Source organism: Ranitomeya variabilis, chromosome 5, assembly GCF_051348905.1.
Source record: "Ranitomeya variabilis isolate aRanVar5 chromosome 5, aRanVar5.hap1, whole genome shotgun sequence".
Classification (NCBI taxonomy): Eukaryota; Metazoa; Chordata; class Amphibia; order Anura; family Dendrobatidae; genus Ranitomeya; species Ranitomeya variabilis.
In genome coordinates this window covers 587,768,096-587,912,274 of record NC_135236.1, presented here as the reverse complement: position 1 = coordinate 587,912,274, position 144,179 = coordinate 587,768,096, and the positions used below count along the sequence as shown (strand labels likewise).

At 45.4% G+C, this 144,179-nt stretch overlaps 1 protein-coding gene across 3 annotated transcripts; it reads left to right on the top strand.

Annotated features, from left to right (window-relative positions):
* Nucleotides 1-73,611: 73,611 nt before the first annotated feature.
* LOC143776542 (heterogeneous nuclear ribonucleoprotein H2-like) lies at nucleotides 73,612-121,754 on the top strand. 3 transcript variants are annotated; one of them, XM_077266006.1, is made up of 12 exons: nucleotides 73,612-73,750; nucleotides 73,989-74,181; nucleotides 74,252-74,407; nucleotides 83,628-83,771; nucleotides 87,949-88,087; nucleotides 88,549-88,721; nucleotides 90,053-90,124; nucleotides 90,212-90,318; nucleotides 91,586-91,721; nucleotides 101,699-101,782; nucleotides 102,017-102,115; nucleotides 121,279-121,754. In XM_077266006.1, exons 2-12 carry the CDS (start codon nucleotides 74,094-74,096, stop codon nucleotides 121,395-121,397), a joined length of 1,317 nt encoding a protein of 438 aa, XP_077122121.1. In that variant the 5' UTR covers nucleotides 73,612-73,750; nucleotides 73,989-74,093; the 3' UTR covers nucleotides 121,398-121,754. The 3 variants fall into 3 exon arrangements, with proteins under 3 accessions (XP_077122121.1, XP_077122124.1, XP_077122122.1); XM_077266009.1 differs by having other exon boundaries at nucleotides 102,020-102,115; nucleotides 121,279-121,542; XM_077266007.1 differs by having other exon boundaries at nucleotides 73,713-73,857.
* Nucleotides 121,755-144,179: the final 22,425 nt, after the last annotated feature.

Sequence of the window (144,179 nt, the reverse complement as noted above, 5' to 3'; positions counted from 1 at the left end):
TTGTCGTTCAGCTCTAGACACAATCCTATCACACTGCACAGGCTCAGGACTCCGCTCGGAAGACAACGCCATAGTGTGCACAACTCTGCGCTCGCGCAAGCGCCGATCAATCTGAATGGCCAGAGACATAGAATCACTCAGACCAGCAGGCGTGGGGAACCCCACCATAACATCTTTAACAGATTCAGAAAGACCCTTTCTGAAAATTGCCGCCAAGGCATCCTCATTCCATTTAGTCAGCACAGACCATTTTCTAAATTTCTGGCAATACGATTCTGCCGATTCTTGACCCTGACACAGGGCCAACAGGGTCTTCTCAGCATGATCCACTGAATTAGGTTTATCATACAATAACCCTAGCGCTTGAAAAAAGGTGTCTACATTAAGCAAAGCAGGATTCCCAGATTCCAGGGAAAATGCCCAATCCTGAGGATCACCACGCAGCAGAGAGATAACTATTTTAACCTGCTGGGTGGGATCACCAGAGGAACGGGGTTTCAGAGCAAAAAACAGTTTACAGTTATTTTTAAAGCTCCAAAATTTGGACCTGTCTCCAAAAAACAAATCAGGAGTTGGAATTCTAGGCTCTAAAACCGGAGTCTGAACGATATAATCGAAAATATCCTGTACTCTAGCAGCAAGTTGATCCACACGAGAAGCCAATCCCTGAACATCCATACCAGCACCAAACTCCTGAGCCACCCAAAGGTAAACAGGGAAGAAAAGACAAAACAGACTACAGAAAAAAAAATGGCTCAGCACTTTCCTTCCCTTCTTCTGAGATGCGATTAACTCATTGTTGGCCAGTTGTACTGTTATGATCTGGTGGCCCAGGAGCAGCATGAGACGTACTCTGGAGAAGGTGGTACCTGTACTGACCGCAGACCCTGAACTTAACACCGCAACTAGAAGTAGCCGTGGAATGTACCTAACACTCCCTAGACATCTCGACACAGCCGGAGGACTAAATACCCCTAGAGATAGAAAAGGGAAGACTATCTTGCCTCAGAGAAAATCCCCAAAGGATAGACAGCCCCCCACAAATATTGACTGTGAGAGGAGAGGGAAATAACATACGCAGACTGAAATCAGGATTTAGCAAAGGAGGCCACTCTAGCTAAATAGAAAAGATAGGACAGAGAACTATGCGGTCAGTATTAAAACACTAGAAAATATCCACCACAGAAAATACAAAATCTCCACATCTAACTAAAGATATGGAGGGTATATCTGCATCTCCAGAGATACCAGCTTGGCTGAACAAATCCTTATACAGACCAAGCTGGACAAGACAAAACATGGAAAAGAACTGAACAATAAGGCCCACAGCATGTGGACTGCAAAAAACAAGGCCAGAACTTATCTTTGTTGAAATGAACAGCAAAGCAGGAGAGACCAGGCAGGGATGTGAATCCTCCAGGAACAATGGACAACTGGCACTGACTAAAGGGTCAAGCAAGACTAAATAGCCCAGTCAGAGTTGCAAGAAGTGGACACACCTGATAAATGCTGCGATCCAAAGACAGCAGCGCTACCACTTATAACCACCGGAGGGAGCCCAAGAGCAGAATTCACAACAGTACCCCCCCCTTGAGGAGGGGTCACCGAACCCTCACCAGAGTCCCCAGGCCGATCAGGACGAGCCAAATGAAAGGCACGAACCAAATCGTCAGCATGAACATCGGAGGCAACAACCCAAGAATTATCCTCCTGGCCATAACCCTTCCATTTGACAAGATACTGAAGCTTCCGCCTCGAAAAACGAGAATCCAAAATCTTCTCAACCACATACTCCAACTCCGCATCAATCAACACCGGGGCAGGAGGATCAACAGAGGGAACAACGGGCACCACATATTTCCGCAACAAAGATCTATGAAAAACATTATGGATGGAAAAAGAGGCTGGAAGGGCCAAATGAAAAGACACTGGATTGATAATCTCAGAAATCCCATAAGGACCAATAAACCGAGGCTTGAACTTAGGGGAAGAAACCTTCATAGGAACATGACGGGAAGACAACCAGACCAAATCCCCAACCCGAAGCCGAGAACCCACACACCGACGACGGTTAGCAAAACGCTGAGCCTCCTCCTGAGACAACACCAAATTGTCCACAACATGAGCCCAAATTTGATGCAACCTGTCAACCACAGAGTCCACCCCAGGACAATCAGAAGGCTCAACCTGCCCTGAAGAAAAACGAGGATGAATACCAGAATTACAAAAGAAGGGTGTAACCAAGGTAGCAGAACTAGCCCGATTATTAAGGGCAAACTCGGCCAATGGCAAGAAAGCCACCCAATCATCCTGATCAGCAGACACAAAGCATCTCAAATAAGTTTCCAAAGTCTGGTTAGTTCGCTCGGTTTGGCCATTTGTCTGAGGATGAAATGTGGAAGAAAAAGACAAATCAATGCCCAGCCTAGCACAAAAGGCCCGCCAAAACCTCGAAACAAACTGGGAACCTCTATCGGACACAATATTCTCCGGAATGCCATGCAAACGAACCACATGCTGGAAAAACAACGGAACCAAATCAGAAGAGGAAGGCAATTTAGGCAAAGGTACCAAATGAACCATCTTAGAAAACCGGTCACAAACCACCCAGATAACCGTCATCCTCTGGGAAACTGGAAGATCTGAAATAAAATCCATAGAAATATGCGTCCAAGGCCTCTCAGGGACCGGCAAAGGCAAAAGCAACCCACTAGCGCGGGAACAGTAAGGCTTGGCCCGCGCACAAGTCCCACAGGACTGCACAAAAGAACGCACATCCTGTGACAAAGAAGGCCACCAAAAGGACCTACCAACCAAATCTCTGGTACCAAAAATCCCAGGATGGCCAGCCAACACAGAACAATGAACCTCAGAAATCACTTTACTAGTCCATCTGTCAGGAACAAACAGTTTCCCCACTCGACAGCGGTCAGGTTTATCAGCCTGAAATTCCTGAAGAACCCGTCGTAAATCAGGGGAGATAGCAGAAAGAATCACCCCTTCCTTCAGAATGCCGACCGGCTCAAGAACGCCAGGGGAATCAGGCAAAAAGCTCCTAGAGAAGGCATCAGCCTTATCATTCTTAGAACCCGGAAGATACGAGACCACAAAATCAAAACGGGAGAAAAACAGGGACCATCGGGCCTGTCTAGGATTCAGCCGTTTGGCAGACTCGAGGTAAATCAGATTCTTATGATCGGTCAAGACCACAATACCGTGCTTGGCCCCTTCAAGCCAATGTCGCCACTCCTAAAATGCCCACTTCATAGCCAACAACTCACGATTGCCAACATCATAATTGCGTTCCGCAGGCGAAAACTTTCGAGAAAAGAAGACACACGGTTTCATCAAGGAACCATCAGAATTCCTCTGAGACAAAACGGCCCCTGCCCCAATCTCAGAAGCGTCAACCTCAACCTGAAATGGAAGAGAAACATCCGGCTGACGCAACACAGGGGCAGAAGTAAATCGGCGTTTAAGCTCCTGAAAGGCAGAAACAGCCGCAGAGGACCAATTCGTCACATCAGCGCCTTTCTTCGTCAAATCGATCAGGGGTTTAACCACACTGGAGAAGTCGGCAATGAAACGGTGATAAAAATTAGCAAAGCCCAAAAATTTCTGAAGGCTCTTCACGGATGTGGGCTTGATACAATCATGAATGGCCTGAACCTTAACCGGATCCATTTCTATAGATGAGGGAGAAAAAATGAAGCCCAAAAAAGAAACCTTCTGTACTCCAAAGAGGCACTTAGACCCCTTCACAAACAAGGCATTATCACGAAGGATCTGAAATACCATCCTGACTTGTTTCACATGAGACTCCCAATCATCTGAAAAAATCTAAATATCATCCAAATATACAATCATGAATTTATCAAGATAATTCCGAAATATATCATGCGTGAAGGACTGAAAAACAGATGGAGCATTAGAGAGCCCGAATGGCATCACAAGGTATTCAAAATGGCCTTCGGGCGTATTAAACGCAGTTTTCCATTCGTCACCCTGCTTAATACGAACAAGATTATATGCCCCTTGAAGGTCAATCTTAGTAAACCAACTAGCCCCCTTAATCCTAGCAAACAAATCAGAAAGCAAAGGCAAAGGGTATTGGAATTTGACCGCGATCTTATTCAAGAGGCGATAATCAATACAGGGTCTCAAGGAGCCATCCTTCTTGGCAACAAAAAAAAAAAACCTGCTCCCAATGGTGAAGAAGATGGCCGAATATGCCCCTTCTCCAAAGACTCCTTAACATAACTCCGCATGGCGGCATGTTCTGGCGCAGACAGGTTGAAAAGTCGGCCCTTAGGGAACTTACAGCCTGGAATCAAGTCAATAGCACAATCACAGTCCCTATGCGGTGGAAGGGAACTGGATTTGGGCTCATCGAATACATCCTGGAAATCTGACAAAAACTCAGGAATTTCAGAAGAGGGGGAGGAGGAAATTGACATCAAAGGAACGTCACCATGAACCCCCTGACAACCCCAACTAGTCACAGACATAGATTTCCAATCCAACACCGGATTATGCACCTGTAACCATGGGAAACCCAGCACAATAGCATCATGCAAATTATGCAACACCAGAAAATGACAATCTTCCTGATGGGCTGGCATCATGCACATGGTCAGCTGTGTCCAAAACTGAGGTTTATTTTTAGCCAACGGTGTAGCATCAATGCCCCTCAAAGGAATAGGACTCTGCAAAGGCTGCAAGGGGAAACCACAACGTCTGGCAAATTCTAAGTCCATTAAGTTTAAAGCGGCGCCTGAATCCACAAATGCCATGACAGAAAATGAAGATAATGAGCAGATCAGGGTCACAGATAACAGAAATTTAGGTTGTACAGTACTGATGGTAACGGAACTTGCGATTCTCTTGGTACGCTTAGGACAATCAGAAATAACATGAGCAGAATCGCCGCAGTAAAAACACAACCTATTCTGATGTCTGAATCCTTGTCGTTCAGCTCTAGACACAATCCTATCACACTGCACAGGCTCAGGACTCCGCTCGGAAGACAACGCCATAGTGTGCACAACTCTGCGCTCGCGCAAGCGCCGATCAATCTGAATGGCCAGAGACATAGAATCACTCAGACCAGCAGGCGTGGGGAACCCCACCATAACATCTTTAACAGATTCAGAAAGACCCTTTCTGAAAATTGCCGCCAAGGCATCCTCATTCCATTTAGTCAGCACAGACCATTTTCTAAATTTCTGGCAATACGATTCTGCCGATTCTTGACCCTGACACAGGGCCAACAGGGTCTTCTCAGCATGATCCACTGAATTAGGTTTATCATACAATAACCCTAGCGCTTGAAAAAAGGTGTCTACATTAAGCAAAGCAGGATTCCCAGATTCCAGGGAAAATGCCCAATCCTGAGGATCACCACGCAGCAGAGAGATAACTATTTTAACCTGCTGGGTGGGATCACCAGAGGAACGGGGTTTCAGAGCAAAAAACAGTTTACAGTTATTTTTAAAGCTCCAAAATTTGGACCTGTCTCCAAAAAACAAATCAGGAGTTGGAATTCTAGGCTCTAAAACCGGAGTCTGAACGATATAATCGAAAATATCCTGTACTCTAGCAGCAAGTTGATCCACACGAGAAGCCAATCCCTGAACATCCATACCAGCACCAAACTCCTGAGCCACCCAAAGGTAAACAGGGAAGAAAAGACAAAACAGACTACAGAAAAAAAAATGGCTCAGCACTTTCCTTCCCTTCTTCTGAGATGCGATTAACTCATTGTTGGCCAGTTGTACTGTTATGATCTGGTGGCCCAGGAGCAGCATGAGACGTACTCTGGAGAAGGTGGTACCTGTACTGACCGCAGACCCTGAACTTAACACCGCAACTAGAAGTAGCCGTGGAATGTACCTAACACTCCCTAGACATCTCGACACAGCCGGAGGACTAAATACCCCTAGAGATAGAAAAGGGAAGACTATCTTGCCTCAGAGAAAATCCCCAAAGGATAGACAGCCCCCCACAAATATTGACTGTGAGAGGAGAGGGAAATAACATACGCAGACTGAAATCAGGATTTAGCAAAGGAGGCCACTCTAGCTAAATAGAAAAGATAGGACAGAGAACTATGCGGTCAGTATTAAAACACTAGAAAATATCCACCACAGAAAATACAAAATCTCCACATCTAACTAAAGATATGGAGGGTATATCTGCATCTCCAGAGATACCAGCTTGGCTGAACAAATCCTTATACAGACCAAGCTGGACAAGACAAAACATGGAAAAGAACTGAACAATAAGGCCCACAGCATGTGGACTGCAAAAAACAAGGCCAGAACTTATCTTTGTTGAAATGAACAGCAAAGCAGGAGAGACCAGGCAGGGATGTGAATCCTCCAGGAACAATGGACAACTGGCACTGACTAAAGGGTCAAGCAAGACTAAATAGCCCAGTCAGAGTTGCAAGAAGTGGACACACCTGATAAATGCTGCGATCCAAAGACAGCAGCGCTACCACTTATAACCACCGGAGGGAGCCGAAAGAGCAGAATTCACAACAGTTATCATTGCCACCATATCGGGGCATGATATTGGTATAGGTGTATATTGCATGCTTGCAATTTTTAAGTGTTTTTAATATTTCTTTTGTGTTTTGTCCTTTATGTATTTTTTGATGCTTACCAATAAAGTATTGTATTTCTTATATATTGAGGTGTTCCCGTATATGTGGGCATGATCTTTCTCTTGTTTTTTGTCATATTTATTCCCAAGCCCATGGTGAACCCCCTCATCTTGAATTGATTTGTGGTGCCCTCCACTCCTTCGCAAATTCCCCTCATAGGGTATAATGCAACCCCCATAGAATATAATGTAGCCCCCTCAAATAGAATAATGCAGCACACCCATAGAATATAATGCAGCCCCATCACAGGGTATAATGCAGCTCCCCATAGGGTATAATGCAGCCCCCTCCATAGAATATAATGCAGCCCCCATAGAATATAATGTCAGAGAATAATGAAGCCCCCTCCATAAAATATAATATAGCCCCCACAAATAATATTATGCAGCCCACCCATAGAATATAATGCAGCCCCATAGAAAGTAGTGCAGCCCTTCACAGGGTATAATGCAGCCCCCCTTAGGGTATAATGCAGCCTCCTCATATGGTATAATACAGTCCCCCATATAATATAATATAGCCCCCTCATGGGTACAATGCAGTCTCCCGATAGAATATAATGTAGCCCTCTCATAGTGTATAATGCAGCCCATCCATTGAATATAATGTAGCCCCCTCATAGGGTATAATGCAGCCCCCTTTATAGAATATAATGTAGCCCCCTCATAGGGTATAATGCAGCTCCCCATATAATATAATGTAGCCCCTTCAAATAGTATAATTCAGCCCACCCATAGAATATAATGCAGCCTCCTATAAAATATAATGCAGCCCCCCATAAGGTATAATGCAGCCTCCTCATAGGGTATAATACAGCCCCCCATAGAATAGAATATATCCCGCCCATGAGATACAATTCAGTCCCCTGATAGAATATAATGTAGCCCCTTATAGTGTATAATGCAGCACCTCCATAGAATATAATGTAGCCCCCTCATAGGATATAATGTAGCCTGCTCAAAGGATATAATGCAGCCCAGCCATAGAATATAATGTAGCCCCTTCATAGGGTATAATGTAGCCCCCTTCCATAAAAATAATGTAGCCCCTTGTGGAGAAACGGGGTCAGTGGGTGCTCTCGTCCGCTGGCTGGGCTGTCTTTAGCAAGACTGCATGGACCACGGCTCATGCCATTGAACGGCCGCTCTATCTCCCAGTGGGCAATACACTACACAGACAACACAGGGTTAAGGTAAAACAGTGTGGCAATACTTTATTGAACCACAACACACAATAGCAAACAGAAGAATCCCACCAATTACCCCAAGATGGTGCACATTACAGGGCCTCACCCTTCTGGTGACTCGCCAAGATAATGGTAGATGTTACATCCGAGCTCCCAGGGTCGCTACTTCATCTGTGGATGCACGCACAGTCTGGCTGGTAGCTCTGTGTTACTTCAGTCTTCCAGGATGTGATCTCTGAGTCTTTTTATACCCAAGGCATGTAAGCTATTTTTAGAATTACCCAGGGTCCTTCAGTCCAACATCAAGATAAGGTAAACAATGGTGATGGGATCAAGGTAGCACTATTAGCATATCAGCACACATCAATAAACAAAGCTTAACACACTCTATGTACAGTCACTATTACAGACTTACACAGTATGTTAGATAGTATATCAGTTGGCAAGTCTGTCTTCTTGACCCACCAGACATAAACCCTTAAATTCACAAGCCAATATACAGATAAAAAAGCCAGTTCTTTTGGTTTGCAAAAACATGGTTGTCTGGGAAATTAAGATACAATCTGGTTTCTTCACATTCCTCCCCCATCTTAATTAACCAGACATGATAGGCTTCCGATCATCCAGTTTCCCTAGAGCATATTCCATATGCTCCTTACGAAAATAAACTCCATATGTAATTGAAAAGTAACTACTTGTATCCATTGGGTCCACGCATGGCTTCCTCCACATTCTGAATTTCCTGCATTAAATTATATTCAATCTGTTGAAGCTGGAACATCTCCTGTAGTTGCCATTTCTTGTTCAGGTCATATAGCCACTCTGGTCCTCTTCCCAAGGCCGATTTGGTGGGATTGGATATAGTGGTATCCAAAACCTGCTGTGCATGCCTCATCAATGGTCTGCTGGGTCTGTCTGTATACCTCCCTTGTTGTGGAGCCCTGGATGGTGTGTGAGAACACCAGTCCCCTGCAGCTCCCCCGGTTCCGCCAGTCTGAGTAGTGTTACCACTGCTTCCACGAATTGTGGAGAAACGGGGTCAGTGGGTGCTCTCGTCCGCTGACCCGGCTGCCTTTAGCAAGACTGCATGGACCACGGCTCATACCATTGAATGCCTGCTCTATCTCCCAGTGGGCAATACACTACACAGACAACACAGGGTTAAGGTAAAACAGTGTGGCAATACTTTATTGAACCACAACACACAATAGCAAACAGAAGAATCCCACCAATTACCCCAAGATGGTGCACATTACAGGGCCTCACCCTTCTGGTGACTCGCCGAGATAATGGTAGATGTTACATCCGAGCTCCCAGGGTCGCTACTTCATCTGTGGATGCACGCACAGAGAAGAGGTAACGACAAGCATAGGGAGATGACCAAGAACTCTCCATAGAGTCCATACAAGGTCCAAAGCCAGTTGACATGATGTCAGAGCTCCCAGGGTCGCTACTTCATCTGTGGATACACTCACAGAGAAGAGGTAATGACAAGCATAGGGAGATGACCAAGAACTGTCCATAGAGTCCATACAAGGTCCAAAGCCAGTTGACATGATGTCAGAGCTCCCAGGGTCGCTACTTCATCTGTGGATGCACGCACAGAGAAGAGGTAACGACAAGCATAGGAAGGTGACCAAGAACTGTCCATAGAGTCCATACAAGGTCCAAAGCCAGTTGACATGAGAGTCACCACCTGGCTTATCTGACCATCTCCATGGAACCAGGTGACCAGCGGGTCCTAAACCTGGCTTTCTCCAAACATATCCATGGTTCAGAGATGGTCACTGGATCAGATCTGTGTCCTTCCAACCGGAGCCGAAAACCCCTAGGTTGTTTCCTATAGAATCATAGATCAGTGTCCCTCGTCATGGGGCCATGATGAATTGGCTGCAGTCCTTTCTCTTGTCTGTTCGGTGGTTTGCAGAATGTCTGGCTGGTAGCTCTGTGTTACTTCAGTCTTCCATGATGTGATCTCTGAGTCTTTTTATACCCAAGGCATGTAAGCTATTTTTAGAATTACCCAGGGTCCTTCAGTCCAACATCAAGATAAGGTAAACAATGGTGATAGGATCAAGGTAGTACTATTAGCCTATCAGCACACATCAATAAACAAAGCTTAACACACTCTATGTACAGTCACTATTACAGACTTACACAGTATGTTAGATAGTATATCAGTTGGCAAGTCTGTGTTCTTGACCCACCAGACATAAACCCTTAAATTCACAAGCCAATATACAGATAAAAAGCCAGTTCTTTTGGTTTGCAAAAACATGGTTGTCTGGGAAATTAAGATACAATCTGGTTTCTTCACACCCCTCATAGGGTATAATGCAGCCCCCCCTCATATAGTATAATTCAGCCCCCCATAGAATATAACGTAGCCCCCTCATAGGGTATAATGTAGCCCCCTTCCATAGAAATAATGTAGCCCCCTCAGGGTATAATGCAGCCCCCATAGAATATACTGTTGCCCCCTCAAATAGTATAATGCAGCACACCCAAAAAATATAATGCAGCCACCAATAGAATACACAGTAATGCAGCCCCCTCACAGGGTATAATTCAGCCCCCCATAGGGTATAATGCAGCCCCCTCTATAGATTATAATGTTGTCCCTCAGAGGGTATAATGCAGCCCCCCTCACATAGTAACATGCAGCCCCCCATAGAATATAATGTCACAGTATAATGAAGACCCCTTCATAGAATATAATGTAGCCCCCGCAAATTGTATAATGCCCACCCACAGAATGTAATGCAGCCCTCTCACCGGGTATAATGAAGCCTCCTCATAGGGTGTAATACAGCCCCCATTGAATATAATGTAGCCCCCTCATGGGATACAATGCAGTCTCCCAATAGAATTTAATGTAGCCCCCTCATAGGGGATAATGTAGCCCACATATTGAACATAATGTAGCCCCCTCATAGGATATAATGTATCCCCCTTCCATAGAATATAATGTATCCCCTCAAAGGGTATAATGCAGCCCCCCTCACATAGTATAATTCAGTCCCCTCCATAGAATATAACGTCAGAGTATAATACAGCCTCTCCTAGGGAATAATGTAGCCCCCTCATGGGATACAATGCAGTCCCCTGATAGAATATAATGTAGCCACCTCATAGGGTGTAATGTAGCCCCTCACAGGGCATAATGCAGCCCCCTATAGAATATAATGTAGCCCCCTCATAGGGTATAATGCAACCCCCCATAGGGTATAATGTAGACCCTTCCATAAAATATAATGTAACCCTTCATGGGGTATAATGCAGCCCCCTCACATAGTATCATTCAGCCACCCATAGAATATAATGTCAGAGTATAATGCAGTCCCCTCCTGGTGTATAATGTAGCCCCATCATAGGGTATAATGCAGACCCACAGAATATAATGCAGCCCCCCATAGAATATAATGCAGTCCCCTCACAAGGTGCAATGCAGCCCCCTATAGAGTATAATGCAGCCCCCTCCATAGAATATAATGTAGCCCCTCAGAGAGTACAATGCAGCCCCCCTCACTTACTATCATGCTGCCCCCATAGAATATAATGTCAACGTATAATGCAGCCCCCTCCTAGGTTGTAATCTAGCCCCCACGTAGGATATAATGCAGCCCCCACATAGGATATAATGCAGCCCTCTTCATAGAATATAATGAGCCCCCTCATAGGGTATAATGCAGCCCACCCATAGAGTATAATGCAACCCCCATAGAATGTAATGCAGCCCCCTCACACTGTATAATGAACACCCCCATAGGGTATTATGCAGCCTTCTCATAGGGTATAATACAGCCCCCCATAGAATATAATGTAGCCCCCTCATGGGATATAATGCAGTCTGCCTGTCAGGAAACAGGCAGTACTGGAACTTTCCACTGCATTTGCTGGTCTAAACACAAAGTGCTTCTGCAGACACACAGCTGCATGGCCCCCTCAGTCCGCCTGTGTAATTCTAAACAACTCATCCCCCCTCCCTCAAGAATGTGTTGGTGATCAGGAGTGAATCTTACATTTTTATAATGTGCCCCAACAGAGCCATCATAGAGTGGCTTTTCTAAGCTCCAACACCAGCAGTATAAGAGAAATAGATTTCTGCTTAACAGGGTCATACTTCCACTCCATGTTTAAACTTAATAGAACGCTAATTTTAAAATAAGATCAATGATAGTCTTGTCGTTGAGTCACGAGGCCCCCCCACCGAGTTATGAAATTAATGAAGTTTTGGTGACTTTGAATAGGGGTGTGCACTCCAGGGCGCAGCCCATTCAGTGAGTTCACGGAGCAAAGGATATAACATTGATGAGCTCAGTTTGCCCAGGAAGTCAGCTAACAAAAGCTCTGCAATCTGCTCTGATGCATTGTGATGTGTCGCCCTTCCCCCCACCACATGGATTGCTATTGTCTGAGATGACTGTGTTTTTTCAGATGTAATCCCTTTTATTTTGTAATCATTGTGTACATATTGTATTTGTCTCAATTTTGTAATATCGTTTTAGACTTTTATAAACACTGCCTATTTCTTTTTGGAGTAAAAGTTATAATATTTACTAGTTTCGCTTTCCTTGCTCAAAAAAGTACCTCCAATATTCTCTGAAGTAAATTACTCTACTGATTGGGTTGGCTCCTGACCTGCTATTAATCACAGTAATAGGAGCTGGTGGCAGCGAAGTGTCCTGAGCTTTTGGGGAAACCGGTAGCGACAGACGGCGTTTGATAATTGTATTTCCTGCCTGAGCGGGAGTAGCTATATCGCCCTCATTGCAGTGTGCCCAATACCCAGTACATAGCAAGGCAGCCTTTCTGGCGACTAATTACCCTAGGTGCAGTTCCCTGACTGACCTGAGGGTAAGGGGTTGCCAGAGAGCTGCAAGTTCCAAACCGGAACCGGGAAGTGGGATATAAATAAATCCCTGCCGAAGAACTGGGGGCAACTAATCACTCCCGGTTCATGACATATTGGTGGCAGCGGTGAGATGTACAAAAAATATCCCCTCCTGCTTCATGACATATTAGTGGCAGAGCGGTGGGATAATAGCGCATTAATGATCGGGTTTGAGCAAGCATTCCTCTCACTAAAAGCTTGCACGGTTCTTGTGAGACCCTGCGCAAAAAGTTTTGGAAAACGAACTCAGCGTTGCTGAGACAATACAGTGTACAAGCGATTACCCCTCCCCTTCTGTTCATTTTTTTGTCCTATATTTTATTTGGCAACTATGGCTACGTGTGAAGAAGCCTGGTATAAGCAGCATAACAAGGACACTCTTATTGCCCTTTGCGGGTGGAGACAGATTGACTATATGGACAAATCCAAGGCCCAGATGATTGCTGCACTGATGCAAGATGCCGCAGAGTCAGTGCGTCACCAGAGCCCAGGTGAGCTAGACGACAGCTCAAGCGCTGCTGGTGCTGCTGCAGAGGTCCAACCACTGAATGCCGGTCCTACTTACAAACAGGGTAGTGTGGACCGCTATCTGCAAATGGCCCTACAGCAATGAGCCGCAGACGATAAGGATGAAGGTCTGCGGTTGGTCCAGCAGTACCAGCGAGAGGCCCAAGCGGAGTACCAAGCTGAGCGGGAGGCCCGAGCCACCGAGGCCCAAGCTGAGCGGGAGGCCCAAGCCGCCAAGGACCAAGCTCGGAGGGACCATAAACTGCGGATAGCCCAACTCCGGGCAGTACCATCCACCATGCATAGCAGTGAGTCCAGCAAAGCTCCGTCCCCCAAGCCCCGGCCAGAGCACTTTCCTGTGATAGAAAAGGACAGGGTCTTGGAAACCTTTCTGAGGAACGTTGAGAAAGCCTGCAGACAGTACCGGATACCTGAGAACCAATAAGCCTGATACCTGACCCCAGGGCTCAAATGCAAAGCTCTGGAGGCATTTGCATCTCTCCCGTCAGACCAAGATGGGGACTATGAGGCCATCAAGCAGCCCCTAATAAAGAAGTACCAACTAACTCCTGAGGTTTACCGTAAAAAGTTCCGGAACCTCCAACGTGGCCCACATGACAATTATAGCGATGTCAAAAGCACAGAATATGAACGGCACTAGGTGTTAATGCAGCAGGTGGTGTAACTGCAGCCCGAGGATTCCACTGTAAGACTCCTATAGCACGTATATAGTCTGCAATGTTCGGGTGGTGCTCAGCATAAAAAGCAGTGAATAAATGTCAAAGGAAAAAAAAGAGGAAATGCGGCACTCACCCAGATGAATTGCGAATCAAAGTCCTTTATTCATCATAACATGACAACGGACATAGCAAGGAGAGGTGGCTGGGAGAGATCAGCGGTGCGGGGAGAAAGAACAGGACTACGATCGTTTCGCGCTTGTGCGCTTCCACGGGTCCAGGCCCTGGACCCGTGGAGGCGCACAAGCGCGAAACGATCGTAGTCCTGTTCTTTCTCCCCGCACCGCTGATCTCTCCCAGCCACCTCTCCTTGCTATGTCCGTTGTCAAGTTATAGCGATGTGGTGCATGGACTTTGACCAGTGGATCCAAAGACTGTCAGCGACCACCTTTGAGCAGCTGCGAGACCTGATGATCAAAGACCAGTTTTTACATCTTTGCCCAGCTGAGGTCCGACAGTTCATGATTAACCAAGAGCCAAAAGACACAGACAAAGCAGCGCAGATGGCCGACACCTATGAGGCCAACCGTAAATCGAAAGTGCGGAAGCCAGTCACAGACAGCTGGAGAGGGGGTAAGCCATCAACCAACCCCAGTGCCCCTGCCAGCCGACTCACTGGAGGCCCTGTCCCCTTTGCCAACAACACCAGGACTACATCAGACCCTCGCAAGGGTTTTTTCTGCAATTGGACTGGTCATATCAGCGCCACATGTATGGACAAGCAGAAGACCCCCCCCCAGCCAAGGCCTCAGGGCCTAATGCAGCAGTTATTTTAGTGGGTGGGGTGATTGGGTGTGTCTGTGACAATGTGCAGTACATCACCATGGAGAGCCATGTCACTACAAGCCTCAGGGACACCGGAACTGAACGAACCCTCATCCGACCTGAACTGGCGGCCCCTGAAGGGATTATTCCAGGGAAAACCCTGTCACCGGGATTGGGGGCATCCGCTGTCCCTTGCCGATGGCCCGGGTTTTAATAGATTGGGGTGCCAGGAGTGGGGTGAAGGAAGTGGAGTTGTCTGAAAACTTGCCCACCGATGTTTTATTGGGGACTGCTTTTAGGAGAATGTTTGCCTATTATGTCCCTGACCCCCCTCTCCAATCTGATACTAAGTGTAATGATAATGCTATTGATAATGATGTGAATGTGCATGCGTTAACTGACAATGATTTACCTGAAAACCATTTATCCGATGATGATGATGTGTCTACAGGTGCAGCAGTGCTCAGCCACGTCACTCTGGAGATTGCTGAGGAACCCCTAACAGGAGCAAGCGATAGTGCTAAGGGAGATGGGGAGATGTGCTGGAACCGTGAAGAAGGTGATGCCGTCCAACTCTCCAGTACCACATATGAAGGTAACTGCCCCATATATAGCACTGCTCCTGAGGAAATGGGGTTGGATGGGGAGGTAGAACCCATAGCAGTTCTGGCTGATGGGTCTGTGGAAACCACCGGGGAGACAGCCTACAGTACGTAGCTGCTGTCACCCGCAATCAGAGTGCCCGGAACGCAAATAACGTTCTGCCTCCCAGATCCTCCTCCATCACAGGGGTGAGTGAACCAGAAACGGACCCAGAGCAGGTCCCAGAGGGTCCCCGTGGGGAAGGGCCCCTGATGTCACTTCTGGCTGCCTCCAGCCAGGAGTTCCAGGCTGCTCTGCACTCAGATGCGAGCCTGAAGAACTTGAGACACCTCGCCGAGACTCCCACCTTCATGACTGATGAGAGGGTGTTCTGGGAATGAGGGAGGTTATACCGGGAGACAGTTCCTGGTAAATCACAAAAGGAGTCGTTGAGGTAAAGACAGCTGGTCGTCCCATACCAATTCAGGGGTGAGTTGTTGCAGATTGCCCATGAGATCCCGCTTGCTGGACACTTGGAGAACAGCAAAACTAAGGCTCGGTTGTCTCAACACTTCTATTGGCCCAAAATGGGGACAGATGTGACAAACTACTGCCACTCCTGTATCACCTGTCAGAGAGTAGGGGAGTCCAGGCCTGTTCCCAAGCCTCCTCTTATCTCTCTGCCAGTGATAGAGGAGCCTTTCCAGAGGATCGCGGTGGACATTGTGGGCCTTCTGGCCATCCCAAGCAGCTCTGGAAAGCAATACATCCTCACTGTGGTAGACTACACTACCCAGTACCCGGAGACAGTGGCTCTGTCCTCAACTAGGGCGGATAAGGTAGCGGATGCACTGTTGGCCATCATTTCACAGGTAGGATTTCCCAAGGAGATGCTTACCGATCAGGGGACCCAATTCATGTCTCACCTAATAGAGGCTTTCTTTAAGAAAATGCAGGTCAAGCATCTGGTATCGAGTCCGTATCAAAACCTATAGTTTGTATGAGCGCTTCAACAGTACCCTCAAACAGATGCTAAGAAATCTGGTTGAGACCCAAGGGCATGACTGGGAATGGTACCTCCCACACCTGCTATTCACTTACTGAGAGGTCCAGGGACCCCTTGGGTTGGTAAGGAAATCCTGGGAAGAGGAGCCGAACCCTTCAGAAGTGTCCATCGTGGAGAATGTAATGCGCTTCCATGACAAGATGCAGACCTTGACACAGTTGGTGCATGACAACATGATATAGGCTCAGGCTGTCCAGAAGCACTGGTACAACCAGAACACCCAGGAACAGACATACCAGGTGGGTCAGAAGGTGTGGGTGCTGGTCCCGGGGGCCAAAGGATAAGCTTCAGGCAGCCTGGGAAGGCCCGTATGTCATACACCAACAGCTCAACCCAGTCACCTACATGGTCGTTCTTGACATCGCTCGGGGTAGGTGAAAAGCCTTTCACGTCAATATGATGAAGGCTCATCAAGAACTTGAAGCCTGCATACTACCGGTCTGCAACCTGCCCGAGGACGGGGAGGAAGACCCCCTCCTGGATATGAAATTAGAGCAAATATCTAGAAATTAAAAATATGAAAATAATAAATACAAAATAATAAATACAAAGGGGAAATTCCAACCGGAATTAAATAAAGCCCTTATGGCCCTTATGGCGCATGAGGAAAGTGTACATAAAGTGATTCACGTTACTCTAATTTTTTATTTTATATTATTTATATACACTGTGTTCCAAATTATTATGCAAATTGGATTTAAGTGTCATAAAGATTTAATTGTTTTGTTTTTCAAATAAACTCATGGGTGGTATTGTGTCTCAGGGCTCAATGGATCACTGAAATCAATCTTAAACACATGTGATAATTGGTTTTCCAGGTGATTCTAATTAAAGGAAAACTACTTAAAAATGATGTTCCACATTATTAAGCAGGTCACAGTTTTCAAGTAACATGGGAAAGAAAAAGGATCTCTCTGCTGCTGAAAAGCATCAAATAGTGCAATGCCTTGGTGAAGGGATGAAAACATTAGAAATTTTCCAAAAACATAAGCGTGATCATCGTACTGTTAAGAGATTTGTGGCTGTATCTGAGCACAAATGTGTTTGTGCTGATAAAGGCATAATGAGGAAGATTTCTGCCAGGCAAGTTCATCGGATTAAGAGAGCAGCGGCTAAAAAGCCATTACAAAGCAGCAAACAGATATTAGAAGCTGCTGGTGCCTCTGGAGTCCCTCGAACCTCAAGGTGTAGGCTCCTTCAAAGGCTTGCTGTGGTGCATAAACCTACTATTCGGACACCCTTAAACAGTGTTCACAAGCAGAAATGGTTGTATTGGGCCCACACATACATGAAGACTAATTTCCAAACAGTCTTGTTTACTGATAAGTGTTGAGCAACCCTGGATGGTCCAGATGGATGGAGTAGTGGATGGTTGGTGGATGGCCACCATGTCCCAACAAGGCTGCAACGTCAGCGAGGAGGTGGAGGAGTCATGTTTTGGGCCAGAATCATGGGAAACAGCTGGTAAGGCCCTTTAAGGTTCCTGAAGGTGTGAAAATGACCTCTGCAAAGTATATAGAGTTTCTGACTGACAACTTTCTTCTATGGTCTAAAAAGCAGAAACGTGCCTTCAGGAGCAAAATCATCTTCATGCTGACAATGCACCATCTCATGCTGCAAAGAATACCTCTGAGTCATTGGCTGCTATGGGCATAAAAGGAGATAAACTCACGGTGTAGCCACCATCTTCCCCTGACCTCAACCCTATAGAGAATGTTTAGAGGATCATCAAGCAAAAGATCTATGAGGGTGGGAGGCAGTTCACATCCAAACAGCAGCTCTAGGAGGCTATTCCAATTTCATGCAAAGAAATACAAGCAGAAACTCTCCAAAAACCCACAAGTTCAATGGATGCAAGAATTGTGAAGGTGACATTAAAGAAGGGTCCTATGTTAACATGTAACTTGGCCTGTTGGGATGTTTTGGAGTTAAATAGCTTTTTTGTTCAGTGAATGTGACCTCCTAATGCTGCAAATTCCACAAATGAGCATTTTCAGTTCTTTAAAACATATCAAATGTTTAGAAATCCTACTGTGCATAATAATTTGGAACAGTGCATTTTGAGTTTTCATTCATTTTGGAGATTATACTGTTATCATTGGGAGGTTTCTTCAATAAAATTTGATGTATAATCTAACGGGTGATGACTTTTATTAGACTGACTGTCATTTGCACAGACCATTTAGGAAAATCTGATAAAAATGTAATTTGCATAATAATTTGGAACATAGTGTATATGTACACAATTAAGATACCCTATGTATTACTGGGAAGTAGAGCACAAAAACATATACATACATATATATATATATATATATATATATATATATATATATATATACACATATATATACATACAAATATGCTCCACTTGTGCCCCTCCGTGCGTCTTCTTGCGCTTTCCACCCATTGACCGTTTTAAATGCTGAGATTTGTGTGTGTATAATGATTGCTCTCCACTAGTGTCCCAGTACCCACGTTCAATCATGTAGGTTAATCCAAACAACGCAATTGCAGATGAGAGGGGCGACTAAAATGCATACAGTTCTATTTCTTGATTTAGACAAATCGGGGCTAGGCTGTCCAAGGTGAATATCCACCTGGACTCCACCCTTGACATTGCTTTTAAATAATCTCCTCCTCGGGAATTACATTGAACCATCTGGATACCCCAAAAAGATACTCCACGGCAGGAACAGTTGTGTTTATCCAAAAAGTGACGGGATAGTGGGTGGCCCGTAAACCCCTTATTTATATTATCAAGGTGCTCCTTAATCCTATCCGTTAATCGTCTTTTAGTGCGACCTACGTTGATCTTGTCGCACGGGCATTTTAGTCCAGGACGAAGCTTTCCTAGCGAAACGCGCGTTGGGTGTGGTCGGGTCCCTGGCTGGTGGCATCTATTACGTAAATAAGTTCCTCCTGGTATGTACTAATGTATGTATGATATACTTTCCGATATGCTGACTGATGCTTTTTACATACTTCTGATAATATATAATATATAGTATACCACTTGGTATTACCTCACATTTGTGAATATTTATTAATTTATTGTCTGATTGATTGCACTGTTGCACTTTTTCAGTCACCATATCGGTAGTTATATTTTGGAACTGGTTGAGTGCTATTACTATCTGCTTTGATATCGTATTGGGAGGTAGTTGTTCTATGTTAGCCACTTATTTTCCAGCCATCCCTTCCAGTTGTGTCTGTTCTCTGTGGTGTCTCATTTTTTATGTATTCGGTTTTACCTGTTCTTTAATAAAGTTGACATTACATTATTAGTACAGTCTAGCATCCCTTTTTGGTGTGTACTTCAAAAAGTTAAGTATAATGGCACCGATAATTGATAGAGGTGTGAATCTTACATTGTTATAATGTACCCCAGCAGAGCCATCACACAGTGGCTTTTTTAAGAAACAACAGCAGCAGAATAAGAGAAATAGATTTCTGCTTAATCGGGTCATACTTCCACTCCATGTTTAGACTTAATAGAATGCTAATTTTAAAACAAGATCAATGATAGTCTTGTTGTGTCACGAGGCCCGCCACCGAGTTTTGAAATTAATGAAGTTTTGGTGGCTTTGAAGAGGGGTGTGCATTCCAGTGCACAACGCTCTCAATGAGGTCATGGAGCAGAGGAAATTACATTGATAAGATCAGATGGGAGGTGGTCTTTGCCCAGGAAGTCAGCTAACAGATGTTCTGCAATCTGCTCTGATGCATTGTGATGTGTCGTCCTTCCCCCACCACATGGCTTGCTATTGTCTGTGATGACTGTAAGTGTTTTTAAATTTTTAATCCCTTTTATTTTGTAATCGTTGTGTACATATTGTATTTGCCTAATTTTTGTTCATGACATATTGGTAGCAGTGGTGTGATGTACAAAAAATATCCCCCCTGTGATTCATGAAACCCCCGATAGAATATATTGTAGCCCCCTCATAGGGTTTAATGCAGCCTCCCACAGAATATAAAGTAGCCCCCCTCATAGGGTATAATGCAGCCCCCTATTGAATATAATGTAGCCCCCCTCATATGGTATAATGTAGCCCCCCTCCATAGAATATAATATAGCCCCTCATAGGGTGTAAAGCAGCCCCCTATTTAATAAAATATAGCCCCCCCTCATATGGTATAATGTAGCCCCCTCCATAGAATATAATATAGACCCTCATAGGGTGTAATGCAGCCCCCTCACATAGTATCATGAAGCACCCCAGAGTATAATGCAGCCCCCTCATAGGGTATAATGCAACCCCCTCATATGGTTTAATGCAGCCACTCATGCTGGCATGGGGAGCAGTGATTATCAGTTTCTAATAATAATACTGCAAACCACCGTGCTAAACTCAGGCTAAAAATATCATTATACTTACTTCTATTGTGGCTGTTTTTGTGTTGTGTGGGGACCCTTATGAGTAAAGGGTTGCACCCGATTGCAGCGATTTGCTGAAAGGTAAAATATACAGGAGGTCGGTATATTATTTAGGTCGCACAAATAAATTATCAAGGATATTGGTTGAATACACTTACTCCTCTTATGAGACTGTATAGGCTGCACCGGAAGTGTTCCTATGTGGGGTTGAGTGTTTCTCTTTCCACGGTGTGATAAACCGATGCTAGAAGGTAAAATATATATACAAAAAAGTCGGTATAATATTTGGACCGTATAAATGAATTATTAAAGGTATTGATGGAATACACTTACTCCCTTTATAAGACTAGACTGTGGTCAGTGCCTGAGGCCGAGGCTCCTGGACGGTAACGTGCACCGGCCGGAAGCAACACTGAGGACGCGGTGCCGAGATGGGGGCGGAGCTAGTGTGACGTCACAAAAAGCAGGGACGGGTGCGCGAGAGAGACAAGCTGCCAACGCGTTTCGAGGGGTGGCTCCCCTCTTCGTCAGGGCTGTGTCTCAAGTGTGAAAGCCTATCCTTAAATAGCCTAATGATCACTTCACTGATTATTCACGCACAGGAACCATTGGTTGTTAATCAGCGATCTGTGAATGGGGCTGAGGCTGCCGGGTTATAATTGATAATAGCTGCCTGCCCTATAAGGTGAATTAAAATGCAGACCACAATGTGGCGCTGATATGTGTTGCCATTGGCTCAGGATAATATACGCTCTGAGTAAGCTAATTACTGATAGTAATTCAATTATGGCGGTAGTGATTCAGTTTTAACTTTGACTCTCAATATGCTGGCCTCAATTTGTAGGTTTGTGGTATGAACTTATTTGAATAACTCATTCAAGTTCCTCTACATTTTGTGCAGGGATGAAGAAATTAGGAATCTTCCGTGGACCGGTTGTTATATGCATTTTATAAATAAAGATAAAAATATAAAAATAGAACATTTTATTAATGCTAAAAACATCTTTAATTAAATTTAATTAAAATTGGTTACGTTTAGAATGTGAATTAAAAAACCTAATTATATAGATCCCCCTATGTTTCCATATCGTAAAATTAGAGCAAATATCTAGAAATAAAAAATATGAAAATAATAAATACAAAATAATAAATACAAAGGGGAAATTCCAACCGGAATTAAATAAAGCCCTTATGGCCCTTATGGCGCATGAGGAAAGTGTACATAAAGTGATTCACGTTACTCTAATTTTTTATTTTATATTATTTATATACACTGTGTTCCAAATTATTATGCAAATTGGATTTAAGTGTCATAAAGATTTAATTGTTTTGTTTTTCAAATAAACTCATGGATGGTATTGTGTCTCAGGGCTCAATGGATCACTGAAATCAATCTTAAACACATGTGATAATTGGTTTTCCAGGTGATTCTAATTAAAGGAAAACTACTTAAAAATGATGTTCCAAATTATTAAGCAGGTCACAGTTTTCAAGTAACATGGGAAAGAAAAAGGATCTCTCTGCTGCTGAAAAGCATCAAATAGTGCAATGCCTTGGTGAAGGGATGAAAACATTAGAAATTTTCCAAAAACATAAGCGTGATCATCGTACTGTTAAGAGATTTGTGGCTGTATCTGAGCACAAATGTGTTTGTGCTGATAAAGGCATAATGAGGAAGATTTCTGCCAGGCAAGTTCATCGGATTAAGAGAGCAGCGGCTAAAAAGCCATTACAAAGCAGCAAACAGATATTTGAAGCTGCTGGTGCCTCTGGAGTCCCTCGAACCTCAAGGTGTAGGCTCCTTCAAAGGCTTGCTGTGGTGCATAAACCTACTATTCGGACACCCTTAAACAGTGTTCACAAGCAGAAATGGTTGTATTGGGCCCACACATACAAGAAGACTAATTTCCAAACAGTCTTGTTTACTGATAAGTGTTGAGCAACCCTGGATGGTCCAGATGGATGGAGTAGTGGATGGTTGGTGGATGGCCACCATGTCCCAACAAGGCTGCAACGTCAGCGAGGAGGTGGAGGAGTCATGTTTTGGGCCAGAATCATGGGAAACAGCTGGTAAGGCCCTTTAAGGTTCCTGAAGGTGTGAAAATGACCTCTGCAAAGTATATAGAGTTTCTGACTGACAACTTTCTTCTATGGTCTAAAAAGCAGAAACGTGCCTTCAGGAGCAAAATCATCTTCATGCTGACAATGCACCATCTCATGCTGCAAAGAATACCTCTGAGTCATTGGCTGCTATGGGCATAAAAGGAGATAAACTCATGGTGTAGCCACCATCTTCCCCTGACCTCAACCCTATAGAGAATGTTTAGAGGATCATCAAGCAAAAGATCTATGAGGGTGGGAGGCAGTTCACATCCAAACAGCAGCTCTAGGAGGCTATTCCAATTTCATGCAAAGAAATACAAGCAGAAACTCTCCAAAAACCCACAAGTTCAATGGATGCAAGAATTGTGAAGGTGACATTAAAGAAGGGTCCTATGTTAACATGTAACTTGGCCTGTTGGGATGTTTTGGAGTTAAATAGCTTTTTTGTTCAGTGAATGTGACCTCCTAATGCTGCAAATTCCACAAATGAGCATTTTCAGTTCTTTAAAACATATCAAATGTTTAGAAATCCTACTGTGCATAATAATTTGGAACAGTGCATTTTGAGTTTTCATTCATTTTGGAGATTATACTGTTATCATTGGGAGGTTTCTTCAATAAAATTTGATGTATAATCTAACGGGTGATGACTTTTATTAGACTGACTGTCATTTGCACCGACCATTTAGGAAAATCTGATAAAAATGTAATTTGCATAATAATTTGGAACATAGTGTATATGTACACAATTAAGATACCCTATGTATTACTGGGAAGTAGAGCACAAAAACATATACATACATATATATATATATATATATATATATATATATATATATATATATATATATATATACACATATATATACATACAAATATGCTCCACTTGTGCCCCTCCGTGCGTCTTCTTGCGCTTTCCACCCATTGACCGTTTTAAATGCTGAGATTTGTGTGTGTATAGTGATTGCTCACCACTAGTGTCCCAGTACCCACGTTCAATCATGTAGGTTAATCCAAACAACGCAATTGCAGATGAGAGGGGCGACTAAAATGCATACAGTTCTATTTCTTGATTTAGACAAATCGGGGTTAGGCTGTCCAAGGTGAATATCCACCTGGACTCCACCCTTGACATTGCTTTTAAATAATCTCCTCCTCGGGAATTACATTGAACCATCTGGATACCCCAAAAAGATACTCCACGGCGGGAACAGTTGTGTTTATCCAAAAAGTAACGGGATAGTGGGTGGCCCGTAAACCCCTTATTTATATTATCAAGGTGCTCCTTAATCCTATCCGTTAATCGTCTTTTAGTGCGACCTACAATGATCTTGTCGCACGGGCATTTTAGTACATAAATGACCCCTGTAGTTTGACAGGTGATGTGATCTTTAATATAGTACTTATTTGCTTTGTTAGCATCCTCAAAGCTTGTGCGAATCTCCTTTTTGGCTGAAATTCGTATACAGCATAAACATTTCCCACATGGCATGAAGCCTGATGGTTGTACTTTAGGGTTAGTTAGATATGTTTGTTTTATGTTTGTGTCATTATTAGGAATCACTGGTTTGGTAGTTGGTGCAAGTAAGAGACCTAAGTTTTGGGCTTTTGTGTAAACAAACTTTGGATGTGGGGGTAACAAATCACCAATACACTTATCCCCTTTTAAAATAGGCCAGTGTTTATAGATAATTTTTTTGAAACATTTATAACCTGAATGAAATTGGGTTACTATTGGAACTTGTCGTATTTGTTCTTGGATAGTAGGAGGATTATAGGTACTTTTGGTTTTATGAATCAAGTATTCTCTTGGTATAATTTCCACCTCTTTTCTAGTTTTCTTTAGGGCTGATGGATTGTAGTCTTTCTCTTTAAACTGTGCCAATAAACAGTTACTCTCCTTACGGTAGTCCTCAATACCCGTAAAGTTTCTCTAATCCTCAAAAATTGACTTTTCGGAATATTAGATAGCCAGACTGGTAGATGACAGCTATTGATATGAATATAGCTATTTGAATCCACCTGTTTGCTGAAGCCTTTTGTTATTAGTTTGTTCTGTTCCACGCAAATTGTTAGATCCAAGAAATTAACACTGGTGTAACTATAAGTGGGCGTAAACTCAAGGCCATAATGATTGGAGTTAAGACCGGAAATTAATGTTTGTAGGTCTGCTAATGGACCGTTCGAAATAAAAAGGATATCATCTATAAAGCGGTGCCATATTTTCAGGCCTTTCCGGAGATGATTATTTTTGTAGATATGGTCAAGCTCCCACCTTCCTACATATAAGTTTGCAAAACTAGGCGCAAAACGAGTACCCATAGCGGTCCCGTGTGTTTGCAGGTAGTACTGATTCTCATATAAAAAATAGTTGTGCTTTAGGATGAAGTCGATGCTGTCAACTATGAATTGGATATGTGTGTTATTGTAGGTGCCCAGGCTTTTAAGGAGAGTAACTGTTTATTGGCACAGTTTAAAGAGAAAGGCTACAATCCATCAGCCCTAAACAAAACTAGAAAAGAGGTGGAAATTATACCAAGAGAATACTTGATTCATAAAACCAAAAGTACCTATAATCCTCCTACTATTCAAGAACAAATACGACAAGTTCCAATAGTAACCCAATTTCATTCAGGTCATAAATGTTTCAAAAAAATTATCTATAAACACTGGCCTATTTTAAAAGGGGATAAGTGTATTGGTGATTTGTTACCCCCACATCCAAAGTTTGTTTACACAAAAGCCCAAAACTTAGGTCTCTTACTTGCACCAACTACCAAACCAGTGATTCCTAATAATGACACAAACATAAAACAAACATATCTAACTAAGGCTACTTTCACACTAGCGTCGGGCCGAGGTTCCCGACGCTAGCGTTGTCTCCGCCGCACAATGGGGGCAGCGGATGCATTTTTCCAGCGCATCCGCTGCCCCATTGTGAGGTGCGGGGAAGTGCGGGGAGGTGGGGGCAGATTTCCGGCCGCGCATGCGCGGTCGGAAAAAGCGGACCGTCGTGAGCAAAAAACGTTACATGTAGCGTTTTTTGGTCCCGACGGTCCGCCACAACACGGCGCAACCGTCGCACGACGGTTGCGACGTGTGTCAATCCGTCGCAATACGTCGCTTAATGTAAGTCTATGGGGAAAAAACACATCCTGCAAGCACTTTTGCAGGATGCGTTTTTTCGGCAAAACGACGCATTGTGGCGGATTGCAGTTAACGCCAGTGTGAAAGTAGCCTAACCCTAAAGTACAGCCATCAGGCTTCATGCCATGTGGGAAATGTTCATGCTGTATACGAATTTCAGCCAAAAAGGAGATTCGCACAAGCTTTGAGGATGCTAACAAAGCAAATAAGTACTATATTAAAGATCACATCACCTGTCAAACTACAGGGGTCATTTATGTACTAAAATGCCCGTGCGACAAGATCTACGTAGGTCGCACTAAAAGACGATTAACGGATAGGATTAAGGAGCACCTTGATAATATAAATAAGGGGTTTACGGGTCACCCACTATCCCGTCATTTTTTGGATAAACACAACTGTTCCTGCCGTGGAGTCTCTTTTTGGGGTATCCAGATGGTTCAATGTAATTCCCGAGGAGGAGATTATTTAAAAGCAATGTCAAGGGTGGAGTCCAGGTGGATATTCACCTTGGACAGCCTAGCCCCGATTGGTCTAAATCAAGAAATAGAACTGTATGCATTTTAGTCACCCCTCTCTTCTGCAATTGCGTTGTTTGGATTAACCTACATGATTGAACGTGGGTACTGGGACACTAGTGGAGAGCAATCACTATACACACACAAATCTCAGCATTTAAAACAGTCAATGGGTGGAAAGCGCAAGAAGACGCACGGAGGGGCACAAGTGGAGCATATTTGTATGTATATATATGTGTATATATATATATATATATATATATATATATATATATATATATATACCGTATCTATATATATATATATATATATATATATATATATATATATATATATATATATATATATACATATATATATATGTATGTACCGTATATGTTTTTGTGCTCTACTTCCCAGTAATACATAGGGCATCTTAATTGTGTACATATATATAAATAATACAAAATAAAAAATTAGAGTAACGTGAATCACTTTATGTACACTTTCCTCATGCACCATAAGGGCCATAAGGGCTTTATTTAATTCCGGTTGGAATTTCCCCTTTGTATTTATTATTTTGTATTTATTATTTTCATATTTTAAATTTCTAGATATTTGGTTTAATTTTACGATATGGAAACATAGGGGGATCTATATAATTAGGTTTTTTAATTCACATTCTAAACAAGAACAATTTTAATTAAATTTAATTAAAGATGTTTTTAGCATTAATAAAATGTTCTATTTTTATATTTTTATCTTTATTCATAAAATGCATATAACAACCGGTCCATGGAAGATTCCTAATTTCTTCATCCCTGCACAAAATGTAGAGGAACTTGAATGAGTTATTCAAATAAGTTCATACCACAAACCTACAAATTGAGGCCAGCATATTGAGAGTCAAAGTTAAAACTGAATCACTACCGCCATAATTGAATTACTATCAGTAATTAGCTTATTCAGAGCGTATATTATCCTGAGCCAGTGGCAACACATATCAGCGCCACATTGTGGTCTGCATTTTAATTCACCTTATAGGGCAGGCAGCTATTATCAATTACAACGCGGCAGCCTCAGCCCCATTCACAGATCGCTGATTAACAACCAATGGTTCCTGTGCGTGACTAATCAGTGAAGTGATCATTAGGCTATTTAAGGATGGGCTTTCACACTTGAGACACAGCCCTGACGAAGAGGGGAGCCACCCCTCGAAACGCGTTGGCAGCTTGTCTCTCTCGCGCACCCGTCCCTGCTTTTTGTGACGTCACACTAGCTCCGCCCCCATCTCGACACCGCGTCCTCAGCATTGCTTCCGGCCGGGGCGCACGAGGCTCTGGTGCCTTCCCGTTACTCACTGGGACGTTACCGTCCAGGAACCTCGGCCTCAGGCACTGACAACACCATAATCCGCTGAGCTTATTGAGTGATACAATTGGCACCGCATCCAGAGGATCACCTTGCCATCTTCACCGCATGTATTTGTCTAAGTAGGATTTGGTGAGTGCCAGTTGATTCCCATTGATACTGCTGCTGTTAATGATTTAAGGTACTACCAGCAATTTTTGCTCTGTTTTTTGCTTTATTTATCAGCATTTGGTTTACCACACTGTGGAAAGAGAAACGCTCAATCCCACATAGGAACACTTCAGGTGCAGCCTATATAGTCTTATAAAGGGAGTAAGTGTATTCCATCAATACCTTTAATAATTCATTTATACGGTCCAAATATTATACCGATTTTTTTGTATATATATTTTACCTTCTAGCATCGGTTTATCACACCATGGAAAGAGAAACACTCAACCCCACATAGGAACACTTCCGGTGCAGCCTATACAGTCTCATAAGAGGAGTAAGTGTATTCAACCAATATCCTTGATAATTTATTTGTACGACCTAAATAATATACCGACCTCCTGTATATTTTACCTTTCAGTAAATCGCTGCAATCGGGTGCAACCCTTTACTCATAAGGGTCCCCACACAACACAAAAACAGCCACAATAGAAGTAAGTATAATGATATTTTTAGCCTGAGTTTAGCGCGGTGGTTTGCAGTATTATTATTAGTCGGTAATTTTTTTTAAACAGTGTCTTGCACAGAACCTGTTTCAACCACCTGCGGCTTCTGGGGCCTCCACCTTATCCTTTCAGGTGATTAAGCGCCAGTGTATATACATTTCATCTTTTTGATTATCAATTTCTCTTTAGCAGTAGGCACAGGCTTTAGCCGCAGAAGCTCCTGCCTCCTGTCACCTTCTGCTCTACCGCTGCTGTTCCACAGGTCCCCCTTACTCACAGGACCCTTAGCAACTGCATAGTGTGGGTACATTGGGACACGCAGAGAGCACTCTAGTATGCTGTAACAGAATGCGTACAGGTGCTGTGCTGACTGTATATAAGGACATGCAGAGAGCACTCTAGTGTGCTGTAACAGAGAGCATACAGGTGCTGTGCTGACTGTACATGGAGACATGTAGAGAGCACTCTAGTATGCTGTAACAGAATGCGTACAGGTGCTGTGCTGACTGTATATAAGGACATGCAGAGAGCACTCTAGTGTGCTGTAACAGAGAGCATACAGGTGCTGTGCTGACTGTACATGGAGACATGTAGAGAGCACTCTAGTATGCTGTAACAGAATGCGTACAGGTGCTGTGCTGACTGTATATAAGGACATGCAGAGAGCACTCTAGTGTGCTGTAACAGAGAGCATACAGGTGCTGTGCTGATTGTACATGGAGACATGTAAAGAGCACTCTAGTATGCTGTAACAGAATGCGTACAGGTGCTGTGCTGACTGTATATAAGGACATGCAGAGAGCACTCTAGTGTGCTGTAACAGAGAGCATACAGGTGCTGTGCTGACTGTACATAAGGACATGCAGAGAGCACTCTAGTGTGCTGTAACAGAGGGTGCACAGGTGCTGTGCTGACTACATGGAGACATGTAGAGAGCACTCTAGTATGCTGTAACAGAATGCGTACAGGTGCTGTGCTGACTGTACATAAGGACATGCAGAGAGCACTCTAGTGCGCTGTAACAGAGAGCATACAGAGCTGTGCTGACTGTATATGGAGACATGTAAAGAGCACTCTAGTATGCAGTAACAGAGTGCACAGGTGCTGTGCTGACTGTACATGGAGACATGTAGAGAGCACTCTAGAATGCTGTAACAGAGGGTGCACAGGTGCTGTGCTGACTGTACATGGAGACATGCAGAGAGCACTCTAGTATGCTGTAACAGAAGGCACACAGGTGCTATCCTGACTGTACATGGAGACATGTAGAGAGCACTCTAGTGTGCTGTAACAGAGAGTGCCCAGGTGCTGTGCTGACTGTACATGGAGACATGTAAAGAGCACTCTTGTATGTTGTAACAGAGGGCATACAGGTGCTGTCCTGACTGCACATGAAGACATGTAGAGAGCACTCTAGTATGCTGTAACAGAGGGTGCACAGGTGCTGTGCTGACTGTACATGGAGACATGTTGAGAGCACTCTAGTGTGCTGTAAAATACAGCGTACAGTTGCTGTGCTGACTGTACATGGAGACATGTAGAGAGTATTCTAATGTGCTGTAACAGAAGGAGTCCAGGTGCTGGGCCCACTACATGGAGACATGTAGAGAGCACTCTAGTATGCTGTAACAGAGGGCGTGCAGGTGCTGTCCTAACTGTACAAGGAGACATGAAGAGAGCACTCTAGTATGCTGTAACAGAGGGTGCACAGGTGCTCTGCCCTCTGTACATTGAGACATGTAGAGAGCACTCTAGTGTGCTGTAACAGAGAGTGCAAAGGTGCTGGGCTGACTGCACATGGAGACCTGTAGGGAGCACTCTAGTATGCTGTAACAGAGTGCGTACAGGTGCTGAGCTGACTGTACATGGAGACATGTAGAGAGCACTCTAGTATGCTGTAACAGAGGGTGCACAGGTGCTGGGCCCACTGTACATGGAGACATGTAAAGAGCACTCTAGTATGCTGTAACAGATGGCGTACAGGTGCTGTGCTGATTGTACATGGAGACATGTAGAGAGCACTCTAGTGTACTGTAACAGAAAGCGCACAGGTGCTGTCCTGACTGTACATGGAGACATGTAGAGAGCACTCTAGTATGCTGTAACAGAGAGTGCACAGGTGCTGTGCTGACTGTACATGGAGACATGTAGAGAGCACTCTAGTGTGCTGTAACAGAGAGTGCACAGGTGCTGTGCTGACTGTACATGGAGACATGTAGAAAACACTCTAGTATGCTGTAACAGAGAGCGCATAGGTGCTATGCTGACTGTACATGGAGACATGTAGAGAGCACTCTAGTATGCTGTTACCGATGGCGTACAGGTGCTGTGCTGGCTGTACATGGAGACATGTAGAGAGCACTCCAGTATTCTGTATCACAGGGCCCACAGGTGCTGTGCCTACTGTACATGGACACATGTACAGAGCACTCTAGTGTGTGGTAACAGAGTGCACAGGTGCTGGGCTGACTGTACATGGAGACATGTAGAGAGCACTCTAGTATGCTGTAGCAGAGAGCGCACAGGTGCTGTGCTGACGGTACATGGAGACATGTAGAGAGCACTCTAGTGTGCTGTAAAAGAGAGCGCACAGGTGCTGTGCTGACTGTACATGGAGACATGTAGAGAGCACTCTAGTGTCCTGTAACAGAGAGTGCACAGGTGCTGTGCTGACTGTACATGGAGACACGTAGAGAGCACTCTAGTGTGCTGTAACAGAGAGTGCACAGGTGCTGTGCTGACTGTACATAGAGATACGTAGAGAGCACTCTAGTGTGCTGTAACAGAGTGCACAGGTGCTGGGCTGACTGTACATGGTGACATGTAGAGAGCACTCTAGTGTGCTGTAACAGAGTGCGTACAGGTGCTGTCCTGACTGTACATGGAGAAATGTAGAGAGAGCACTCTAGTGTGCTGTAACAGAGGGGGCACAGGTGCTGTGCTGACTGTACATGGAGACATGTAGAGAGCACTCTAGTGTGCTGTAACAGAGAGCACAGGTGCTGTGCCGACTGTACATGGAGACATGTAGAGAGCATTCTAGTGTGCTGTAACAGAGGGCCCACATGTGCTGTCCTGACTGTACATGGAGACATGTAGAGAGCACTCTAGTGTGCTGTAACAGAGAGTGCACAGTTGCTGGGCTGACAGTACATGGTGACATGTAGAGAGCACTCTATTGTGCCGTAACAGAGGGCGTACAGGTGCTGTCCTGACTGTACATGGAGACATGTAGAGAGCACTATAGTGTGCTGTAACAGAGGGGGCACAGGTGCTGTGCTGACTGTACATGGAGACATGTAGAGAGCACTCTAGTGTGCTGTTACAAAGAGTGCACAGGTGCTGTGCTGACTGTACATGGAGACATGTAGAGAGCACTTTAGTGTGCTGTAACAGAGAGCACACAGGTGCTGTGCTGACTGTACATGGAGACATGTAGAGAGCACTCTAGTGTTCTGTTACAGAGAGTGCACAGGTGCTGGGCTGACTGTACATGAAGACATGTAGAGCCCTCTAGTGTGCTGTAACAGAGGGTGCACAGGTGCTGTGCTGACTGTATATGGAGACATGTAGAGAGCACTCTAGTGTGCTGTAACAGAGAGCGCACAGGTGCTGTGCTGACTATACATGGTGACATGTAGAGAGAACTCTAGTGTGCTGTTACAGAGAGCGCACAGGTGCTATGCTGACTGTACATGTAGACATGTAGACAGCACTCTAGTATGCTGTAACAAGAGAGTGAACAGGTGCTGTGCTGACTGTACATGGAGACATGTAGAGAGCACTCTAGTATGCTGTAACAGATGGCGTACAGGTGCTGTGCTGATTGTACATGGAGACATGTAGAGAGCACTCTAGTATACTGTAACAGAAAGCGCACAGGTGCTGTCCTGACTGTACATGGAGACATGTAGAGAGCACTCTAGTATGCTGTAACAGAGAGTGCACAGGTGCTGTGCTGACTGTACATGGAGACATGTAGAGAGCACTCTAGTGTGCTGTAACAGAGAGTGCACCGGTGCTGTGCTGACTGTACATGGAGACATGTAGAAAACACTCTAGTATGCTGTAACAGAGAGCGCATTGGTGCTATGCTGACTGTACATGGAGACATGTAGAGAGCACTCTAGTATGCTGTATCACAGGGCCCACAGGTGCTGTGCCTACTGTACATGGACAAATGTACAGAGCACTCTAGTGTGCAGTAACAGAGTGCACAGGTGCTGGGCTGACTGTACATGGAGACATGTAGAGAGCACTCTAGTATGCTGTAGCAGAGAGCGCACAGGTGCTGTGCTGACTGTACATGGAGACATGTAGAGAGCACTCTAGTGTGCTGTAAAAGAGAGCGCACAGGTGCTGTGCTGACTGTACATGGAGACATGTAGAGAGCACTCTAGTGTCCTGTAACAGAGAGTGCACAGGTGCTGTGCTGACTGTACATGGAGACACGTAGAGAGCACTCTAGTGTGCTGTAACAGAGAGTGCACAGGTGCTGTGCTGACTGTACATAGAGATACGTAGAGAACACTCTAGTGTGCTGTAACAGAGAGTGCACAGGTGCTGTGCTGACTGTACATGGAGACATGTAGAGAGCACTCTAGTGTCCTGTAACAGAGAGTGCACAGGTGCTGTGCTGACTGTACATGGAGACACGTAGAGAGCACTCTAGTGTGCTGTAACAGAGAGTGCACAGGTGCTGTGCCGACTGTACATGGAGACATGTAGAGAGCACTCTAGTGTGCTGTAACAGAGGGCCCACATGTGCTGTCCTGACTGTACATGGTGACATGTAGAGAGCACTCTAGTGTGCTGTAACAGAGTGCGTACAGGTGCTGTCCTGACTGTACATGGAGAAATGTAGAGAGAGCACTCTAGTGTGCTATAACACAGGGGGCACAGGTGCTGTGCTGACTGTACATGAAGACATGTAGAGACCACTCTAGTGTGCTGTAACAGAGAGCGCACAGGTGCTGTGCCGACTGTACATGGAGACATGTAGAGAGCATTCTAGTGTGCTGTAACAGAGGGCCCACATGTGCTGTCCTAACTGTACATGGAGACATGTAGAGAGCACTCTAGTGTGCTGTAACAGAGAGTGCACAGTTGCTGGGCTGACAGTACATGGTGACATGTAGAGAGCACTCTATTGTGCCGTAACAGAGGGCGTACAGGTGCTGTCCTGACTGTACATGGACACATGTAGAGAGCACTATAGTGTGCTGTAACAGAGAGGGCACAGGTGCTGTGCTGACTATACATGGAGACATGTAGAGAGCACTCTAGTGTGCTGTTACAAAGAGTGCACAGGTGCTGTGCTGACTGTACATGGAGACATGTAGAGAGCACTTTAGTGTGCTGTAACAGAGAGCACACAGGTGCTGTGCTGACTGTACATGGAGACATGTAGAGAGCACTCTAGTGTTCTGTTACAGAGAGTGCAAAGGTGCTGGGCTGACTGTACATGAAGACATGTAGAGCCCTCTAGTGTGCTGTAACAGAGGGTGCACAGGTGCTGTGCTGACTGTATATGGAGACATGTAGAGAGCACTCTAGTGTGCTGTAACAGAGAGCGCACAGGTGCTGTGCTGACTATACATGGTGACATGTAGAGAGAACTCTAGTGTGCTGTTACAGAGAGCGCACAGGTGCTATGCTGACTGTACATGTAGACATGTAGACAGCACTCTAGTATGCTGTAACAAGAGAGTGAATGAACAGGTGCTGTGCTGACTGTACATGGAGACATGTAGAGAGCACTCTAGTATGCTGTAACAGATGGCGTACAGGTGCTGTGCTGATTGTACATGGAGACATGTAGAGAGCACTCTAGTATACTGTAACAGAAAGCGCACAGGTGCTGTCCTGACTGTACATGGAGACATGTAGAGAGCACTCTAGTATGCTGTAACAGAGAGTGCACAGGTGCTGTGCTGACTGTACATGGAGACATGTAGAGAGCACTCTAGTGTGCTGTAACAGAGAGTGCACAGGTGCTGTGCTGACTGTACATGGAGACATGTAGAAAACACTCTAGTATGCTGTAACAGAGAGCGCATAGGTGCTATGCTGACTGTACATGGAGACATGTACAGAGCACTCTAGTATGCTGTAACCGATGGCGTAGAGGTGCTGTGCTGGCTGTACATGGAGACATGTAGAGAGCACTCTAGTATGCTGTATCACAGGGCCCACAGGTGCTGTGCCTACTGTACATGGACAAATGTACAGAGCACTCTAGTGTGCAGTAACAGAGTGCACAGGTGCTGGGCTGACTGTACATGGAGACATGTAGAGAGCACTCTAGTATGCTGTAGCAGAGAGCGCACAGGTGCTGTGCTGACTGTACATGGAGACATGTAGAGAGCACTCTAGTGTGCTGTAAAAGAGAGCGCACAGGTGCTGTGCTGACTGTACATGGAGACATGTAGAGAGCACTCTAGTGTCCTGTAACAGAGAGTGCACAGGTGCTGTGCTGACTGTACATGGAGACACGTAGAGAGCACTCTAGTGTGCTGTAACAGAGAGTGCACAGGTGCTGTGCTGACTGTACATAGAGATACGTAGAGAACACTCTAGTGTGCTGTAACAGAGAGTGCACAGGTGCTGTGCTGACTGTACATGGAGACATGTAGAGAGCACTCTAGTGTCCTGTAACAGAGAGTGCACAGGTGCTGTGCTGACTGTACATGGAGACACGTAGAGAGCACTCTAGTGTGCTGTAACAGAGAGTGCACAGGTGCTGTGCCGACTGTACATGGAGACATGTAGAGAGCACTCTAGTGTGCTGTAACAGAGGGCCCACATGTGCTGTCCTGACTGTACATGGTGACATGTAGAGAGCACTCTAGTGTGCTGTAACAGAGTGCGTACAGGTGCTGTCCTGACTGTACATGGAGAAATGTAGAGAGAGCACTCTAGTGTGCTATAACAGAGGGGGCACAGGTGCTGTGCTGACTGTACATGAAGACATGTAGAGAGCACTCTAGTGTGCTGTAACAGAGAGCGCACAGGTGCTGTGCCGACTGTACATGGAGACATGTAGAGAGCATTCTAGTGTGCTGTAACAGAGGGCCCACATGTGCTGTCCTGACTGTACATGGAGACATGTAGAGAGCACTCTAGTGTGCTGTTACAAAGAGTGCACAGGTGCTGTGCTGACTGTACATGGAGACATGTAGAGAGCACTTTAGTGTTCTGTTACAGAGAGTGCACAGGTGCTGGGCTGACTGTACATGAAGACATGTAGAGCCCTCTAGTGTGCTGTAACAGAAGTTGCACAGGTGCTGTGCTGACTGTATATGGAGACATGTAGAGAGCACTCTAGTGTGCTGTAACAGAGAGCGCACAGGTGCTGTGCTGACTATACATGGTGACATGTAGAGAGAACTCTAGTGTGCTGTTACAAAAAGCGCACAGGTGCTATGCTGACTGTACATGGAGACATGTAGACAGCACTCTAGTATGCTGTAACAAGAGAGTGAACAGGTGCTGTGCTCACTGTACATGGAGACATGTAGAGAGCACTCTAGTGTGCTGTAACAGAGAGCATACAGGTGCTGGGCCTACTGTACATGGAGACATGTAGAGAGCACTGTAGTGTGCTGTAACAGAGAGCATACAGGTGCTTGGCCGACTGTACATGGAGACATGTAGAGAGCACTGTAGTGTGCTGTAACAGACAGCGCACAGGTGCTGTGCTGACTGTACATGGAGACATGTAGAGAGCACTCTAGCGTGCTGTAACAGAGGGCGTACAGGTGCTGACTGTACATGGAGACATGTAGAGAGCACTCTAGTGTGCTGTAACAGAGCGCACAGGTGCTGTGCTGATTGTACATGGAGACTTGTAGAGAGCACTCTAGTGTGCTGTAACATAGGGCGCACAGGTGCTGTCCTGACTTACATGGAGACATGTAGAGAGCACTCTAGTGTGCTGTAAGAGGGCGCACAGGTGCTGTGCTGACTGTACATGGTGACATGTAGAGAGCACTCTAGTGTGCTTGTAACAGACAGTGCACAGGTGCTGGGCTGACTGTACATGAAGACATGTAGAGAGTACTCTAGTGTGCTATTACAGAGAGCGCACAGGTGCTGTGCTGACTGTACATTGAGACATGTAGATAGCACTCTAGTGTGCTGTACCAGAGAGCGCACAGGTGCTGTGCTGACTGTACATGGAGATATGTAGAGAGCACTCTAGTATGCTGTAACAGAGAGTGCACAGGTGCTGTGCTGACTGTACATGGAGATATGTAGAGAGCACTCTAGTGTGCTTTTACAGAGAGTGCACAGGTGCTGTGCTGACTGTACATGGAGACATGTAGAGAGCACTCTAGTGTGCTGTAACAGAGGGCACACAAGTGCTGTGATGACTGTACATGGAGACATGTAGAGAACATTCTAGTGTTCTGTTACAGAGAGTGCACAGGTGCTGGGCTGACTGTACATGAAGATATGTAGAGAGAATTCTAGTGTGCTGTAACAGATGGTGCACAGGTGCTGTGCTGACTGTACATGAAGACATGTATAGAGCACTCTATTGTGCTGTAACAGAGGGCACACAGGTGCTGTGATGACTGTACATGGAGACATGTAGAGAGCACTCTAGTGTGCTGTAACAGAGGGCACACAGGTGCTGTGATGACTGTACATGGAGACATGTAGAGAGCACTCTAGTGTGCTGTAACAGAGAGCGCACAGGTGCTGTGCTGACTGTACATGGAGACATGTAGAGAGCACTCTAGTGTGCTGTAACAGAGGGCGTACACGTGCTGTGCTGACTGTAAATGGAGACACGTAGAGAGGACTCTAGTGTGCTGTAACAGAGGGTATACAGGTGCTGTCCTGACTGTACATGGAGACATGTAGAGAGGACTCTAGTATGCTGTAACAGAGAGCGCACAGGTGCTGTGCCAACTGTACATGGAGACATGTAGAGAGCACTCTAGTGTGCTGTTACAGAGAGCGCACAGTTGCTGTGCTGACTGTACATGGAGAAATGTAGAGAGCACTCTAGTGTGCTGTAACAGAGAGCATACAGGTGCTATGCTGACTGTACATGGAGACATGTAGAGAGCACTGTAGTGTGCTAAAACAGAGGGTGCACAGGTGCTGTGCTGACTGTACATCGAGACATATAGAGAGAGCTCTAGTGTGCTGTAACAGAGAGCGCACAGGTGCTGTGCTGACTGTACATGGAGACATGTAGAGAGCACTCTAGTATGCTGTAACCGATGGCGTACAGGTGCTGTGCTGGCTGTACATGGAGACATGTAGAGAGCACTCTAGTATGCTGTATCACAGGGCCCACAGGTACTGTGCCTACTGTACATGGACAAATGTACAGAGCACTCTAGTGTGCAGTAACAGAGTGCACAGGTGCTGGGCTGACTGTACATGGAGACATGTAGAGAGCACTCTAGTATGCTGTAGCAGAGAGCGCACAGGTGCTGTGCTGACTGTACATAGAGACATGTAGAGAGCACTCTAGTGTGCTGTAAAAGAGAGCACACAGGTGCTGTGCTGACTGTACATGGAGACATGTAGAGAGCACTCTAGTGTCCTGTAACAGAGAGTGCACAGGTGCTCTGCTGACTGTACATGGAGACACGTAGAGAGCACTCTAGTGTGCTGTAACAGAGAGTGCACAGGTGCTGTGCTGACTGTACATAGAGATACGTAGAGAACACTCTAGTGTGCTGTAACAGAGAGTGCACAGGTGCTGTGCTGACTGTACATGGAGACATGTAGAGAGCACTCTAGTGTCCTGTAACAGAGAGTGCACAGGTGCTGTGCTGACTGTACATGGAGACACGTAGAGAGCACTCTAGTGTGCTGTAACAGAGAGTGCACAGGTGCTGTGCCGACTGTACATGGAGACATGTAGAGAGCACTCTAGTGTGCTGTAACAGAGGGCCCACATGTGCTGTCCTGACTGTACATGGTGACATGTAGAGAGCACTCTAGTGTGCTGTAACAGAGTGCGTACAGGTGCTGTCCTGACTGTACATGGAGAAATGTAGAGAGAGCACTCTAGTGTGCTATAACAGAGGGGGCACAGGTGCTGTGCTGACTGTACATGAAGACATGAAGAGAGCACTCTAGTGTGCTGTAACAGAGAGCGCACAGGTGCTGTGCCGACTGTACATGGAGACATGTAGAGAGCATTCTAGTGTGCTGTAACAGAGGGCCCACATGTGCTGTCCTGACTGTACATGGAGACATGTAGAGAGCACTCTAGTGTGCTGTTACAAAGAGTGCACAGGTGCTGTGCTGACTGTACATGGAGACATGTAGAGAGCACTTTAGTGTGCTGTTACAGAGAGCGCACAGGTGCTGTGCTGACTGTACATGGAGACATGTAGAGAGCACTCTAGTGTTCTGTTACAGAGAGTGCACAGGTGCTGGGCTGACTGTACATGAAGACATGTAGAGCCCTCTAGTGTGCTGTAACAGAAGTTGCACAGGTGCTGTGCTGACTGTATATGGAGACATGTAGAGAGCACTCTAGTGTGCTGTAACAGAGAGCGCACAGGTGCTGTGCTGACTATACATGGTGACATGTAGAGAGAACTCTAGTGTGCTGTTACAAAAAGCGCACAGGTGCTATGCTGACTGTACATGGAGACATGTAGACAGCACTCTAGTATGCTGTAACAAGAGAGTGAACAGGTGCTGTGCTGACTGTACATGGAGACATGTAGAGAGCACTCTAGTGTGCTGTAACAGAGAGCATACAGGTGCTGGGCCTACTGTACATGGAGACATGTAGAGAGCACTGTAGTGTGCTGTAACAGAGAGCATACAGGTGCTGGGCCGACTGTACATGGAGACATGTAGAGAGCACTGTAGTGTGCTGTAACAGACAGCGCACAGGTGCTGTGCTGACTGTACATGGAGACATGTAGAGAGCACTCTAGCGTGCTGTAACAGAGGGCGTACAGGTGCTGACTGTACATGGAGACATGTAGAGAGCACTCTAGTGTGCTGTAACAGAGAGCGCACAGGTGCTGTGCTGATTGTACATGGAGACTTGTAGAGAGCACTCTAGTGTGCTGTAACATAGGGCGCACAGGTGCTTTCCTGACTTACATGGAGACATGTAGAGAGCACTCTAGTGTGCTGTAAGAGGGCGCACAGGTGCTGTGCTGACTGTACATTGAGACATGTAGATAGCACTCTAGTGTGCTGTACCAGAGAGCGCACAGGTGCTGTGCTGACTGTACATGGAGATATGTAGAGAGCACTCTAGTATGCTGTAACAGAGAGTGCACAGGTGCTGTGCTGACTGTACATGGAGATATGTAGAGAGCACTCTAGTGTGCTTTTACAGAGAGCGCACAGGTGCTGTGCTGACTGTACATGGAGACATGTAGAGAGCACTCTAGTGTGCTTTTACAGAGGGCACACAGGTGCTGTGATGACTGTACATGGAGACATGTAGAGAGCACTCTAGTGTGCTGTAACAGAGGGCACACAGGTGCTGTGATGACTGTACATGGAGACATGTAGAGAGCACTCTAGTGTGCTGTAACAGAGAGCGCACAGGTGCTGTGCTGACTGTACATGGAGACATGTAGAGAGCACTCTAGTGTGCTGTAACAGGGCGCATGGGTGCTGGGCTGACTGTACATGGAGACATGTAGAGAGCACTCTAGTGTGCTGTAACAGAGGGCGTACACGTGCTGTGCTGACTGTAAATGGAGACATGTAGAGAGGACTCTAGTGTGCTGTAACAGAGGGTATACAGGTGCTGTCCTGACTGTACATGGAGACATGTAGAGAGGACTCTAGTATGCTGTAACAGAGAGCGCATAGGTGCTGTGCCATCTGTACATGGAGACATGTAGAGAGCACTCTAGTGTGCTTTTACAGAGAGCGCACAGTTGCTGTGCTGACTGTACATGGAGAAATGTAGAGAGCACTCTAGTGTGCTGTAACAGAGAGCATACAGGTGCTATGCTGACTGTACATGGAGACATGTAGAGAGCACTGTAGTGTGCTAAAACAGAGGGTGCACAGGTGCTGTGCTGACTGTACATCGAGACATATAGAGAGAGCTCTAGTGTGCTGTAACAGAGAGCGCACAGGTGCTGTGCTGACTGTACATGGAGACATGTAGAGAGCATTCTAGTGTGCTGTAACAGAGGGCATACATGTGCTGTGCTGACTGTAAATGGAGACATGTAGAGAGGACTCTAGTGTGATGTAACAGAGGGTGTACAGGTGCTGTCCTGACTGTACATGGAGACATGTAGAGAGCACTCTAGTATGCTGTAACAAAGAGTGCACAGGTGCTGTGCTGACTGTACATGGAGACATGTAGAGAGCACTCTAGTGTGCTTTTACAGAGAGCGCACAGGTGCTGTGCTGTCTGTACATGGAGACATGTAGAGAGCACTCTAGTGTGCTGTAACAGAGGGCGTACACGTGCTGTGCTGACTGTAAATGGAGACATGTAGAGAGCACTCTGGTATTTTGTAACAGAGAGTGCACAGGTGCTGTGCTGACTGTACATGGAGACATGTAGAGAGCACTCTAGTATGCTGTAACAGAGAGCGCACAGGTGCTGTGCCAACTGTACATGGAGACATGTAGAGAGCACTCTAGTGTGCTGTTACAGAGAGCGCACAGTTGCTGTGCTGACTGTACATGGAGAAATGTAGAGAGCACTCTAGTGTGCTGTAACAGAGAGCATACAGGTGCTGGGCCGACTGTACATGGAGACATGTAGATTGCACTCTAGTGTGCTGTAACAGAGGGAGTACAGGTGCTGACTGTACATGGAGACTTGTAGAGAGCACTCTAGTGTGCTGTAACAGATAGCGCACAGGTGCTGTGCTGACTGTACATGGAGACATGTAGATTGCACTCTAGTGTGCTGTATCAGAGGGAGTACAGGTGCTGACTGTACATGGAGACTTGTAAAGAGCACTCTAGTGTGCTGTAACAGAGAGCGCACAGGTGCTGTGCTGACTGTACATGGAGACTTGGAGAGAGCACTCTAGTGTGCTGTAACATAGGGCGCACAGGTGCTGTCCTGACTACATGGAGACATGTAGAGAGCACTCTAGTGTGCTGTAAGAGGGCGCACAGGTGCTGTGCTGACTGTACATGGTGACATGTAGAGAGCACTCTAGTGTGCTGTAACAGAGAGTGCCCAGGTGCTGTGCTGACTGTACATGGAGACATGTAGAGAGGACTCTAGTATGCTGTAACAGAGAGCGCACAGGTGCTGGGCCGACTGTACATGGAGACATGTAGAGAGCACTCTATTGTGCTGTAACAGAGAGTGCACAAGTGCTGTGCTGACTGTACAAGGAGACATGTAGAGAGCATTCTAGTGTGCTGTAACAGAGAGTGCACAGGTGCTGTGCTGACTGTAAATGAAGACATGTAGAGAGTACTCTAGTGTGCTATTACAGAGAGCGCACAGGTGCTGTGCTGACTGAACATCGAGACATGTAGAGAGCACTCTAGTGTGCTGTACCAGAGAGTGCACAGGTGCTGTGCTAACTGTACATGAAGACATGTAGAGAGTACTCTAGTGTTCTATTACAGAGAGCGCACAGGTGCTGTGCTGACTGTACATTGAGGCATGTAGAGAGCACTCTAGTGTGCTGTACCAGAGAGCGCACTGGTGCTGTGCTGACTGTACATGGAGATATGTAGAGAGCAATGTAGTGTTCTGTTACAGAGTGTGCACAGGTGCTGGGCTGACTGTACATGAAGACATGTAGAGAGCACTCTAGTATGCTGTAACAGAGAGTGCACAGGTGCTGTGCTGACTGTACATGGAGACATGTAGATTGCACTCTAGTGTGCTGTAACAGAGGGAGTACAGGTGCTGTGATGACTGTACATGGAGACATGTAGAGAGCACTCTAGTGTACTGTAAGAGGGCGCACAGGTGCTGTGCTGACTGTACGTGGTGACATGTAGAGAGCACTCTAGTGTGCTTGTAACAGAGAGTGCACAGGTGCTGTGCTGACTGTACATGAAGACATGTAGAGAGTACTCTAGTGTGCTATTACAGAGAGCACACAGGTGCTTTGCTGACTGTACATTGAGACATGTAGAGAGCACTCTAGTGTGCTGTACCAGAGAGCGCACAGGTGCTGTGCTGACTGTACATGGAGATACAGTTAGGTCCATATATATTTGGACAGAGACAACATTTTTTCAATTTTGGTTATAAACATTACCACAATGAATTTTAAACAAAACAATTCAGATGCAGTTGAAGTTCAGACTTTCAGCTTTCATTTGAGGGTATCCACATTAAAATTGGATGAAGAGTTTAGGAGTTTCAACTCCTTAACATGTGCCACCCTGTTTTTAAAGGGACCAAAAGTAATTGGACAGATTCAATAATTTTAAATAAAATGTTCATTTCTAGTACTTGGTTGAAAACCCTTTGTTGGCAATGACTGCCTGAAGTCTTGAACTCATGGACATCACCAGACTCTGTGTTTCCTCCTTTTTGATGCTCTGCCAGGCCTTCACTGTGGTGGTTTTCAGTTGCTGTTTGTTTGTGGGCCTTTCTGTCTGAAGTTTAGTCTTTAACAAGTGAAATGCATGCTCAATTGGGTTGAGATCAGGTGACTGACTTGGCCTTTCAAGAATATTTCACTACTTTGCTTTAATAAACTCCTGGGTTGCTTTGGCTTTATGTTTTGGGTCATTGTCCATCTGTAGTATGAAACGACGACCAATCAGTTTGGCTGCATTTGGCTGGATCTGAGCACACAGTATGTCTCGGAATACCTCAGAATTCATTCGGCTGTTTCTGTCCTGTGTTACATCATCAATAAACACTAGTGACCCAGAGCCACTGGCAGCCATGCATGCCCAAGCCATCACATTGCCTCTGCAGTGTTTTACAGATGATGTGGTATGCTTTGGGTCATGAGCTGTACCACGCCTTCGCCATACTTTTCTCTTTCCATCATTCTGGTAGAGGTTGATCTTGGTTTCATCTGTCCAAAGAATGTTCTTCCAGAACTGTGCTGGCTTTTTTAGATGTTTTTTAGCAAAGTTCAGTCTAGCCTTTTTATTCTTGATGCTTATGAGTGGCTTGCACTGTGCAGTGAACCCTCTGTATTTACTTTCATGCAGTCTTCTCTTTATGGTAGATTTGGATATTGATACGCCGACCTCCTGGAGAGTGTTGTTCACTTGGTTGGCTGTTGTGAATGGATTTCTCCTCACCATGGAGATTATTCTGCGATCATCCACCACTGTTGTCTTCCGTGGGCGCCCAGGTCTTTTTGCATTGATGAGTTCACCAGTGCTTTCTTTCTTTCTCAGGATGTACCAAACTGTAGATTTTGCCACTCCTAATATTGTAGCAATTTCTCGGATGGTTTTTTTCTGTTTTTGCAGCTTAAGGATGGCTTGATTCACCTGCAAGGAGAGCTCCTTTGACCGCATGTTTACTTCACAGCAAAACCTTCCAAATGCAAACACCACCCCTTAATTCAACTCCAGGCCCTTTATCTGCTTAATTGAGAATGACATAACGAAGGAGTTATGCCCATGAAATAGCCTTGGAGTCAATTGTCCAATTACTTTTGGTCCCTTTAAAAACAGGGTGGCACATGTTAAGGAGTTGAAACTCCTAAACCCTTCATCCGATTTTAATGTGTATACCCTCAAATGAAAGCTGAAAGTCTGAACTTCAACTGCATCTGAATTGTTTTGTTTAAAATTCATTGTGGTAATGTCTGTAACCAAAATTAGAAAAATGTTGTCTCTGTCCAAATATATATGGACCTAACTGTATGTAGAGAGCACTCTAGTATGCTGTAACAGAGAGTGCACAGGTGCTGTGCTGACTGTACATGGAGACATGTAGAGAGCACTCTAGTATGCTGTAACAGAGAGTGCACAGGTGCTGTGCTGACTGTACATGGAGACATGTAGAGAGCACTCTAGTATGCTAAACAGAGAGTGCACAGGTTCTGTGCTGACTGTACATGGAGACATGTAGAGAGCACTCTAGTGTGCTGTAACAGATGGAGTACAGGTGCTGTGCTGACTGTACATGGAGACTTGTAGAGAGCACTCTAGTATGCTGTAACAGAGAGCGCACAGGTGCTGTGATGACTGTACATGGAGACATGTAGAGAGCACTCTAGTATGCTGTAACAGAGGGCGCACAGGTGCTGGGCTGACTGTTCATGAAGACATTTAGAGAGCACTCTAGTGTGCTGTAACAGACGGTGTACAGGTGATATGCTGACTGTGCATGGAGACATGTACAGTAGAGAGCAATATAGTGTGCTGTAACAGAGCGCACAGGTGCTATGCTGACTGTACATGGAGACATGTAGAGAACATTCTAGTGTTCTGTTACAGAGAGTGCACAGGTGCTGGGCTGACTGTACATGAAGATATGTAGAGAGAATTCTAGTGTGCTGTAACAGATGGTGCACAGGTGCTGTGCTGACTGTTCATGGAGACATGTAGAGAGCACTCTAGTATGCTTTTACAGAGAGCGCACAGGTGCTGTGCTGACTGTACATGGAGACATGTAGAAAGCATGCTAGTATGCTGTAACAGAGGGCGTACAGGTGCTGTCCTGACTGTACATGGAGACATGTAGAGAGCACTCTAGTGTGCTGTAACAGAGGGCGCACAGGTGCTGTGATGACTGTACATGGAGACATGTAGAGAGCACTCTAGTGTGCAGTAACAGAGAGTGCACAGGTGCTGTGCTGACTGTACATGGAGACATGTAGAGAGCACTCTAGTGTGCTGTAACAGAGGGCCCATGGCTGCTGGGCTGACTGTACATGGAGACATGTAGAGAGCACTGTAGTGTGCTGAAACAGAGGGCGTACACGTGCTGTGCTGACTGTAAATGGAGACATGTAGAGAGGACTCTAGTGTGCTGTAACAGAGGGTGTACAGGTGCTGTCCTGACTGTACATGGAGACATGTAGAGAGCACTCTAGTATGCTGTAACAGAGAGTGCACAGGTGCTGTGCTGACTGTACATGGAGACATGTAGAAAACACTCTAGTGTGCTGTAACAGAGACCGCACAGGTGCTGTGCTGACTGTACATGGAGACATGCAGAGAGCACTATAGTGTGCTGTAACAGAGAGTAAACAGGTGCTGTGCTGACTTTACATGGAGACATGTAGACAGCTCTCTAGTGTGCTGTAACAGAGGGCGCACAGGTGCTATCCTGACTGTACATGGAGACATGTAGAAAGCACTCTAGTGTGCTGTAACAGAGAGTGCCCAGGTGCTGTGCTGACTGTACATGGAGACATGTAGAGAGGACTCTAGTATGCTGTAACAGAGAGCGCACAGGTGCTGTGCCGACTGTACATGGAGACATGTAGAGAGAACTCTAGTGTGCTGTTACAGAGAGCGCACAGTTGCTGTGCTGACTGTACATGGAGAAATGTAGAGAGCACTCTAGTGTACTGTAACAGAGAGCATACAGGTGCTGGGCCGACTGTACATGGAGACATGCAGAGAGCACTGTAGTGTGCTGTAACAGATAGCGCACAGGTGCTGTGCTGACTGTACATGGAGACATGTAGAGAGCACTCTAGTGTGCTGTAACAGAGAGTGCACAGGTGCTGTGCTGACTGTACATGGAGACTTGTAGAGAGCATTCTTGTGTGCTGTAACATAGGGCGCACAGGTGCTGTCCTGACTGTACATGGAGACATGTAGAGAGCACTCTAGTGTGCTGTAAGAGGGCGCACAGGTGCTGTGCTGACTGTACATGGTGACATGTAGAGAGCACTCTAGAGTGCTGTAACAGAGAGTGCACAGGTGCTGTCCTGACTGTACATGAAGACATGTAGAGAATACTCTAGTGTGCTGTTACAGAGAGCGCACAGGTGCTGTGCTGACTGAACATTGAGACATGTAGAGAGCACTCTAGTGTGCTGTACCGGAGAGCGCACAGGTGCTGTGCTGACTGTACATGGAGATATGTAGAGAGCACTCTAGTGTTCTGTTACAGAGTGTGCACAGGTTCTGGGCTGACTGTACATAAAGACATGTAGAGAGCATTCTAGTGTTCTGTAACAGAGGGTGCACAGGTGCTGGGCTGACTGTACATGGAGACATGTAGAGAGCACTCTAGTGTGCTGTAACAGAGAGCGCACAGGTGCTGTGCTGACTGTACATGGAGAAATGTAGAGAGCACTCTAGTGTGCTGTTACAGAGAGCGCACAGTTGCTGTGCTGACTGTACATGGAGAAATGTAGAGAGCACTCTAGTGTGCTGTAACAGAGAGCATACAGGTGCTGGTCCGACTGTACATGGAGACATGTAGAGAGCACTGTAGTGTGCTGTAACAGAGAGCGCACAGGTGCTGTGCTGACTGTACATGGAGACATGTAGAGAGCACTCTAGTGTGCTGTAACAGAGGGCATACAGGTGCTGACTATACATGGAGACATCTAGAGAGCACTCTAGTGTGCTGTAACAGAGAGCGCACAGGTGCTGTGCTGACTGTACATGGAGACATGTAGAGAGCACTCTAGCGTGCTGTAACATAGGGCACACAGGTGCTGTTTTGTCTGTACATGGAGACATGTAGAGAGCACTCTAGTGTGCTGTAACAGGGCGTGCAGGTACTGTGCTGACTGTACATGGTGACATGTAGAGAGCACTCTAGTGTGCTGTAACAGAGAGTGCACAGGTGCTGTGCTGACCGTACATGGAGACATGTAGAGAGCACTCTAGTGTGCTGTAACAGAGAGCATACAGGTGCTGTGCTGACTGTACATGGAGACATGTAGAGAGCACTCTAGTGTGCTGTAACAGAGAGTGCACAGGTGCTGTGCTGACTGTACATGAAGACATGTAGAGAGTACTCTAGTGTGCTATTACAGAGAGCGCACAGGTGCTGTGCTGACTGTACATTGAGGCATGTAGAGAGCACTCTAGTGTGCTGTACCAGAGAGCGCACAGGTGCTGTGCTGACTGTACATGAGATACTGTATGTAGAGAGCAATGTAGTGTTCTGTTACAGAGTGTGCACAGGTGCTGGGCTGACTGTACATGAAGACATGTAGAGAGCACTCTAGTATGCTGTAACAGAGAGTGCACAGGTGCTATGCTGACTGTACATGGAGACATGTAGAGAGCACTCTAGTATGCTGTAACAGAGGGCGCACAGGTGCTGGGCTGACTGTTCATGAAGACATGTAGAGGGCACTCTAGTGTGCTGTAACAGACGGTGTACAGGTGCTGTGCTGACTGTGCATGGAGAAATGTACAGTAGAGAGCAATATAGTGTGCTGTTACAGAGAGCGCACAGGTGCTATGCTGACTGTACATGGAGACATGTAGAGAACATTCTAGTGTTCTGTTACAGAGAGTGCACAGGTGCTGGGCTGACTGTACATGAAGATATGTATAGAGAATTCTAGTGTGCTGTAACAGATGGTGCACAGCTGCTGTGCTGACCGTTCATGGAGACATGTAGAGAGCACTCTAGTATGCTTTTACAGAGAGCGCACAGGTGCTGTGCTGACTGTACATGGAGACATGTAGACAGCATGCTAGTATGCTGTAACAGAGGGTGTACAGGTGCTGTCCTGTCCTGACTGTACATGGAGACATGTAGAGAGCACTCTAGTGTGCTGTAACAGAGGGCGCACAGGTGCTGTGATGACTGTACATGGAGACACGTAGAGAGCACTCTAGTGTGCAGTAACAGAGAGTGCACAGGTGCTGTGCTGACTGTACATGGAGACATGTAGAGAGCACTCTAGTGTGCTGTAACAGAGGGCCCATGGCTGCTGGGCTGACTGTACATGGAGACATGTAGAGAGCACTGTAGTGTGCTGAAACAGAGGGCATACACGTGCTGTGCTGACTGTACATGGAGACATGTAGAGAGCACTCTAGTATGCTGTAACAGAGAGTGCACAGGTGCTGTGCTGACTGTACATGGAGACTTGTAGAGAGCATTCTTGTGTGCTGTAACATAGGGCGCACAGGTGCTGTCCTGACTGTACATGGAGACATGTAGAGAGCACTCTAGTGTGCTGTAAGAGGGCGCACAGGTGCTGTGCTGACTGTACATGGTGACATGTAGAGAGCACTCTAGAGTGCTGTAACAGAGAGTGCACAGGTGCTGTCCTGACTGTACATGAAGACATGTAGAGAATACTCTAGTGTGCTGTTACAGAGAGCGCACAGGTACTGTGCTGACTGAACATTGAGACATGTAGAGAGCACTCTAGTGTGCTGTACCGGAGAGCGCACAGGTGCTGTGCTGACTGTACATGGAGATATGTAGAGAGCACTCTAGTGTTCTGTTACAGAGTGTGCACAGGTTCTGGGCTGACTGTACATAAAGACATGTAGAGAGCATTCTAGTGTTCTGTAACAGAGGGTGCACAGGTGCTGGGCTGACTGTACATGGAGACATGTAGAGAGCACTCTAGTGTGCTGTAACAGAGAGCGCACAGGTGCTGTGCTGACTGTACATGGAGAAATGTAGAGAGCACTCTAGTGTGCTGTTACAGAGAGCGCACAGTTGCTGTGCTGACTGTACATGGAGAAATGTAGAGAGCACTCTAGTGTGCTGTAACAGAGAGCATACAGGTGCTGGGCCGACTGTACATGGAGACATGTAGAGAGCACTGTAGTGTGCTGTAACAGAGAGCGCACAGGTGCTGTGCTGACTGTACATGGAGACATGTAGAGAGCACTCTAGTGTGCTGTAACAGAGGGCATACAGGTGCTGACTATACATGGAGACATCTAGAGAGCACTCTAGTGTGCTGTAACAGAGAGCGCACAGGTACTGTGCTGACTGTACATGGAGACATGTAGAGAGCACTCTAGCGTGCTGTAACATAGGGCACACAGGTCCTGTTTTGTCTGTACATGGAGACATGTAGAGAGCACTCTAGTGTGCTGTAACAGGGCGTGCAGGTGCTGTTCTGACTGTACATGGTGACATGTAGAGAGGACTCTAGTATGCTGTAACAGAGAGCGCACAGGTGCTGTGCCGACTGTACATGGAGACATGTAGAGAGAACTCTAGTGTGCTGTTACAGAGAGCGCACAGTTGCTGTGCTGACTGTACATGGAGAAATGTAGAGAGCACTCTAGTGTACTGTAACAGAGAGCATACAGGTGCTGGGCCAACTGTACATGGAGACATGCAGAGAGCACTGTAGTGTGCTGTAACAGATAGCGCACAGGTGCTGTGCTGACTGTACATGGAGACATGTAGAGAGCACTCTAGTGTGCTGTAACAGAGCGCACAGGTGCTGTGCTGACTGTACATGGAGACTTGTAGAGAGCATTCTTGTGTGCTGTAACATAGGGCACACAGGTGCTGTCCTGACTGTACATGGAGACATGTAGAGAGCACTCTAGTGTGCTGTAAGAGGGCGCACAGGTGCTGTGCTGACTGTACATGGTGACATGTAGAGAGCACTCTAGAGTGCTGTAACAGAGAGTGCACAGGTGCTGTCCTGACTGTACATGAAGACATGTAGAGAATACTCTAGTGTGCTGTTACAGAGAGCGCACAGGTGCTGTGCTGACTGAACATTGAGACATGTAGAGAGCACTCTAGTGTGCTGTACCGGAGAGCGCACAGGTGCTGTGCTGACTGTACATGGAGATATGTAGAGAGCACTCTAGTGTTCTGTTACAGAGTGTGCACAGGTTCTGGGCTGACTGTACATAAAGACATGTAGAGAGCATTCTAGTGTTCTGTAACAGAGGGTGCACAGGTGCTGGGCTGACTGTACATGGAGACATGTAGAGAGCACTCTAGTGTGCTGTAACAGAGAGCGCACAGGTGCTGTGCTGACTGTACATGGAGAAATGTAGAGAGCACTCTAGTGTGCTGTTACAGAGAGCGCACAGTTGCTGTGCTGACTGTACATGGAGAAATGTAGAGAGCACTCTAGTGTGCTGTAACAGAGAGCATACAGGTGCAGGGCCGACTGTACATGGAGACATGTAGAGAGCACTGTAGTGTGCTGTAACAGAGAGCGCACAGGTGCTGTGCTGACTGTACATGGAGACATGTAGAGAGCACTCTAGTGTGCTGTAACAGAGGGCATACAGGTGCTGACTATACATGGAGACATCTAGAGAGCACTCTAGTGTGCTGTAACAGAGAGCGCACAGGTGCTGTGCTGACTGTACATGGAGACATGTAGAGAGCACTCTAGCGTGCTGTAACATAGGGCACACAGGTGCTGTTTTGTCTGTACATGGAGACATGTAGAGAGCACTCTAGTGTGCTGTAACAGGCCGTGCAGGTACTGTGCTGACTGTACATGGTGACATGTAGAGAGCACTCTAGTGTGCTGTAACAGAGAGTGCACAGGTGCTGTGCTGACTGTACATGAAGACATGTAGAGAGTACTCTAGTGTGCTATTACAGAGAGCGCACAGGTGCCGTGCTGACTGTACATTGAGGCATGTAGAGAGCACTCTAGTGTGCTGTACCAGAGAGCGCACAGGTGCTGTGCTGACTGTACATGAAGACATGTAGAGAGTACTCTAGTGTGCTATTACAGAGAGCGCACAGGTGCTGTGCTGACTGTACATTGAGGCATGTAGAGAGCACTCTAGTGTGCTGTACCAGAGAGCGCACAGGTGCTGTGCTGACTGTACATGAGATACTGTATGTAGAGAGCAATGTAGTGTTCTGTTACAGAGTGTGCACAGGTGCTGGGCTAACTGTACATGAAGACATGTAGAGAGCACTCTAGTATGCTGTAACAGAGAGTGCACAGGTGCTATGCTGACTGTACATGGAGACATGTAGAGAGCACTCTAGTATGCTGTAACAGAGGGCGCACAGGTGCTGGGCTGACTGTTCATGAAGACATGTAGAGGGCACTCTAGTGTGCTGTAACAGACGGTGTACAGGTGCTGTGCTGACTGTGCATGGAGAAATGTACAGTAGAGAGCAATATAGTGTGCTGTTACAGAGAGCGCACAGGTGCTATGCTGACTGTACATGGAGACATGTAGAGAACATTCTAGTGTTCTGTTACAGAGAGTGCACAGGTGCTGGGCTGACTGTACATGAAGATATGTATAGAGTATTCTAGTGTGCTGTAACAGATGGTGCACAGGTGCTGTGCTGACCGTTCATGGAGACATGTAGAGAGCACTCTAGTATGCTTTTACAGAGAGCGCACAGGTGCTGTGCTGACTGTACATGGAGACATGTAGACAGCATGCTAGTATGCTGTAACAGAGGGTGTACAGGTGCTGTCCTGACTGTACATGGAGACATGTAGAGAGCACTCTAGTGTGCTGTAACAGAGGGCGCACAGGTGCTTTGATGACTGTACATGGAGACATGTAGAGAGCACTCTAGTGTGCAGTAACAGAGAGTGCACAGGTGCTGTGCTGACTGTACATGGAGACATGTAGAGAGCACTCTAGTATGCTGTAACAGAGGGCGCACAGGTGCTGGGCTGACTGTTCATGAAGACATGTAGAGAGCACTCTAGTGTGCTGTAACAGACGGTGTACAGGTGCTATGCTGACTGTGCATGGAGACATGTACAGTAGAGAGCAATATAGTGTGCTGTTACAGAGCGCACAGGCGCTATGCTGACTGTACATGGAGACATGTAGAGAACATTCTAGTGTTCTGTTACAGAGAGTGCACAGGTGCTGGGCTGACTGTTCATGAAGATATGTATAGAGAATTCTAGTGTGCTGTAACAGATGGTGCACAGGTGCTGTGCTGACCGTTCATGGAGACATGTAGAGAGCACTCTAGTATGCTTTTACTGAGAGCGCACAGGTGCTGTGCTGACTGTACATGGAGACATGTAGACAGCATGCTAGTATGCTGTAACAGAGAGCATACAGGTGCTGGGCCGACTGTACATGGAGACATGTAGAGAGCACTGTAGTGTGCTGTAACAGATAGCGCACAGGTGCTGTGCTGACTGTACATGGAGACATGTAGAGAGCACTCTAGTGTGCTGTAACAGAGAGCGCACAGGTGCTGTGCTGACTGTACATGGAGACTTGTAGAGAGCATTCTAGTGTGCTGTAACATAGGGCGCACAGGTGCTGTCCTGACTGTACATGGAGACATGTAGAGAGCACTCTAGTGTGCTGTAAGAGGGCGCACAGCTGCTGTGCTGACTGTGCATGGTGACATGTAGAGAGCACTCTAGAGTGCTGTAACAGAGAGTGCACAGGTGCTGTGCTGACTGTACAAGGAGACATGTAGAGAGCATTCTAGTGTGCTGTAACAGAGAGTGCCCAGGTGCTGTGCTGACTGTACATGAAGACATGTAGAGAATACTCTAGTGTGCAGTTACAGAGAGCGCACAGGTGCTGTGCTGACTGAACATTGAGACATGTAGAGAGCAGTCTAGTGTGCTGTACCGTAGAGCACACAGGTGCTGTGCTGACTGTACATGGAGATATGTAGAGAGCACTCTAGTGTTCTGTTACAGAGTGTGCACAGGTGCTGGTCTGACTGTACATGAAGACATGTAGAGAGCACTCTAGTGTTCTATAACAGAGGGTGCACAGATGCTAGGCTGACTGTACATGGAGACATATAGAGAGCACTCTAGTGTGCTGTAACAGAGAGCGCACAGGTGCTGTGCTGACTGTACATGGAGAAATGTAGAGAGCACTCTAGTGTGCTGTAACAGAGAGCATACAGGTGCTGGGCCGACTGTACATGGAGACGTAGAGAGCACTGTAGTGTGCTGTAACAGAGAGCGCACAGGTGCTGTGCTGACTGTACATGGAGACATGTAGAGAGCACTCTAGCGTGCTGTAACATAGGGCACACAGGTGCTGTCCTGTCTGTACATGGAGACATGTAGAGAGCACTCTAGTGTGCTGTAACAGGGCGCACAGGTGCTGTGCTGACTGTACATGGTGACATGTAGAGAGCACTCTAGTGTGCTGTAACACAGAGCATACAGGTGCTGGGCCGACTGTACATGGAGACATGTAGAGAGCACTGTAGTGTGCTGTAACAGAGAGTGCACACGTGTTGTGCTGACTGTACATGGAGACATGTAGAGAGCACTGTAGTGTGCTGTAACAGATAGCGCACAGGTGCTGTGCTGACTGTACATGGAGTCATGTAGAGAGCACTCTAGTGTGCTGTAACAGAGAGTGCACAGGTGCTGTGCTGACTGTACATGAAGACATGTAGAGAGCACTCTAGTATACTAAACAGAGAGCGCTCAGGTGCTGTCCTGACTGTACATGGAGGCATGTAGAGAGCACTCTAGTGTGCTGTAACAGAGGGAGTACAGGTGCTGTGCTGTGCTGACTGTACATGGAGACTTGTAGAGAGCACTCTAGTATGCTGTAACAGAGAGCGCACAGGTGCTGGGCTGACTGTCCATGAAGACATTTAGAGAGCACTCTAGTGTGCTGTAACAGACGGTGTACAGGTGATATGCTGACTGTGCATGGAGACATGTACAGTAGAGAGCAATATAGTGTGCTGTTACAGAGAGCGCACAGATGCTATGCTGACTGTACATGGAGACATGTAGAGAACATTCTAGTGTTCTGTTACAGAGAGTGCACAGGTGCTGGCCTGACTGTACATGAAGATATGTAGAGAGAATTCTAGTGTGGTGTAACAGATGGTGCACAGGTGCTGTGCTGACTGTTCATGGAGACATGTAGAGAGCACTCTAGTATGCTTTTACAGAGAGCGCACAGGTGCTGTGCTGACTGTACATGGAGACATGTAGAAAGCATGCTAGTATGCTGTAACAGAGGGCGTACAGGTGCTGTCCCGACTGTACATGGAGACATGTAGAGAGCACTCTAGTGTGCTGTAACAGAGAGTGCACAGGTGCTGTGCTGACTGTACATGGAGACATGTAGAGAGCACTCTAGTGTGCTGTAACAGAGGGCCCATGGCTGCTGGGCTGACTGTACATGGAGACATGTAGAGAGCACTGTAGTGTGCTGAAACAGAGGGCGTACACGTGCTGTGCTGACTGTAAATGGAGACATGTAGAGAGGACTCTAGTGTGCTGTAACAGAGGGTGTACAGGTGCTGTGCTGACTGTACATGGAGAAATGTAGAGAGCACTCTAGTGTACTGTAACAGAGAGTGCACAGGTGCTGTGATGACTGTACATGGAGACATGTAGAGAGCACTCTAGTGTGCTGTAACAGAGAGCGCACAGGTGCTGTGCTGACTGTACATGGAGACATGTAGAGAGCACTCTAGTATGCTGTAACAGAGAGTGCACAGGTGCTGTGATGACTGTACATGGAGACATGTAGAGAGCACTCTAGTGTGCAGTAACAGAGAGTGCACAGGTGCTGTGCTGACTGTACATGGAGACATGTAGAGAGCACTCTAGTGTGCTGTAACAGAGGGCCCATGGCTGCTGGGCTGACTGTACATGGAGACATGTAGAGAGCACTGTAGTGTGCTGAAACAGAGGGCGTACACGTGCTGTGCTGACTGTAAATGGAGACATGTAGAGAGGACTCTAGTGTGCTGTAACAGAGGGTGTACAGGTGCTGTCCTGACTGTACATGGAGACATGTAGAGAGCACTCTAGTATGCTGTAACAGAGAGTGCACAGGTGCTGTGCTGACTGTACATGGAGACATGTAGAAAACACTCTAGTGTGCTGTAACAGAGACCGCACAGGTGCTGTGCTGACTGTACATGGAGACATGTAGAGAGCACTATAGTGTGCTGTAACAGAGAGTGAACAGGTGCTGTGCTGACTTTACATGGAGACATGTAGACAGCTCTCTAGTGTGCTGTAACAGAGGGCGCACAGGTGCTATCCTGACTGTACATGGAGACATGTAGAAAGCACTCTAGTGTGCTGTAACAGAGAGTGCCCAGGTGCTGTGCTGACTGTACATGGAGACATGTAGAGAGGACTCTAGTGTACTGTAACAGAGAGCATACAGGTGCTGGGCCGACTGTACATGGAGACATGTAGAGAGCACTGTAGTGTGCTGTAACAGATAGCGCACAGGTGCTGTGCTGACTGTACATGGAGACATGTAGAGAGCACTCTAGTGTGCTGTAACAGAGAGCGCACAGGTGCTGTGCTGACTGTACATGGAGACTTGTAGAGAGCATTCTAGTGTGCTGTAACATAGGGCGCACAGGTGCTGTCCTGACTGTACATGGAGACATGTAGAGAGCACTCTAGTGTGCTGTAAGAGGGCGCACAGGTGCTGTGCTGACTGTACATGGTGACATGTAGAGAGCACTCTAGAGTGCTGTAACAGAGAGTGCACAGGTGCTGTCCTGACTGTACATGAAGACATGTAGAGAATACTCTAGTGTGCTGTTACAGAGAGCGCACAGGTGCTGTGCTGACTGAACATTGAGACATGTAGACAGCACTCTAGTGTGCTGTACCGGAGAGCGCACATGTGCTGTGCTGACTGTACATGGAGATATGTAGAGAGCACTCTAGTGTTCTGTTACAGAGTGTGCACAGGTTCTGGGCTGACTGTACATAAAGACATGTAGAGAGCACTCTAGTGTTCTGTAACAGAGGGTGCACAGGTGCTGGGCTGACTGTACATGGAGACATGTAGAGAGCACTCTAGTGTGCTGTTACAGAGAGCGCACAGTTGCTGTGCTGACTGTACATGGAGAAATGTAGAGAGCACTCTAGTGTGCTGTAACAGAGAGCATACAGGTGCTGGGCCGACTGTACATGGAGACATGTAGAGAGCACTCTAGTGTGCTGTAACAGAGAGTGCACAGGTGCTGTGCTGACTGTACATGAAGACATGTAGAGAGCACTCTAGTATACTAAACAGAGAGCGCTCAGGTGCTGTCCTGACTGTACATGGAGACATGTAGAGAGCACTCTAGTGTGCTGTAACAGAGGGAGTACAGGTGCTGTGCTGTGCTGACTGTACATGGAGACTTGTAGAGAGCACTCTAGTATGCTGTAACAGAGAGCGCACAGGTGCTGGGCTGACTGTTCATGAAGAAATTTAGAGAGCACTCTAATGTGCTGTAACAGACGGTGTACAGGTGATATGCTGACTGTGCATGGAGACATGTACAGTAGAGAGCAATATAGTGTTCTGTTACAGAGAGTGCACAGGTGCTGGCCTGACTGTACATGAAGATATGTAGAGAGAATTCTAGTGTGCTGTAACAGATGGTGCACAGGTGCTGTGCTGACTGTTTATGGAGACATGTAGAGAGCACTCTAGTATGCTTTTACAGAGAGCGCACAGGTGCTGTGCTGACTGTACATGGAGACATGTAGAAAGCATGCTAGTATGCTGTAACAGAGGGCGTACAGGTGCTGTCCTGACTGTACATGGAGACATGTAGAGAGCACTCTAGTGTGCTGTAACAGAGGGCGCACAGGTGCTGTGATGACTGTACATGGAGACATGTAGAGAGCACTCTAGTGTGCAGTAACAGAGAGTGCACAGGTGCTGTGCTGACTGTACATGGAGACATGTAGAGAGCACTCTAGTGTGCTGTAACAGAGGGCCCATCGCTGCTGGGCTGACTGTACATGGAGAAATGTAGAGAGCACTCTAGTGTGCTGTAACAGAGAGCATACAGGTGCTGGGCCGACTGTACATGGAGACGTAGAGAGCACTGTAGTGTGCTGTAACAGAGAGCGCACAGGTGCTGTGCTGACTGTACATGGAGACATGTAGAGAGCACTCTAGCGTGCTGTAACATAGGGCACACAGGTGCTGTCCTGTCTGTACATGGAGACATGTAGAGAGCACTCTAGTGTGCTGTAACAGGGCGCACAGGTGCTGTGCTGACTGTACATGGTGACATGTAGAGAGCACTCTAGTGTGCTGTAACAGAGAGTGCACAGGTGCTGTGCTGACCGTACATGGAGACATGTAGAGAGCACTCTATTGTGCTGTAACACAGAGCATACAGGTGCTGGGCCGACTGTACATGGAGACATGTAGAGAGCACTGTAGTGTGCTGTAACAGAGAGTGCACACGTGTTGTGCTGACTGTACATGGAGACATGTAGAGAGCACTGTAGTGTGCTGTAACAGATAGCGCACAGGTGCTGTGCTGACTGTACATGGAGACATGTAGAGAGCACTCTAGTGTGCTGTAACAGAGAGTGCACAGGTGCTGTGCTGACTGTACATGAAGACATGTAGAGAGCACTCTAGTATACTAAACAGAGAGCGCTCAGGTGCTGTCCTGACTGTACATGGAGACATGTAGAGAGCACTCTAGTGTGCTGTAACAGAGGGAGTACAGGTGCTGTGCTGTGCTGACTGTACATGGAGACTTGTAGAGAGCACTCTAGTATGCTGTAACAGAGAGCGCACAGGTGCTGGGCTGACTGTTCATGAAGACATTTAGAGAGCACTCTAGTGTGCTGTAACAGACGGTGTACAGGTGATATGCTGACTGTGCATGGAGACATGTACAGTAGAGAGCAATATAGTGTGCTGTTACAGAGAGCGCACAGATGCTATGCTGACTGTACATGGAGACATGTAGAGAACATTCTAGTGTTCTGTTACAGAGAGTGCACAGGTGCTGGCCTGACTGTTCATGGAGACATGTAGAGAGCACTCTAGTATGCTTTTACAGAGAGCGCACAGGTGCTGTGCTGACTGTACATGGAGACATGTAGAAAGCATGCTAGTATGCTGTAACAGAGGGCGTACAGGTGCTGTCCCGACTGTACATGGAGACATGTAGAGAGCACTCTAGTGTGCTGTAACAGAGGGCGCACAGGTGCTGTGATGACTGTACATGGAGACATGTAGAGAGCACTCTAGTGTGCAGTAACAGAGAGTGCACAGGTGCTGTGCTGACTGTACATGGAGACATGTAGAGAGCACTCTAGTGTGCTGTAACAGAGGGCCCATGGCTGCTGGGCTGACTGTACATGGAGACATGTAGAGAGCACTGTAGTGTGCTGAAACAGAGGGCGTACACGTGCTGTGCTGACTGTAAATGGAGACATGTAGAGAGGACTCTAGTGTGCTGTAACAGAGGGTGTACAGGTGCTGTCCTGACTGTACATGGAGACATGTAGAGAGCACTCTAGTATGCTGTAACAGAGAGTGCACAGGTGCTGTGCTGACTGTACATGGAGACATGTAGAAAACACTCTAGTGTGCTGTAACAGAGACCGCACAGGTGCTGTGCTGACTGTACATGGAGACATGTAGAGAGCACTATAGTGTGCTGTAACAGAGAGTGAACAGGTGCTGTGCTGACTTTACATGGAGACATGTAGACAGCTCTCTAGTGTGCTGTAACAGAGGGCGCACAGGTGCTATCCTGACTGTACATGGAGACATGTAGAAAGCACTCTAGTGTGCTGTAACAGAGAGTGCCCAGGTGCTGTGCTGACTGTACATGGAGACATGTAGAGAGGACTCTAGTATGCTGTAACAGAGAGCGCACAGGTGCTGTGCCGACTGTACATGGAGACATGTAGAGAGAACTCTAGTGTGCTGTTACAGAGAGCGCACAGTTGCTGTGCTGACTGTACATGGAGAAATGTAGAGAGCACTCTAGTGTACTGTAACAGAGAGCATACAGGTGCTGGGCCGACTGTACATGGAGACATGTAGAGAGCACTGTAGTGTGCTGTAACAGATAGCGCACAGGTGCTGTGCTGACTGTACATGGAGACATGTAGAGAGCACTCTAGTGTGCTGTAACAGAGAGCGCACAGGTGCTGTGCTGACTGTACATGGAGACTTGTAGAGAGCATTCTAGTGTGCTGTAACAGGGCGCACAGGTGCTGTCCTGACTGTACATGGAGACATGTAGAGAGCACTCTAGTGTGCTGTAAGAGGGCGCACAGGTGCTGTGCTGACTGTACATGGTGACATGTAGAGAGCACTCTAGAGTGCTGTAACAGAGAGTGCACGGGTGCTGTCCTGACTGTACATGAAGACATGTAGAGAATACTCTAGTGTGCTGTTACAGAGAGCGCACAGGTGCTGTGCTGACTGAACATTGAGACATGTAGAGAGCACTCTAGTGTGCTGTACCGGAGAGCGCACAGGTGCTGTGCTGACTGTACATGGAGATATGTAGAGAGCACTCTAGTGTTCTGTTACAGAGTGTGCACAGGTTCTGGGCTGACTGTACATAAAGACATGTAGAGAGCACTCTAGTGTTCTGTAACAGAGGGTGCACAGGTGCTGGGCTGACTGTACATGGAGACATGTAGAGAGCACTCTAGTGTGCTGTAACAGAGAGCGCACAGGTGCTGTGCTGACTGTACATGGAGAAATGTAGAGAGCACTCTAGTGTGCTGTTACAGAGAGCGCACAGTTGCTGTGCTGACTGTACATGGAGAAATGTAGAGAGCACTCTAGTGTGCTGTAACAGAGAGCATACAGGTGCTGGTCCGACTGTACATGGAGACATGTAGAGAGCACTGTAGTGTGCTGTAACAGAGAGCGCACAGGTGCTGTGCTGACTGTACATGGAGACATGTAGAGAGCACTCTAGTGTGCTGTAACAGAGGGCATACAGGTGCTGACTATAGATGGAGACATCTAGAGAGCACTCTAGTGTGCTGTAACAGAGAGCGCACAGGTGCTGTGCTGACTGTACATGGAGACATGTAGAGAGCACTCTAGCGTGCTGTAACATAGGGCACACAGGTGCTGTCCTGTCTGTACATGGAGACATGTAGAGAGCACTCTAGCGTGCTGTAACAGGGCGTGCAGGTGCTGTGCTGACTATACATGGTGACATGTAGAGAGCACTCTAGTGTGCTGTAACAGAGAGTGCACAGGTGCTGTGCTGACCGTACATGGAGACATGTAGAGAGCACTCTAGTGTGCTGTAACAGAGCGCACAGGTGCTGTGCTGACTGTATATGGAGACATGTAGAGAGCACTCTAGTGTGCTGTAACAGAGAGCGCACAGGTGCTGACTGTATATGGAGACATGTAGAGAGCACTCTAGTGTGCTGTAACAGAGAGCACACAAGTGCTGTGCTGACTGTATATGGAGACATGTAGAGAGCACTCTAGTGTGCTGTAACAGAGTGCACAGGTGCTGGGCTGACTGTACATGGAGACATGTAGAGAGCACTCTAGTATGCTGTTACAGAGAGCGCACAGGTGCTGTGCTGACTGTATATGGAGACATGTAGAGAGCACTCTAGTGTGCTGTAACAGAGAGCGCACAGGTGCTGTGCTGACTGTATATGGAGACATGTAGAGAGCACTCTAGTGTGCTGCAACAGAGCGCGCACAGGTGCTGTGCTGACTGTACATGGAGACATGTAGAGAGCACTCTAGTATGCTGCAACAGAGAGCGCACAGGTGCTGTGCTGACTGTACATGGAGACATGTAGAGAGCACTCTAGTATGCTGTAACAGAGAGTGCACAGGTGTTGGGCTGACTGTACATGGAGACATGTAGAGAGCACTCTAGTGTGCTGTAACAGAGAGTGCACAGGTGCTGTGCTTACTGTACATGGAGACATGTAGAGAGCACTCTAGTATGCTGTAACAGAGAGCGCACAGGTGCTGGGCTGACTGTACATGGAGACATGTAGAGAGCACTCTAGTGTGCTGTTACAGAGAGCGCACAGGTGCTATGCTGACTGTACATGGAGACATGTAGAGAGCACTCTAGTGTGCTGTAACAGAGAGCGCACAGGTGCTGAGCTGACTGTACATGGGGAAAACCTGATGTCCGGTTCCCTTACGAGGCTGAAGTTGGTTTCTTATTCGTTCAGTTTCTTATTCGGAGCTGAAGTTGGTTTCTTATTCGTCAGTTTCTTATTCGGCAATTTTTTCTTTTCTGTTTTTTATAGGTTTAACAACAAAAAATAATCATCACAATAATAAAACACAATGCAGCGAGGAGCCCTGATGTGAATACGCTTAAAAACGGCTACAAAAACAATAAAACTGGCACAAAAATGGGCATCAAAGTGGGCACCAAAGAGCGCAGAAGAAAGGGTTAAATGCCTTTGGGCCACTGATCTCACACTGCTGACATATAGAACAAGGCGCCCCACATCCAAACCAGTTATTTCCAGCCTGGCCCAAATGGGTTCTGGGCATCAGAACTGGCATCAAAATGGGCAGACAGTCAATTTTGGCCATTTGACTAAGTAACTGATGTTTTTAAGGGGTTAAATGCCTTTGGGACACTGATCTGACACTTAAAATACACAGACAGTGATGCCCTGCATCAAACTCAGGTCTCTCCAGCCTGGCCCAAATGGGTTCTGGGCACCAGAACTGGCATCAAAGTGGGCAAACAACCCATTTTCACAGATTTGAATAAGTAACTGATGTTTTTAAGGGGTTAAATGCCTTTGGGCCACTAATACGACACTTAAAATACACAGACAGTGATGCCCTGCATCAAACTAAGGTCTCTCCAGCCTGTCCCAAATGGGTTCTGGGCACCAGAACTGGCATCAAAGTGGGCAAACAGCCCATTTTCACAGATTTGAATAAGTAACTGATGTTTTTAAGGGGTTAAATGCCTTTGGGCCACTAATACGACACTTAAAATATACAGACAGTGATGCCCTGCATCAAACCCAGGTCTCTCCAGCCTGGCCCAAATGGGTTCTGGGCACCAGAACTGGCATCAAAGTGGGCAAACAGCCCATTCTCACAGATTTGAATAAGTGATGTTTTCAAGGGGTTAAATGCCTTTGGGCCACTAATACGACACTTAAAATACACAGAAAGTGATGCCCTGCATCAAACCCAGGTCTCTCCAGCCTGGCCCAAATGGGTTCTGGGCACCAGAACTGGCATCAAAGTGGGCAAACAGCCCATTTTCACAGATTTGAATAATAACTGATGTTTTTAAGGGGTTAATTGCCTTTGGGCCACTGATCTGTCACTTAAAATACACAGAAAGTGATGCCCTGCATCAAACCCAGGTCTCTCCAGCCTGGCCCAAATGGGTTCTGGGCACCAGAACTGGCATCAAAGTGGGCAAGCAGCCCATTTTCACAGATTTGAATAAGTGACTGATGTTTTTAAGGGGTTAAATGCCTTTGGGCCACTGATCTGACACGTAAAATACACAAAAAGTGATGCCCTGCATCAAACCCAGGTCTCTCCAGCCTGGCCCAAATGGGTTCTGGGCACCAGAACTGGCATCAAAGTGGGCAAACAGCCCATTTTCACAGATTTGAATAAGTAACTGATGTTTTTAAGGGGTTAAATGCCTTTGGGCCACTGATCTGACACTTAAAATACACAGAAAGTGATGCCCTGCATCAAAACCATGTCTCTCCAGCCTGGCCCAAATGGGTTCTGGGCACCAGAACTGGCATCAAAGTGGGCAAACAGCCCATTTTCACAGATTTGAATAAGTAACTGATGTTTTTAAGGGGTTAAATGCTTTTGGGCCACTGATACGACACTTAAAATTCACAGACAGTGATGCCCTGCATCAAAACCAGGTCCCTCCAACCTGGCAAAAATGGGTTCTGGGCCTCAGAACTGGCATCAAAGTGGGCAAACAGCCCATTTTCACAAATTGAATAAGTAACTGATGTTTTTAAGGGGTTAAATGCCTTTGGGCCACTGATACGACACTTAAAATACACAGACAGTGATGCCGTGCATCAAACCCAGGTCCCTTCAGCCTGGCCCAAATGGGTTCTGGGCACCAGAACTGGCATCAAATTGGGCAAACAGCCCATTTTCACAGATTTGAATAGGCAACTGATGTTTTCAAGGGGTTAAATGACTTTGGGCCACTGATCTGACACCATTATTACATGCATTTTGATGCCCTGCATGAAATTCATGTCACTTTAGCTTTTCCCAAATGGGTTCTGGCCGTGAGAATTGGCATCAAAGTTGGCATTGATTTTAATGATTTGAATAAGTAACTGAATTTTAAGGGGTTAAATGACCTTGGCCACTGATCTCACACCACCATTACATACACAGGCTGGAGACACACTAGCGATTTAAAAATCGGTCCTATTTATTGCAGGAAAGTCTGACGAGTGCAATGCAAGTGTCATGTGAGTGTCAGGCGTTTTTTGTGCGAGTACAATCTGACTTTTCACACCTAATACCCGATCTACATCTGACTGCAGTGCGATTTTAACATGAGATTTTACATACAGAAATGTTATTAATCATTTACACATAGTTTTAAAACGTAATATTCTTCAAAATGTATATATATATTCTAGATAGATAGATTAAAAGCCGGCAAATGATCAGCCACGTACATTTTAATCAGAGTGACAGGTTAGATTACGATAGAATAGAGATATACACATAGAATAAATGTGTGGTGTGTGTGTGTGTATACATATATATATACAGTATATATATATATATATATATATATATATATATATATATATATATATATATATATATATATTATAACGCTGATAGCGTCACTCTGTCCAAAGCCTTTATAGACTGCGCAAGCGCGACGCGTCTGCACAGTCTGGATCCCACAGTGTGACGCATCTGGGGAGGAGGATTGTGGCCCAGGAGATCGCGGTATGAGTAAGCACTGAACGCATACCGCGATCTCCGACGGAGAAGCAGAGACGCACCAGGAGGGTGAGTATGAAGGGGGAGGGTGAGCCATGCTATATTCACCTGTCCCCGTTCCACCGCCGGGTCTTCCGCATCCTCTGGCTGTGACGTTCAGGTCATAGGGCGCGATGATGTGGTCAGTGCGCGCCCCCTGCCTCAACAGTCACAGCCAGAGGACACGGATGACAGAGTGGCGCGCGGCGGTGGAACAGGGACAGGTGAATATCGCAAGTGCCGGGTGTGACAGGGCATGCGACAGAGCAGGAAGAGACACCACGCCAGTAATCAATCCAATAAAATTTATCGGAACAGGGAACTGGGACAACACAAATCAAAGTAATTCTGCAGCGTCCGTAATTAGTCTACAATGAGTCCACACAAAGGGAGCAGATCCGGGGGTGCCACCTGGCAATCCGAAGCCAGGGAAAAGAAAAATAATCCTGGGATGGGTTTACTGGATCCAACAGATGAGGGACACAACACCATTCCACGTGGCAGCTTTTAACCCTCCACACACGGGCACCAGGATCTCGCCTCAGCATACGATCCCAGCCCTTCGCAAGTCACCACACAATTGAATCAGCCAACACATGAGTCTATTGTTCTGTGTCCTGGGATCCATCCCTCCATGAGGGAAAGCTCCCCCTTCTGTTTGTTGATTCAAGCCTGATTACATAGCAGTCCAGGGACACAGGCCGGGGGAGGGACACGCTGTTACACCGGGGGCCTTAGCCAGCGGCGACTCCAGCACCTGACCCCCATAGTGCGCTAGTGTTCCCGCCTGCTTAGGCACTCGGCGCCCAGCGACGAGAGGTGAGTCTGTCATTTTTTAAAAAAAAATCGCAGCAGCAGCATACGGGGCATATTATGCTATGGAGCATCTTATGGGGGCCATCAACGATGGGAGCAGCACATGACAGAATGGGGGCGCAGAATGGGTGCAGCACATTACAGAATGGGGCGCAGGATGGGAGCAGCACATGACAGAATGGGGGCGCAGGATGGGAGCAGCACATGACAGAATGGGGGCGCAGAATGGTTGCAGCACATGACAGAATGGGGGCGCAGGATGGGAGTAGCACATGACAGAATGGGGGCGCAGGATGGGAGTAGCATATGACAGAATGGGGGCGCAGGATGGGAGCAGCACATTACAGAATGGGGGCGCAGGATGGGAGCAGCACATGACAGGATGGAGCGCAGGATGAAAGCAGCACATGACAGGATGGGGGCGCAGGATGGGAGCAGCACATGACAGGATGAGGGCACAGGAAAAGAGTAGCACATGACAAGATGGAGGCGCACAAAACAGGATGAGGGCGCAGGATGGGGCTGCACATGACAGGAAGGGGGCGCAGGATGGGAGCAGCGTATGACAGGATGGGGGTGCAAGATGGTAGCAGCACATGACAAGATTAGGGGGCAGGATGGAAGAGGCGCATACCAGGATGGAGACCATATACCAATATAAATGCTCGCCACCCGGGCGTAGAACAGGTTCAATAGCTAGTGTGTGTGTGTATATACAGTATATATATATATCTATATATATAATTGTCTAAGGGTTTTTCCGTCTGTCTGTCTGTCTGTCCTGGAAATCCCGCATCTCTGATTGGTCGAGGCCGCCAGGCGACGATGATGTCATAAAGGTTGCCTCGACCAATCAGTGACGGGCACAGTCTGCCGTGAATTCGCCTCGACCAATCAGCGACGGGCACAGTATCGACGTAGATGTCATAATGGTTGCCATGGCGACGATGATGTCATAAAGGTTGCCTCGACCAATCAGCGACGGGCACAGTCTGCCGTGAATTCTGGAATCATCATTGTCCATATACTACGGGGACATGCATATTCTAGAATACCCGATGCATTAGAATCGGGCCACAGTCTAGTATATATATATATATATATATCTAACGCCAAGAAGACCAAAAACGAACGGCACTGTCTGTGAAACGAGGTTATCCAAAAATTTCGGGTTCAGGTATTAATGAATAATAGTCCTAGCATCAGCCATGCATCAAGATCATAGGTGCTCTTCTGAAAATACACGAAAATCCATGACCATATGCAAGAAGAAAGAGAAGGCACTCACCGATCTAAAATTCCCAACTTTATTTCATCTTCATGTTAAAAAAATACTGACCCGTGGAAGCGCAAGCACAAACGGCCGTCGTCTATCCCTGCTCACAAGAACTCTGCTCCTCACTCCCCCGGCCATGGAATTTTTTTAACATTAAGATGAAATAAAGTTGGGAAATTTAGATTGGTGAGTGCCTTCTCTTTCTTATTGCATATGGTTATATATATATATATATATATATATATATATATATATATATATATATATATATATATACAGTGGGGCAAAAAAGTATTTAGTCAGTCAGCAATAGTGCAAGTTCCACCACTTAAAAAGATGAGAGGCGTCTGTAATTTACATCATAGGTAGACCTCAACTATGGGAGACAAACTGAGAAAAAAAAATCCAGAAAATCACATTGTCTGTTTTTGTATCATTTTATTTGCATATTATGGTGGAAAATAAGTATTTGGTCAGAAACAAACAATCGAGATTTCTGGCTCTCACAGACCTGTAACTTCTTCTTTAAGAGTCTCCTCTTTCCTTCACTCATTACCTGTAGTAATGGCACCTGTTTAAACTTGTTATCAGTATAAAAAGACACCTGTGCACACCCTCAAACAGTCTGACTCCAAACTCCACTATGGTGAAGACCAAAGAGCTGTCAAAGGACACCAGAAACAAAATTGTAGCCCTGCACCAGGCTGGGAAGACTGAATCTGCAATAGCCAACCAGCTTGGAGTGAAGAAATCAACAGTGGGAGCAATAATTAGAAAATGGAAGACATTCAAGACCACTGATAATCTCCCTCGATCTGGGGCTCCACGCAAAATCCCACCCCGTGGGGTCAGAATGATCACAAGAACGGTGAGCAAAAATCCCAGAACCACGCGGGGGGACCTAGTGAATGAACTGCAGAGAGCTGGGACCAATGTAACAAGGCCTACCATAAGTAACACACTACGCCACCATGGACTCAGATCCTGCAGTGCCAGACGTGTCCCACTGCTTAAGCCAGTACATGTCCGGGCCCGTCTGAAGTTTGCTAGAGAGCATTTGGATGATCCAGAGGAGTTTTGGGAGAATGTCCTATGGTCTGATGAAACCAAACTGGAACTGTTTGGTAGAAACACAACTTGTCGTGTTTGGAGGAAAAAGAATACTGAGTTGCATCCATCAAACACCATAACTACTGTAAAGCATGGTGGTGGAAACATCATGCTTTGGGGCTGTTTCTCTGCAAAGGGGCCAGGACAACTGATCCGGGTACATGAAAGAATGAATGGGGCCATGTATCGTGAGATTTTGAGTGCAAACCTCCTTCCATCAGCAAGGGCATTGAAGTTGAAACGTGGCTGGGTCTTTCAACATGACAATGATCCAAAGCACACCGCCAGGGCAATGAAGGAGTGGCTTCGTAAGAAGCATTTCAAGGTCCGGGAGTGGCCTAGCCAGTCTCCAGATCTCAACCCTATAGAAAACCTTTGGAGGGAGTTGAAAGTCCGTGTTGCCAAGCGAAAAGCCAAAAACATCACTGCTCTAGAGGAGATCTGCATGGAGGAATGGGCCAACATACCAACAACAGTGTGTGGCAACCTTGTGAAGACTTACAGAAAACGTTTGACCTCTGTCATTGCCAACAAAGGATATATTACAAAGTATTGAGATGAAATTTTGTTTCTGACCAAATACTTATTTGCCACCATAATATGCAAATAAAATGATAAAAAAACAGACAATGTGATTTTCTGGATTTTTTTGTCTCAGTTTGTCTCCCATAGTTGAGGTCTACCTATGATGTAAATTACAGACGCCTCTCATCTTTTTAAGTGGTGGAACTTGCACTATTGCTGACTGACTAAATACTTTTTTGCCCCACTGTATATATATATATATATATATATATATATATATATATATATATATACACTGTATATATATAGTCTTTATATTGCAGAGAGAGAGATACATAGAAGAATAGCCGGTAATTCATTTGTCAGCCTCTCTAAAATCACTGCTGGAGCCGACAGGATAGAAGACATGGTTTACATACACTAAGTAGATGCAGAATAGTTAGATATGTACTGTATATATCAGTGATCAATACAATTAGTATAGTGTGTGTGCAAATTAGAGGACATGTATGTAATTAATAAAAGATTATTTTTGGGGAAAAAAATGTTGCGGGCTCCCGCGTAATTTTCCAATCCAGAGAGGGAAAGCCAGCGACTGGAGGCCAATGTTTATAGCCTGTTTATAGAAGGGGTTAATACCCATGGATCTCCCCAGGCTATGAATATGAGCCCACAGCTGTATTTTTAGTGTTTACTGGCTATTAAAATAGAGTGGCCCCCCAAAAATGACATGAGGTACCCTTATAATTAAATTCCAGAAAAAGCTATGCAGACAGCTGCGGGCTGATATTCATAGCCTAGGAAGGGGCCATGGATATTGACCCCTCATGGCTACAAACACTAGCTCTCAGCCTCCCCAGAAATGTCGCATTTTTAAGATTCACCAATTTCAGCACTTAGCCTCTCTCTTCCCGCTGCCCTGTATCGGTGGTATATGGGGTAATAGTTTGGGGGTTGATGTGACCTTTATATTGTTTTATTTCATTAAAAGACTTTATTCTGGCTGTGTCTTTATTGAACCTCTAACAACTATAGGATTAGTAATGGATAGCTGTCTTATTGACACCTCTCCATTACTAAGCCGGGCTTGATGTGACCTTACAATTCAAAGGTCACATCAACCACCCAACTATTACCCCATTGCCACTGCTACAGGGCAGTGGGAAGAGAGAGGCTAAGTGCCATAATTGCCATAAATCATGCAGCTGCGTCAACAAAAACGAAATCTCTGAGCAGTCACAAATACTCGGAGATTTCCCGAGCAACAAGTATATTTGCTCATCACTATTAACTACCTGCAAAAAACACTTGATGAACTTTCGATAGTAGTTTGCAAACCCCAAGAAGCGTTGCAAATAGTGATGAGCGAGTATACTCGTTGCTCGGGCTTTCCCGAGCACGCTCGGGTGGTCTCCCGAGTATTTGTGACTGCTCAGAGATTTAGTTTTTGTTGATGCAGCTGCATAATGTATGGCTGCTAGCCAGCCTGAGTACATGTGGGGGTTGCCTGTTTGCCAGGGAATCCCCACATGTAATCAAGCTGTCTAGTAGCTGTAAATCATGCAGCTGCGGCAAGGAAAACTAAATCTCTGATCAGACATAAATACTTGGAGACCACCCGAGTGTGCTCGGGAAAACCCAAGTAACGAGTATACTCGCTCATCACTAGTTGCAAACCCTTCAAGTCACGGGGCTGAACCCAATCACTAATAGCCTGCACCTTCTTGGGATCCATGCGAAACCCCTCATTGGAAACAATCAAACCCAAAAATGATAACTCCTGTACAAAATATTAACATTTCAAATTTTGAAAAAAGTAGTTTTTCCCTGAGTCTATGAAGGACAGTACGCGAATAGTGAAAATGGGTTTCACTGTCAGGGGAGTAAACCAAGATGTCGTCAAGGTAAATAATCGCAAAGTGACCGATCAGATCAGCAAACACAATATCAATAAAATTTTGAAAAATGGCCAGGGGTGTTTGTTAGCCCGAAGGACGTAAAAAGATTCTCAAAAAGAACTTCTCACGTGAGAAACGCCGTCTTCCACTCGTCTCCCTCTCAAACACTTATCCAATTATAGGCTCCCCACAAATCCAACTTTGAAAATCATTTGGCCCCAGACAATTGGTTACACAAGTCAGGAATGAGAGGAAGTGGGTACGTTTTTCTCACAGTGATTTTGTTGAGTTCCCGAAAGTCGAGGCAAGGACTCAAACCACCATCTTTTTTCTTTACAAAGAAAAAGCCAGCTGCCACAGGAGAAACATAAGGGCGGATATGCCCCTTACAAAGACTCTCGGCAATATACTCCTTCATGGCCAGCCGCTCAGGACAAGACAGATTAAATTGATGGCACAATTAAAAGATGGATGTGGCGGTAGAACCTCAGCCTCGCTTTCAGAGAACATGTCTTCAAAGACCTTCAGATACTCCGGAATAGCTTCCAGACCGACAGACAACACAGATACACACTTCAAGGACTTAGATAAGGACCATTGAACAATTTCCTCAGTAACCCAGTTAATAACAGGGTTTTGATGCTGTAACCAAGGCATTCCCGACACCAACCCACTATATTTGCCCACTTTGATGCTAATTCTGGTGCCCAGAACCCATTTGGGCCAGGCTGAAGGGACCTGGGTTTGATGCAGGGCATCACTTTCTGTGTATTTTAAGTGTCAGATCAGTGGCCCAAAGCCATTTAACCCCTTATAAACATCAGATACTTATTCAAATCTGCGAAAATGAGCTGTTTGCCCAGTTTGATGCCAATTCTGGTGCTCAGAACGCATTTGGGCCAGGCTGGAGGAACCTTGGTTTGATGCAGGGCATCACTTTCTGTGTATTTTAAGTGTCGTATCAGTGGCCCAAAGGCATTTAACCCCTTAAAAACATCAGTTACTTATTCAAATCTGTGAAAATGGGCTGTTTGCCCACTTTGATGCCAGTTCTGGTGCCCAGAACCCATTTGGGCCAGGCTGGAGAGACCTGGGTTTGATGCAGGGCATCACTGTCTGTGTATTTTAAGTGTCGTATTAGTGGCCCAAAGGCATTTAACCCCTTAAAAACATCAGTTACTTATTCAAATCTGTGAAAATGGGCTGCTTGCCCACTTTGATGCCATTTCTGGTGCCCAGAACCCATTTGGGCCAGGCTGAAGGGACCTGGGTTTGATGCAGGGCATCACTTTCTGTGTATTTTAGGTATCAGATCAGTGGCCCAAAGGCACTTAACCCCTTAAAAACATCAGTTACTTATTCAAATCTGTGAAAATGGGCTGTTTGCCCACTTTGATGCCAGTTCTGGTGCCCAGAACCCATTTGGGCCAGGCTGGAGAGACCTGGGTTTGATGCAGGGCATCACTGTCTGTGTATTTTAAGTGTCGTATTAGTGGCCCAAAGGCATTTAACCCCTTAAAAACATCAGTTACTTATTCAAATCTGTGAAAATGGGCTGCTTGCCCACTTTGATGCCAGTTCTGGTGCCCAGAACCCATTTGGGCCAGGCTGAAGGGACCTGGGTTTGATGCAGGGCATCACTTTCTGTGTATTTTAGGTATCAGATCAGTGGCCCAAAGGCATTTAACCCCTTAAAAACATCAGTTACTTATTCAAATCTGTGAAAATTGGCTGTTTGCCCACTTTGATGCCAGTTCTGGTGCCCAGAACCCATTTGGGCCAGGCTGGAGAGACCTGGGTTTGATGCAGGTCATCACTGTCTGTGTATTTTAAGTGTCGTATTAGTGGCCCAAAGGCATTTAACCCCTTAAAAACATCACTTATTCAAATCTGTGAAAATGGGCTGTTTGCCCACTTTGATGCCAGTTCTGGTGCCCAGAACCCATTTGGGCCAGGCTGGTGAGACCTGGGTTTGATGCAGGGCATCACTTTCTGTGTATTTTAAGTGTCAGATCAGTGGCCCAAAGGCAATTAACCCCTTAAAAACATCAGTTACTTATTCAAATCTGTGAAAATGGGCTGTTTGCCCACTTTGATGCCAGTTCTGGTGCCCAGAACCCATTTGGGCCAGGCTGGAGAGACCTGGGTTTGAAGCAGGGCATCACTGTCTGTGTATTTTAAGTGTCAGATCAGTGGCCCAAAGGCATTTAACCCCTTAAAAACATCAGTTACTTATTCAAATCTGTGAAAATGGGCTGTTTGCCCACTTTGATGCCAGTTCTGGTGCCCAGAACCCATTTGGGCCAGGCTGGAGAGACCTGGGTTTGATGCAGGGCATCACTTTCTGTGTATTTTAAGTGTCAGATCAGTGGCCCAAAGGCATTTAACCCCTTACAAACATCAGTTACTTATTCAAATCTGTGAAAATGAGCTGTTTGCCCACTTTGATGCCAGTTCTGGTGCCCAGAACCCATTTGGGCCAGGTTGGAGAGACCTGAGTTTGATGCAGGGCATCACTGTCTGTGTATTTTAAGTGTCAGATCAGTGTCCCAAAGGCATTTAACCCCTTAAAAACATCAGTTACTTATTCAAATGGCCAAAATTGACTGTCTGTCCACTTTGATGCCAGTTCTGATGCCCAGAACCCATTTGGGCCAGGCTGGAAATAACTGGTTTGGATGTGGGGCGCCTTGTTCTATATGTCAGCAGTGTGAGATCAGTGGCCCAAAGGCATTTAACCCTTTCTTCTGCGCTCTTTGGTGCCCACTTTGATGCCCATTTTTGTGCCAGTTTTATTGTTTTTGTAGCCGTTTTTAAAGGGAACCTGTCACCTCGTTTTTTTGGTATGAGATAAAAATACTGTTAAATAGGGCCTGAGCTGTGCATTACAATAGTGTATTTTGTGGACCCCGATTCCCTACCTATGCTGCCGAAATACGTTACCAAAGTAGTCGTTTTCGCCTGTCAATCAGGCTGGTCAGGTCGGATGGGCGTGGTGTCTTCCCCCAGATCTTGCGTAGTTTTCCGTTGGTGGCGTAGTGGTGTGCGCATGTCCAAGGTCCCGAATCCTGCAGAGGGGTGTGAAAATAGCAGCGATGTCCGTTATTCCATTGGTGGTCGGTGGGCGCGGCCATCTTGCTTTGGCCGCGCGTGCGCAGAAGCGGCGCTCTGCTGGCCGCGGCTTCAGGAAAATGGCCGCGGGCATCCGCGCATGCGCAGATGGCTATCGCGGCGGCCATTTTCGTGAAGCCGAGATGCGAACTCTGCTTCACGAAAATGGCCGCCGCGATAGCCATCTGCGCACGCGCGGATTCCCGCGGCCATTTTCCTGAAGCCGCGGCCAGCAGAGCGCCGCTTCTGCGCACGCGCGGCCAAAGCAAGATGGCCGCGCCCACCGACCACCAATGGAATAACGGACATCGCTGCTATTTTCACACCCCTCTGCAGGATTCGGGACCTTGGACATGCGCACACCACTACGCCACCAACGGAAAACTACGCAAGATCTGGGGGAAGACACCACGCCCATCCGACCTGACCAGCCTGATTGACAGGCGAAAACGACTACTTTGGTAACGTATTTCGGCAGCATAGGTGGGGAATCAGGGTCCACAAACTACACTATTGTAATGCACAGCTCAGGCCCTATTTAACAGTATTTTTATCTCATACCGAAAAAACGGGGTGACAGGTTCCCTTTAAGTGTATTCACATCAGGGCTCCTCGCTGCATTGTGCTTTATTATTGTGATGATTATTTTTTGTTGTTAAACCTATAAAAAACAGAAAAGAAAAAATTGCCGAATAAGAAACTGACGAATAAGAAACCAACTTCAGCTCCGAATAAGAAACTGAACGAATAAGAAACCAACTTCAGCCTCGTGGTTCCCTTTAAGTGTGTAGGATGAGGGGCTCCCAGCCTCCTCCAAAGCCAGGCCCTGACTGCCTATGACGTATACAACCGGCCATAAGGCGGGGCGGTCTTACAGCGCATGCCCAGCATTTCTAGTGTAGAGAGCGCCTGCAGTCCAGAGCTCCTTCTTGGCCAGAGAGACATCTGCTCTAACAGAGGTGAGAGCCGGTTCTGTAGTCGCAGCGAGCCGACCTTCCGTGGTTACTAGGCAGCAGCGCACTGTGTGAGGGCCGCGTATTTGTGTCGCCATTGGTGTACTGACTGTGTATGTATTATATAGCTACCTGCGCTGCTGTGCAGCGTTTCTGCCACGTCACCACACTGTTGTGGCCGTGCACGCTACCTCGCTAACGAGTGACCGGTTCTCCTCTGTATTGTGTTCACGTTGTGCTGCAGGTTCAGTCTTAGCCTCGCGCCGCCGCCATTTTGTCTTTGTGACGAAACAGCCAGTCACGTGTTTGTACTTTCCGCCCTTCCCTGTCCGTGTCTGTGACGGAGAAAATGTCCGAAGGCGGTGAAGGCAATGTTGTAAAGATCCGCGGGCTCCCGTGGTCCTGCTCTGCGGAGGAGATTGAGAGCTTCTTCGCTGGTGAGTACAATGGCCGCTGTGCCGCGTGCCGGCCGGGGGCGTCCTGGTGACCCACTGTCTTGTTCCTCAGAATGTAAGATCCTGAATGGCAGCTGCGGAGTGCACTTCATCTACACCCGGGAAGGCCGGCCGAGCGGGGAGGCGTTTGTGGAGTTTGAAAGCGAAGAGGATCTCAATATTGGTCTGAAGAAAGACCGAGAAACCATGGGCCACAGATACGTGGAAGGTGAGTGCAGTGTGTGAGGGGCTGCCAGTGTGTCCGGGGCTGCCAGTGTGTCCGGCAGGCCGCGTCACCGCGTGTGTGTGTGTCCGGCAGGCCGCGTCACCGCGTGTGTGTGTGTCCGGCAAGCCGCGTTATTGTCCATGACCTTTCCTTCATTGTTTTCTTTAGACTATTTAGTATACTGTGTAGGGCTACTGAGTGGGGCAGAAGCAGCCCTTGGAGCAGGTGAATACTCCGGCCTACATGTCCAATGCCTTCTCCTGCATGGCCTCTGGCTATTAGAGGCCAGAAGCTCCATAGCTCCCCTCCAGCACTCATGGAGGCCCAGATATAGGGCCCACTCAGAGCCAGACTGCTCTGAATCCTGGGACTTGTGGTCAGGATATAGGGAATGGGGATTCTGCATTCAAATAATGAAGTGCTGATTGTAGCAGGGGGCAGAAGGCAAAGCCAAATTGGGGACAAGACCGGATCATGGGAGCTTGTGAGCACACTAGTGGTGTATGATATGTGCACACATTCTCGGGATCCACTGATGGCAGCTCTGTTTACTATTGCTAATCATTGATATGCTCTTTAGCAGACACACTTTAGATAAATGTCCATTTCATTGGTTCCGCCATCAAATTGGTATAATGCTTTGCTGTTGGTTGTGACTGCAGTGATGTCTGGCTAGCGTACTTTGTGCCAGATGTGTTTGGTAGGAGACATGTCCGGAGATGCTGAGGCCATGTTTAAAAACTGCTCCAGGGACACTTTTAGATTTTCTTGTGAAGGCTTTTGCCCACATGGTCTCCAAACCAATCTCGATCTATAATTGTGTCGAAGGCAAAAGCGAAAGTCAGTTTGTTTGGTTTTTTTTGTCTGAAAAATCAGAATATAAAGCAATTTTAAAATGTTAAGTACCCCAATAAAAATTTGATCTCACCCCACAGATTAAAGTCCTTGTAGCTCTTACTAAGACAATGAAGAAAAAAATCAGAAAATTAATAAATAAAAAAATAAACTAGTTCTTGATTTAGTAGTAATCCTAAAAATAAAGCTCTATAAACTTTTTTTTTGTTTTTTGTGTACCTGCTGTTTATTCAATTTCCCCCAAAATGAGATTCAGACGATAATCCAACTGAAATCGCTCACTGTAAGGCCGCGGTCACACACAATGTATAAATAATCTGTCCGATTTTGTCTACTAAGAATCACACAAATGTTCTCCGCATGGTGATCCATATCTCATCCGTGTGCAATGCCAGGATGCGTTTTTTCTCAAAGTATCCGTGTGTCATCGGTATCTCATCCGTATGGTGAGATTTTCTCACACACTTGCAAAATGAGTAAATAATCGCTGAGCCTTTCGTGTCACCTGCCCAGTGCCAGAGAATTTTTCGCAAGTCATACTGATGGTCTGTGTGTAATCCGTATTTTTCTCACCCCCATAGACTTGCATTGGCGTTTCTCAGCTGAGATATGCGGACAATCGCAGCATGCTGCGATTTCACTCACAAGTGTAATACGGACGAGAAAAAAAATGGATGATGGGAGCTGCCCCATAGATTAACATTGGGCCGAGTGTTATGCAATTTTTTTTTTTTTTTTTTATATCTCTGAACACTCATCCGTTGCGCTGTAGTGTGACCCCGGCCTAAGGCAGATAGGGTCACTTTAGTCTGTCTGGCCTCTGTTGCAGCAGTATCTGTTTTTTTTAATTGATTTATTTTGGGTGTCTTTTTGGTGTAACAAGGTGTCCAACTGCATTTGTGTGCACTTCTAAAACTATGGGACACTTCTGGAACAGAAGCCAAATGGAGACCAAGTTGACTCCACGTATCTCTTAGGGAGAGGGTTATTTATTATTATTATTTATTGTTATAGCGCTATTTATTCCATGGCTCTTTACATGTGAGGAGGGGTATACATAATAAAAACAAGTACAATAATCTTAAACAATACAAGTCATAACTGGTACAGGAGGAGAGAGGACCCTGCCCGCGAAGGCTCACAATCTACAAGGGATGGGTGAGAATACAGTAGGTGAGGATAGAGCTGGTCATGCAGCGGTTTGGTTGATCGGTGGTTACTGCAGGTTTTAGGCTTGTCGGAAGAGGTGGGTCTTCAGGTTCTTTTTGAAGGTTTCGATGGTAGGCGAGAGTCTGATGTGTTGTGGTAGAGGGTTCCAGAGTAGGGGTGATACGCGAGAGAAATCTTGTATGCGATTGTGGGAAGAGGAGATAAGAGGGGAGTAGAGAAGAAGATCTTGTGAGGATCGGAGGTTGCGTGTAGGTAAGTACCGGGAGACGAGGGTTATGACCAAATTTCATTTTTGGGGAATTTGGAATGAAACCCTGGAATAAGTGCTCAGTATAGTGCATATGATAAATGAATGTAACTTCAAAGCAGTCAAATGCTATGGTACTGATACAAACTTTTAACTTAAATGGAACCTATCGTGAAGAGAAAAAAAAAAGCTATTGACCTGCTAATATGGGGTTAGTGGTGTTCTTAGCATTGTTCCCGCCACACTGAAAGCCTGGCTGCTAAGGGTATGTTTCCACGGTCAGGAAACGCTGCGTGTTTGACACTTCGCAGAGCCGCAGCGTCAAACACGCAGCGTCCAGATGTTACAGCATAGTGGAGAGGATTTTATTAAATCCCGTCTCCACTATGCGTGGTAAAATGCATCCGGCGGCCCTGCGATTCCGGACATGCGGCGCGTCTTTTTAGATCGCAGCATGTCCGTTTACCTTGCGGCGCCGCCGCAAGGTAAAACACAGGGCCCTGTGTGTGGGGTGCGATGATTCCGGATGTGTGCAATGAACACATCCTGCATCATCGCGTCTACAGAAGGGGGCGGAGCTGGTTTTCCGTTCCGTCCAAAGCGCCGGCCATCCTGAACGTGGACACGTACCCTTAGAGGAAATTGTGCATAGTACATAGTGAGTGGCAGCTTCTATAACCATGGCACTGACAGCCGGCTCAGCAGTGCATCAGTACAGAGTTTGCTGTCAGTCATTGGGGGGCACAATCATTTTATTTAAGGTCTTTTAGGGTTTACAGTCTTTGATCATAATTTTTAATATATTGAATGGTTTTCATGTACTGTATGTGTATATTCACTTCAGAATTGAAGAGGTCCATAAGAAGTAGTGTTTGTAAATACCTATGGCAAAAATCCAAAATCATTCTTAAAGTTTAACCTTAAAGAGAACCTGTCACCCCGTTTTTTCAGTATGAGATAAAAATACCATTAAATAGGGCCTGAGCTGTGCTGGACAATAGTGTATTTTGTGTACCCTGATTCCCCACCTATGCTGCCGAAATACCTTACCAAAGTTGCCGTTTTCGCCTGTCAATCAAGGTGGTCTGGTCAAATGGGCGTGGTGAAATCGCTTCTTCTCCCCCAGATCTTGCTTATCTTTCCGTTGGTGGCGTAGTGGTTTGCGCATGCCACTGCGCGGCTGAAGAAAAAGAGCGCGATCTGCGCTATTCACCGCTTTATCGCTGGCGGCGGCCATCTTCCTGAGGCCATGCGTGCGCAGATGGAGCGCTCTGCTGCCTGGGGCTTCAGGAAAACGGCTGTGGGATGCCGCGCGTGCGCAGATGGAGATCGCGGTGGCCATTTTCCTGAAGCAGAGTTCGCATATCGGCTTCAGGAAAATGGCAGCCGCGATCTCCATCTGCACACGCGCGGCATCCCGCGGCCATTTTCTTGAAGCCCCGGGCAGCAGAGCGCTCCATCTGCGCACGCCCACATCTGCGTCATGCATACCTATCTATAACATTGGGTATGCAGGCCATGCGGATGTATGCGTCGTATAGACGCGCCTGCCGACCGCAACAAAATGAAACATGTTGCGTTCGGCACATCGTCAAAACGATGCATGTGGACGCATCCGCATGGCCTGCTTACCCAATGTTGAAGATAGGTACGCAGGACGCATGCAGACGTAGGCGGAGCTGAATGGAAGGTGCGGCAGTGGGTGGGGCTTAACTGAGGAAGTATGCAGCTCTGCCCAACACAAATGTGAAACCAGCCTAACTAATACATACCATGTGGTCCCAGGTCTGAAAACCAGGGAATCCCTGTAGCGCACAGCACGTGTGCTGGGGGATTCATAAGTCTACAGTCAGTGACTGCAGACTATCGGTTTTGACCAGACAACCCCTTTAAGGCCGGTTTCACACGTCAGTGATTCCGGTACGTGAGGTGTCAGTTTTCTCACGTACCGGAGCCACTGACACACGTAGACACATTAAAATCAATGCATCTGTGCAGATGTCATTGATTTTTTGCGGACCATGTCTCCGTGTGCCAAACACGGAGACATGACAGTGTTCATGGGAGCGCACGTATTACACGGACCCATTAAAGTCAATGGGTCCGTGTAAAACACGTACCGCACACGGACGTTCTCCGTGTGCCGTGCAGGAGACAGTGCTCCAGTAAGCGCTGTCCCCCCCCCACATGGTGCTGAAGCCGCGATTCATATCATCTGTGCAGCAGCGTTTGCTGTACAGAAGATATGAATAATCCATTTTTTTTTAGTGGTATTTCGTGTTTAAAATAAAGCTCCATGTACCCACCCCCTGTGCTCCCCCCCCCCCCCCACTGTTCTGAAAATACTCACCCGCCTCCCTCGCAGTGTCCTGTCCTGGCCGCACCTTCTACTGTATGCGGTCACGTGGGGCCGCCGATTACAGTCATGAATATGCGGCTCCACCTCCCATAGGGGTGGAGCTGCATATTCATTACTGTAAATGTGGCACTTCCTCAAAAAATACTTTTCCGCCTCAATATTGAGGCTTTTTCAGGGAATTAAAGTTTAGCAGCACCATGCAAAACTGCAAAGGGTTCCCCTGCTATTTCAGGTACCATCTTATCCCTTGTAGATTGTGAGCCCTCGCGGGCAGGGTCCTCACTCCTCCTGTACCAGTTATGACTTGTATTGTTCAAGATTATTGTACTTGTTTTTATTATGTATACCCCTCCTCACTTGTAAAGCGCCATGGAATAAATGGCGCTATAATAATAAATAATAATAATTCACCCCCTCCCTTTATTATACAGTCACATACTCCCCTCAGGAATCCTCAGTACTGAGGAGGAAATGTGTAGGGAGGGTCAACTTTTGAGGCAGTGCCACACATGGGTACTGCTGTTCTACACAGGGCATGAAAGGACTTATCTAGTGCTGGGCTTCCTTTCTATCGCTACTGCGGTCCACTTGTTACTTTGGAGGGATACATCAAGATCTATGGGTGTTATCAAACCATTTTTTATGAGCACTAGTTATTTTGAGCACTTACACTTTACATTTGTGGTAAGGTTGGTTGATATCCATTGTACTTCAGCTTTAGGTCCACTTTAATTTCTTTGTGGCCATTCTCTCCGTGCTATATTAACCCCTTAAGCCCCGAGGGTGGTTTGCACGTTAATGACCGGGCCAATTTTTACAATTCTGACCACTGTCCCTTTATGAGGCTATAACTCTGGAACGCTTTGACGGATCTTGGCGATTCTGACATTGTTTTCTCGTGACATATTGTACTTCATGTTAGTGGTAAAATTTATTCGATATAACTTGCGTTTATTTGTGAAAAAAATGGAAATTTGGCGAAAATTTTGAACATTTCGCAATTTTCCAACTTTGAATTTTTATGCCCTTAAATCACAGACATATGTCACGCAAAATACTTAATGTAACATTTCCCACATGTCTACTTTACATCAGCACAATTTTGGAACCAAAAATTTTTTTTTTGTGACGGAGTTATAAGGGTTAAAAGTTGACCAGCAATTTCTCATTTTTACAACACCATTTTTTTTTAGGGACCACATCTCATTTGAAGTCATTTTGAGGGGTCTATATGATAGAAAATACCCAAGTGTGACACCATTCTAAAAACTGCACCTCTCAAGGTGCTCAAAACCACATTCAAGAAGTTTATTAACCCTTCAGATGTTTCACAGGAATTTTTGGAATGTTTAAATAAAAATAAACATTTAACTTTTTTTTTCACACAAAATTTATTTCAGCTCCAATTTGTTTTATTTTACCAAGGGTAACAGGAGAAAATGGACCCCCAAAGTTGTTGTACAATTTGTCCTGAGTACGCTGATACCCCATATGTGGGGGTAAACCACTGTTTAGGCGCATGGCAGAGCTCGGAAGGAAAGGAGCGCCATTTGACTTTTAAATGCAAAATTGACTGGAATTGAGATGGGACGCCATGTTGCGTTTGGAGAGCCCCTGATGTGCCTAAACATTGAAACCCTCTACAAGTGACACCATTTTGGAAAGTAGACCCCCTAAGGAACTTATCTAGATGTGTTTTGAGAGCTTTGAACCCCCAAGTGTTTCACTACAGTTTATAATGCAGAGCCGTGAAAATATATATATATTTTTTTTCACAAAAATGATTTTTTTAGCCCCCAGCTTTGTATTTTTACAAGGGTAACAGAATAAATTGGACCCCAAAATTTGTTGTCCAATTTGTCCTGAGTACGCTGATACCCCATATGTGGGGGGGGGGGGGGACCACTGTTTGGTCGCATGACAGGGCTCGGAAGGGAAGGAGCGCCATTTGGAATGCAGACTTAAATGGATTGGTCTGCAGGTGTCACGTTGCATTTGCAGAGCCCCTGATGTACCCAAACAGTACAAACCCCCCACAAGTGACCCCATATTGGAAACTAGACCTCCCAAGGAACTTATCTAGATGTGTTGTGAGAACTTTGAACCCCCAAGTGTTTCACTACAGTTTATAACGCAGAGCCGTGAAAATAAAACATCTTTTTTTTTTCTCACAAAAATGATTTTTAGCCCCCCAAATTTTTAATTTTCCCAAGGATAACAAGAGAACTTGGACCCCAGAAGTTGTTGTTCAATTTGTCCCGAGTACGCTGATAACACATATGTTGGGGTAAACCCCTTTTTGGGCGCACGGGAGAGCTCGGAAGGGAAGGAGCACTGTTTTACTTTTTCAACGCAGAATTGGCTGGAATTGAGATTGGACGCCATGTCGCGTTTGGAGAGCCCCTGATGTGCCTGGACAGTGGAAACTCCCCAATTCTACCTGAAACCCTAACCCAAACACACCCCTAACCCTAATCCCAACGGTAACCCTAACCACACCCCTAGCCCTGACACACCCATAATTCTAATCCCAACCCTAATCCAAACCGTAAATGTAATTCAAACTCTAACTTTAGCCCCAACCCTAACTTTAGCCACAACCCTAACCCTAACTTTAGCCCCAACCCGAACCCTAACTCTAGCCCTAACCCTAGCCCTAATGGGAAAATGGAAATAAATACATTTTTTTTAATTTTATTATTTTTCCCTAACTAAGGGGGTGATGAAGGAGGGTTTGATTTACTTTTATATCGGATTTTTATGATTGGCAGCTGTCACACACTAAAAGACGCTTTTTATAGCAAAAAAGTTTTTGCGTCTCCACATTTTGAGACCTATAATTTTTCCACATTTTGCTCCACAGAGTCATGTGAGGTCTTGTTTTTTGCGGGACGAGTTGAGGTTTTTATTGGTAACATTTTCGGACACGTGACCGATTTTGATCACTTTTTATTCCGATTTTTGTGAGGCAGAATGACCAAAAACCTGCTATTCATGAATTTCTTTTGGGAGAGGCGTTTATACCGTTCCACGTTTGGTAAAATTGATAAAGCAGTTTTATTCTTCGGGTCAGTACGATTACAGTGATACCTCATTTATATCATTTTTTTATGTTTTGGCGCTTTTATACGATAAAAACTATTTTATAGAAAAAATAATTATTTTGGTATCGCTTTATTCTCAGGACTATAACTTTTTTATTTTTTTGCTGATGATGCTGTATGGCGGCTTGTTTTTTGCGGGACAAGATGACGTTTTCAGCGGTACCATGATTATTTATATCAGTCTTTTTGATCGCGTGTTATTCCACTTTTTGTTTGGCGGTATGGTAAAGCGTTGTTTTTTGCCTCGTTTTTTTTTTTTTTTTTTTCTTACGGTGTTTACTGAAGGGGTTAACTAGTGGGGCAGTTTTATAGGTTGGGTCGTTACGGACGCGGCGATACTAAATATGTGTACTTTTATTGTTTTGTTTTTTTTTATTTAGATAAAGAAATGTATTTATGGGAATAATATATTTTTTTTTTATTATTTATTTAGGATTTTTTTTTTTTTTTTTTTACACATGTGGAAAACATTTTTTTTAACTTTTTTACTTTGTCCCAGGGGGGGACATCACAGATCGATGATCTGATAGTGTGCACAGCACTCTGTCAGATCACCGATCTCACTTACATCGGTGCAGGCTTACCAGCGTCTGCTCTGAGCAGGCGCTCGGTAAGCCACCTTTCTCCCTGCAGGACCCGGATGCCGCGGCCATCTTGGATCCGGGACCTGCAGGGAGGAAGGAGGTAGGAGACCCTCGGAGCAACGCGATCACATCGCGTTGCTCCGGGGGTCTCAGGGAAGCCCGCAGGGAGCCCCCTCCCTGCGCCATGCTTCCCTATACCGCCGGCACATCGCGATCATGTTTGATCGCGGTGTGCCGGGGGTTAATGTGCCGGGGGCGGTCCGTGACCGCTCCTGGCACATAGTGCCGGATGTCAGCTGCGATAGGCAGCTGACACCCGGCCGCGATCGGCTGCGCTCCCCCCGTGAGCGCGGCCGATCGCGTATGACGTACTATCCCGTCACCGGGAATTAAGTCCCAGGTCACCTTGACGGGATAGTACGTCATACGGGATTAAGGGGTTAATCTATAGACTCTACCAAGTTGTTGGCAAGTGTTGCGCAGGAAGGAAAAGTGAATATGTATTTTCCTACACCATGTCTTCATTGTCTATGTAAGCATTTCCAACATTTTCCCTAGGAGCTGAAGGTATGTATCTTGTAAATGGCACAATATTTTTAATTGATCTAAATCACAAGGTAGTTTTAAGGGCTTCATTATGGCTGTTTGTACTTAATGGTGGCACAATGTGTTCATTAAAAATTGTCCATTCCTGCTCAATAAAAAAAAAAAAAATCAATCAATGCAGAGTGGCTCTTCTTGTAGCTAGAAGACATTATCTTGTCCCTGCTGCAGCATAGCACAAATGACTGGAAGGAGTAGCAAGCAGAGTTTATGTATCTGTCACTAGTAGTAGGGCTGCTCAAGAATATAAGGTGTGATTATTCAATTACACTATGTACTAATAGTTTCTTTCTTATTCCAGTTTTCAAGTCTAACAGTGTTGAAATGGACTGGGTTTTAAAGCACACTGGTCCAAACAGTCCCGACACTGCCAATGATGGCTTTGTTCGTTTAAGAGGTCTGCCCTTCGGCTGCAGCAAGGAAGAAATAGTTCAGTTTTTTTCAGGTACAGGAACCATTTTAATGGTGTGGTTTTTGAAAAATGATGGGTTAGGAAACTTCTTTCACAAAGTATATTAGAATGTTAACCGTTACTTTTAAAAGTATCAGTCTTATTGCCCATCATAGCAACTTTTAATTGAATAGTGTTGCTTTTCGTAATACTAGTGCAAAGAATCCTCATATTAAGCACCTGTATAAAATACACATGAAGGTGAAGGATCTGCTAAGACTGATCATAGCCTTCAGAATTTGTTTGTGTTTAGTACAATATTGTGCATTATAAACAATATATTTACTTAATTACATTTTCAACTATGATTTTACTTAAAACTAGTTTCTAAGACTAAGTTTATAGTATAATTTCCTTTTATTATAACCCAGATTTCCACTGCTCCACATCATATATCCGTTACAGGGATAGGTAATATAAACTATTTATAAGATGGGTGATAATTCCTTGATTGTTGCATGTGACTGCAGGGAATGCGCCGCTGCTCCATTCTACTGGGGATTACATTTGTTGGGATAAAAATTCCCTATTCTAGTGGGGTTCCAGCTGTCAGATCCCCAATGATCAACAAGTTATCACCTATTCCTTTAAGTGACCTAATATCCTCTTAAAAGAGAACTTAAGAATTTGTTTCCTGTATGATGTTGTTTTTTAGGGCTTGTTCACACTTTGCGGAATTAGCTGCGGATTTTTCCTCTGCGGATTTGGAAAAACCGCAGTGCAAAACCGCTGCGGTTTTCACTGCGGATTTTCCTGCGGTTTCGTCTGCGGATTCCTCTGCGGGTTTTCAACAGCACTTTCCTATTGGTGCATGTTGAAAACCGCTGCGGAATCCGCAGAAAGAAGTGACATGCTCCTTCTTTTTTTCCGCAGCAATTCTGCGTGTTTTTTAAAGGGATTTTCCGCAATGTGGGCACAGCGGTTTTTGTTTTCCATAGGGTAACATTGTACTGTATCCTGCATGGAAAACTGCTGCGGATCCGCAGCGTCAAATCCGCTGCGGATCCGCAGCAAAAACCGCAAAATGTGAACATAGCCTAAAGGTACATTATTTTATTTGCAGCCCTCGTTTCCATAAACTTTGTTAAATATTTACATTACAAATATGTGAGGGAATATTACAGCTGCATTTACACTGCAAGAGAACTCTGAACGAGCGTTCTTAAAAACATTTAATTTGACAATTCTGTTCTAGTGTAAACGGGCTGCCAATGAACAAGCCACACGCTCTTTCATCTTGTGATATATTTTTGTGCGATGCACAAAAGATCATCGTTCTCAGCTGTGCATTGTCCTGTGTTGCCAAAAGCAATGACGGCCTATTCTCACTGAGCGATCTATTACAGATTGCTCAATGTGTATCGTTTATTTTGGTCTGCCTATGTAAATAAACATTTAAACAACTCCCAGTTTGTTCATATAAACAAACCCTTCTACTCTGGTTCTCAGGTGAACAGACAGCTTAAGGTGCCCATACACTTAAAGGAAACCTGTCAGCAGGATTGTGCTGAGTAACCAACCTACAGACTGTCAGGTAGGCGCCTTTATACTAATTTAAAATGATACCGTGGTTGTTTAATCCTTATTTGTGGTTTTCAGTTAATGAGATTCTTGTGCATCGGGATGACCTGTGGGGGGAAGAGAGGGGTCTTTGTGGTGCTGTGCTTACATATTTACCTGTATTGCTTATGACCTATCCCTCAGTGACCTGCCCCCTATTCCACATACTGTATATGTTTGAAGAAAAGAGAAATTACATTCATCATGCAGGCGGCGCCTGCACTGTAGCATGATTGGATCTATAATATCCATATATTTATATTTAGCTATATAAATTTGAGAAGTGACAATTGCAGTAGCACAATCCGGAAGGTGATAAATACCACTGCACAGACTGCACTGCTGGCGCCACTTTGCTTTAGAGGAAAAGTCTCCACCAAGATGGCGCTGGCCGCACCTGTGCAGTAGCATCTATCGGCGATCCGATAAATGCGACTGCGCAGGACTGTGACATCTTGGTGCAGTCGTGTGGGTTTTGTTTGTTTTTTTTTTTTCTCCCGCTAGCAAAATGGTGGTGACGCCTGCACAGTAGCATCCATCACGTTCCGAATTATGCTTCTGCGCTGGTGCAGCCAGCGCCACTTTGAGGAAGAGTTTACAGTGACCTGTAATAAGCATACAGATAAATATGTAAGCAAAGAACCACATAAAGACCCCTCTCTCCCCCCCCCCAGATCATCCCGAAGCACGAGAATCTCATTAACCGAAAACTACAAATAAAGACTACAAATAAAGATTACACAACAGGATGAATATCCTCAACCATGGTATCATTTTAACCCCTTTCTGACTTCGGACGGGATAGTACGTCCGAGGTCAGAACCCCCGCTTTGATGCGGGCTCCGGCGGTGAACCCGCATCAAAGCCCGGGGCATGTCGGCTGTTTTGAACAGCTGACATGTGCCCGCAATAGCGGCGCGTGAATTCGCGATTCATCCGCCGCTATTAACTAGTTTAAATGCCGCTGTCGGGACGGAAATGAGTGCATCGCTGACCCCCTTCACATGATCGGGGGTCAGCGATGCTTCTGAATAGTAATCATAGAGGTCCTTGAGACCTCTATGGTTACTGATCGCCGGTAGCTGTGAGCGCCACCCTTTGGTCGGCGCTCATAGCACACCTGCATTTTTGCTGCATAGCAGCGATCTGATGATTGCTGCTATGTAGCAGACCTGTTGTGTTGTGCCAGCTTCTAGCCTCCTATGAAGGCTATTGAAGCATGGCAAAAGCAAAAAAAATAAAAAAAAAAGTTTAAATCACCCCCCCTTTTGCCCCATTCAAAATAAATCAATAGAAAAAAATCAAACCTACACATTTGGTATCGCAGTGTTCAGAATCGCCCGATCTATCAAAAATAAGCATTAACCTGATCGCTAAACAGCGTAGCGAGAGAAAAATTTGAAACGCCAGAATTATGGGTTTTTTTGTCGCCGCGACAACGGACAATCCCAAGGTCATGAAGGGGTTAATCAGTACAACGGCGCTGACCTGATACTGTAGGTTACTGTGCACAATCCTGCTGACAGGTTCATTTTAAGATAATTGTGATCGCTATATTTACCAACTCCATTACACATGAATATTACCTTGGCCTTTTTTGAGAGCACAGTAAAGGTCTGTTTACATGGACCAACCAGCAGCTCGATATGGCTACAAATCGGTAAAAAAAAATTGCCGATTTGGCAGTCAAACAAACTGGTAAATCGGGTTGTGTTTCTGTTTACAGAGGCAGATCAAAGCAAACAATGCACGTGTAACATTCTATATTAGGTTGCCATGGTTTTGACAGCTCGAGTCCTACACAGGGTGATGCACCTCCCAAGAACGTGTTTTGTTAGTTTGTACAAAGAAAAAAACAAACAATCATTTCACCCAATAAACAAGCGTTTTGATCTTCAGCTTGTTTACACAGCAAAGTAACCGTGAAATGAGCATTTTTATCAAGGTTATCAAGTATGTTGCAGTGTAAATGTCTGTCACCTGTTTTGTGGTGGAAGCTTATGTGCTTACAGAATAAAAGGGTTGGCCAATGTTTAAATTTGTTGCCGCTCCTTCTCTCCCCCTCATCCCGCCTTATATTTTCTCTCAGCAGGCGCCCATACATAATAGTCTGCAAAAATAGTTTGGCCAACTAGTCTAGTGCGTATAGGGGCCTTTAAGGGATTTTCGCCGTGAGAAGTTATACCCTATCCGTAGGAAAGGTATGACTTCTAATTCCTTAGACCCCCCCCCACACACAATCCCAGCCCTGTTTTGAATGGAGCGTAGACCAAATATTCGCTACTTCGCTCCATTCTTTCTTAATGGGACCGCCAGAGATGGCCAAGCTCTCTGGCTTGAGTTTTTATTGAAAACGAAAGCTTCATTAATTAATTGGTGAGGGAAGCCTTATTACTGTCTAAATGTATTTTCTTGTAAAGCACCTTTTTTTTTTTTTTTTTTTCTCCATATTTTAAGAATAAAATGATTTAATGCAATGTTTGCTGCTGCCTTTATCTGGTGTTTAAAACAGAAAAGAAAGATGTCTGTCTGGGCTTGTAATTTTATTTTTACAAATATTTATACATAAAATGTTAACCCCCCACTGGGGTTATTTGTCCTTGGGTTGAAGGGTTGGAAATCGTGCCAAATGGGATAACATTGCCGGTGGACTTCCAGGGGAGGAGTACGGGGGAGGCCTTCGTGCAGTTTGCTTCACAGGAAATAGCTGAAAAGGCTCTAAAGAAACACAAGGAGAGAATAGGGCACAGGTGGGGATGGATGGTTGGATGTCACTTTTCTTATGGTATAGATGCGTAACTTTAACAATATTTTAGAATTTGTAATGTGTATGAGTTGGTTCTAAAGTGAATTTATTGGCTTAATGTTATCATGAAATTAGATTAGTACTGCCATAAGAAAATGTGATTGACTGTTTTATTTATGTATAGTATATGGTATCAAATGCAATTGATAATTTGTCACAATGGGTTTACTTGCACCTGTGACTATATACAGACCATGTGTGCTTCAATGTTTTCTCTTATGTTGTAATGACTCATGCACCATACTGAGACAATCTATGGTCAAATGTTAAGATTACAGTAAGTGTTTGCAACATTTTTTTGTTAATATATGTAGATTAAATTTATACTGTCACATATCAGAATTGGATTAGTAGCTTGTGAATATGTAGCTTACTGCACTTTTGATTTCCTTCCAACTTTTCCAGGTATATAGAAATATTTAAAAGCAGTAGAGCAGAGGTTCGTACACACTATGATCCTCCCAGAAAGCTTTTTGGTATGCAGCGCCCAGGGCCCTATGATCGACCTGGTATGGGGAGAGGCTACAATAATTTAGGAAGAGGTTTTGATCGAATGAGGCGTGGTGGATATGGTGGAGGTAAGCAGAAGTGTTTTTTGCTAGACTTCTGTAACCTGTTTGGTACTAGGTGTGATACCCCCAATATTAGAACAATGTCAAAAATAGGTCATTAATGGTTTACAACAGAAACTTCCTCAGGCTGATTTAAAACACATTTTAGTATTTTTATTTATTATTTTTTTTTGAGATTTTGAAATGTAATAAAATGTTAGAGGTGGGTGTTTTAATTAAAATATCACCACCCTACTAACCAGAATCCCTCAATGTCTATCCACTATTTCATCCTTTTTCTCGGCTAGATTTCTAAAATTTAACATGGACAAAACAGATTTCATTGTCTTTCCCCCATCTCTCGCGGGACCCTCCCAACGAACCTATCCATTACAGTAAACGGCTGCCCACTCTCCCCAGTCCCACAAGCTCGCTGTCTCGGGGTAATCCTTGACCCTGATCCTCTCCTTCAAACCGCATGTCCAAGCCCTTTCCACTTCCTGCCGCCTTCAACTCAAAAATATTTCACGGATCCGTACATTTCTAAACCAAGCATCTGCAAAAAAACCTAGTCCATGCCCTCATCTCCCGCCTCGACTACTGTAACCTGCTCTGTGGCCTCCCCTCGAACACTCGCACCCCTCCAATCTATTCTAAATTCAGCTGCCCGACTAATCCACCTGTCCCCCCACTATTCCCCGGCCTCTCCCCTCTGTCAATCCCTTCACTGGATCCCCATTACACAGAGACTCCAGTACAAAAGCCTAACCATGACATACAAAGCCATCCACAACCTGTCTCCTCCATACATCTATGACCTCTTCTCCGGGTACTTTCCTGCACGCAACCTCCGATCCTCACAAGATCTCCTTGTCCACTCCCCTCTTATCTCCTCTTCCCATAATCGCATTCAAGATTTCTCTCGCACATCACCCCTACTCTGGAACTCTACCACAACACATCAGACTCTCACCTACCATCAAAAACTTCAAAAAAAACCTGAAGATCTACCTCTTCTGGCAAGCCTACAACCTGCAGTAATCACCGATCGACCAAACCACTGCACGACTAGCTCTATCCTTACCTACTGTATCCTCACCCATCCCTTGTAGATTGTGAGCCCTCGCGGGCAGTGTCCTCTCTCCTCCTGTACCAGTTGTGACTTGTAATGTTCAAGATTATTGTACCTGTTTTTATCATGTATACCACTCCTCACATGTAAAGCGCCATGGAATAAATGGCGCTATAATAATTAAAATACATGGCTGACAAAGGAGGCCTTGAAGTTTTGATCACACAGCATCATGGTGAATTGCCTAGACTGTGGGTTTTAAATGACAAGTCTTTCTGTTCTGCAGGTTACAGTGGTTATGAGGAATATAATGGATACAATGAATATGCATTTGGTGCAGACCAAAGGTTTGGAAGAGGTATGTCTTCTAGCTGTTGCACTTGCCCCACACTCCTTAGTGTCCTCTGTTTGCCTTAACATTGTATGTGTTATTTTTTACCAACAGTTTCAGATCATAGATATGCAGATGGATCTAGCTTTCAAAGCACAACCGGTCACTGCGTACATATGAGAGGTCTCCCTTACAGAGCAACTGAAACTGACATATATACTGTAAGTATAGTAAGTCTACTACATTTAAGTGTATGCCTCCAGGAGAAAATGATGCACAACAAAGCACACATTGACTATAACAATGCCGACAGTCAGTGGGCCTGAAGGCTCATACTCCAAAATCCCATTTTGCAGGGGGAGGGGAGATATGTACGTAAGCTCCGATGGGACCACTGAACGTGGGACAAATTGCAGTGTGGAAGGGTCTTGACCAGTATTCTAAGTTAGCTTCATGTATGCCAGACCTTTAACGCTTTTAACCTGCAGATCTAGGGTTAATAGTGTTCTGAAGGTGCCCAGCTGCTACAATAAACATTAAGGCCTCTTTCCCACTAGCGTCGTGCGACGTATGTCGCATTCCGTCGTTTTGGGGAAAAAAAACAGATCCTGCAAATGTGCCCACAGGATGCGTTTCGTTTTTTTTTTCCCCATAGACTTGTATTGCCGATGGATCGCGACGTATGGCCATACGTCACGTCCCTCGTACACTGGATCCACCATGTTTCGGTGGACCGTCGGCACGAAAAAAACGTTCAAGTGAACTTTTTTTCGTACGACGCGTCCGCCTTTTTCTACTGCGCATGTGCGGCCGAAGCTCCGCCCCCTCCTCCCCAGACTTTAGACTGTGCAGCGAATGCGTTGAAGAACTGCATCCACTGCCCACGTCGTGCATAAATTTCACAACGTATGTCGCGCCGACGCGTAGCGACAAACCCGTACCGGCGCTAGTGTGAAAGTAGCCTAATCCTCCCAGGGGCTGCTGGCTTTCAGTCATGCATGGAGCAGTTAGTCGCCTCTCGCCGTACTGAGAGCGATGGCTGTAATCGCGCTCCAGCACTGACTAATGGCCTATTCTGTACTGACTCGCGGCTGAGCTAGCTTTAAGTGCTAGATTGCTTTCAGCCACCGCACCCAGTGCTGTGAGCACTGACTGCAACAGTGTCTGGCACACCTGCGTGATTTAAAGTCTTCAGCTTCCAAGAAAAATAATCTTAAGTTTTCTCCCAAGTGCTGTTATTTCAGGACTGTGGCCAGGTACCTATTTGAAACTATTAACCTGCAGAATTACCCTATATTTGCCGATTAACAACATTCATCCCTTTATAGGTTCCCTTGAACTATGCAAGCAAGTCTGCTGAAATGCTGCACCCTTCAGCCAACCTCTGTCAGTGCTCTACAAATACTTGCTATAGGACAAACTACTGCCTACCCATTTTATGTCATATGGAGTACGGTGCTCTTAGTTTCTCTTTCTTTCTGTTTGCAGTTTTTCTCTCCATTGAATCCAGTCAGAGTTCATATAGAAATTGGAGCAGATGGCAGAGTAACTGGAGAAGCTGATGTTGAGTTTGCTACTCATGAAGATGCTGTGGCTGCAATGTCCAAAGATAAAGCCAATATGCGTAAGTAACCATTTATACAGTTCTGTGGCAGAGCTAATTAGATCACAAACACCATTGTGTGCACTAGGTTATTTTATCACCTTATACAACGTGTGGTGTTCTAGTGAGATGGAAGATACCATTTCCTGGGCTTAAAGAGGTTTGTCTGGGCAAAATAAAACTCAGTAGGCTAGGTATGTTTAAAAAAAAAAAAACAGCGCATCGTCATACCACATCACATTGTGCAGCTCAAATCAGCTGACCTCTGCAGTCAATCACAAGCGCACCGCAGATCAGTTGGGTTAGGAGTATGATTGAGTGAGTCTTTTTTTTTTTTTTTTTTGTGTGTGTGTGTGTGTGTGTTCGTTTTTTGTACGTAGCCCATCTCCTGGCAAAAAATGTTTTTATTTTGCCACGAAAACCCATTTAACTCTTTCCTACTGCCGGGATATAGATAAGAGATGCGGAGGTGTATGAATGTAAATATATGTATGTATATGTGGGTATATAGTTAACATTTATTTTTTGTGGTTTTTTTTTTCCCTTTCTCACCTGCTCTTGCCCACCCTTTTTAGTATGTTGTTTACATAACCATATGAGGACTTTGTTTTATTGCTGGACGAATTGTAGTTTTGAATGGCACCATTAGTTATACAATTTCATGTTAATAAATGGGGGGAGGAAAAAGCAGTCAAATTGGGAGGTGGGATTCATTCTGCCATTGTTTTTTGGGCTTTGTTATTAAAGTAGACACGGTTTGCTGAAAGGAACCAGGTAAGATAATTCTCAGCCGGTTTGACTACATCTGTACCCAACTTGTATATAATTTTTCTTTTTTCCCCTTTTTGTTACTCGGTTTACTGTTCAGGTTAATTTTTATATTTTGATCAGACTTTTATGGACAAAGTAATGACACACGGCAACTTTCCCCATCAGAGAGGGCTGCCCTTTTGTCCTGCTCTGCACTGATCTATGCAATTGGTACAGAGCAGGAGAGGAAGCCATGGGACCTGAACATAGGCTGCAGAAGCTGAGCAGCTGAAGGAACTGATTAAAGGTCCTAGACTTGTGTGTAAGGTCCTTCAGCTGCTTAGCTCGTGCAGCCTCTGTTCAGTCCCAGGAGTTGCAAGGTGTGTGTATATAATGTAGGCAAAGGTGGAATCGGTATGTGATTAAAGGGAATCTGTCAAAAACCAAAAAAAACCTTGTACCTTAACAGATCATAGATAAAACCAAATCTTTATTTCTCACTTTAAAACATTGAAAAAACAATCAACATGCAAGCAACCATGCTGGGCTAAAGCTGCCCCTCACACTGTTGATACTAATTTACCCTGCCTTGCAGCGGAGGTTGGCACCCTACAGATATATACGAGATAGGCGCCCGCTTAACAGTAGCTAATTCATTGGCAGCAACCATTAAACAGTGTGAAAAGGGTGAATAACAAAATAACACAAAGTGCATAATAAACACTGGGTACCTCACTATAACTGCTCCCTGCTGATATGCATCCTACCTGTCTGTGGGGGTTGGCACCCTACTGTTCAGCGGATATGGCGCCCCCACTCAACGTCGGCTTTAAGGTACCGTCACACTAAACGATATCGCTAGCGATCCGTGACGTTGCAGCGTCCTGGATAGCGATATTGTTGTGTTTGACACGCAGCAGCGATCAGGATCCTGCTGTGATATCGCTGGTCGTTGATTAAAGTTCAGAACTTTATTTGGTCGTCAGATCGCCGTGTATCGTTGTGTTTGACAGCAAAAGCAACGATACCAGCGATGTTTTACAATGGTAACCAGGGTAAATATCGGATTACTAAGCGCAGGGCCGCGCTTAGTAACCCGATGTTTACCCTGGTTACCAGTGTAAAATGTAAAAAAAACAAACACTACATACTCACTTTCGCGTCCCCCGCCGTCCGCTTCCTGCAATGACTGAGCGCCGGCCGTAAAGTGAAAGCACAGCGGTGACGTCACCGCTCTGCTGTTAGGGCCGGCACTCAGTCAGTGCAGGAAGCGGACGCCGGGGGACGCGAAGGTGAGTATGTAGTGTATGTTTTTTTACATTTTACACTGGTAACCAGGGTAAACATCGGGTTACTAAGCGCGGCCCTGCGCTTAGCAACCCGATGTTTACCCTGGTTACCCAGGGACCTCGGCATCGTTGGTCGCTGAAGAGCGGTCTGTGTGACAGCTCTCCAGCGACCAAACAGCGACGCTGCAGCGATCGGCATCGTTGTCTGTATCGCTGCAGCGTCGCTTAGTGTGACGGTACCTTTACCCTAAAAGCAAGCCCTACAAATAAACTAATCCCTACAAGGGTATAACATCATTGGCCCCAAATATTATGGCCATGCACCTTAATCTTCAGGCAGGCTACATGGGCACAGTACTGATACAAGACTGTGATCCCATTCTGTAACACATGTATATACCAGTTATAACAACGGGGTACTTATCATTTCTGATGTATTCATAGACAAACGTCTCAACGCGTTTCACCAATATGGCTCATCAGGAGGCTTAGATAGACAGATGCTGCCAAAGGGAATCTGTCACTCCATTTTGGGCCTATAAGCTAAGGCCACCGACATCAGGGTGGCTCAGTGGTTAGCACTGCAGCTTTGAAGCCCTGGAGTCCTGGGTTCAAATCCCACCAGGGACAACATCTGCAAGGAGTTTGTATGTTCTCCCTGTGTTTGTGTGGGTTTCCTCTGGTTTTTCCCTTACACACACACACACACCCCCCCCCCCCCCCCCATGACGGCACACCTGAGAGTGGGGATCCGCCCAGCCAGGACAGGAAACCCTACTGAAAATAAGAGGGCGGTACCTCTCTGTCGCTTCAGTTGGGTTTCCTGTCCTGACAGGGACCCTCGTGCTGAACACGGCGGTGATTCCACTCACCCAGGTCCCGTCCCGGCGTGGAAGAGCAGGCGGCGCCTGTGCGTCGGTGTTCGGGAGCCTGGAAGCGCCGTCCGCAGGTCCCCCGGGGTCTCTGCGGGCGTTGGTGCAGCACGGTCGGACCCAGCTCCTTCCGTGGCTGCCACGCCGCCCTCCTCCCTCTGCCGACATCCAGGTGCGCTGGCCGCTTCCGGGTCGCCCGTCTGACGTCACGCGCAAGGCATTCTGGGAATGGGCGTGCCCGCGTGACGTCGGGGGCGGGCGCCGGATCCAAGATGGCGGCGCCTATGAAGAAACGCCGGCCGGTGGAAAATGACTCCAGCGGCGCGGCAGAGGAGGGGAGGGGCCACTATTGGGCACCGGAGGAGGCAGGGAGTGCAGTGGTCCCCCATAAATGGGTGTCTGACCACAGAAGACGCGCTCATGTCCAAAAACTTCAGCATGGAAGTGGGACAACCAGAGCAGCAGCCGCCGCCATCACAGCAGCAGCAGCGTCGGGAGCTCTCGCCAGATGTCTTGCCGAGCCACCAGCACAGGATCAGTCGCTCAAGTGGTAGGAGCAGCAGCCATCCTGTCCGGCAAGACTCTTCAGCGTCCAGAAGGGACACTGCACGTGCATCTGTCCAGCCTCCAAAACCGGTACCCTTGACTGACGGCGGTGGTGAGTGATCTTCGTGAATGTCACCCTTATGGTAACAGGGTCCATTTTTTCTGTTTGATCACTAGGGGCCGAGGAAATCTAGCGGCAAAACAAAGAACCGCGATTGTGCCCTTTGTAAAGCCCCGCTTGCAGTTCAGTGGCAGGAGGACCTCTGCTCTGACTGCATTCAAAAAACCATACAAGATGAGACTCCTAATTTCGCCACTAGCCTCAAGGCCATAATTCAGGCAGAAATTAAAAACTCCCTAAAACTGGCCCTTAAAAAATCAGGGAGGAAGAGCCGTAAAGTGTCTACGGATTCGGAGGCCTCTCAGAAACAGGAGAGTCAAAAATCATCCCGTTCTCCCTCTACCTCCTCCGCCTCTATCCAGACCTCAGATTCCTCCTCAGATAGTGATACAGGGGGTCGCCCGTGTTTCCCAACTGAGGATGTAGAAAAGTTAGTCAAAGCAGTCAGGACTGCAATGGGACTTAAAGAGGAAAAGACACCTAGGTCACTTGAGGATGTCATGTTTGGTGGTTTAGAGGAAAAAAGAAAACGGACATTTCCGGTCAATGCAAAAATTAAAGCATTGATCGTAAAAGAATGGAAAAAACCTGAAAAAATGGGTACCTTACCTTCTTCATCTAAAAGGAGATATCCTTTTGAAGAAAAAGACTCCGAATCCTGGGAGAAAATCCCTAAGATTGATGGTGCGGTAGCCAAATCTCTGAAAAAATCATCCCTTCCTTTAGAAGATTCAGGGGTCCTAAAAGATCCACTGGACAAAAAAGCAAATGTGCTTTTGAGGCACATCTGGGAAGCAGCGGCAGGAGGCTTGAAACCGGCTATAGCTGGGACATGTACAGCTCGCGCTCTTATGGTCTGGTTACAGCAGATAGAAGATCAGCTAAGGAATAAAGTCCCTAGGAATGACATTCTTGCAAATATATCCCTAGTTCAAGGGGCAGCAGCATTTCTGGCGGATTCCTCTGTGGACTCCGCGAGATTAACAGCCAGAGCAGCGGGCCTGTCCAATGCGGCCAGAAGAGCCCTATGGCTTAAAGGTTGTCCGGGAGATTTGCCATCCAAACATAGGCTATGTTCCATCCCATGTGACGGTCAACTCCTCTTTGGGAAAAAGTTAGAGGAGATTTTGGAACAGGCAGGAGATAAAAAGAAAGCCTTCCCGAAAAATCCGAAAACCTTTTTTCGGAGGAGATTTAACAGAGGCCGACCTCCAGGAGATAGGAGAAATTGGGACTTCAAAGATAAAAGGAAATTAGGCTATATGTTCAAAGGGCCCTCTACATCTGCCAAAAAGTCCCCCCAATGACATTACATCAGAGGTTGGAGGAAGGCTCTCTATCTTCTATCCAGCCTGGATAAACATCTCCCTGAGCATCTGGGTTTTAAATATCATAAAAGAAGGCCTAAAAATAAAATTTATCCGTCCACCCAGGCACAATTTCGTAATAACTCCCCGGAGGAAAGCCTGGCAGGAACAATTAGTTCTAGAAACGGAAGCCCTCAGACTGATTCAAAAGAATGTCTTGCAAGAAGTCCCGGTTCAGGAGTTGGGAAGGGGGTTTTACTCCCCCCTTCTTTCTAATACAAAAACCCGATGGCTCTTGGAGGACCATAATCAACCTAAGAAAGCTCAACCTTTCAATAGACAATCACTCCTTCAAGATGGAGTCCATCAACACAACCACAAAACTTCTGTTTCCTCACTGCTTCATGGCAGTAATAGACTTAAAGGAGGCATATTACCATATTCCAATACATCGCAAATACTGGAGATACTTGAGAGTGGCACTCTACATACAGAACCAAGTGAAACATTACCAATACACAGCCCTTCCATTCGGCCTATCTACTGCTCCCAGGGTCTTTACCAAGGTGATGGCAGAGGTAATGTCATATCTCCGTTCCCGGAATATTGTAATTGTCCCATACTTGGACGATTTTCTTGTGATAGGGAAAACAGAGGCCGATTGCTCCCATCAGATAACGGTAATTTTTATCAAATATCGATGGGTTGGTATAGTGATCAAAACAAATCAAAAAACAACTATTACCTAAAATTATTATATTTTAATGAAAAATACGTTAAAAAACTGTAATAGACAAAAACCACAACCCTACAGAAATGTAACAACAATTAATAAGGCTCTAGATCCCCTACTTGAACCGTACCACCAAATGCGACGGCACCCCAACCAGTAGTTTGTGTAACTTACCTGGTTTATCCCATTTACCCTACTCGGTCATAATGCCCGCAGGACTGCTCCTAAGACCAAAAATCCTACCAGGCATGCCGTTTAGTAAATAAGAAAAAAATGGGGATGGTGGTTTCAAAACAAATACTCACAGGTACCTGATTACCCTGTGATATCGGGAATGTACTAGCCTGAATTTGTCAAATATCAGGACACCCCCAGTAGTTGTACCTCAGGATATAATATACAAATCAAGGTGCCAATGATCTAACCCTAGTGATCCCTATACAGGCTGTCCCTGCCTAGCATGCGGAGGTTGGCACCCCTGAATAAACACGCAAATGGCGCCCCCAGTCTCGTCGACTAACCCTCAATAACCCTGACAAATTCAGGCTAGTACATTCCCGATATCACAGGGTAATCAGGTACCTGTGAGTATTTGTTTTGAAACCACCATCCCCATTTTTTTCTTATTTACTAAACGGCATGCCTGGTAGGATTTTTGGTCTTAGGAGCAGTCCTGCGGGCATTATGACCGAGTAGGGTAAATGGGATAAACCAGATAAGTTACACAAACTACTGGTTGGGGTGCCGTCGCATTTGGTGGTACGGTTCAAGTAGGGGATCTAGAGCCTTATTAATTGTTGTTACATTTCTGTAGGGTTGTGGTTTTTGTCTATTACAGTTTTTTAACGTATTTTTCATTAAAATATAATAATTTTAGGTATTAGTTGTTTTTTGATTTGTTCCCATCAGATAACGGTAGTGATATCAACTCTAATAGAGCTCGGTTGGTTGATAAATGTCCCCAAATCGAAGTTAGTTCCTGTAAAGGTACAGTCCTTCCTGGGTCTGATACTAGATTCAGAACGTCAACTCTGCCTCCTCCCGGAGAACAAAGTAACCAAAATAATCAATTTGACCACTGCAGCGATACATCAACCAGCGATGACCCTAAGGAAAGCGATGTCCCTACTAGGCTCGTTAACGTCCTGCATTCCGGCGGTAGGATGGGCACAATTCCACCTGAGACAACTGCAGTGGGAAGTTCTGTCAGCCCAAAGACTGTTAAGAGGGCATTTGGAAGGAAGTCTTTGTCTTCCTCAGGATGTAAGAAATTCCTTAAAATGGTGGACCATAGAGGAACATCTCACTATGGGAGTCCAATGGCAGAAACCGGTCGAGGACATCCTCACGACCGACGCAAGCAGCATAGGTTGGGGAGCTCACTTAAGATCCCATTCAATTCAAGGAACTTGGTCCCCCCAAGAAAAGAGCTATGGCTCAAATGTAAAAGAACTATTGGCAGTAGTAAAGTCCTTGAAACATCTTCTTCCCCGGCTCCAGGGCCGCCATGCTCGAGTCATGACAGACAATCGAGCAGTAGTGGCCTATATCAATCACCAGGGGGGGGACGAGGTCTTGGAACCTCATGGAGGTGTCAAATTTACTATTTCATTGGGACAGAACAACACCTGTCTTCCCTAACAGCTCTACACATAAGAGGGGTAGAAAACTCACAGGCAGACTTTCTGAGTCGCAGAGTTCTAAGACAAGGGGAATGGTCCCTGAATCCCGAGATATTCCAACAAATAATACAGGCCTGGGGTACACCAGAGATAGACTTGTTTGCCACCTCACGCAACAAAAAAGTGAAAAAATTTTGCTCACTGAACCGAAACGAACATCCTTTCGCAGTAGATGCCCTACTAATACCGTGGAAATTTTCTCTGGCGTGCGCATTTCCCCCGATAGTGATGATTCCAACAGTGGTCCGGAAAATCAGAGAAGACCGAGCGAAAATAATACTCATAGCTCCATTCTGGCCAAGAAGACCATGGTTCTCCCTTCTAAGGCAGATGTCGATAACAGACCCATGGATTCTGCCAGATGTGCCGGACTTGTTAACCCAGGGACCAGTGACCCACTCAGGTGAAGGGCTTCCATCTGGCAGCCTGGCTTTTGAGAGGGCGCTACTAAGTCGCCAAGGATTCTCACCAGGGTTAGTCTCCACCCTATTAAAAAGTAGAAAGCCTATAACGTCTAGATTCTACGGTAGGACCTGGAAGAAATTTTTAGATTTCTTAGGTGAACAGTTAGGGGATGTAGCTCCAGTGGGTCCCATCCTAGAATTTCTACAAGCAGGCTTGCAACTAGGGTTAGCAACTAGCACCCTTAAGGTTCAAGTTTCAGCCTTAGGGGCCCTATATAATTGCAACCTAGCATCTAATAGATGGGTTTCACGATTTATAAAATCCTGTGGCAGGTCTAGACCAGTTATTCCCAAAATCCCTCCTTGGGATCTAAATCTAGTCTTGGAGGCTTTAACCAAAGATCCTTTTTGAGCCTTTACAGGAATTATCACCTAAATTACTCACCCTGAAAACGGTCCTACTAGTAGCCCTAATATCGGCCCGTAGAGTAGGTGATTTACAAGCTCTATCAATATGCCCTCCTTACACTCAGGTTTTTGATGACAGGATAATCTTAAGACCAGATCCAGCGTATCTCCCCAAAGTAGTCCAAAAATTTCATAGGAGTCAGATTACGTTACCATCATTTTGTAATAATCCTAAAAATCCGGGGGAACAAAAGTTCCATATGCTAGATGTAAGGAGATCCATGTTACAATATATAACCATGACTAGTCAGTGGAAGAAAGATCAAACCCTATTTGTAGCCTTTCAAGGTAGTAAAAAGGGATGTGGGGTAGCTAAAAGTACTATTGCTAGATGGATCAGGGAGGCCATTAGTCTGTCCTATTCTGCAAGTGGCACTCCGGTTCCTGACGGCATCAAGGCTCACTCCACCAGAGCTGTGGCTACCTCCTGGGCAGAGAAAGCTGAGGTATCGATTGACCAAATTTGCAAGGCCGCTACCTGGTCCTCACCCTCAACTTTTTTCAAACACTACCGGCTAGACCTTTCCTCCTCTGCTGACCTAACCTTTGGTAGAAGGGTACTCCAAGCGGTGGTCCCTCCATAAGGGTTTTTCTTTCTACAAAAGTCTCTCAGGTGTTCCGGAAGCCATGACGGCACCCGTATATTCCCCCCCTTTATCACCCCTTCGGTGTGCACTATAGTTTTGGGTGTTTTTTAGTTAATATAATGTGGTGTTGGATTGCCATGTGTACTAACCAGGGGGGCCTCTCATGCTCTGAAAACCAACTGAAGCGACAGAGAGGTACCGCCCTTTTATTTTCAGTAGGGTTTCCTGTCCTGGCTGGGCGGATCCCCTCTCTCAGGTGTGCCATCATGGGTTCCGGAAAAACCGGCTACCAGTAAGTAACCTTGGTGTTTCTCCCACATTCCAAAGACACACTGATAGGGAATTTAGATTGTGAGCCCCATTGGGGACAGTGATGATGATGTGTTCAAAACTGTAAAGCGCTGTGGAATTTGTTAGCGCTATATAAAAATTATTATTTATCAGGGGCTTATCTACAGCATTCTGTAATGCTGTAGATAAGCCCCCGATGTAACCTGAAAAATAAGTTAGATTATACTCACCCAGGGGCGTCCCGGTCCGGTCCAGCGCCTCTCATATGCAGAGTTCTCTGTGCAGATTTTCATCATAGACTTGTATTAAAAAAATGCACATGTGGTTTTGGTATATTTCTACTGCAGAAAAGCATCAATTACCCATGTAATCCATACCTAAAGTATATCAAAGTCCTGTCAAAGCCAAAAAGCAGGAAATATTAAAAAGAAGCAGCTTTATTTAAAGCATGACACACCTTATCGAGACAAAAAACGCAGTGACAAACTAATGTTAAACAAAAATGTACACAAACGTGCAATGAAGAAAATGTAAGAATCCAACTTTATATAATGGGTGCAGAAATGGTGAAGAAATTTTGCAGCGTCAAACTCACACTCATGGGAACGATTAATAGAACCTCATGATGGCCGAACAGCTGCCATTTCACCCCGCTTGGAAATTGATTCCCATTTTCAGTACATAGTATGGTAAAGTGTATGGTGTCATTCAAAAACTACAAGTCGTCCTGCAAAAAGAAAAAAACAAGCCCTCGTATGGCTATGTGAACTCAAAAATAGTTATGGATTTTGAAAAGGGGAAAAACCATACAATAGCGAATGCAAAAATGAAAATAACTGGGTCCTTAGGGTTAAATGTTTTATATAAATTCTGAAAGATTTGATTTATTGATTTTTATTTTTTTTTATATATATATATATATCTATATATCTATCTCTATCTATACAGAACACAGATATGTGGAGCTGTTTCTTAATTCAACAGCTGGTGGATCTAGCAGTGCATACAGTAGCCAGTTAATGGGAGGACTTGGTAAGTGTAAAGTCATGTTTGTGTGCTTTAAAGTTTACGTTAATTTTTAAAACTGTTCATGCAAACTGCTACATATCACAAGGCTTTAAGATTTAAGTTCCCTTGATTACTGCACATCTTTTGCTGTATTTCTATACTTCCTAAAAGCTATTTAATTTCTTTTTGTGGCATTTAACTTGTACATATTTTTTTTGCTTAGTTTGTTAAAAATAAACTACTTGTTTCAATTTGTAGCAGCAGGCGCACAAACAAATTATGGCAGTCCTGGATCACAGGCCTTGAGTGGCAGTTATGGTGCAGGATATGGAAGTCAAGCCAGCTTAAGTGGTTATGGTAAGCTTCTTGTTACAGTGCTGTGATGCATGTGTTTTTTGTTTTTTTGTTTTTTTTTTTTTAGGGCAATCTTTGCTCTTGCAAACTTGTTTTACCACACATCTGACATGCGCACAAAGACATACAGCTAGTTTTTAAGACTTTTTCTACATAATAAAATAAAAATGTTTCAAAATGATTCAGATGTAGCCATATGTTAAAAGGTATCAACATTTTATTTGTCCTATCACTATTTGGTTTAAAGTGATTCAGTTATCACAGAATAACTGATCAAATAAAGTACAGGTGTTTGGTGCTTCATCACGGAGCCAATCATTTAAAATACACCTTCCCAATTGCTTGTTTTCCCTCTTTCCTTCTCTGGCTCTATAAAGCCAGAGCCGTCAACCAAATAAGGGTTGTGGTGGAAATGGAGGGAAAACAAGCAGGTGAGAAGGTGTATTTAAATGATTTGCTTTGCCATTAAGCACCAAGCAGTGGGACTTGGTTCAGTCATGATCAGACAGTCTCTTTAAAGGAAATCTGTCAGCAGGTTTTTGCTTTGTAAGCTGAAACAGTTCAGGGATTTCACTTGTAAACCACAGCATAGAGTTTGACTAACAGGGAAGGCTTTATCCCTAAGAGATTACCATTGCTGACTAGTGTGCCAATGGCCCACCTGTGATAAGCACCCCACTGTCTCTGGACTTTGTACACAGCCTGGTGTAGGCGGTGGCAGCTTTCTGAGCTCTGCTTCATTCTAAGGCCTGCGTCACACTGGCGTTTTAAACGGCCGAGTGCAATGCAATAAAAAATCGCATTGCACTCGAGACCAATGTTCAGCTATGGGGCAGTTCCCACCAGCCGACTTTGTCGGCCGTTTTCCTTGGTCCGAGACAATCGCAGCATGCTGCGATCGTCTCGGACCGAGGAAAACTCTCGGCTCACTCGCACCCATATAAGCCTATGGGTGCAGGTGAGACAGCGCACACCACTCGGATATCATCCGAGTGATGTGCGTTATAAGCGGACCCCAGCAATGGAGGAGATGGAGAAATTCATTTCTCCGCCTCCTCCGCAGCTGTGCTCCGATCCTCCCTGTGCGAGAGAATCTGAGCAGACGCATGACACTCGGCTCCTGCTCTGCTGCGAGCAGGAGCCGAGTGTCATTAGCATATCGCATCCGATGATCTCGCATCGGATGCAATACGCCAGTGTGACGCCAGCCTTAGTCTAAAAGCTGCTGCACCCAGTAAACTAAATGATGATCGTTGGATTCAGCTTCTTTACCTAAATTACACTGCTCTCATATGAGGTAGCAAAAACCTGCTGACAAGATTCCCTTTAACTCCTTAATATCTCAAATATATTTTCAGCACCAGTCACTGAGGAGAGCTGTATGGCTCGGAGCTGGCTCAGAAAACTAAGCCCACTTCATATTCAGAAGATGCCGACTGTATTACAAAGCCAGCATCTGCCTGCAGCTGCTCCGATTGCACAAAAACACTGGCTGCCCTCTTGGTTCCCCTGTGAAGTTGTCTGAGCACTGCACTGTGCATATCAATGTTGTAGAATATGGTATAAGCTATCGAATGTTTGCAGGTTCAAGCCCCTAACTGACAAACTGAACATGTAAGCATGTGAAAAAAAAAGTTTTAAATTATGAGACCCCTTTTCTCCAACCCTTGTTTTTCCTTATTCAAGAATACATTTTAAAACCTCTTTATCGTTGGTTTAGAAAAAAAAATCCAATCACAATCTAAAATTACTTGGGCCCATATGTTAAGCGTCAAAAAAGGAAAAAAGTGGAAGTGGATTTTTGCTTTCTTGTTAATGTCACTTTGAGAGACTGAACCACTAGAGTAGTCTGCTTTGTTCTTTTTCTCATTGGCCGCATGCTTCAAGGTTTCCCTGCAAGTCTTCTCTTGTCAGCACTATTTGCGGCCTGTAATGCATATTCCGCCACTGTTTAATGCTTCACCTGGATCAAATCCTGGTCCCCCGACTCCGCTTCCAAAAAGACTTCTTAACAGGTTTCCCATTGCAAATGTCTAGTGCCTTGTTGACCTCATAAAGTATACTACTGGGGAAAATACTATTGTGTCCCTGGAATCTGAAGCACTCCTAGGAGGGTTTACATTTTTTTTTTTTTTTTTTTTTGTATTCCACGGTCCTTTGAATACACTGCAATAAGGAGATTTGGATTTCTCATGTGAACGACGCCTTGGTTAGAGAGATGGTATCTTTCAGCAATAAGCTTTAAACTTTCCTGTCCCCCAACAGTTTCTTCCTTCTGCCCCTGCAAAGTTTCTATCTTGCGCCCTCGTGTCCTCTGAGCCATCAGGTACATGGGGTTATCGTCTTTGTTCATAACATGGAATGTTTTCAAGGATATTAATCCAACTTTCTTATTTTCCAAGAAGGACTGCTTTATTAGACCCATCCTGGTCTTGAATAGGCAAAACAAATTTGTATGGGTATGAACATGTCACTTGGACTCTCCTAGTCTATTTTTTTTTTCTTTGGCACTGGAACTATAATGCATAGCTTCAATAATCCTATGTACTGCATATTTTCAGTTTATTGCACTCCCTTGCAGACTGACATTTCTAGGGTTTTCACCGATTTGCTTGTTTCCCTAATGACACTGCCTTGCTAAAGAGGTGGAAAAGATTTCCTGACTTTGATGTGGTTTTGACCAAGATGGTTGACAATCAACCCATCATTCAGACACTAGAATCTTTAGGTCTCCAAATCTCCTTGTATTTCTCATTGGTTAGAAGAGAAATCCTATCTTAAGATACTAGCACCAGAAATTTTAGGAGTGATTTTTGACAACCAAAGTAGTCCTTCTTTTTTTTTTTTTTTTTTTTCTCCACTCACCAGAGAAGCTTCTCCATTTTGGATCCACTGTGCCTTTGTTTGGCTTTTGTCAATTTGTCCTTTACCCTCATTAGCAAGTGGTGTTGACTGATACTAGTTTTGTGCATGTGTTTCAACCACTGAATCATCTAAGAAGAAGCAGATTGGCGTTTTTGTATTGAGAACCATTTTCTCACTTGTCCTCCCACACGAACAACCACTCTTCAGCACATGCCAACACACCAATTTCATGTTAAGCCTGAAGCATTCTTTCCACGATTTGCACTCTTTGCTTGGAGAAACTAGGCCACAGACTTTCTAAGGCTGACACTCTGGATCTGTGGTATTGTTTTTCTCATCGACGCCTTCTGCAATTTATGCCTCCCATTGAGGCAGCCTCAATATGAACCTCCTCCCATCCAGTCACAAGGTTCAGCCTAAGTTTCCAGGCTTTGAAGACCTTTTGTACAGACCTTTTTCACAAGGTTCCCTATTCAAGTTCACTTTAAGTCAGCTGTTTTTAATGGTGTAACTGGAAATATAGTTTGTCTGGCAAACAAGAAAGCAGCTTAGTCAGCATCAGTCTGATTTAAGGTTTAGAAAAGTATTCCCATCTCGAAAATCCAATCCCGATATATGTAGTAGGTGTAGTAGTATTTTACACAAATGCCCCCAATTAGAAATGTAGTATAGTTTATCTGATTCGCAATGTCTTTCCTCATGTGCAGGCATTGCAGAACCTTAGGTATCCATGTTTACTGACACTGATATAGTGACAGCTAGTTGCTAATGGTCATAAGCATGGATGCCTAAAGTCCTGCAATGCCTGCACATGAGGGGAAAGGCATAGCAAATCAGAAAATCTATACTACATTTCTAAGTGGAGAGGTATTTATTAACCCCTTAAGCCTCTTTCACACTTCCGTTTTTTACAATCAGTCACAATTCGTCAAAATGTTGAAAAGCGCCTTTTTTTCTTTTTACGGATCCGTAGCGTTTTCCAAGCCTATGCAGCATCAATTGTAAAAAGATATAATGTTAAAAATAATTAAAGAATAAAAAATCTTGATATTCTCTTTTTTTTAACATTATATCTTTTTACTATTGATGCTGCATAGGCAGCATCAATAGTAAAAAGAGAATTTCCCTGACTGGAAATTCTTCCGCGCATCCTCGGTTTCAAAAGACAGAACCCGTAGGTGGATTCCTGCTTTTGGCACACAGCGAAGGATCCTGCGTCCATAGGCTTCCATTATAGCCAATGACAGACGGTGCAGGATCCGTCGCTGCGTGATTATCCGACGTGCACAAAAAACATTCCTCTGTGCGTTGTCTCCACTCGACTGACAGCTATTTTACAACGGAACCAGTGCACAATGGATGAAACGGACGACCATCTGTCATAATCCGTCACTAATACAAGTGTATGAGAAAAAAACGGATCCAGCAGAAACATTTGCTGGATCCGTTTTTTTCACAAAACTACTCATTGTGACGGAAAAAAGACAAGTGTGAAAGAGGCCTTACTGACATCGGACAGAATAGTACGTTCGACGTCAATACCCGCGGTTTGAGGTGGGCTCCGGCGGTGAGCGTATTAGGGTTGAACAATTAATATAAATGTTCAATTCTCTAGTTGCCTACTCCTGGCCTAATGGATATTGATCATGTGCACTAAAGAAATACACCAGACACAGTCAGCTGTAACTCTCCTTGATCAAAGTGTGGCTCAGCTCCAAGAAGGGCTTTTATTAGTGAAAACACAATGTTATATATCTCCTGTAAGGGGGCTCGGTTAGTTCTAAAATGGGAGTGATCGGATGTATTCCATTGGTTAGTGGGTTGGGCATGAGCAAGTCCATGGGCGGATCCATGAGGTCATCTAGGTGGGTTGGTCCGTGAGGTCATCAGAGTGGGCGTCGCTGTGGGTGGATCCATGAGGTCATCTGGGTGGGCGTCATCTTGGATACCAGACCGCATGGTCTGCTGAAACAGGAAATGGTGGCCATCTTCAGTGTCTTCATTGTTCATCTTGGATACCTAAGCACATGGCTCTGGTATAGGAGATGGCAGCCATCTTAAGTGTCTTACTTTGTCTGAGGAAAAACTTATGTAAGGTTAAACAATACATGTTATAGGTTGTTTCCCTCAATTACCTTATGTGTTGAGGTTAATTAAGTATTTGATCTTATGGCTCTCCTCAACAGTCCCCCCTAAATACTTTATTAACCTTTTCTTTTATCTTGATCCCACCGTGGTTCCCTAACCCATCGATGTTAAGTGTTATTATGACATCATAGGCTTCATGACAATATGGATGCTATAGACACCAGAGAATGTGTGACCAATTATGGGTATACTGAGGAGGTATATCGGAGCGTGTTACCAGTGTCCTCGGGACTTCCCAACCTGCTGGATCTATTACTCTCCAATCTCCCATCTCCATGGTTACTTAGAGTAAAATACACATGTGCGACTAACCCTGTTGTACACATCCTAGATCCGACCGTCTTGCCCGGGAGGGGGAATTGGAGTTTTCACCAGTTTGAGACAAGTTTTCCCTTGTGGAAAACCTCCCTTTGTAGCTGGACTTTGACAAGCAGGTCAGATCCTACTCTGTCCCTAACTGTCTAACAAGTTTATAATGTGAGAGATGGATCCAGGAGGCGCTCAGCAATCCTGACCGAAGTAGGAGTAGTCAGGAGCACTTGGTAGGGACCCTTAAATCTCGACTCCAGGAATGTCTTTTCTGATGAACTTCTTTACAAGCATGTAGTCACCAGGTTAGAAAGTATGGGTACCTTCACTGGAATCTGGACCTGGAATGGATGATAAAACTCGTACATGTGTTATTGACAGTTCTTTAGTAACAACAATTACATAATTTACAAGAATATCACTTCCCAAGGCTAGCTGTTGTGGAAAATATTGACCCAATCTTGGAGGCCCCCCAAAAAGAATCTCGTATGGTGTGAGTTTAATGGGACCCCTTGTAGTGTTTCTGACTGAGTATAAGGCAACGTGCAAAATGTCTGTCCCAAGTCTGACCTCCTAACTGGCTTTCAGTATTTTATTTTTCAAGGTGCCATTCAGTGTTTCTACTTTCCCACTGCTGTGTAGGTGATATGGAGTATGTAAACCCAAATCCGCTCCCACTAATGTTCATAGTTCCTTAGACAGTGCTGCAATGAACGCAGGTACTTGGTCACTCTCAATTACCTCTGGGACCCCATATCTGCAGACTACTTCAGTCATCAGTCTCTTAACAGTCACTCTGGCAGTCATGTTGGTTACTGGATAGGCTTCGGGCCATCCTGAGAACATGTCAGTCACTACCAGTACGTACTCGCACTTCCCTACTTTTGGCATTTGAATACGATCGATCTGAACTCCTCTGAAAGGGATAGTGGTTTAGCCAAATGTTTCTGAGGCGGTGCTGGATTGCATGTTGCACACACAAGGCAGGACTTGCAATATTTTTGGGTGACAGTAGAAATCCCAGGTGCCATGTAGGTCTTCCAAATCAGGTCATTCATCCGATTCTTGCCTCTGTGGGTGATACCGGGTGCCCATTCTGTCACTGAAGGGTACAGATTACGGGGTAGACCTTTGTGTTCACCCTCCAGACTCCATCTTCATCTTTTTTTAGTTCCTCCTTCTTGCCATGACTTCTTTTCATCATCTGATGTCTTGTCTTGATGTAGATGGATAATCCTCATAAGAGAGGCTTTAGTCCCTTCTTCAGTGTCTTGTGACACGTACATCGCTGCTTTCTCTTTCCTAAATGGATCCACAGCATAGGTTTTTTCTGTTTTGTCAGCAAAGAAGTTCCCCCTTGCTTCTGGAGAATCCAATCTCCCGTGAGCTTTGATCTTGATCACTGCAACCTCTGAAGGTAGATTCAGAGCGACCACAAGTTCTTGTATGATAGCAGCATGTTTTACAGGAGTTCCACTGGACGTTAGGTATCCTCTGGCTGCCCAGATACTGCCGAAGTCATGAGCCACTCCAAAAGCGTATCTTGAATCCGTGTAGATGTTGACCACCTTCTCAGTCGCTTCCTGACAAGCCAACGTCAAAGCTTTAAGTTCCGCTTCTTGTGCAGACATGTGCGGTGGTAGCGATCCAGCTGAGATGACCTGGTCATGTGTAACCACGGCATACCCCGTATGGAATCTTCCTGTTTTATCTGCAAATCTGGAACCATCAGTGAAGAACGTCAGGTCAGCATGTGGGAGTGGGTCTTCAGACACGCTTTTCTGGGAGGCTACTTCTTCATGCATTTGTTCGAGACAGTCATGATCCTCTGAGTGTGTAGAGGCATCTTCTCCGAGAGCATCAGTATCATCCACATCCCCCCTGGAAAGAGGAAGCAGCGTGGACAGTTTGAAGATGCTGCAGCGGACAAGAGTGACATTATCCGGAACCAAGAGCGAACATTGGAGTCTCATATGATGCTGCACCAACAGATGTTTAGGTTCCAACAAAGCAATTATGTCGTGTGGAGCCATTAAGAGAACTGGATGTCCTCAGATGATATCAGAAGTTTTGTCCAGAAGCATATGTGCAGCATGAACATCTCTGAGGCAAGTCGGGGAAGCTTGAGACACAGAGTCCAGGCGGGCAGAGTAGTAGCCGATTGGTCTTGTTCTTCCCCCATGTTTTTGTGCTAGGACTCCGGAAGCATGTCCTGCTACTTTACTGATAAACAAGTAAAAAGGTAGTTGATAATTTGGGATTCCAAGAGCTGGTGCAGACTGTATGGCCTGTTTAAGAGCGTAGAAAGCTTCCACGGATTTAGTACATAGTGGAAACGCTGACGTCTTGAGGTCATCGTACAATGGCTGCATCAGCTTTGAGGCATCTGGAAACCTTTGGCAACAATAATAATTGATAGGTCAGCCAACTCATCCGAGGCCCTTGTCTTAGGTTCTTGGCAGAACTCAACACCAGAGTCCCATGTCTCGTCATGCTCCTGTAGAAAGGCATCGGCTGTTTTTCTGGATCTAGAACTTGGTTCAACAGAGTAGCAGCGTGCCGGGGTGTAAACTTGACACAGATGGTGGGCTCCTCAGACATGAGCATTGGCACTGTTGGCGGTGGCACCTGAAGCGGGAGTAGAGATGTAGTCCCTTGTGTATGAGGAGCCGGAGGAGGTAACAGTCCTGGAATGAAGGGCTCTATTTGGGCAGCTCCAGTATCATGGTATGGGCTCCAGGTGACGCAGGCAGTCTTAAAAGCTTTAACAGTCCTGTCCTCATTAATGCGAGTTATTGCTGCACGAAGTTGTTGAGCACTAACGTCTGGATGAATAGGGTCATAAGTAGGGGTCACAGTGTGTATGATCATTCTACATGGAAGATTGCCAGCTTTAGTCACCGCTATGTCCCCAACAGCTATCTGACCACGTGACTCAACAATGATTTGACTGTCAGCTTGAATAGTCGCCCCTCCTGCTTCCACTATAGCTCTAGCTACACCTCCATTGTGCTCTAACCGAGAATTGGCAGCATTAACAATAGCGTCTGTCTCCATTGTTATGTCACCCTTTCCCACCACTAACAAGGGTCCCTCAGGAAGTTCTTTTTCAAAAATAGGTTGCCAACATTCCCTCCCCTTTGTGCTTCCTGTGCTATTGGTATCCCCCTCCCACATTGAGCCCCCCCCTTGATACAGTCGCCACCGTCCCATACAGGTGTGCGCTTGGCTGCGAGACAGCCTGTGAGGTACTGGGCATAGGGTTATGTAGGCTGCGTGAGAGTGCTGTTGTGGAAGCATTGGGAGGAGAGGCCGCTGCTTGGAGCATCTCATGTGGGTGTGCAGCTAAATTGGCAGTGGAAGTGACAGTAGAAAGGGTAGGTGCTGGGGACGATCCAGGTGGGAGGACTGCTGGATTCACAACAGGAGTGATAGAGGAAAGGGTTGGTGCCCCATTGGAAACAACAGAGATAGGAAACATGGGTAAAGCCTGTTCACTTCCCGAAGGAATATAGTATTGGCCGTTAGTGGTCATTACTGGGTAACAAGGATTTGGTGATGTGGCGTGTAGCCTTAATCTGAGATGTTCACCACCAGGAGCAGCACATTCGCCATCCACAACATGGCTGCCTTCAGAATTAACACCTTTGCCATCCACAACATGGCCGCCGTCAGAATTATATTTACCACCACCAAGATGGCCGCTATTAGAATTATATTTACCACCACCAAGATGGCTGCCATTAGAATTATATTTACCACCACCAGGATGGCTGCCGTCAGAATTATATTTACCACCACCAAGATGGCTGCCATTAGAATTATATTTACCACCACCAAGATGGCTGCCGTCAGAATTATATTTACCACCACCAAGATGGCTGCCATTAGAATTATATTTACCACCACCAAGATGGCCGCTATTACATTTAACACATTGGCCATTAACAAAATGGCGACCATTACATTTACCACATGGCTCTGAGCCACCATTTTGGCTGCTATTACATTTAACACATTGGCCATTAACAAAATGGCGACCATTACATTTACCACATGGCTCTGAGCCACCATTTTGGCTGCTATTACATTTAACACATTGGCCATTAACAAAATGGCGACCATTACATTTACCACATGGCTCTGAGCCACCATTTTACGGTGGTGGCCGCTCACAAGATATATTTTTGTAATACACAACTCAAAACTCTATTCTTTCTATTCCTTTTTCTCTTCTACCCAATTTCCAATTTTTCCTTTTTTTTTTTTTTTTTTTTTTATATATATGTACTTTCAGAGACTTTCTCCTGCCCTAGCAATAGACAACAATCCATTATCTTCTAGGATACCTTTTCTTTTATCTCAAGACAAGCTTCCACTCCAGGGGCTGTAACCATCCCCCCTTCTGGCATTCCACACAATTTCCACTAATTTGCATGAGTCTAACTTGCCATCTGAATTTGGCTTAGTGCCCATACGGCAGAACTGCATTAATTTCTTCATCTTTCTATAGATATACAGTATATATATATCTATCTATCAAGATAACAAACACCAAACAAACAATAAGACGGGGGAGATGACTCAAACCTGAGATTCTAAAAGGGAACTGAGTCTGCAGTACTCAGCTCCTATGCCTTCTTGTCACGTGGTCCCTGTCTGACTTCCGTGCTCCGTACTTTACAAACCAATTATTCCCTACTTTGTCAAATTGCTCCCTAACTCACCGGTCCCCGTGCAGAGTCACTCACTCGATGTCACGGGACAAAAAAAAAAAAAGGAAAACTATAAATTTAATTGGCTCAAACTGAGTCAATCACTCCAAGTTTCAATGAGCCGCTACACAATTTATTATGCCCGAACTGAGCCAATTCGCTCCAAGATTTACCGGGTCCCCCTAGGCCGAGTCAATCACTCAAGGTCCTAGTCCTCATGTACAGAACTGAAAATCTTATCACAGGCGACAACCGTATACCACAGACAAAAATTATTTTATTTTTTTTTCCTACACTTGCTTTCTTTCCTTCTTTAAAAACAAAACCTGTTTTTCTCGTCCTACCACATGCTTTGCTTTCTGTAAACACTTGCTTTGACTTTCCTAGAAACCCGTTCTGTTCCAAACACAATGACTACCAGTCATACCCCTCTGTAAAAACCAGTTTTTCTTGTTTTATCACTTGCCTCTAGCCCTCTGTAAACACTAACCTGCTTTGACTGTCCTTACACAATATTTCTCTTCTTTACTACCAATCATCTCCCCTCTTCACAACATGTAACAGGCAGTAGGCAACTAAAACGTGACGGTTCTTGCAATTAAATGACCAGCAGCGGAGATACCCTTTCTGCCGTCTTACAGATACCAAGAAAACCGGACACGGTCAGGCAATCTGCACAGGATACCCCGAAGGACACAGGTAAAGACTACAGATTATAAAAATCAGCAGACTTACCGTGTTCTGTTAAGGAGTTGATCAGTCTCCAGGTTCGGGGTACTCGGTGCATCCAGCCGTTCCACTCGCCGGTTTTACAGGGTTCAGGGCTCTTCCTCTGCTGGCCCCACGTTGGGCGCCAAATATTAGGGTTGAACAATTAATATAAATGTTCAATTCTCTAGTTGCCTACTCCTGGCCTAATGGATATTGATCATGTGCACTAAAGAAATACACCAGACACAGTCAGCTGTAACTCTCCTTGATCAAAGTGTGGCTCAGCTCCAAGAAGGGCTTTTATTAGTGAAAACACAATGTTATATATCTCCTGTAAGGGGGCTCGGTTAGTTCTAAAATGGGAGTGATCGGATGTATTCCATTGGTTAGTGGGTTGGGCATGAGCAAGTCCATGGGCGGATCCATGAGGTCATCTAGGTGGGTTGGTCCGTGAGGTCATCAGAGTGGGCGTCGCTGTGGGTGGATCCATGAGGTCATCTGGGTGGGCGTCATCTTGGATACCAGACCGCATGGTCTGCTGAAACAGGAAATGGTGGCCATCTTCAGTGTCTTCATTGTTCATCTTGGATACCTAAGCACATGGCTCTGGTATAGGAGATGGCAGCCATCTTAAGTGTCTTACTTTGTCTGAGGAAAAACTTATGTAAGGTTAAACAATACATGTTATAGGTTGTTTCCCTCAATTACCTTATGTGTTGAGGTTAATTAAGTATTTGATCTTATGGCTCTCCTCAACAAGCGCACCTCAAAGCTGCGACATGTCGGCTGTTTTGAACAGCTGACATCTGCCCACTGCTATTAACTAGTTAAATGCCGCTGTCAAACTCTGATAGCGGCATTTAACAAGTGCATCGGGCCAGAAATGCACGCACCGCTGACCCCCGTCACGTGATCAGGGGTCAGCGGTGCGTCGGCATGACAACCAGAGATCTCCTTGAAGACCTCTATGGTTGTTGATGCCAGATTGCTGTGAGCGCCACCCTGTGGTCGGCACTCACAGCAATGCTTAATTCAGCTACAATGGGGCAATCCAAGCATCGCTCCTAATGTAACAGAGCCAATCAGGCTTTGCCAGCTTCTAGCCTCCCATGAAGGCTATTAGAGCATGGCAAAAGTAAAAAAAAAAAAAAAAGTTCAAATCACCCCCTTTTCGCCCCATTCAAAATAAAACAATAAAAATTAAATCAAGAAGCCTACACATATTTGGTATCGCCGTGTTCCGAAAACGCCCGATCATTAAAAAAAAAAAAATTAACCTAAATGGCGTAGCGAGAAATTTCAAAACGCCAGAATTACATTTTTCTTTGGTCGCCGTGACATTGCATTAAAATGGGCGATCAAAACAACTTATCTGCACCGAAATGGTATAATTAAAAAAACAAAAAACGTCAGCTCGGCGCGCAAAAAATAAACCCTCAACCGACCCGAGAGCCTGAAAAATAGACACACTACGGGTATCGGAAAATTGCACAATTTTTTTTTTTTAAGTTTTGAATTTTTTTTTTAATTACTTGGATAAAAAAGAACATAGACATGTTTGGTGTATATGAACTCATAATGACCCGGAGAATCATAATGGCAGGTCAGTTTTAGCATTTAGTGAACCTAGTAAAAAAGCCAAACAAAAAATCAAGTGTGGGATTGCACTTTTTTTTTTTTTTTTTTTTTTTTGCAATTTCACTGCACTTGGCTTTTTTTTTTCTCGTTTTCTAGTATACGACATGGTAAAACCAATGGTATCGTTCAAAAGTACAGCTCGTCCCGCAAAAAAATAAGACCTCACATGGCCATATTGACAGAAAAATAAAAATGGATGGCTCTGTGAAGGAGGGGAGCGAAAAACGAAAATGCAAAACTGAAAAAAGCTCCGGTCATTAAGGGGTTAATATTATACCTATTACGTATTGGAATAGAATCTTGGAAATGGGGATACTGCTTTAACTTCATACCTGGAGGTCTTATTTTGGCTTGTATGTACAAAGACTTCCATTTCATGCTTAGAATTCTTGTTTGGTCTAGTCTGTATCCAGACCTCAGCTTCCTTGTTCTGCGTTAATATGGTTTTCAGTGTATGCTGTCTTCTCGCAAACAGGTCCTTCTTTCAGTGATTCATTGCACCTCTCTTCAGTTATCCAGTGGAGCTTTTGGGACATTATCCTTGTTCTGTGTCCTTCGAGCCTCTATAAAGCCTCTCCCTAACTTGGCTTTCTTGGAAGGTGCCGTTTGACTGTCAAAACCCCCCATACATTAATCCATTCTGCCCGGATTGATTGTCCATTGGGATTTTTGGAAATAGAGAAAGTCAGTGCTCCCCGTTTGCTGCCTTTACTTCGACTGGCGAGATTAATATGGAGACAAATCAAAAAAGTTATTAAATTTGCAGATATAATAGCCGAAATGCCACTATGGCATAAGTTATTTCCCAGAATTGCTGAATCACCCATCTACTGAGTTCTGGATCTCATGTGGTGTTCTTTCGGTGGGCAATATTCACGACCAGGGTTTTTTTGTATCCTTCGAACAATTACGGGATACCTACAATATCCCAAGATCTCAATTCTTCTGTTACTTACAGCTTAGGTCAGCTTTCCAATCGCATATACGAAATGTGGGTGCAGGTCGAGCGATCTCATCTCTACCCCTGATAGGCATTCTCAAATCACAGTGTCCTCGGGGACTCATTTCCTCTTTATATACGTACCTATTATCCGTGGGAGATGGGTCTACTATTACCTCTCTCAAAAGGAAGTGGGAGGGACTTCTTCCTGATACACTGGGAGAGGAGTGGGAAGATATTCTAGAGTCTCCAACTAAAGTCTCTCCTTCAGTTAATAACAGGATGACCCAGCTATATATTATCTATCAGACTTATTTGACCCCAACACAACTCTTTAAAATGGGTCGCCTACGTCAGATTGCTTGCGATGTCACACACGTGATGCAGATTTTATCCATATGATCTGGAGGTGCCCGGTAATATTTCACTATTGGAAAGAAGTCACGACATTATTAACATCTTTATTGTCAATCCCTGTCCCACTTGAGCCATTGACCTGCTTATTCGGGGTGTGGGATACAGAGGCCTGGGATCACCATACTGGGATCTTTCTTCGAGAGACGCTCTTCTTAGCATGGAAGGTACTGGCGTTAAGGTGGATGGGTGGTTCCTCCCTGTCTCTCAGAACTTGGATTGACTTGGTGAACTCGGTCATCCCATTTGAAAAAACACTGTACCAAAATAGAGGATGCCCAGGTAAATTCGAAAAAATCTGGGGTAGATGGAACTCCTCTTATCATACTCTGTAGTCCACGCTGATTAGATACATGCACAGGAAGACGGGCTTGTGGTTTTGGGACATCACTTGTGGAGTAGGATTTAAATCTGTTTTTCCTTTTGGCGACTTACTATTAACGGTTAAAGTTGTATAGTAGGCATTATATAGATACTAGTGATTCAACATGCACAGTTTATTACCCCTGTAAAATTTGGATATGATGATATTTTGTAATTATTTGTATCCGGTGGTATAATTGATGATGATACATGCAAATGTGTGCATTGTTTGTGTATTCTGGAATTAATAAACGAATTAAAAAAAAACAAAACCCATACATCAGATGTCTGAGCCTGCTACCCATCCTAAAAGCTTCCATTTTCCTTCGGAGGACAAGGTGGTCTTTTACATTGTGGTGTCTACCATTAACATCACAGGACATAATCCTCCCATGCCTTCTGCTTATCTCTTTGAGCATTTAGGGTATGTGCACACGTCCGGATTTCTTGCAGAAATTTCCTGAAGAAAACCGGAAATTTTCTGCAAGAAATCCGCATTTTTTTTTCCGTTTTTTTTTCGCGTTTTTTTTTTAGCATTCTGCAAGCGTAATTAGCTTGCAGAATGCTAAAGTTTTCCAAGCGATCTGTAGCATCACTTGGAAAACTGACTGACAGGTTGGTCACACTTGTCAAACATACTGTTTGACAAGTGTGACCAACTTTTTACTATAGATGCAGCTTATGCAGCATCTATAGTAAAAGAATGTTTAAAAATAATTAAAAAAAATGGTTATACTCACCCAGACATCTCATCAGCGGCGTCCGTTCCTCTTCCTATAGCTGGTGTGCGCGCGCAGGACCTTCCATGACGTCGCGGTCATGTGAGCGCTCACGACCAATCACAAGACAGTGACGTCATCGGCAGGTCCTTCACCGCAAAGCAGCTATAGGAACCGAAGCGGCAGCATGCAGCGGTGAGGCGGGAAGACATCGAGGGTGAGTATAGGACTATTTTTTATTTTAATTCTTTTTTTTTTTACCAATTATATGGTGCCCAGTGCGTGGAGGAGTCTCCTCCACCCTGTGTACCAACCGCACATAATCTGCTTACTTCCCACATGGTGTGCACAGCCCCGTGCGGGAAGTGAGCAGATCAATGGACTCCTAGGTGTGCGGAATCCTCGCAATTCCGCATTTTTAATGAACATGTTGCTTTTTTTTCCGCGATGCGATTTTTTTCGCGGAAAAAATCGCAACATTTGCACAGAAAATGCGGAATACACTGTAAATAATAGGAGGCATATGTTAGCGTTTTTTTCGCGTTTTTATAGCGAAAAAACGCTAAAAATCCTGAACGTGTGCACATGGCCTTACTGTCTGGATCTGTTAGGGCCATTAGACCCTATCTCTTATAATTTCTTTCTCTTTTTTTTTTTTTGTGATTCCTGACAGGCCACTTAATGGCATGTCAGCCTCCCATGACTGCCATTTACGAATAGTCAAGTTTTCTATTAAAGCCTACAAGGCCAAGAATTAATCTCCAACCTTCAGGCCACTGCTCATTCCACAACGGCAGTTGGGACCTCCTGGGTAGTTAAACCTATATGGTCCAGGCCTGTAAGGCTGCCACCTTGGCCTCATCCGCACCTTTCTACTGGTCTGAGAACCTCCACTCTATGGATTATGCCAGTGTCCATTTGGGACTTGGGGTACTGCAGGTTGCTTTCCGCCAGGCTGTCCACATGGTAAACTTGTTTTGCCACTCACGGCTTTTCTGGAACATCCGATGATCCTATGTCACAGAATACTATTAACAAGAAAATGTGATTTTTTTTTTTTTATTATTATTTTTTTTTTTTTTCCCCCCATTAAAATACCTTTCTTGTGGATCTGTAAACTTACGCTATCCTTGGTGTTCCTGGGGATTAATTCTGGTGGCCTGTGTGTTGTGTGGCTTTTTATTTTATTTTTTAAAACTTTCACTAGTGCCAGGGTGTGTATACCCATAGCCTAGTGTCTTCCCTACCGCCAATGTATTCAATGAGAAAGCAATCTTACAGCACGTATAAAAATACAATTTCTAAACACTGAAGTATAACAAAAAAGTGGAAATGCATCAGACCTTTTGCACGTCCTCCCCCCCCCCCCCCCCCCCCACTCCCTTTAGTCCAATATATGGTAAAAAATTTTATGTCACTCAAAACTGCAAGTCATTCCCCAAAAAAAGACAAGTGTTTTAACTTCCACTTACTTGCCAAAGTGTGTCACTTGGGGGGCTCTGTTGCCTAAAAACCAATCCAGCAAAAAATTTTGCTGAAGAATCAAAATGTTGCACCATCTCTAAACATCTTGGATAGTGTTTACATTTTTATTTTTTTTAAACTTTAATTTTACAACTCAATAGTAAAGGTATTTGTGAAATGCCTGTGCGGTCAAGAAGCTCATTACAACCCTAGATAAATTGCTTGAGGGGTGTAGTTTCCAAAATGAAGTAACTTTTTAAAGGGAACCTGTCACCCCCAAAATCGATGGTGAGGTAAGCCCACCGTCATCAGGGGCTTATCTACAGCATTCTGTAATGCTGTAGATAAGCCCCCGATTTTACCTGAAAGAGGAGAAAGACGTTGGATTATACTCACCCAGGGGCGGTCCCGCTGCTGTCTGGGTCCGATGGGTGTCTCGGGTCCAATGGGTGTCTCTGGTCCAGTCCGGAGCCTCCCATCTTCATTCCATGACGTCCTCTTCTTGTCTTTACGCCGCGGCTGCAGCGCAGGCGTACTTTGTCTGCCCTGTTGAGGGCAGAGCAAAGTACTGCAGTACGCAGATGCCGGGACAGGTCAGAGGCCCGGCGCCTGCGCACTGCAGTACTTGCTCCGGACTGGACCTGAGACATCCATCGGACCGGGACCGCCCCTGGGTGAGTATAATCTAACGTCTTTTTCTCCTCTTTCAGGTAACATCGGGGGCTTATCTACAGCATTACAGAATGCTGTAGATAAGCCCCTGATGACGGTGGGCTTACCTCCCCATCGATTTTGGGGGTGACAGGTTCCCTTTAAGGTTGCTGCTGTGTTGCCACCTCAGGCCTTTGCAAATAGAACCTGTATACTATTCGAGTAAAATCTGCACTCCAACAATCAAATGGCTTTCCATACAGTGTACCCAAAGTGGTACATAATCCCACATAAGAAGTTGATAACAAATCATGGGGTGCTTTCTCCTGTTGAGAGATGTCATTTTTCCATTCTAATATGCAGAGCAGACTTTTTTTTTTTTTTAAACTACCCAATCCTGACATGCATTGTACATGTACTGCACAGTTCATGTCTTCCTTTGACGTGGGCTCTGGCACTGAGCCAATATCTTTCCTGGCACATGTCAGCTGTTTTGAACAGCTGACATGTGCCCATAATGGCTGCAGATGGAATCGCGATCCGGCTGTCGGCGCTCATTGCAAGTGAGCATTTCTGATTTGTAGCAAATACACATTTGGTATCTCCGCGTTTTTAGAATCGCCCGATCTATTAAGATATAAAAGGAATTAATCCGATCAATAAATAGCGCAGCAAAAAAATTCAAAATGCCAGAATTGTTTTCTTTGGGCCCCACAACATTGCATTAAAATGTAATAATGGGCGAACAAAAGATCGTAGCCACACCAAAATGGTATCCATAAAACGTCAGTTCGGCAGGCAAAAAATAAGCCCTTACCCAGCCCCAGATCACGAAACATGGAGATGCTAAATGTCCTAGAAAATGATGCGCTTTTTTTTTCCACCACTTAGAGTAGAGCACATTTTTTTTCTGGTTCCTGCTTATTTGGCAAGCTATGGCACTTACCGAATTAGCTACAGCGGGAACCTGGATACATGGAGTACTCTGGCTTATCAGCTGTTCGGTGTCACAGCACTTGCATGGATAGCCTGTTTGTTGGGCTCTCTGCATATTGTCACACAGCCTTGACACATGCAGCTGTGGTGATGATCAACCGGCACGCTCCATGTAGCTTGCCAAATAAGCAGGGATCTGAACAAATTCACTCAACTCTACACTTAGATTAAAAAGAACCTAGACATGTTTGGTATCTACGAACTCGTAATAACCTGGACAATAATAATAGCAGTTGTGGAATTGCATTTTTTTTTTTTCTTGCAATTTCGCCACATTTGGATTTTTTTTTTTCAAGTTTTCAGTACATGATACGGTAAAATCAATGGTGTAGTTGAAAAGTACAACTCGTTCTGCAAAAAACAAGCCCTTCTATGGTTATATATAATGGTTATAGCTCTGAGAAGGGGAACAAAAACACTCAAATGAAAAAGGGCAGTGGTGGGAAGGGGTCAAAGACTGTACCTCTTTAAACCCTTCATGACATGATTTCTGTTTGCACTGTTTCTCTCTCTCCCCCCTCCTCCCTTTTTTTTTTTTTTTTTTTTTGAGCCATTACTAATTTTTATTTGTAGATCGTGAGCCCTCGCTGGCAAGGTCCTCATTTTATGTACACCCCTCCTCACATGGAAATAAGTGGCATTATAATAAAAAATATAGCTGTAAAAGTGCTTGTTCTTTGCAGCACAAGCTGTTCTTTTTAGTGATGACAGGTTCCGAGACCTGTAACTTTCTTATTCCGTTGATGGAGCTGTGTGAGGGCTTAGTCTGTGCTCTGAGCTGATGTTTTTCCGGTTAGAATAGAACACTGTACTTCCTGACTCTGTGCTGTGAATGTGGCTGTCAGATTGACAACGGCATTAAGCAGGTTAACAGTGTGAGAAGCCCCACACATGGCTGTTTGAGGCAGATTGCAGAGTCTTTGAATTCTTTGCTTTATTCAGCTGTCTTGTACAAAGAAAGCAGTCAGTCACTGAGCAGACCGCCCACTGGACTGAGAACCCCACAAAAAGCAGAGGTTTGAACATTTAAAACACAGGTTATATTGAATTTGCTTGCACTCCCTGCTCTATAACATGGTGCCAGCATATGTGACGGGTTCCCTTTTAAACAGTAGGTGATTGCCTCCCTGTTAGAGTTAAGATTGTATTGAAAAATCTGGTGATGAATTCTCATCCCTTTCCTTAAGTGACTTGTTTAACTTTTTTTTTGTTTTTTTGTTTTTTTATATAAAGGAAATCAAAGTGGCTTAAACAACAGTTACTACAGCAGTGGAACACGAGGCTCACTAGGAGTGAACGGAATTGCTGGAATGTCGAGCAGCATGAACATGAGTGCTGCATGGGGAATTTAAAATTGTCATTTTTTTTGTACTCTGCTTATTGTGAGACCTTTTTAATAACTAAATTTTTTTTTAGTTTTCAGTTTGTCAAGATGCTATTAAATATTGCAACTAAAACATGCAGCTTTTCTGTAGGAATTTCAGTAGCTGTGCTTTTATATTGTTTGCTTTAACAGTCAAATTGTGCCTGCCATATTCTTTTAATGCATAATGTTTTTTTCCTCCCATATAAATTTGAGGGTTGTGGATTGTTTTTGTTTTTTTTCCCTACCCTCTGATCTTGTGTTTTTGTTTGTTTTTCTCCCAGCCTTGGAATCTGTATAGCTGTTTCTCAAACTCTTGGCCAATAAATTCTGGAACAATATCGTGGCTGTTGTGTGTGGGTTGTTTTTTCTTCCTAATCACCATTTTCATTGCATTTCCTTTCCACTGTGTGCTCCCCCCCCCCCACCTATTTTTTTCAGTGCAATATATAAAACCTACAACACAGGCTAGTTAATAATTTCTAGCAGATGGTACTTCCAAACAAATGTAGGTAGGGACTATCGTATCGGAATGCAAATTAAAACGAATATACTGTGTTTGGACTATATTAAAATCAAGACAAAGTGCACGTGCAAAGACAAACAAAAATTGCAGTGGTACCACACATTACTCGGAGAGCCACCTAGGAACCCTTGAGAAGTTTGTAAAAGGACTTCATAATGACTAGGGTTGCATTTTCCTATCACCACGACAGCACCCCACGAGAGAGGGGATCCGCCCACCATCCGGACAGGAACCTACAGGTTAAAAGCCTCTGCGCGGTGTCCGGTGAGAACGGCAGTCGGGGGCACTGGAGGCAGCGTCGGGTGTACTGCTCGCAGACTCGACACCACCCCCCACCCCCCTCGTCTGGTCGGAGAGACATGCGTTCCCAGGGGCCGGGGAATGCCGCCCTGGGTCGCAGATGCGCGACGCTTCTGAGCAGATGTCGGCGCTTGTGACCCGGAAGTAGTTATTCTACTTCCGGAGGAGCGCGGCAAATACAAAAAGGCAGAGCCGCGGTGGGTGAGTGTGCGTGGCAACATGTCCTCGATTGGGGACACCGGTCACTTGCAGCTGACAGCAGCAGAGGAAGAGCAGCAGTCAGTCACGCAGCAGTGACATGGTACGCGGGCGGCAGGAGTCTGGCAACCCGACGTCAGGTGGCACCTCACACCTCAGAGACCGGTACTCCATCAGCGGTGGGTGAGTGTTTAATGCCAGCCCAGTAGCTGATCATGTTGTTTTGTGCTATGCTTTGTTATAGGGCAAAAAGGTTACAAAGTCAAAGCACAAACAGTGTGCATTGTGCACGGAGCCATTGCCAGACAGTTATAATAATAATAATCTTTATTTATATAGCGCTAACATATTCCGCAGCGCTTTACAGTTTAACAGTTTCAAACACAACAGTCATGGGTAACAATGTTAACAATACAGTAATAAAGCAAAATAAGACGACCCTGCTCGTGAGAGCTTACAATCTACAATGAGGTGGGGGGGGGATACAAAGTACAGGTGTGTATTTACAATGATGGTCCAGCCATCTTCAGGGAGTGGGGGGTAGATGAAAGTAGTGAATGGGCTACACACACAAACATAAAATTAATATATGTTCTATAAAGAAACTGTCAGGCCTGTATCTGCCGTACTTTGGAAGAAGCCCTTCTCCGTACATCGAATTTGAGGGAGGTCATTAGGGAAGAAATAAGATGTTCCCTTAAATCAAAACTGCATGAAAAAATCAGGATGGATGTGCGGTCTGATTCTTCAAGTCCTTCCCTACAGGAAGGTGAATGTTCAGAGAGTTCCTCGCCATCTTCTGAGGAGGAGGAGGGCAGGCCCTGTTTCTCTATGGAAACCCTAGTCAAGGCAGTTCGGGCAACTATGGGTGTCACAGAAAATAAGGAAGCAAAATCTACCCAGGATGATATGTTTGCGGGGCTGTGCCAAAGAAATCGTAAAACGTTCCTGGTGGTGGGCACAATCAAAGATCTGGTCAGACAGGAGTGGGGTAAGCAAGATAAAGGGTTCTTACCATCCGCTGCAAAGTGAAGATACCCCTTTGATGATGACCTCTTATCCCAATGGGTAAAGATCCCTAAGGTAGACACAGCAGTGGCTTCCACCTCAAAATCAGCCTCGTTGCCACTGGAAGATGTGGGTCTCCTTAAAGACCCGTCAGAAAGGCGGACATGTTCCTGAAAAAAGTGTGGGAATCGTCTTCGGGAGCCTTCAAACCCGCGATCACTGGTACCTGTACTGCCAGATCCGTTATGGTATAGGTAACCCAGCTAGAGGAGCAACTTAAAGCGAAAGTTCCTAGAGAAAAGTTGTTGGATGCCTTGTCCCAGATCCGAGAGGGAGTAGCCTATTTGGCGGATGCTTCATTAGACTCTTTGAAATTAGCGGCAAGATCAGCTGGTCTATCAAATGCGGCCCGGCGGGCACTTTGGCTTAAGACCTGGAAGGGGGGATGCTCAGGCTAGAGCCAAGTTGTGCACCTTTCCATGTAGGGGTGAGTACCTATTTGGCCCGGTGCTGGATGATATCCTTGCAAAGGCATAGGATAGGAAGAAGGGATTTCCTAAAGTGTTTAATCGCACTTTTAGGAATGCCTTCAGAAGACGCATGCCTTTCAGAAGATTTCAATCACACCAGCAAGGATATAGTCGCGATTGGGAACCGGCGGAGCAAAAGAAGAAAGGTGGCTACCATGGAAACCCCTCATCCTCTTTAAGACGCAGATGCAACTATAGATAGAGATCTACCAGTGGGGGGTAGATTGAAATTTTTCCTCGATTTAAATGGATTAAAATAACTTTTAGTAGCTGGATATTGGGGGTAGTTGCGTCAGGGTTGAGATTGGAATATCTGAAGATTCCCCCGGATCATTTTGTATTAACTTCACTTGATTCTCCAGCTCAACAACAGGCCCTAGAAGTAGAGATTCAACAGTTACTTTAAAAAGCGGGTTATTGAAGAGGTTCCAAAACACCAGGAGAAGACAGGATTTTATTCTCTATTTTTGATTTCCAAACCCGACGGGTCCTTTAGGACTATCATAAATTTGTGTGAATTAAATAAATGTCTTCAATATCGCGCTTTTAAGATGGAATCCATTAAATCAACAACTAAACTTTTGTTTCCCAGGTGCTACATGGCGGTACTGGATCTAAAAGATGCATACAACCATCTGCCAGTTTTCAAAGATCACCAACAGTTCCTCAGGATGGCAGTGCAAATAAATCATCAGGTTAGGCATTTTCAGTTTCTGGCAATGCCCTTTGGCCTATCCATGGCACCTAGGATATTTACTAAAATTATTTCAGAAGTTATGGCCCATGTAAGGGAGAAGGATACCCTTGTGATACCCTATTTAGATGATTTATTCGGACTCCCATGACAGCACTACGAGAGGGGATCCGCTCTTCAGGAACAGGAAACCTACAGATACAAAAGGGCGGCACCTCTCCCCATGCATCAGTTGGTTTCCTGTTCCTGGAGGGACAGATTCCTACAGATAAAGATCCTATAGGACCCAGGCCGGCCGGCCGAATCAGGTAGCGAGGGGGTCTCCTACCTCGGCCGGTGCGGGAGTCCCTGGAGACGCCACGGTGGTCCAGGCTGGACTGCATGTCTGTGGCGTTTTGGCAGCAGGGAGCAGAATCCGGTGGATCTTCTTGCCTCCATCAGCGCCGGCACAGGTATGTATGGCCGTCCCTTCAGGCTGGGCGGTGGTACAGCGGGGTTTGCGGTGTGCCGGCGTCAGGAGTTGGAGGCCGTCCGGAGCGCTCCTGTCCGTTCCCGGCGTCCTGCGCTGCTCTCAGCGTGTGCTGGAGCGTTTCCGGGCAGCGGTGACGTCGGGGGCGGAGTCAGTGAGCGCTTCCGGTTCTCGGGATGGCTGTGCATGCGCAGTCGACCCAAGATGGCGGCACCCATCGGACCCTGAACGCCGGATTCATCACAGCACCCGCTGACCATCCAGCTGCAGCCTGAATAGCAGGGACCAATGGGATGGTGCCTGGCAGTCTGCTGACCGGATTCCGGGGGGAATTTAAGCAGGTGTTGGATTTAGAACCCTGCTTTTGGTCACATTCTCATCATGGAGGAAAGTGATGGTGAGCAGCAACCTCTGCTGCTGGAGGAAGTGCGACAAAAGCCGAAGGAAAGGAGCATGTCGGGAGTGACCAGTCTGGTCGTAAAAGCTCATCCAAGCAGGGATCCAGAGCTTCGACTAGAAAAGAACCCCCTCGTATTCCAGTACCTGTTTTTGGCGTGCACTGGTAAGTGATCTACGTGAATGTTCACTCAGTGATGGGGCCCCCTATACTTTGTCATTTTAGGGGAAGAAGAGTTCAGGCAAGACGAAACATAAAGAGTGCGCCCTCTGCCGGACCCCCTTGCCAGATTCTTACCCAAAAAAATTATGCGCCACCTGTATACAGCAGACGGTGAGGTCTACAGGAGTGGTGGGGGTTGAGTGACATCAGGTCGGTTAGAGGTTACCACCCTTGTTGTCCTCCCCTAGGTAGCGGAAGAATCTGCCCATGCGACCAGCTTAAAGGAGATGATCCGCATGGAAGTAAGGGAATCTCTATGTTCCCTATCCCAGGCGGGTGGGTCAAAGGATGTCTCCCCTGGTGTCTGATTCTTCGGAGGAAGAAAGAAGAAGGTTCTTATGCCTCCATTTCATCTGAAGAGGACTCTGGCCGATTCTGCCTACCTCTGGATCGGGTTGACAAACTAGTTAAGTCAGTCAGAGGCACAATGGGCCTGGAAGAGCCTAAAACTCAGCCTTCCAGGCAAGAGATTATGTTCAGTGGGTTGGATCATAAAAAACGTAGATCCTTTCCGGTGAACGATAAGATTCAGGATTTAATTCTACGAGAGTGGAAGAAACCTGAAAAGAAAGGCTCATTACCGCCAGCATTGAAGCGCAGATACCCCTTTGATGATACATCAGTGGTTACCTGGGACAAGGCCCCTAAATTAGATGCTGCAGTGGCGAAGGCATCAAAGAAAGCCTCACTACCATTTGAGGATATGGGGTCCTTTAAAGATCCTCTTGATAGGAAGGCGGACACCTTCCTTAAAGGTACCTGGGAGATGGCGGCCGGATCATTGAGACCAGCAGTGGCCGCAACATGTACAGCTAGATCGCTAATGGTCTGGCTGGATCAGTTGGAGTCACAACTTAAGGAAGGCGCGTCTAGGAATACAATCCTAAATGCGCTCCCCGTAATTCAAGATGCTGCGGCCTTCCTGTCGGACGCTTTGGTTGACTCAGTCAGAATGGCGGCCAGGGCAGCAGGTCTTTCCAATGCGGCTCGTAGAGCCTTATGGTTAAAGTGTTGGTCTGGAGACATTCAATCAAGATCCAAGCTCTGCGCCATCCCTTGTAAAGGGGAATATCTCTTCAGGCCAACTCTGGATGAGTTGCTTGAGAAAGCAGGGGATGACAAGAAGAATTTCCCCAATTTGACATCAGCATCTTACCGTCGCCCTTTCAACAGGAGGAGATTTGGTCGCGGAAGAAAATGCGTATCCTCGCCCTCTAGAGATAATTTTAGATGGGAGGATAGACGCAGGAGAGGTACGGGCTACATGTTTCGCCGTTCCTCAAAAGAACGTAAAAAATCAGACCAATGACTAGCAATCCCTGTGGGAGGGAGATTGTCAGCCTTCTCTTCCGCTTGGTCTGACATCACAAATAGTGACTGGGTCCGAGGCATTATATCAGACGGTCTGAGACTGGAGTTTAACCTTTGGCCTCGTGATAAATTTAAATTAACCCCCTTACGTTCCTCCACTGTTGAACAGACAGCTTTGGAAGCTGAAGTCGTGAATCTATGTCTTAAAGTGCTGATTGAGATTCCAGATTCAGAAAGAGGAAGAGGGTTCTACTCTCCTTTTTATTTCTGATTCAAAAACCAGATGTCATTTAGAACTATCATTAATCTTAAATCCCTGAGGGTATGTGTCCAAGTTCAGGATTGCATCAGGATTTGGTCAGGATTTTCCATCAGTATTTGTAAGCCAAAACCAGGAGTGGAACAATTAGAGGAAAAGTATAATAGAAACATATGCACCACTTCTGCATTTATCACCCACTCCTGGTTTTGGCTTACAAATACTGATGGAAAATCCTGACCAAATCCTGATGCAATCCTGAACGTGGACACATACCCTTAATGAGTTCCTGGTAAATAAAACCTTCAAAATGGAATCTATCAGTTCTACAATAAAGATGCTGTTCAAACACTGCTTTATGGTAGTTGTAGATCTTAAGGACGCATACTATCATATACCTATCCATGAGAACTTCCAGAGGTTCCTGAGGGTTGCGGTGTCTATACAGGGAATTGTTCGTTATTTTCAATTTAGAGCCCTTCCCTTCGGCATTTCAGCAGCACCTAGAGTGTTTACTAAAGTAGTCGCTGAGGTTATGGCGCATTTGCGGGAATTCAATATCCTCATAATGCCTTATCTGGATGATTTTCTTATTGTGGGGAATTCAGCAGATCATTGCCTTTCACAAGCAAAGACAGCCATAGCCAAACTAGAACGTCTGGGCTGGATTATAAATTACGACAAATCCTGTTTACAGCCCCTAAAAATTCAGAGATTCCTCGGACTGTTATTAAATTCAGAGACCCAATAATGCTGTCTGCCGCCTGATAAATTGCTCCACATTCAACAACAGGTGTTAAAGGCGATTAATAAACCATCCATGACTCTTAGACAGGCCATGTCACTGTTAGGATCCCTAACTTCGTGCATTCCTGCCGTCCGTTGGGCCCAATTCCATACCAGACCTTTACAGTTTGAGGTTCTGGATAATGATAAAGCCTTACAGGGGTCCTTGCAGGGTCAGGTGATGTTAAGTCCGGTAGTGCTTACATCTCTCAGATGGTGGCTAGTAGAAGACAATCTGTCGGCAGGAGTTCCCTGGGTGACGCATGTGACTCGTGTAATAACAGACGCCAGCCCTACGGGATGGGGGGCACACATGGGTGACATCGTAGTTCAAGGGCTATGGGACCCTCAAACATCAGCCTCTTCTAATCAGAGAGAGTTAATGGCTATTGATTTGGCAGCTAAGGAACTCCTCGTGTATCTACAGGGTCACCATGTCAAGATCCTCTCCGACAACCAGGTGGCAGTAGCCTACGTAAATCACCAGGGTGGAACACATTCCGAATCTCTGATGGAAGTAGCGGACCGCCTTCTCCAGACAGCAGAGAGCCATTTACTATCTTTAACTGCTCTGCATTTAAAGGGGAAAGAAAACATAAAAGCGGACTTTCTAAGCCGCAACACCTTAAAACAAGGAGAATGGTCCCTGAACAGGAACATCTTCAGTCAGATTGTCCACATGTGGGGTCATCCAGAGGTGGACCTGTTTGCCACCAGGGACAACAGAAAAACAAAGTTCTGTTCCCTGAATCCCAGGGAGAATCCGTTGGCAGTGGATGCTTTCCTGATCAAATGGGACTTCCAATTGGCTTATGCGTTCCCCCCGCTGGGCCTATTACCCCTTGTGGTCAGGAAGATAAGGGAGGACCGAGCAAGGGTCATACTGGTCGCCCCTTTCTGGCCCAAGAGGGCTTGGTTCGCTTGGCTCAGGACCATGTCGGTGGAAGATCCCTGGGTACTCCCGGACATTCCAAATTTACTCCATCAAGGTCCGATCACCCATCCGCAGGGGAAGGGACTCCATTTGACGGCATGGTGTTTGAGAGGTCATTGTTAAAAAAACAGAGGTTTTTCCCCAAATTTAATTGATACCCTTATGAAGAGTAGAAAAAATATAACAACAAAGATCTACTCTAGAACTTGGAGGAAGTTCTTGGCCTCTTCAGATTTTAGAATCGAAGAAGGGTTACCAATTAACCAAATTTTAGAATTCCTGCAGAAGGGGTTAGAGCTAAATCTATCTACTAGTACGTTAAAAGTACAAGTCTCAGCCCTAGGGGCCCTGTTTTCTTGTAACATTGCTAATAATTATTGGGTATCAAGGTTTATAAAAGCTTCTAGTAGAGCTAGACCTATACACAAGAACAGGTCGGTACCTTGGGATCTCAACCTAGTCCTTTCAGCCTTGACTAGAGAACCATTTGAGCCCTTACATTCAGCCTCAGTTAAATTATTGTCCCTCAAGACAGCATTTTTAGTAGCAATAACATCTGCTCGTAGGGTAGGGGACATACAGGCGCTCTCTAGACTCTCCCCTTATACAGAGTTTCTTCAGGACAGAGTAGTCCTCAGACCGGACCCAGCCTATTTGCCAAAAGTGGCCTCACATTTTCACAGATCACAGGAGATAGTGTTACCATCATTTCTCCCTAATCCTTCTAATACTAAGGAAGAACTACTCCATACGTTAGATGTTAGAAGATGCCTGTTAGAATATATCACAGTCACTGACGCTTGGAAGAGAGAGGATGCGTTATTTTTATCCTTCCAAGGTTCTAGGAAAGGGCTTAGAGTTTCGAAGTACACACTAGCGAAGTGGATTAGGGAGGCTATCTCTCTGTCTTATACTGCAGGTGGAGGTCCAGCTCCGCAGAATCTGAGGGCGCGTTCCACCCGGGCCATGGCTACATCCTGGGCGGAGAGATCTGGAGTATCAATCGACCAAATATGTAAGGCAGCTACGTGGTCGTCCCCTTCCACCTTTTTTAAACACTATCGGTTGGACTTGGGGTCCTCCTCTGATCTCACCTTCGGGTTAAGGGTGCTGCAAGCTATAGTCCCTCCCTAAGGTAGTTTTACATCTCTGTAATTCTCTCGTAGTGCTGTCATGGGAGTCCGAATAAAGCATTAAGCTACTTACGGGTAGCGGCATTTTTCGGAGGCCCATGACAGCACCCTTAGTTCCCTCCCTATTCATGTGGGGGCTGCACTTCCTTTAATGAGACATATAGATCTCGCGTGTGACTTCTAGTTATATTTCAATTGATTGATTTGGTATATAAACTGTATATAATGTATACTTGTGTGCTACTAACCGCGGTAGTCCTCTCAGGCTCTAATATACAACTGATGCATGGGGAGAGGTGCCGCCCTTTTGTATCTGTAGGTTTCCTGTTCCTGAAGGGCGGATCCCCTCTCTCGTAGTGCTGTCATGGGCCTCCGAAAAATGCCGCTACCCGTAAGTAGCTTAATGCTTTTTTGTTAGTTGGAAATTTGGTTTGCCAATGTAAGGCCCGTGTAAATGCCATAATATTGTCCTTACAGGAACTCTGTTGGATGATCAACATAGAAAAATCAAGGCTAGAACCTGCCAGGTGTCAGATTTTTCTAGATATTCTTCTAGATTCGGAAGATCAATCATCTTTTCTATCAGAGGAAAAGAAGCAGAAGATTATTCGCAAGGTTACGGCTGTAAGAAAGCATCCGAATTTAAGATTGAGAGACGCAATGTCCCTGCTAGGGTCACTGACAGTGTGCATACCAGCTGTGAGATGGGCTCAAGTTCATACTCGTATGCTACAGTTCGAAATCCTCCAGGCAGAAAAAGAACTTTAGGGTTCTCTAAATGGAAAACTCAGGTAATCGCCAGCTACCCTTCACGATCTAAAATGGTCGCTCAATCTGCTACATTTGTCAAGAGGAGTTCAGTGGAGCATCACACCAGACAGGATAGTTACGACCAATGCCAGTCCATTTGGTTGGGGAGCCCACATGGGGGAAGTTCTGACCCAAGGGCGGTGGTCGGGTCTAGAGTCCCAAGGCTCGGCAGCCACTTAATACCTGTTTAGATAAGCAGAGTTGCTGGAATTCAAATGGACAGTATGCTATATAACAGGCCGCTCGTCCCACGACTCCAGAAACATCCAAAGCCTCAATCCCTTTATTAGAAGAGGAATGTTTATTAAGTTGTTTTTTAGTTTTTTATATGTAGTTTGTTTAGGGAACTACTGTATGCATGACCAGCTACCTGCCAGTGTGTGCTCTCTGTAAATGGAAACCGTGATATCATATGCTAGATACTTTGCTTTTTGTCCAAAAACCTGAGTTTTATTGCGTGGAATGTCAGAAGACTGGGTGATCGTCCAAGATATACGCAATATTTTTGTTGTTGCGTACTTACCAACCAGCAATAATGTGCTTAATGGAAACACATATGGTGAAGGAAAAGACGCATTGCATAGGTCATGGATGTCATTGGAATATCATTCGCGCACTCGAGGAGTGAGTCTCCTGGTTCATAGGACCATCCCGTTAACGTGCATCAGTCATGGTAGACTCAGAGGGTCACTTTGTCTCTATATTTTGTACTATACATAACACCCCAATCCATAATCTCCTAATCCATCCCAATCTATAAAGTAGCCATTTATATCCTTCCACCTTACTTCGGTGAGGTGCTGATAAAAATAATCTCACGTCCACACGTGCCTTTGCTAATGATGGGAGATTTCAAAATGTATTTACACCCGTACTGGGATAAATTTCATACAGGAACCATATCCGAGTCGGCCTCACAGACCTGTCTCTTTCCAGAGTTCTGTTGGAGCTGGAGTTGATAGATTTTTGGTGCACTAAGCACCCTGATATCAAACGATACTCTTGCTATTCAAAGTCTTACCATTGCTTATCCATAACTGACTTGGTGGTTGGAAGTGTAAATATGTTGTCTCTGGTAAAGGAGGTTGAATATTTACCAAGAACCGTGTCGGATCATTGCCCCATAAGGGTACAACTGAGGTTGGGCACGGAGGGCTTTGTCACCAAGAACATATGGCGGTTAAACCCATTTTGGATTCAGCCTATTGGGAGTTATCTACACGACAGATAGCAGGAATACTTTATCTTTAAAATGGACTCCACTTTATTTTTATATAGGTGGAGTTAGTAAATGGAAAACTAAAACAAGAGAATACACCCAAAAGTTTCAAGAACAGGTCTGCCTAGCAGAATTAAATAAATAAATATATATATATATATATATATATATATATATATATATATATATATATATATATATATATAATATTCTCATATAATCTATCCCCTCAGCTAGCACTGTGGAAAATGTGAAAGAATCTCAAAAACTAATGAAAAATCGCCTATTGTGACTAGCTGCACAAAACATTAAAACATTTTATGGAGGGTAAGACTAAGTGCACACGTTGCAGAATTGCTGCGGAAATTTCCACGGCAATTTTGCAACTCCTGCCGCGGGTAAAACGCATGCAGAATTGGCATGCATTTTCCCGCTAAACACTAGCATTTTACAAGCGTAATTAGCTTGCAGACTGCTAGGGTTTTCCAAGTGATCTGTAGCATCGCTTGTATAACTGATTGACAGGTTGGTCGCCCTTGTCAAACACTGTCTGACCAACTTTTTACTATTGATGTTGCCTATGCAGCATCAATAGTAAAAGAATGTTAAAAATAATTTTAAAAAATCATGAAATTCTCACCTTCCAGCGTCCGTCCCCTGGCAGGTTTCCCGCTCCTCACGATGCTCCGGTCCCATTAATGCTTTGTGGCATGACCCCAGATGACATACGGTCTCGCGAGACCGCTACGTCATCACAGGTCATTTTTGAAATGCATTACTGGGACCGGAGCGTCGCGAGGAGCTGGAAAGCTGCAAGGGATGCCGGAAGGTGAGAATATCATGATTTTTTTTTTTTTTTTTTAACAATTATATGGTTCCCAGGGCCGGGAGGAGCGTCTCCTCTATTCCACCCTGGGTACCATCTGCACATGATACGCTTACTTCCCGCATGGCGGGCATAGCCCCATGTGGGAAGTAAGCGGATCAATTCATTCTTATGTGTGCAGAATCCCCGCGATTCCGCACAAAGAATGAACATGCTGCATTATTTTTCCAGAATGCGATTCCGACGCAGAAAATAAACCCAGCATGTGCAGAAAAAATGCAGAATGCATTCTAAAAATAGGATGCTTAATGTGGGCGTTTTTTCGTGTTTTTATAGCGAAAAAACATGAACGTGTGCACATAGTCTAAAAGTGCGGGCCACTTGCTAGCAACTATTGTTAAAGCTCAAAATGGGTCATCGTACATTTCTAGACTAGTCTGACACTGGGGTCGTGGTTGCAGAGGATGCAGATATTCTCCACACTCTGCATAATTGCTTTTCTAGTGTTTATTCTAGAAGCGTCACCAATTCAGAAGAAATAGAAAACTTTTTAGCAACCATTCTGTAGTGGAATATGTTTATGTATGGATGTATGACCAGCAGTAACTTAGCATCTGTTCTAGGCTGCAGCTCTTCACAAAGGTCATGACCTATGTTATCCTGCGAAAGACAGTCTTCCTAGTCTCTCCCCTGGGGGGATTTACTGAGAACACACCAAGTGGAAACATTTGACACCTTCTGACTCTTTTGAAGAGAGACACCAGTTGCAGCATGACACTACTATGAGAAAGGTCACACAAATAGTGTTCAAAGAAAAATAATGCATTAATTGGTAAAATAGCCAGGATCCAGTCACAAACCAAGGATTAGAATATTAACCTGAGAGGCAGGTCTAGAAATTTGACTTCCAGGTTGACTCTGTAAATTAGGCCTTTACACATAGAAAGCTGTTCACAGATTGAGGGGAAGCCAAGCTGATTTGAGCCATTCCATATTCATCCCCCCCTCAGGGAGCAAAATGCCGGACTGCAAAGTTTAGATTTTACTGTAAGTTTTCTCCCTTTATTTTTATAACTGTTTTGCATATTTGTATGTCACTCTTTATTTCCATATCTTTTATTGTAAGCACTGTACATTTTCTATTAAATCTTTAAAACTTTAAGTTTGAACTTTGTATGCTCTAAAGCAATGTTCCCCAAGTCTGGTCCTCAAGAGCCACCAACAGGTCATGTTTTTAGTATTTCCTTGTTATTGCACGGGTGTTAATTGCATCACCTGCACAGGCAATAATTCCATCACCTGAGCAATACTAAGGAAATCCTGAAAACATGACCTGTTGGAGGACTGGAGTTGGGGAGCATTGCGCTAAAGAATCCATAGTCTGACCCCAGCCTCAGGCTATCAGTATTTGATCAGTATTTGTAGCCAAAACCAGAAGTGGGTGATGTGTTTCTATTATACTTTTCCTCTGATTGTTCCACTCCTGGTTTTGGCTACAAATACTGATGTAAAGTACTGACTAAATACTGATAGTGTGACCCTGCTGATTGGCAGACACTAGCAGCAGTATTTCCGGGACTCATCGCCCTTGTGTTCGGTGAGTGGTGGCAGCGTGTATGAGCGGGGTGCATGGTCTGTGTCGGGGTAGGAGATATGCTCCCATTGTAGCATAGTACAGAGGCTTAATGCTGGACTGAGAGATTGACTAACCCTTGCATGCGCAACGCCCAGTCACGTGCTGAGAAGCAGGTACGTGACACATTCCATTACCACAATTATCAAATCTAGAGAGGGATGTACTAGACAAACCAATTGAACTTGAGGAATTTGAGGAGACCATTCCAGGGTCCCAAAATGAGAAGGCCTCAGGCTCGGATAGGTTACCAGGGGAATTCTTCAAAACATACCAAGAAATATTGCTTCCAAACTTACTGGTATTAGAATTGGTAACCTCCCGGAATCTATAAAAGAGGCGGTGATGGTTTTGATATTGAAATCTGGAAAGGATCCATCCCTGCCTGATTCTTATAGACCCATCTCCCTCCTCCAAACTGACGTCAAACTGCTGGCTAAGATTCTTGCAAATGGATTACCCATGGTGATTACAAGGGTAATACATGATGATCAAACTGGATTTAAACCAAACAAGTCCACCTCAAATAATATAAGGCGGTTATATATGGGGATGCAGCTTAGTTCAAAATTCACAGGAATAATTGCGATCCTTGGAGACCGCCAAGACAGCTGACAGCGTTGAATGAAACGTTTTGTGGGCTGTTTTAAAGGACATGGGATTCAGTGATAAATTTATATCAATGATCCAATTATATAGTTCTCCTAGAGAAAAACTATGGGTTAAGGGTCATATATTGGGATAGTTTTATCTTGGAAGGGGAACACGTCAGGGTTGTCTCCTGTAACCCCTTCTTCTTGCAATAGCCATAGAGCTTGCCTGTTTGATATGAAATAATCTTGAAAACTCTGGCTTTCGGTGTGGGTCAATAGAGATGAAAATCGCTATACGCTGATGATATGCTTTTTGGGGGGACCTAGGCACTTCTTACAGTAATGGACATAATTAAAACATACAGAAAATAGTCAGGCCTTCTTATTAACTGGAGCAAATCGGTGCTTATGCCTATTTATCCTATTCCAGAGGAATACTCATTGGAGCATATTCAAATAGTAAGTATTTAATACTCTTTTAAATTCTCCAGCTATTCCCCAGGCTCTCCACTATGCCAAGCCCTTTACTGTCTTCCTATCATCCAGAGACTCCAGTTCAAAACTCTCACAATGACATACAAAGCCATCCACAACCTATCTCCTCCATACATCTGTGACATGGTCTCCCGGTACCTACCTACACGCAACCTCCAATCCTCTCAAGACCTCCTTCTCCCCTCTCATCTCTTCTTCCCACAACTGCATCCAAGACTTCTCCCGTGCTTCCCCTATACTCTGGAACTCTACCCCAACACATCAGACTCTCGCCTACCATAGAAACCTTCAAAAAGAACCTGAAGACTCCCCTCTTCCGACAAGCCTACAGCCTGCAGTGATCCTCAACCTACTGAATCTCCGCACAATCAGCTCTACCCTTGTCTAGTGTACCCTCACCCATCTCCTGCAGACTGAGCCCTCGCGGGCAGGGTCCTCCCTCCTTATGTACCTGTTTGCCTTATTTTTTGCTCATGTTTAATGTATTTGTCTACATTGCCCCGTATTCACATGTAAAAGCGCCATGGAATAAATGGCGATATAAAAATGTAAAATAATAATAATAAATATTTGGGGGTAATAGTCTCTGCTAACCCTCAGGACTTTTATTCGCATAATTTAGCCCCACTGCTGTTAAAATTTTGGTCCAAGGTGGATACATGGTGTCGCCTCCCGATGTGTCCAGTAGGAAGACGTAATCATTTGAAAATAATCCTAATGCAACAACACCTTTTTCTCTGATGCCCCATGTTGGCACCACGGAGAGGGGATCCGACAGACCAAGGACAGGAAACCTACAGATAAAAAGGCGCTACCACTCTCCCGCATCAGTTGGTTTCCTGTCCTTGATGGGAGACCTACAGACTTACCAACAGGAAGATCGTCGTGGGATTCCGGGGCCAATCAGTCTGACTCAGGCAGCGGGGGTCCCCCTGCCTCGGCTGGTGTGGTGACTCGAGGCGCCACCGCTGGGGCTAGTGGGCCTCTAGGGTGTGCGAGGAGGTGGCATGGAGTTCACGGTCACCTCCCCAGGTAAGATGCAGCAGCGACAACAGCCAGGGGGGTCCCTCTGGTTGTGGGAGGAGCGGCACAGCTCTCCCTTTGAAGCATTATGTGTGAACATGTAGTCCCTTAAAATACTTTTTATTAAATATATCTTAAAAATTCAAAAAATCCCAGTGACATATAGCAAAAAACAGGATCAAAAAAGTGCACCTATCCTCACACTATCCCTACACTTTTCTGCTCTCCCTACCTAACAGTGGAGGTTGGCACCCTGATAGAGTCGATTCTGGCACCCCCACTCAACGGCGGCTATCCACTGCTCACCCTATCAACCACCTATAACACTACAGGTGGGAAAACAATGAATTTATATAAAGAGATGAAATATAGTGTGGAGAGAACAGCAACAAAAAATAGGTGCACAGAAAGATGTCCCCAATATTGTCCAGAGTATTTTGATACATATGGGACAAATAATGACAAGGGGAATAGTAGTCCAATATACAATGGTTCAAGAAAAAAATATTAATATATAAACCAAAACTGTACGTGAACAGCCTATCTCAGCCATAGGTAGGATAGGCCCAATGTGAGCCTCCGTAGCATGGTTAGTGCAGTCCTTTAACCCTATGGTATACGGCCTCAGGCTGTCAACCACAGAAAATAGATGATTAGCAATAGCAGATGGCCAATAATTACAGTCTGATATCAATATGAAGCTATAATGGATAGCAAGCAGAGGATCATATCCTCAGATTGAAAAACTTAGCTTCCAAGCTTCTCATCCAGGTCTGCTGAACATCACAGCACCTGCATCTCTGGAGTAATGGTTCCTATCCTGACTGCCTCCTGATGAACCGTAGTTCGGGGAAACGCGTCGAGGCGACTACTGAGAAGCTTGGAAGCTAAGTTTTTCAATCTGAGGATATGATCCTCTGCTTGCTATCCGTTATAGCTTCATATTGATATCAGACTGTACATTATTGGCCATCTGCTATTGCTAATCATCTATTTTCTGTGGTTGACAGCCTGAGGCCGTATACCATAGGGTTAAAGGACTGCACTAACCATGCTACTGAGGCTCATATTGGGCCTATCCTACCTATGGCTGAGATAGGCTGTTCACGTACAGTTTTGGTTTATATATTAATATTTTTTTCTTGAACCATTGTATATTGGACTACTATTCCCCTTGTCATTATTTGTCCCATATGTATCAAAATACTCTGGACAATATTGGGGACATCTTTCTGTGCACCTATTTTTTGTTGCTGTTCTCTCCACACTATATTTCATCTCTTTATATAAATTCATTGTTTTCCCACCTGTAGTGTTATAGGTGGTTGATAGGGTGAGCAGTGGATAGCCGCCGTTGAGTGGGGGCGCCAGAATCGACTCTATCAGGGTGCCAACCTCCACTGTTAGGTAGGGAGAGCAGCAAAGTGTAGGGATAGTGTGAGGATAGGTGCACTTTTTTTATCCTGTTTTTTGCTATATGTCACTGGGATTTTTTGAATTTTTAAGATATATTTAATAAAAAGTATTTTAAGGGACTACATGTTCACACAGTTAAAATATTCCCTAAACTCAGATATTGTTATTAATTTGGAGATACTCCCTTTGAAGCATTAGCCTGCACTCTGCAAAGGCGGGGGTTCCGGCGAGCAGCGTCCCGCGCATCATGAGAAGCCTGCACGCCGCAAAGCTACAAGCGGCGAAAAATCCGGGGGCTCCGGTGGGCAACTTCTCGCTACGCGCGGCGCCATCTTGATGCCGCGGGATTTGGCCGGGATCACGCGATAGCGGGCTATTGCGCATGCGCCGGCAAGCAGCGCTTCAAATTAAGCGGCGGGAATCGCCACCGCATAAAGGGTGACTTGTTTAGCTGCTCCGATGGCACAGCAGCCGCATGCCGCAGCACAAGCCACAGCACAGCCGCAGCCTATCTATGGCCGCAGCCTACAGCGAGGTACCATGAGCGACCTGGCATCACCCTTACCAGAATTACCACCACCACCAGCATTGCCGCAGCAGCAGCAAAAGCGGCGACAGCAAAAAGGACACCAGGATACTACCGGTAAAGAACGCCAAAGGTCCCAGCATAGCAAGGAGTCCAGTACGGCGTCCGGCAAAAAGACAGATGCAGAGCGTCCCCAACCAGTATTTATGGGTCCGTGAGGTGGTAAGTGATCTTCGTGAAAGTCAGTGACAGTAAGGATATATATTTGTCTCTTTTTACTTTAGGGGAAGAAAAGCTTAGGGAAAACTAAGCATAGAATTTGTGCCCTTTGTAGAGAAGACCTTCCAACTACCTGGGAGAAAAGACTTTGTAACATGTGTATACAGCAGACAGTATCCGAAGGGCTTCCCAGGTTTGCGGCCGATCTCAAAACCCTGATAAAAAAATCAGGTAGAAGACACCTTTAGATCCCTTAAAAGCGGGGAAAAACGGAGGAAGACTAGGCACAGGTCCCCGGTGTCTAATACAGACAGTGATGATGCGGACTCAGATTTGTCTGACTCCTCTTCTTCTTTTTCATCATCCTCTTCTTCCTCTGGGGGTTGCAGTTGTTTTCCCTTGGAGGACACGGATGGCCTCATTAAAGCAGTTAGAAGCACTATGGGGTTAGTGGACTCTCACCCCAAAAGGTCGGTACAAGACATCATGTTCGGGGGTCTTGAGCAAAAAAAGAAGAGGGCTTTTCCCCTTAATGAGACAATATCTGCACTAATCAAAAAAGAGTGGAAGTAACCCATAAGGAAGGCGTTGTTAACACCAAAGAGAAAGTACCCTTTTGAGGATGAATCCTGCGCCTTCTGGGAAAAAGCCCCCAAACTAGATGTTGCCATAGCTAAGGCATCAAAGAAATTCGCCCTCCCATTTGAGGACATGGGGTCTTGAAGGACCATATGGACAAAAAGGCGGACGCCTTTCTCAAAAGTTCCTGGGAAGCAGCTGGGGGAGGTCTAAAGCCGGCAGTCGCCGCCACATGCACTTCCCGTTCGTTAATGGTTTGGTTAGACCAACTGGAAGGCCAGTTAAAAGGGAAAACATCCCGTGACTCCATATTAAACACCTTGCCAGTAATGAGGGGGGCGGCCGCATTGTTAGCAGATGCTTCTGCCGATTCTATTAGATTAGCTGGTAGATCAGCAGTTTTCTCTAACGCGGCTAGGCGCGCCCTCTGGCTTAAGTGCTAGCCAGGGGACTTACAGACAAAATCAAAATTATGTACCATTCCTAGAGAAGGCGGGGGATAAAAAGAAGTCTTTCCCCTCCCTGGGTTTCCCCTCTTATAGAAGGCCCTTTCAGAGCAAGAGGTTTTTCCGTAAAAAGCCGAGGAGGAACCAGGAAAAATGGGAGGATAAGAAAAACAAAAATAAAGGATTCTTGTTTAATAAAAACCCCAGTGACAACAAGAAACCTTCCTAATGAAGGTTTGCCCCAGGTGGGAGGGAGATTGTCACTCTTTCTCTCGGCCTGGGAGAAAATTACCCGCAGCCAATGGATCCTGGGCATAATAAAATCAGGGCTGAAGCTGACATTTCTAAAAACCCCTCGCCCCTCCTTTTCAATAACATCTCCAAGGTCTTCAGTGGAAGAACAATTGGCATTGGAAAACTAAGTCATTGGACTAGTGGACAAGGGAGTTCTTCTGGAAGTACCCCCACAAGAAAGAGGGCAAGGTTACTATTCCCCACTGTTCCTGAGGAAAAAAACGGACGGGTCATACAGGACTATCATAAACTTGAAAAACCTAAACAAATATCTAGAGGTTCAAGCGTTCAAGATGGAAACAATAAAAACATCTATAAAAATGCTGTTTCCTCGGTGTTTCATGGTAGTCCTGGACCTGAAGGATGCCTACTATCACGTCCCTATCCACAGAGATCTCCAGAGGTTTCTCAGGATAGCAGTTTACATCAGGGGGGTATTATACCACTTTCAATTTTCAGCTTCGGACTAGCCATAGCCCCAAGAATATTCACAAAGCTAATCGCAGAGGTAATATCTCATCTCAGAGAACAGGACACCCTGATTGTACCATATCTGGATGACTTTTTGGTGATAGGCTCCTCTCCCCAACACTGCAGCAATCAGCTAGAAACAGTAATGCGTTCTCTAGAGGAGCTGGGCTGGCTAATAAACTTAAAAAAGTCCAGATTGTTGCCTTCCCAGGTGCAGGAATACCTAGGTCTCACTCTAGACTCCATAAAGGAGGAATGCCGGCTTCCCGGGGAAAAAATAAAAAAAATATCAGGGCTGGTATCCAAGATACAGGCTCTCCCCTCCATAACTCTCCACCAGGCTATGTCCCTCTTGGGATCCATGACTTCATGCATTCCTGCGGTCCAATGGGCTCAGATCCATTCGAGAGACCTCCAATGGAAAATTTTGTCAGAGGAGGTCTCTCTGGGGGGGGCATTTAGGTCGGTTGAGTTTATCGCCACACACAACTCGGTCACTAACCTGGTGGACATCGCAAAAATATCTTTCCCAGGGGGTCCCGTGGGTAACCCCAATTTCAAAAATAGTGACCACAGATGCAAGCCCCAGCGGGTGGGGGGCTCATTTGGGACAGGGGACAGAGTAGCCCAAGGCACCTGGTCGGCATCTAGCAAAAGAGTCTTCCAATATGAAAGAACTTCTAGCGGTCAAGTTCCCCCTGCTGGAATTTTTGGGTGACCTTCACTCTCACCACGTCAGAGTTATGTCAGACAGCAGGGTAGTAGCGGCATACCTGAATCACCATGGAGGTACTCGCTCCAAAAATCTGATGGAAGTAACCGACTCAATCTTTCAAATAGCCGAGTGCAACCTTCTATCCCTGACAAGTCTGCATATAAAGGGGGTGGACAATTACAAAGCAAACTTTCTGAGTCATTCCAGTCTAAAGCAAGGGGAATGGGAGCTAAATCAGACAGTATTCGCCCAGATTACAGAAAAATGGGGGGTACCCAACATAGACCTCTTTGCAAACAACCTAAACAAAAAAGTGAACTCTTTTTGCTCCATAACTCCACTGGGGAATCCAGTGGCATTGGATGCATTCCTGATTCCGTGGCTACATCAGCTGGCTTACGCGGTTCCCCCACTTGCTCTGATTCCGGCAGTGCTGAGGAAGATTCGGGAGTACAGGGCTCATGTGATCTTAATAGCCCCGTTCTGGCCGAAGAGGCCTTGGTTCTCTTGGATGAGGAGAATGTCGATATCTGACCCGTGTGTACTCCCAGACCTCCCAGACTTAGGGTACCGTCACACATTGAAATTTCCATCGCTACGACGTTACGATTCGTGACGTTCTAGCGATATCGTTACGATATCGCTGTGTCTGACACGCTACTGCGATCAGACACCCTGCTGAGAATCGTACGTCGTAGCAGATCGTTTGGAACTTTCTTTCGTCGCTTGATCACCCGCTGACATCGCTGGATCGTTGTGTGTGACAGCGATCCAGCGATGTCTTCGCTTGTAACCAGGGTAAACATCGGGTAACTAAGCGCAGGGCCGCGCTTAGTTAACGTAAAAAAACAAACCGTACATACTCACCCGTCGGTGTCCTTCAGGTCCCTTGCCATCTGCTTCCTGCTCTGAGTGCCGGCCGGAAAGTGAGAGCAGATCACAGCGGTGCTGCGCTCTGCTCTCACTGTACGGCTGTTTGTTTTTTTTACGTTTACGCTGGTAACCAGGGTAAACATCGGGTTACTAAGCGCGGCCCTGCGCTTAGTTACCCGATGTTTACCCTGGTTACCCGGGGACTTCGGCATCGCTCCAGCGCCGTGATTGCAACGTGTGACCGCAGTCTACGACGCTGGAGCGATGATTATACGACGCTGCGACGTCACGAATCGTGCCGTCGCAGCGATGAAAATTTCAATGTGTGACGGTACCCTTACTCTCCCAGGGCCCAGTCCACCATCCACAAATTGCGAGCTTACACTTGACAGCTTGGCATTTGAGAGGAAGCTACTAGAAAGCAGAGGTTTCTCTCCAGGGCTGGTATCTACTCTTTTACAAAGTAGGAAACTGGTTACAACAAAACAATATGGGAAGATATGGAAAAAATTCCTTTCATCATCGAGCACTAAAATAGGGGAAGAGGTCCCTCTTAAATCCATATTAGAATTTTTACAAAATGGGTTGGAGATCGGTTTAGCCACGAGTACCCTAAAAGTCCATGTGGCAGAATTGGGAGCCCTATTTAACTATGATTTGGCAGGAAATCGGTGGGTTTCCAGGTTCATCAGGGCAGCAGGTAGATCGAGACCACTTCTAGTAAAAGTTACCCCTCAATGGGATTTAAATTTGGTCCTTAAAGCCCTGACTAAACCTCCCTTCGAACCATTAGGTGATATCCCATTGAAATTCCTATCCCTCAAAACATCCCTGCTCGTCGCCCTCACATCTGCTCGTAGAGTTAGCGACATACAGGCGCTATCCGCTAACCCTCCTTACACACAGTTCTTAGAGGATAGAGTCATTCTCAAAATAGACCCAGCATACCTCCCAAAGGTGGCATCTCGGTTCCACAGAACTCAAGAGATATCTCTTCCCTCCTTTTGCCCCAACCCTAAAAATAAGGAGGAAGAATCATTACATACACTAGACGTCAGGAGATGCCTCATGCAGTACATAGAAGCCACCAGAGAGAGTAGGGAGGATGCCTCTCTTCGTGTGCTTTCAGGGTCCCCGGAAGGGGAAAAAAGCCTCCAAAGCCACCTTGGCGAGATGGATCATGGATGCCATCAGCCTGTCATACTCGTCAAGTGGAGTGTCCATTCCGGGAAATGTCAAGGCTCACTCAACGAGAGCAGTAGCAGCTTCTTGGGGTGAGAAGGCCGGAGCTTCAATTGACCAGATATGTAGAGCTGCTACCTGGTCATCACCTTCTACATTCTATAGGCACTATAGATTGGACCTTATCTCCTTCAGACCTTACCTTAAGTAAAAGGGTTCTGGTAGTGGTGGTCCCTCCCTGAATGTACAATCTATGCAAATCTCTCCGTGGTGCCGTCATGGGGCGTCAGAGAAAAATATAGTTCTTACCGATAATCGTATTTCTCTGAGCCCATGATGGCACCCGTACATTCCCTCCCTTCACTTATGGGTGTGCACATTAATTTAGTGCCATATGCTATTTATATGATTAGGTTACGCGGTATCTTAATTAAGTTAAGTAATATTAAAACTAATAAGCTATTCTATACTCTCCCATCGTTCTCTAGTAAACCACTGATGCGGGAGAGTGGTACCGCCTTTTTATCTGTAGGTTTCCTGTCCTTGGTGGGCGGATCCCCTCTCCGTGGTGCCGTCATGGGCTCAGAGAAATACCGTTATCGGTAAGAACTATATTTTTTCTCTTCGCCACGACAGCACCCACTGAGAGAGGGGATCTGCCCCTAGGAACAGGAAACCTACATA

Excerpts from the sequence above, each read along its gene's own strand:
- LOC143776542 (XM_077266006.1), top strand. The coding sequence starts at position 74,094 with ATGTCCGAAGGCGGTGAAGGCAATGTTGTAAAGATCCGCGGGCTCCCG. Across the intron at positions 74,182-74,251 it reads GATTGAGAGCTTCTTCGCTG|AATGTAAGATCCTGAATGGC; the intron begins GTGAGTACAATG and ends CTTGTTCCTCAG. Across the intron at positions 88,722-90,052 it reads GCGTGGTGGATATGGTGGAG|GTTACAGTGGTTATGAGGAA; the intron begins GTAAGCAGAAGT and ends TCTGTTCTGCAG.